The 144,179-nt window shown below is 44.8% G+C and overlaps 3 protein-coding genes and 1 long non-coding RNA gene across 4 annotated transcripts in view; 2 read left to right on the forward strand and 2 right to left on the reverse strand.

Moving 5' to 3' along the window:
• Nucleotides 1-16,615, forward strand: part of DIDO1 (death inducer-obliterator 1) — a 57,604-nt gene extending 40,989 nt beyond the window's left edge. The window contains exons 9-14 of the mRNA XM_040331428.1: nt 348-486; nt 3,274-3,811; nt 7,850-8,003; nt 8,768-8,857; nt 9,279-9,474; nt 12,223-16,615. Coding sequence (XP_040187362.1) covers nt 348-486; nt 3,274-3,811; nt 7,850-8,003; nt 8,768-8,857; nt 9,279-9,474; nt 12,223-15,530 — 4,425 coding nt within the window. The 3' untranslated portion in view covers nt 15,531-16,615. The remainder of the gene's footprint in view (nt 1-347; nt 487-3,273; nt 3,812-7,849; nt 8,004-8,767; nt 8,858-9,278; nt 9,475-12,222) is intronic.
• Nucleotides 16,616-27,337: 10,722 nt separating this feature from the next.
• On the forward strand, nt 27,338-38,318 carry LOC120919323. The gene is made up of 3 exons (XR_005744553.1): nt 27,338-27,517; nt 31,419-31,560; nt 38,024-38,318. It is a non-coding gene; the product is annotated as an uncharacterized LOC120919323 (long non-coding RNA).
• A 1,728-nt stretch (nt 38,319-40,046) lies between these two features.
• Nucleotides 40,047-101,438, reverse strand: COL9A3 (collagen type IX alpha 3 chain). Its single transcript, XM_040331450.1, has 32 exons — nt 101,199-101,438; nt 91,913-91,981; nt 80,296-80,331; nt 79,492-79,563; nt 76,023-76,076; nt 75,254-75,289; nt 75,129-75,152; nt 71,191-71,244; nt 70,631-70,684; nt 70,380-70,421; nt 70,214-70,270; nt 68,463-68,516; nt 66,509-66,562; nt 64,913-64,966; nt 63,804-63,857; nt 62,237-62,290; nt 61,955-62,008; nt 59,761-59,814; nt 58,503-58,556; nt 56,998-57,042; nt 56,859-56,912; nt 55,139-55,192; nt 54,537-54,590; nt 54,312-54,383; nt 53,243-53,278; nt 50,655-50,699; nt 48,880-48,912; nt 48,118-48,264; nt 46,825-46,879; nt 45,670-45,852; nt 45,343-45,420; nt 40,047-41,003 (listed from the first exon to the last, which is right to left on the reverse strand). Exons 1-32 carry the CDS (start codon nt 101,259-101,261, stop codon nt 40,822-40,824), a joined length of 2,031 nt encoding a protein of 676 aa, XP_040187384.1. The 5' UTR covers nt 101,262-101,438; the 3' UTR covers nt 40,047-40,821.
• A 19,083-nt stretch (nt 101,439-120,521) lies between these two features.
• On the reverse strand, nt 120,522-143,593 carry LOC120919270 (opioid growth factor receptor-like protein 1). Its single transcript, XM_040331343.1, has 7 exons — nt 143,337-143,593; nt 130,340-130,432; nt 127,002-127,071; nt 126,203-126,281; nt 124,681-124,747; nt 122,593-122,741; nt 120,522-122,497 (listed from the first exon to the last, which is right to left on the reverse strand). Exons 1-7 carry the CDS (start codon nt 143,442-143,444, stop codon nt 121,291-121,293), a joined length of 1,773 nt encoding a protein of 590 aa, XP_040187277.1. The 5' UTR covers nt 143,445-143,593; the 3' UTR covers nt 120,522-121,290.
• Between the last annotated feature and the right edge of the window lie 586 nt (nt 143,594-144,179).

Consider the following 144,179-nt stretch of genomic DNA (forward strand, 5'->3'; position numbering starts at 1 on the left):
TGGTTTTGAAATTTATTATACACTCTCTTGGCCAACCAGAGATGAGGGGCCTGTTTTCCCTTCAAAGATTTAATCTGCTAATGTTTGCCATTATGTTAATGTGACCCCACATTCAATGTGCTTTATGCTACCTGGCTGTCGTGAATCACTTTTCCAGCACTCACCCACTGCTTTGCACACTTAAACTACTGTGGGAACACTTTCCTGCACACTGCTTCCCTCCATGCTGAAATGTCACTTGGGTTTTAGCACTGTAGAAAAACAAAGCTTATTTCCTACTGAAAAGGCATTGATTGAAACTTCTTGTCCCCTGTTTTTTCTTTTCCTTATTCAAAATTTTGGTTTAGGAGCAGCAAGAAACGGCTCGTGTTCCTCCTCCGGAAAAAAGCACCTCGGCCCTCCCAGACATTTTCAGCAGTATGTTGGAAGACACAACAGGCCAGCATCGCGCCCATCTGTTTGATCTCAAGTGCAAAATCTGTACAGGTATATTTATACTGGAACTCCAGGCTAAATACACAGTTGGAATGCCTAAATGTTTAGAGTCCATTTACACATCCATTAATTTTCAATAGGCTGCCTTAATGCAGTGCACGGTAAGGTACCTCAAGTAGATGGTCCCTTGTTTTACCTACCAAAGGATTTGTAGTTTGGTTTCGCCGGCTGTGAGATTTACACACATCTGCAACACTGCACAAGACAGGAAGTAATGTGAAGTGGGTCACAAGAGGAAGTGATATGAAATCTCACCAATGGAGACAGACTGCTACAGAATACGTTGGAGTTGATTTACTAAAACTGGAGAGTGCAAAATCTGGTGCAGCTGAGCATGGTAGCCAATCAGGTTCTAACTTCAGCTTGTTCACTTAAGCTTTGCAAAAAACAACAACCTGGAAGCCGATTGGTGCAGCTCTGCATAGAAACCAATCGGCTTCCAGGATTTTTTTTTTTGCAAAGCTTAAGTGAACAAGCTGAAGTTAGAAGCTGATTGGCTACTATGCTCAGCTGCACCAGCTTTGGCACTCTCCAGTTTTAGTAAATTGGCCCCATGGTATGGTAAGAGTCGGTTCACACTGCGGCGGTACGACTTCGGGGGCGACTCTGCAAGTCGTCCTGAGGACGACTTCGGAGGCGATTTGCAAAACGACTTCGGAGGCGATTTGCAAAACGACTTCGGAGGCGATTTGCAAAACGACTTCGGAGGCGATTTGCAAAACGACTTCGGAGGCGATTTGCAAAACGACTTCGGAGGCGATTTGCAAAACGACTTCGGAGGCGATTTGCAAAACGACTTCGGAGGCGATTTGCAAAACGACTTCGGAGGCGATTTGCAAAACGACTTCGGAGGCGATTTGCAAAACGACTTCGGAGGCGATTTGCAAAACGACTTCGGAGGCGATTTGCAAAACGACTTCGGAGGCGATTTGCAAAACGACTTCGGAGGCGATTTGCAAAACGACTTCGGAGGCGATTTGCAAAACGACTTCGGAGGCGATTTGCAAAACGACTTCGGAGGCGATTTGCAAAACGACTTCGGAGGCGATTTGCAAAACGACTTCGGAGGCGATTTGCAAAACGACTTCGGAGGCGATTTGCAAAACGACTTCGGAGGCGATTTGCAAAACGACTTCGGAGGCGATTTGCAAAACGACTTCGGAGGCGATTTGCAAAACGACTTCGGAGGCGATTTGCAAAACGACTTCGGAGGCGATTTGCAAAACGACTTCGGAGGCGATTTGCAAAACGACTTCGGAGGCGATTTGCAAAACGACTTCGGAGGCGATTTGCAAAACGACTTCGGAGGCGATTTGCAAAACGACTTCGGAGGCGATTTGCAAAACGACTTCTGTATAGAAGTCAATGCAGGTCGCCCTGAGCCGCCCCCAAAGTCGTACAGGAACCTTATTTTAAGTCTGAGCGACTTGCGTCGCTCCTATTAGAATGGTTCCCATTGCATTGAATGGGACGCGACGCGTCAGGCGGCTGAGCCGCCTGTCGTGTCGCCCCAGTGTGAACCGGGTCTGAGGGTAAGACAGGTTATTACTTACTGCTTTTGTGGCTTCATATTAGTGTTTACAATGCAATAACTCAGTTAGATTGCCCATGGACAGAAATAAAAACATGAAGTGGTTCTAAAGCCGTAAGGTTTTTAACCTTATTGCATTCTATGTATTGGGGTGTAAAACATTTTGTGCTGCAGCTCGCCCCCCTTTGTTCTTACCTGAGCCCGATCCAGTGATGTGCACAAGCTTCTCATTGGACAGATTGATGGCAGCAGGAGCCATTGGCGTGGAGGGTGGGGCTGAGTCCCGCTGTCTGTGTCAATGTATGCAGCTTTCATCTGATGAAGAGGAGTGGCCTGGAGCATTGGAGAGGCATTCCAGAAGAGGAGGATCAGGGTTGCTCTGTGCAAAACCATTGCACAGAGCATTAAAGTATAGACATGTTTTGTTTTTTTAAATAAAAAAAAAAAAAAAAAGGTTTGCAATCACTTCAACTTCAAAAATGGAAAAAAAGACTTTTGCAGGAGTTTGGATTGAAGCATGTATAGCTGCTGAATGTGATTGTTTGCTTTAGGTTACCACACAGAACTGATCCTAGTGTTGCAGTTAATAAAGATGCACATTTAGACTGTAAGGTGAGCACTACCTAAACAATCCATTCATTTTTTACCCAATGGGAGGTTATTGTACTATTTAGTTTTGTAGACCAGGGATAAGCAATTAGCGGACCTCCAGCTGTTGCAGACATTCAAGTCCCATGAGGCATAGCAAGACTCTGACAGCCACAAGCATGACACCCAGAGGCAGAGGCATGATGGGAGTTGTAGTTTTGCATCAGCTGGAGGTCTGCTAATTGCATATCCCTGTTGTAGACCTAATGGAGATTGTACGGTCAGATTGTGGGGTCAACTTAAAGCAGCGTTTTTTTTTTTTTGTTTTTGTTTTTTAAACATATAAGGACACTTAAAGGGGTTTTAAAGGAAATTCTTTAATGCAAGGCTTTCTTCCTGGTGTGGAGAAAGCCTCTTGAGGGGGCGTCTAACCGCTACCATGTTGGCCATCTCTATACAGCTAGAACATGGCATGTTAAGTCAGTAATGAGGAAATACTACTTGTAGCAGAAGGGAGACCATAGCTAGTACTGCTGACTCTTCCTGACATTTTTGGGCTTGGCATCTGGCTTTCAGTTGCTCTTTAAGTGGACATGCCTTGCCCTACCAAGGCAGAATGCTGGTTTTGTTTTAAGCTGAATCTTTGTGTTTCTCAACAGGTCAGATATCTGCTGACGATGAACCTCCACCTAAACGTCAGAAGACGACAACCACCACTACTACCACCACCACCACTACTACGACTACTCCAGCTGTGAAGAAGCTAGAACCTAAAATAAAACCAGAAGATGATGAGCCTCCTCCACCTCCAGAAGATGACTCTGATACACCCATGGAGACCAATGAGATCAAAGACAGCATCCCCACTGTGGTCCCTGAACCAGTTTCATTGCCCAGTTCTTCTCCTCCACCCCCTCAGTCCCCTGTAGCTAGTCAGGCTCCCATACTTCCTGTTATCAACCCTGTTACCACAGTCACAGGTTCTGGCAGGGACCCCAGAAGAGCGATTAATCGGCCACCTGTACCAGCAGCTGTTGCGACACCGCCAGAGAGCAGCCCCAGAATCACCCGGGATAATGAAGACGCTTCAGCAACATCGCAGCCGCCACCTCCTGTTGTCTCTGCTCCAAAATCAATCTTGATGAAGCCAACCACCTCCGATCTTCGATATCTAACCGCGTCTTCACCAAACGTAAAGTGCGTAGTCTCAGCATTGATGTGGAACAAGTACAAAGCCCACTGTTTATTGAAAAATATTGCAGATGCCATTAGCATTTTCAGACGCAACTGAACAAAATACAAATACACAGCAGTGAAGTCTTTAGACCAGATACATACATACAGTAATAGGCTTATTCAAATAAGGCAATTCAAAGGGGTGTCAAAGTACAGAGTGCAGTAGGCCGTAACAAGTGCCTTGACATATTTCATATTGCTGTGGGTTACTGCACTGTGTTCCTCCTCCTTTTTTTTTTTTTTATTTTTTTTTTTATTTAAAATAAACTCAAGTATATACTTGAAGCAAAACTGCAGCATGCTCAGCAACCTGCTGGGTACAAGACACTGTGAGGTGTCAGGCTCTGCCATTCACACTACAATTGTCCTTTAACAGCACTGCCTGAGACCCAAGGTGTGTACAGAGAGTAGAGCGTGCACATGTGGGTGAGCACCTATGATTATCAGAGAGCCTCTGTTTGCATAGGAAAGGTTTAGAGCTGTGACCTCATGGTGTCTTCTCTCTGGCAGTTGACTTTACATTCTGTTTTTACCCCACTATGGGTACATTTAAAGGAGAACTCTCTGCATTTAAAGTGGAAGTAAACCCTCCTATTGTTTTCAGCCAAGGAAGCTGCCATCTTGGCCTCTGTTTAATCTGCAACTGCCACGATGCTGCACATGTGATCAGTTTTGAAACCAGCCATTGGATGGTTTGACAGTTTGGTTGAGAGCACAAGCAAATGTGACATCTAGTATTTCCGGCATTCCGGGAATGTTGACTGTTTTTTTTAAACTGTCAAATAGATGGGTTTACTTCCGCTTTAAGCTGACTACTTGAGCCATTTCTGTATAAGAGAAATAGTTTGGTGTCTTTGTGTCCGTAGCAGTCAATAAAACAAGCAAAAGATTGCATTACGACCTGGCGGGCAGACACACCACCCGTCTTGCTGAGCGAGTGATCACTGTAACGTGGCTATAGATACCTGTAATTCAGGGACATTTTGGAGGGATGACAAATTAGTGGAGACTGTGACTGAAGACCCTTGTCGGAGCCATGTGAGGACAGGTTATTTGGAGGTCTTTGGATAATCCTACTCACCACACATGTACACCGACTAACGCAGCATCCAAAGGGAGGGGGTATTTTTTTTTCATTGTACTTGTGTTATACAAGTAACATTTACCTGAAAGTACTTTTGCTGTGGTTCACATTGTGGCTTGCTGTTATATTTTTTATAACTGCATTTCATATACAGATATTGGGTTCATGTTCCAATGTCTTTTGGTGTATGAAACTCTCGGCAAATCTTTTGGCCATAGCAAGAGTATTGCTTTCCATCAATAAATCTGAATAGACTGGTGGCATGGAAAGACAGCAATGCACAGGCATAGCACAAAGTGGAGCCGCTGTATGTAATTTAAATATGGCTGCTCATATGAGCATGTAAATTACAAACTATTTAGCAATATTAAATCTGTTTAATATTGCTAAATATAGTTTGTAATGTTCATGTGAGCAGCCCCATTCACCATATTCTGTACAAATAGACAATTGGCTTCACATATGTCCTAGTGCTGGTGTCTAATGGCATTTGTAAATTGCTAAATGACACTAATGCCTGTTTGGAATGTTCATCTAACACTTTAAGATCACACATTTTACTGCCATATACATGCAAGTAGAAACATTATATATAATCATGTTATCCTACAGGAAAGACACTACCACTATAGATACTCTACATCTGCAGAGGAAGAAGGATGGACATTTATTGCCCGCCTTGTTGCTTCACGTTTGAGATTGTAACAAACGTTCATCGGTTGTTGTTGTACATCCACTGGGCGTTGCCCGACGTGTGTGGACACCAAGAGCCCCTTCTGGATACACAGGCTGATCTGGCTGCTTGACATCTGATCCAGTCATAATAATATACAGAGGCAGCACTCCTCCATGTGCCAGAACTGTGTGTACATACTAGTAGAGATAGGCAGAAAAAGACCATCAGCTGTTTTTGTTAATGTGGAAAAAAGAAGGTACCGTATTTATTGGGGTATAGCGCGCACCCCTAAAGTTGCCCTGAAATTCCTGTGAAAAAAAGATTTTTGTACTTAGTTTGGTGTCTTGCGCGGCATCAATCATCGGCCTCGTCGGGTCCGTCTGCGGCTTCGGGTGTCCTCTTCGTCGGGTCCGGCGTCCTCGCTCCTTTCCTGCGCCGAGTTTGACTACTGTGCCGGCATATACCGAGCGCAGTATAGTCGGCAATGCTCGCGCTGACATACAGGACGTGAGCGCGAGTGTAGCCGAGACTGCCCGACTATACACGAGTGTACTGCGCTCGGTATATGTCGGCGCAGTATTCAAACTCGGCGTATATCGCGCACCCACGATTTTGCCCTGATTTCAGGGCAAAATAGTGCGCGGTATACGCCGATAAATACGGTAACTGAAAACGCTTTATCAAAATGGGCAAGGAGGAGTAATCCCATTTATGGAGTCGCATTGGTTGCCCGGGATCAGTTGCCTCACTGACAAAGCCTGCTAGTAATAACTGAAGACAACATTTGTTATATGGGTGTAAGGCACATTTTAAACACCCTCTTTAAAACTTCTGCAATCAAGGCCATGTACTTGACATGCATCTACACTCATGCATTGTTACTACATGTAGTATAGGGGTGTATAGATTCAAAATGCACAAAATTGTGCTCTAGTCTTAAAACCCAGCCTTCATTTTCAATTTGGCACTTATATTTATATTGAAAATCTGGTCAAACATATTCAGCATATTTCTGCAACACACACAATGCCTCATGATTTTTATATATATATATTTTTTTTCAATACTGGCAAGTACAGAAAAATACCAGAAAGCCAGTGTGCTCCTGACTCCCTCTTACCACTGATCACACCTTGGGGTTGATTTACTAAGACTGGAGAGTACAAAACCTGATACAGCTGTATATGGCAGCCAATCAGCTTCTAAGCCTGTTTGACACGGGCTTCAGCTTGTATAAGAGCTGTGTGAACAGCAAGTTATGACAAAGCATTTGCAAGGTTTGCTGAAGCTTTTAAAGTACCATGCAGCTTCAGTTTGTAAATATTGAACACACATTCTAAGGCTTGATTCACACCGATGCATTTTTAGTGCATTTTACAGATTTGCACTACAGTCCATTTTTAACATGGTTTCCTATGAAACACGTTTTGTAGTGCAAAATGCATAGTTGTGAAGCAGGCCTTATAGGGGTGCTGATTGCTGCTCTAAATGACCTGCTAGCAGGCTTCAGCACTTCTTGAAGCTTGATGAAAGCCTACTAGCAGCTTGCTTAAAGTGGCAATCAATGCTCCTAATTAGGATCTGTGTTTAAGATTTTCAAACGGGTTAAATGGTACTTTCAAAGCTTGCTTAAAGCTCTGAAAATGCGTTGTCAAAGCTTGCTGTTCACACTGCTCTTATACAAGCTTGAACCCTGTGTAAAATGGGCATAACTTCAGCTTGTTCAATTAAGCTTTGAGAAAACTGAAAGCTGATTGGTTTCTGTGCAGAGCGTCCCCAGATTTTGCACTCTTCAGGTGTAGTAAATAAACCCCCCTTTGCCTCTGCTGCTCTAAGGTCCCAAGCAGTGTTGTCAGCCCTACTCAGTTTTCTTCTAATGGACCAGAGATCATTTTACTCTGTTATCGGGAGTATGAGGAGTTCTGTAGTCCAGCTGACAACACTGCGTGGAATTTCCCTGCAGCGGAGGCAGTGTTGTCAGCCCTCTACATTAATATAGGAGCTCACTGGATTTCTTGCAGATGTCTAGAGAAACCTATGTATGGAAGAGACATACTAAATGTGGTGTTAACTTTATTTTACCCAGACATACTTGATGGGAAGCTTCTTTGCATACAACTCCACGTTATTCAGTTTATTTCAGTATGTCAGTTATATCTCTGTATCCCTTGAATCTCGAATAGATTGATTGCTTGCAACTGCTCAATCCCTTTACACTTTAATATTCTACTTTTTACAGCATGTCTGATATGAGGTCGCCTCAAGATGGAAACACCTCACTCTTCCTCTCTCGTCTCAACCCAATCTGGAAGGGATTTATAAACATGCAATCCGTCGCCAAGTTTGTCACTAAAGCGTTCCCAGTGTCTGGTTCTATCGAGTACTTGAATGAGGTTTGTTCTGGTGCTCTTTGTTTGTTTTTATTTTTCTGTCATGAATATACAACATCCTTCTTTTTTTTTTTTTTCTTTTTTTTTTGTTGAATGGTTGCAAAAGCAAAAACCAGTTACAAGCACAAAGCAGGCTCATTTGTACCTAATTCAGCAAAGAACTTGGCTAAACTTCAACAAATTTGCTCAAAGCAAATACACAATGTTGAGTTTCCCTTTTTTTTTTTGTTGACTTTTTATGGTAAATGTTTCTGAATTCATAGTTATTTTACAACTAATTTATTGAACATTGATGAATTGCTTATCTCTGAATTTGAACCTGAGGTTTGAGACTGCACATACAGCTTGAAGCCGCTAGTACCTGACTGGTTACTGTTTGCAACACTTTAGTCTGCATGTAGCATCGTGATGATGGACTGAGCTACCTACCTACCTTTCTCCAGTCCTTGGATATGGAAGCGGTGCCCGAACAGTCACATGACCACAGAATAAAGTTTTATTACACTTACAGCATTTTTTACTATTTGGTATCCTACATAATTTCAACAGGAATGATTTACATATACATTAAGGCCGGGTTCACATATTAAACACGTATACAATTCTCATATGTGAACCCAGCCTAAGAGAATATTTTCTGTGTGGAAGGGCCAGTGGGTCATCTCTTCTTAAACAGTGACATTGGGCTAGTTCATTTAGCTGTTTGCAGTGTTTGTTTTCTTCTACAATACAATAGTGTATAATACTGAAATGTCATTTTTTTTCAGGACTTGCCAGACACCATCCACATTGGAGGAAGAATCTCCCCAAAGACTGTTTGGGATTATGTGGGAAAACTCAAATCATCTTTGTCGAAGGTAGGTGGAGCTTGGAACGCAGTAACCCCATTTAAGGCTATTTAATATTTTTTTATGTACTTTAGTCCTGCTAGATCACTGCAGGCTGGCCCCTTTTGCAAGTATAGCTAAAAAAAAATAGGTATCTATACTGTTTAAAATTCGGTAATACACAGTTTTGCTGTGCACATGCTCAGTTGCTCTCCACTTGGTATTGTGCCTAAAATATGATCCACTAGAGGCCAATCTGGGGGCTCCCGGCTTTAGCAAAATGGCAGCCTCCACCAAGAAGCAACAGGAGCAATGCTGGAAGCCATTTTACAGCACATGCTAATTTTGGTAGCATAAATATTAATGTGGAATGTATGTTCATTGCTAAACGGTATTTTTATTTTATCATATTCTGTTTTAGATGTGACTGTTGTGATTTTTCCATCTACAGGAGCTGTCATTAATTCGCTTCCACCCAGCCACAGAAGAGGAGGAAGTGGCCTACATCTCCCTCTACTCGTATTTCAGTAGTCGTGGACGTTTTGGGGTAGTGGCCAATAACAACAGGCACATAAAGGACCTCTATCTCATCCCTCTAAGTGCCAAGGACCCTATTCCATCGAAATTGTTGCCCTTTGAGGGACCAGGTAAGGAGCTTGTTCTTTAGAATGAAAATAAAATGAGCTTTCCCCAAACTGTAAATAGTTGATGGCAAAAGGGTAAGTATTTCCTGTATCTTGGCAGAATCCTGCATGCATAATTTAACATTTGATCTTTTTTATTTTTTTTCTAAATTTTCTGTGATTTAAAAAAAATAAACAATTTCTACAAAAAAAAGTTTGTCTGTTTTGAGTATTGGTATTTCGCTGACATACTTTGACATTGCTTGCCTGTGATATGTGGAAGATCCAGTGGGAACACATGGGATGCCTGAAGAAGACTTTGAGGATCCGCCCTCCGAAAGATGAATTGTCAGAACGTCATTTGCGTCTTCTGCTAAGCAATCTTCATCTAGACTTAGGCTTACAGTTCTGCATCCACATACAACCTTTCCAGACTTGTTGGAACCTAAGGCACTGAAATGAAAGCTGTCAAGTAGCAATCAAAAGTACCACAACAAAAAAAATACATTGTTGGTTGCACAATATGGTAGTGGAGCTTATTTGGCCTCTCAAGTGTCTGAAAGAAAAACTGATTGCCTTCCCATAGCATTGTTTGGTTTGCCAAACTAAGTTGATCTTACAGATGTGGCTTTGTTGGCACAACCTCATTATCTCAGCACACATTGTTATACACTCACTGCACTTCATTTACCTCAATTAAGAATGGGAGACAACCTGGAAGTAAGAATCGGGCTCACACCAGCACAACAAGGAACAGATGTAAACCAAATCACACAAAGTAAAATAAACATTTAGAATTTGTATAATCACAGTAGAGACTCAAGATCCTAGGCTTTTCTAATAACATTTCAAGTTTAGTTACATATTGAAAACTTCCCAGTGCATTTCAAACACCGCTAGCATACATGTCTGATCCACCTTTTATATTATCTTCACATATCCAGCTGAGAGTGGGAGATCATTCACAAAGCGTAAACCAGTTTTTTTTTTACAATGCATGGTGCTACCCATCTAGTTTTGCCCCAGGAGCAGCAAGTGGAGATGTGTAGGTAAACTACAGCTATCGGGTGGGCACTTCAACAATGCAACACTTGGTTTAATAAGCTGGGCATCTGCATACGACCTGCCAACAGGGGTGAAAAAAAAAAATCAACATGCTGGCTTTCTGAAAATGTCTGCTTTCGATCCACCGGCTTCAACACCGAACAGACAGACCCAAAGGAAACTGAAGTTGCAACTTCCTGGAGTGGTCATTTAAAGTTCTGAGGCTGAACGTTTAACTCAACAGCTAGGAAACTGACATTTTCAGAAAGAGGTTCGGCAATGGCAGACAATTTTTCTGGCTTCTTTTTGAGGACTTGCAGAAAGCCACATAACCTGGTTATCGCTCTTGCATAAAAGAGAAGGAAAAAGCACACAATACTTAACAGGCTGAGCAGTCATCCCATACCCTCCCTATAGATATATTGCCCTCACTGAATGTTCAGTCAGTTTATTGACCAGTTTAATCAACCACGTTTCCTCTGATTTTTATGAGGGCAAGATATTTTGTTCTACTGTCCTTTACAGTAGTATGAGGAACACCAATTTCTACTGTTCTCTATACAGTAGTATGAGGAACACCAAACAAAATACTCACATTAGATAGCCGCCTCACTGGACATGCCTTCCACATGACCTTGGTAACACCAGCATGTGATGTATAATTTCTAGATTACACATAAATTCTACTTTTATACACATCTCTGCACAAGGGAAGATGGGCCACATAAAGAGTGCTGGAAGCCTGGTTTCCACAAGTAAAAACGCATCAGAACTGTAGTGAGGTTTTCAACAGCACTATTTTTTTTTTTTTTTTGTCAGCATTGGGTTCCAATGTTCCATGAACTTTACTTTCCCTATGTTCATTGTTTAAGCCCTAACATACCCTTGCAAGTACTTATACATTAATGTTGGCAGTGTTGTGCTTGTCCTTGTCGACATTCACACAGGAGCTGACTTAAAGTCGCCTTTAACAATCAGATTTTGCTTCACGTCACTGTTTGTGCAACAACCCTAAGATGGGTGTACAAGCCCACAGAAACAAAAGGCAACTGGTATTTGGTTGTTACTGCCAGCTCTGTTTCGTTTGCAGTTTTAAAGGAAACCACTTTTGATGGAAAAAAAGGCATACTTTTCCTTGATAATGCTAGTTACCTGGCTGTATCTAGCTTTTGTGGGTGTCGCTAGCATTAAACCCGCATACAGCTAACAAAATCAATGGCCATGTCAAGAAGAGATGAAGACATTGGGGGTTGATTTTACTAAAGGCAAATGGGCTGTTTGCTTTGCAAGGGAATTTTCCCCATTGCTTAGTAAAAGTGCTGAAATACCCAATCGCATGTAAGGATAATTTTTGTTTAGACATGATTGGATGATGGAATCCAACAGAACATCACCTCATTCACTAAGCTCTAGGGAAATTTCCATTGAAAAAGCTTATTTGCCTTTTAATCATTGTTCTTGCATTACCATGACAGCCAGGTAGCTAACATTTACAAGGTAAGTAGTGTCAGCTGCTACAGTTTTTAGGACGTTTGCTTCAGAAAGCAGCCCCTGCTTTTGTTTAGTGCAATGCACACTTAATTACTAGTGCTAATGTAGCTGACTTGGTCTGTAGGGTAGGATGTTGTATCAATTTTCCAGCATTGGGTAATATACAAGTTGATTTAACTACAGAATTGTACACACACACTGTGGCACTCACAAAATTTTGTCTTTTTGTTGTTTTAGGACTTGAGTCCACACGTCCAAACTTGATTCTGGGGCTAGTGATCTGTCAGAGAAATAAACGCCCTGGTCCTATTGAGCCAGAGAAGATTGAAGAGAAACGTCCAAAAGCTCAAAGCCAAGAGGAGGCGGACATCCTGACATATACCAAACTAACCACCTCCATTTCTCAGCCAGAAAAGAAGAAATATCAACCACTATCTACTGACATGAGAAGTACCACACCCCCTGGATCACCACCACCAATCTCTGAGCCAACTCCAAAGGTTGTTCCTCCCATTTTTACACTGCCATTTAACAGAATGGAGAGTGTTGTCCCCACAAGCAACATAACAAAGGGTTCTTCTCCACCTGCTGAACAGCCTATGTCATCCGGAAAAACAGCCACTCCATTGGAGCACATTTTGAAGACCCTCTTTGGAAAAACAACTGAAACTAAAAATGAAAATGTGAATACGCCTGCCCCTGTTACTGCTGTTACTTCTACCATTACTACTTCAGTAGAAACTATAACTGAGAGAGGATTTGTAGATCCCATTGTGCAGCAGTTTGGACAGATGTCTAAGGATAAAGCTTTTGAGGAGGAAGATGATAGACCCTATGACCCAGAAGAAGAGTATACTCCAGAAAAAGCTTTTGACCCTACAGTGGTTTTTGACAATAATGATACACCCTACGAACCTGAACAGCCTTGTGAAAATTTATATGACGACGAGGCATATGACCCAGAGGATGAAACTATACTGGAGGAAGCCAAAGTTCCAGTTGAAGATTTTCCCAACAGGATGGCTGCCCAAAATAAAACCAAAACTTTGGAGGAATCTGCAGAATTTCTAGCAGAGTCTTCTGATTCACCATCCCTTCTAGAACAGCAAAAAATGCTGGAGGAGTTAAACAAACAAATAGAAGAGCAAAAGCGACAACTTGAAGAACAGGAGGAAGCTCTTAGACAACAAAGGGCAGCAGTAGGCGTCTCCATGGCCCATTTCTCTGTATCTGATGCTTTAATGTCGCCTCCACCAAAATCTTCCATTTCAAGCGCCGATCTGTTTTCAAATGAACCAAGTATAGCAAGTGCTGGAACCGATACTGATATTCATGTTATCTCAAGACGAGATCCTAGGCAAGCAAGAGACCCTCGACAAGCAGTAGCAAAAATAATACTGCCAGATACAGAAAATGTTCCTATTGCACACTCACAAACTGAGACACCACTTGTTCCTGTTGAAGCCCAAAGAGCCTCTCCTATTACAACATCCTCTATTAGTATCCAGAATGAGACCATACCTCCTGTTAGTAACCTGACAACAAAGGAAAGTATCTTTGAAAAGGCTGAACCTGTAGGCACCACTAAACCCGCACGTAAAGTTCTACTGCCAACACCACTGCTTAGGCCATTGCCACATATGGAGTTCAAAACCGGTCACTACCAGCAAGAGTCAGCTTGGGAACCTAAAACCAATGCTCAAGCTCACTTTTCTAATCAGGCAAAGTCTTCATTAGAAAATCAGACAGATGATTTTGAATCTAAAAATGAAATGTTTCCGCATAATGAGCAGATTCACAGTCCATCGGATACTTTTGTAGACCGTGTTAATCCACAGGACAATAATAGACCTGAGCCAACATTTCCAATGAGCCCCACAGTAGGCCCACCTCAATCGCAGCGTGAAGTTCTATCTGTTTATAGTGAACAAAGACCACCTCTTATACCTAATCCTCCAGGTTTACGGGCTTCCCCTGTCTATCCTGAAGAAAACATTTCATCTAATGTAGATAATTATAGGGACATGTCACCTGAACAAAACATTGAGCCCACAGGACCTGGACAGTTTGGACCCCCAGTTCATCACCCATTTGGAGACAGAGGCCATCTCCCTCATTTTGCTATAGCAGGACAGTCCCCTACTAGATTTGATAGACAAAATAGTCCTCAAATGGAATTCCAAGAACCTCATTTTGGTAGGCCAAATGATGGTCCCCCAAGATTTCAAAATCTGCCTAGGTATGATGATCCATCGCAGTTTGATAGTCCTCGTCATTTCGATGGTCCCCTACAGCATGACAATCTGTCTAGATTTGAAGGATCAAGAGGACCCATGCAAGCTCCATTTCTGGGTAGTCGAGGACATTTTGAAGTTCAGAACAGACCACAACCCTTGCTGTTTAAACCTTCCAAAGATGCTCCAATTCATTCTTCCTTTGGTGGACCTAGAGGCCCGGCCTCTAGCCTCTTTGGTCCTAGAGGCCAATATGCAGATGATTTTGAAGATTCACGAGGCCCAGCCTCCATTCCTTTCACTGGACCAAGGGTTCCAGCATTTGACGACTCAAATAGAAACTTGTCACTCAGTCAAAATCAAAGAGGCCCTAATGCTCTCTCATTTAGTGTAACTTCCAGGCCTTCTGAACAACCTCAGCCCATGAAACCTCAGCTACGGCCTTTGCTTGAACTCCCAACTGTTCCTCCTCCACATAGAAGTGAAGCTTGGGACAAACCTAGACCTTCAGAGTTAATTCAGAATTATGGGGACCGTAGGCAAGAGCCAGAGCCACTCTGGGATTCTAACAATTTCAGGCAAAATAAGGACCACAGAGGCTTCGAAGGTAGACCTCGCAACTTAGAAGGACGTAACGATCCAGAATCATCTGACCTTGTACCAAATCAAGGATCTGACGATAGACGAAGAGAAAGAGAGCATGATGTACAGTGGGACAGAGATAGGGGAAGAAATTGGAACAGAGACCGAAATAGAGACATTGATAGACCAAGAGGAAATGGACGAGATGGAGACAAAGAACCTGAAAAGAAGGAATGGGACAGAAACCGAGATAGAGACAGAGACCGAAACCGGGAACGAGATAATTTTAGAGTCCGGGACCGAGAAAGAGAGCGGGAAAGAGAGCGAGACCGTGATAGGGAAAGGGATCGAGATAAAGAAGGGGACCGAGATAACAAAGAACGAGAGAGAGATCGAGAAAGGGAGAGAGACCGAGATCGTGAACGGGAAAGAGAAAGGGACAGAGAACGGTTTAGAGACCGTGATCGAGATGTCTATAGACGTAGAGACCGATCCAGAAGCCGGGAGAGGGATAGAGATCGGGCCAGAGAAAGATCTCGTAGCAGAGATCGTGATAGAGACAGGGACAGAGAGCGTGATAAAGGTAGAGACAGGGACAGAGATAGGGATCGAGGAAAAGATCGCTCTGTGCGTAGCGGAAGCAGAGATAACAAAGACTCTAAATCTGATCGATCAAGAGATGTTCTGAAGAGCACATCACAAGAGCCCACACCCTCCAGTCACATGTAATGGACTTTGCAAAAAGAAAATGGAGTACATGGACTTGTAATAATATAAAATAGTGTACATATCTGTAAATTATTAAATTTTTATTTTATATGTCTAATCCTTTAAAGGACAAGTTGTTTCCGCTGTGTTTAAAACTCGCTGGTTTATGAAGACTGGTTAAAAAAAAAGTCTGTTGCGCAACACAAACAGTAGTACATTTTTACGTACTCCATCACTAAAGAGGACAGAAGTTCGTTTTGTTTTTTTTTTAAACCGCACTATGTTGTCATTTTTATAAGTAGGCAGTAGCTTGATTAAGTGCTGCCTTGCACTGAAAATCTCACTGTACATGTACCTTGTTATTAGTTGATGAAGTATTTTGTTTATGGCATCTTCCAAGAAAGCATCAGTGCATTTTTTCTCTTCTCTTATACAAAGGAGTGCTCTGTATATGGTGATTTGTGGGGGCAAAAAAAATGTGCTTGTTTAAATACTGACATATAATCAAAGCAGTCTACCCTGTAGGAGTCAACACCACTTCTAACTTAGACTAACAATAACATGGACATCATGATCTCCAAATTGATCCATTTGGGATTCTAAGCTCGCAGCCTATGGAAAACTTTAATGGTTTTGGGGGGGGGGGGGGGATGTGTGACTTGTTTATCTGGAGTTAGGGAAAAGGGATCCTCCACTACTACAAAGAGGTCTTCAGAGATGAGGGAACCTGTTGCGTCACGGAACTCTCCTTTAACGTGAACCAGGTAGATTTATAAACTTCATCTTGCTTCCCTACCTTACACCAGTGGGAGTTGCTGCTAAGATTTCGGTTGAGTTACATTTCGTTTAAGAAACCTTTAAAAAAAAAAACGCACAAGCCCCCTGCAACTATACAGCACAATAACAGCACATTTTCTTCAGGGTGAAACAATTGTGATGTACAGTCCTATCGGTTATCTGAGAAGCATTTATGAGTCAACAATGTGTTCATAAAATTCGGTTAATGTAAAATAGCTTTTTATATGAAAAAGAAACCCTTTATTGTACACTAACTGTAAAATATATATATTTTTTTCTAAGTAGAATAAAAACCTACTATGTGGTCAGTTTGTTTCCCTGCTTTTTGTAAATCATTACATCATTTAAATTATTTGATAGCGGTACTATAAAAAAACGTGTTTTCTGATACTTTATGAGGGAAGAGATGGACAGATGTAAAGTTTATTTAAAAGTCAGTGGGCTAGATTCACATAGATTAGCGGATCTTTAGATCCGCGTAATCTATGTGATTTACGATCCGCCGGTGCACTTTTGCGAGGCGAGTGCTGTATTCACAAAGCACTTACCTCGAAAATTGCACCGTCGGATCATAACTCCCCCAGCGGAATGCAAATTCCGCGGCTAGGGGGAGTGTACCATTTAAATCAGGCGCGTTCCCGCGCCGATTTAACAGCGCATGCGCCGCCGGCGAAATTTCTCAGTGCGCATGCTCCAAATGACGTCGCTGTTTTCGGCGGCTACGTAAATTCCGGCCATCCGTATTCCCGATCGACTTATGCAAACGACATAAAAATGTGAATCTCGGCGCGGGAACGACGGCCATACTTAACATTAGCTACCCCTCATATAGCAGGGGTAACTATCCGCCAGAAAAAGCCGAACGCAAACGACGTTAAAAAATAGCGACGGGCGGGCGTTCGGTCTTGAATCGGCGGTTCTCCTCATTTGCATATCCGACGCGTAAAAAACCACGACGACACCTAGCGGCCGGCGGTACATTGCAGCCTAAGATCCGACTGGTGTAAGTCACTTACACCAGTCGGTTCTAAGGGAGATCTATGCGGAACTGATTCTTATGAATCAGTCGCATAGATCCGACCGTCGGATCTCGGATCACTTTCACATATTTGGAAGCTTGCTGTTTAATGGTTTTAGGATTGTATTATATGACAACAGGGCTGGACTGGGAAAAAAATTTGGCCCTGGACTTCATCCAGACTGGCCCACTTTGACAGGTCTCTCCCATGGCGGCCGGACAACTCCCGCACCCCCTGGCCACCCAAGCCCCCTCTCCCCCTTAACTAACCACTATCCGTTCTACTTTATTAGAGTAGAACGACTGGTACTGGTTCTCTTATAGGCAGTACCAGTGGGGAAGCTAGACATTATTTCACCCGGGGCAAAGAATCAGTTTGGTGCCCCCCCCTTATGGGACAAGATTAGGCAGAAGTGAGAAACTCCCAGGCCATAGCTGTTGAGTCAGCTGTCTGTCCCCTCCCCCATGCTCCTCTGTCGTCCCCCCTGCTCCTCTGGTGCGACCCCTGCTTCTTTGTTTCCCCCCCAGGTGAGCGCTGTGGGCAGGGAGAGGAGGTGAGCGCTGCGGGAATGGAGAGAAAGAAGAGCGGAGGGGGGGCAGAGGTCCGCTGTGACTGAAGCTGGCCCACTGAGCCATCGGCCCACCAAGAAGCTCCCTGTAGTCCCAATGGGCAGTCCATCCCTGTATGACAACATGTAGAGTGGTTATCTGCTGCCAAAACAATCGCTTGGAGGATACAACATACAATGTCTGGTTTATAAGTAATTTTCACTCGGTAAACTAAACCCGTGTTTACTTCAAAGAGTCCAATGCGCAGAAAGGGGTTTCCTCCTTCCTTCCCATAAAACCAAAAATGAACATTTATTCTATAAGAAAATGTACTCTACCCAAAGATGTCCACTGTAGTGGAAAGCAGTAAGGGAGTCTATATAACTGTCCCTCTGCATTTCTAATAATTGCCTTACATTACAGTTACATTAAATAGAGATGTATATGGGTTCATTATGTACTGAAGGCACATAGACTGTTCAATTAACTGAATTAACTTCACTTTCAACGTTATTTGCCCTGAGCTTAGTGAAAGAGGTGAAGCTTTGCTAATTTCCATCATCCAATCCTGTTCAAGTAAGAATAGATTCAATTTCCTGATCACATGCTTGGTGATCCTTCACCAGCATTCCAGATGGTCTTTACTAGCAACCTCCGACATAAGCACATAGGTAACGCATGTTTCAAAATCACATGGAAGAAAAGTGTGCCCTCTCGCGTCGCTTTCTCCACAGCTTCTCGGCTCTTCATTGGACATATTGATAGCAGAGCAGCCATTGGCTCCCACTGCTGTCAATCAAATTCAATGACACAACCGCCGGGGGCCGCGGCCAAGTCCTACTCGGTGGCTATGGACACTATGGACGCAGAGTGTATGACACGGGAAAACGCCCGCAAGGTAACCCCGTTGGGAGAGAGCTTCCCAGAGGGGGTTATCTAATGTGTGGAAGAGCTGCTGTGGGACCCCAGAAGAGGAAGATTGGGGGCCACTCTGTGCAAAACGAACTGCACAGTGGAGGCAAGTATGTTTGTTATTAAAGCTTCGATTAAAAAAAAAAAAAATCTCTTTAAGGCTGGTAGATATGGGATGAATACTGGCTGGTTTAACAGAGACTCGGCCAGTGTGTACAGCAGTCTGTTCAACTTTTGTTTAACGGGCATGCTGGAAAACCAGCTGTCGACCAGCAAAGGAAACCTCTCAAAAAACAAAAATAGAGGCCATTATTCACCTTCTGAAAATTCAAGTTCCTGGTCTTTTCTGATGAATCTCTTGCTTCATTTCAAAATCGCTGACCTGGAACCAATGTGAAAATATCTCATAACATTAGAAGTACAAATTTAAAATCCAGCACTAAGGTGAATCCCCAATATCCTCTCAATATAAATACTATCGACAAAATATATATATATATATATATATATATATATATATATATATATATATATAGTGTACTGTAATACCGGTGTTCACCAACACAGTGTGATAATGTGGTGGGCAATCTGGTGCTAACAGACACTATCTGTGAGGGTTTCTAACTGACACTGACTTTGCTAGTGACACGAATACAGTGATAATACTGTACTAATGACACTAGCTGGGAAGAAGTTAACAGTGTGCATATCAATGTGTAATATGTGCTGTTCTGTGTGGGATTGGACACAGCTGATTTCAGCCAAAATCATTGTCCAGTAGCACAGGTCAGCAGGGGGGCGTGCGCCACAACCGGAAGAATGCCATAACGTACACCTGCTGCCCACCATTGGATATTCTCTCCAAGCAGTACACCACATAAGGCCCCTTTCAGACGTCCGCTCCGTCTGTCCGTTCATTACAAGTCCGTTAACGGACTTGTAATGAATCCCTATGGGGACGCGTCCGTTAGCGGATGGAGCATCCGCGTCAGTCGGGTTCTGCTTTTCCGAACGGAAGAAACCCTATTTTTCTTCCGTTCGGCGGAACGGACCGGATGCAGACGGACAGACGGACCGTCTGCATCCGATCCCACATAGGGGAGAGCGGAGCAGAGACAGGGCGGTCCCTGCACTGTGTGCGGGGACCGCCAACAGCTCAGCGGGGATCCCCGCTGAGCTTTGGCGGACACACGGAGCGGCCCGAGAAACGGTACGCTCTGTGTGAAAGAGCCCTAAAAATTGTACTCTGACCAGATAAGACCCTTAAAAAGAGCTGCATAGAATTGTGAACATTTGTGTTTATGACCACGAATATAAGGACTATATAAAAAAATTGTGTTTCATTTTGAGTGGGGTCACTGTTTTGACAATAGCGAGCTGGTATTTTTTTTTTTTTTTATATCCTATCTCAAAGCAGGCCCATTGGTGCCAGAAATTGATGAGCAAATTGGCAAGGACATCAAAGATGTAGACATCACAGCCTAATCCTTGAAGGGTAACTCCACTTTTGTGGGGTGGGGGTGGCAAAGTAAAAACAATATAGCGTATACAATTGCGACACAAGTCCTATTGTAATTGAATGTTATTAAAAATTTCCTTTTCAATCTGCAGCCGCTGTAATTTTCTGAAAATGCAATATGGCTACCTGGAGGAGGTGTTCTGTAGCCAGAATGTGTACAAGAGCGCCCCCAGAGACATAATTTACTGTTTGTGTGATTGGCTCACTAAGTGCTTTCACAGTGGGGCGGCAGGTCCGTCAGCAGTAAAGCGCCGATAGTTTGAGCGGCGCTTTTCCGTGGGTGCTTTTAACCCCCGCTAGTGGCCGAAGAAGAGGTTTTTAACCTGTGTTGCGGCGCTTCCAAAGCGCTGCCTATTCATTCCAATGGGCAGGGATGGTGTGGGAGTGCGGTATACAGCACTCCCACACCGCCACAAAGATGCTGCTTGCAGGATTTTTTATTTTTTCCGTCCCACAATTGCACCACCCCAGTGTGAAAGAACTCAGGCTTTCACACTGCAGAGGCATGAGGCAGTTTTTTTTAGGCGCTATTATTAGCGCTAAAATGCCTGGAAACTGCCTCAGTGTGAAAGGGGTCTAAAGCCTCATACGCACAATCGGATTTTCCAGATGGGAATTTTGTGATGGCAAGCTTTTGTCGTAAAATCCCACCGTTTGTACGCTCCATCAGACAAGTGTTGTCGGATTTTCCGCCAACAAATGTTGGATGGCATGCTTTCAAATTTTCCCACAACAAATGTGTTTTGTCAGATTATCCGTCGGTAGTACAAACACGCATGCTCAGAAGCAATGCTAATCATAACACATTAGCAGAAGTTGCCCAAAGGGTGGCACTAAGGAGCTGAAAAACCGCGTAGTTTCCTGTTTGTTGGCTGACAATTCTTTGTATGCAATACAAGTTCATGGCCAACGCCCTTCAGACAAATGTCCTTCTCTTTGTCCATGGAAAATCTGATTGTGTGTTCCAGGCTTTAGATACAAGTCAGATTTCAGGCATCCCCAGCTTTCCTCATTAGAGCTTTGCAGGTGCTGCAGCTGGTGGATAATTATGAAACCACTCCCATTAGATTCACTTTCCCACAGTAGCACAAGTGCACAGTGATTTCTTCAGAATGACAAAAGGTAGGAATCTGCAACAGAGTTAGTGAAAATCCTTGTAATGGACATAGATCACCCAGAAGGAAATGTATTTTTCTTAACAAATGTGGAGTTACTCTTTAAAAGCCAAGTTCTCCTTTGAGTGAAAAAAATAAATAAATGCACATATTTTTTGCAGAAACAAAAATTATACATTTATTAATATTTTTTTCCCCCTAGGAGCCTGCGAATCCACAGACCAGGGGTGCAATGTCAGGCTCCTGCTGCAGTCACGTCCTCTAGTTTTGTGCCTGTAACTCTGTATGTGCTTTCTGTTAAAGTGGTTGTATACCCTGTACAACCACTTTTCCCTACAGGTAAGCCTATAATAAGGTTTACCTGTACCGTGTTTCCCCGAAAATAAGCCCGGGTCTTATATTAATTATGCCAACAAAAGACACAGTAGGGCTTATTTTCGGGGTAGGTCTTACCATGTAATGTGCTGTCTTCTCTCCCTCCCTGCCTGTCAGGAATCCCCAGTGTAAACTGAGTTAAAATGCTTGTACAATCCTATAATCCACTCTATTACAGTAGTATATAATGTACAATGTGTGCGTTTCTGTAATATAATTGTGCCAAATACATTTGTTATAGTGCCGCTCTGCACTTCTGTTACCCGCCAGAGCTCTCTTCCCCGCAATTATATTACAGAAACACACACATTGCACATTATAAACTACTGTAATATAGCAGATTATAGGATTTTACAAGCATTTTTAACTAGGGCTTATTTTTAGGGTAGGGCTTATATTGCAGCCCTCCTGGAAAATAACGCTAGGTCTTATTTTCAGGGTAGGTCTTATTTTTGGGGAAACAGGGTAGGTACTGAAAATATCTCCTAAACCTCTACAGTTTAGGAGATATACGCCGGCGCTGACATAATCGGTACATGCTCAATGAAGAAAGGGCGCGGTCCGTGACGTTTGTATAGTGCTTGTGCCGTGAGTGTCGGCTCCCACGCGTATGTGTTGGGAGTGACGTCGCTCGACTCCGGCCAATAGAGCCAGAGTCCACGGCCCCGGAAGGAAGAGGGGTTGAAGATGGACGTGAATAAACAGCGGAGACATCGTGGGCTTCTTCTGCAGGTAAGTGGCACATAATGGGCTAGTATGCGATGCATGCTAGCCCATTATTTACTTTGCAGGGAACAAAGAGGAAGTAAAACACACCAGGGTTTACTTCCTCTTTAAAAAGCTGGATGAAGTGTAAATGAACTGCGAGAGTGCTCATCGGCGCCCCTGCAGTTTATTTAGAACTACAAGTTTTCTGCTGCTGTGGCAGACAGGACATGTCGTTTCCCTCATTCACAGACTCCTGTAAATGAATGACGCAGCCTTGTGGGTGGAGCACCGTACAGCCATTCCAAATTTGAGATGCGACAGCGGCTATCCACCCTATAAAATGTGCAGAAGACCTCCACCTCAAATTGGAAATGCACTCACCTTTCCAGGGCCCGTTCGCACCAGAACGTGGTGCGTGAAGCGCGCAAGGAACGCATGCTCAAAATACACATGTGTGTGATCTGCTGCAGGTATCAATGTATTCCTAAATACACCCCAAATGCAGATCACTTGCCTCTATCAGATGGAATTGTACCACAGTACCAATTTTTTTTTTTTTTTTTTTATAAAAACATTTTTTTTATATTTTTATTATTAAAGGGCCCAGAGGTCCCCGGCTGGCAACCGCCCTTTTTTATTTAATAAAATAAAAAATATATTTTTAAAATATTTTATTTATTTATTTATTTTTTTATTAAAGGGCCCAGAGGGCCCCAGATGGCTACCTTTTTTATATATAACTTTGTTTAATATATATTTTTATTTCTTTTTTTTTTTTTTGTAAGGGGCCCAGAGGTCCCCAGGGCAACTCCCTTAATTCGTGGCGCCCCCCACTTCTCAATAAGCGGCATAGCGGCAGCCCCCCCACTTCTTAATCTGAGGCTAGCTGTGTAAGGGGCCCCATAATTCCTGATGGCGGCCCTGATTATGGCACCAATATAAAAAAAAAAGTAATGGTTAAAGCAATATACTATAAAAGTTGGCAAATCTACCTTAATGTTAACAGAAGAGGTAAATGGTGGCGCTAGCACCTACTGATGCTCTAAAAAAAAACACCCAGTGATAGAAAAAGGTGCAAATATCATAATCAAATATGTCCACAAACGGAACAGCATAACCGCAAATCCATGCAAGATCAAAAATGGAAGATATCCACTCCACATCTCGTGTCACCACTCCCCATAGGCGGTACACTCACCAGCAATAATTGCCTCACATTCTCATGTTTGGCAATAAGGCATTGTGCCCCCACACTAATGCGAATTGGTTGCGGCTTAAACCGCATCCAAATTGCATAACGTTATAAAATACATTGGGCTAGATTCACGTAGCTGCGCCCCTTCTTACGGCGGCGCAGCGTATCGTATTTACGCTGCACTGCCGTAAGTTTGAGAGGCAAGTGCTGTATTCACAAACCACTTGCCTCGTAACTTACGGCGGCGTAGCGTAAATGGGGCCGGCGTAAGCGCGCGTAATTCAAAAGATGATGAGGGCGGCGCGTTTTTTTATTTAAATTATGGTGAACCCGCGTTTTTTTACGAACGGCGCATGCTCGAAATTCCGACGCAAATCGTCATTGCTTTTGACGTGAACGTAAATTACGTCCAGCCCTATTCGCAAACGACTTACGCAAACGACGTAAAAAATTCAAATTTCGAAGCGGGAACGACGTCCATACTGAACATTGGCTGCGCCACCTAATAGCAAGAGCAACGTTACGCCGAAAAAGCCTTACGCAAACGACGTAAAAAACTACCGCCGGGCGCACGTACGTTTGTGACTCAGCGTAACTAGGTAATTTGCATACTCTACGCCGAAAATGAAGGAAGCGCCACCTAGCGGCCAGCGTGAGAATGCACCCTAAGATACGACGGCGTAATAGAATTACGCCAGTCGGATCTTAGGCTAATGTCGGCGTATCTAGCTTTCTGAATACAGAAAGTAGATACGCCGGCGCAGCTTTGAATTTACGCGGCGTATCTCTTTGCTGAATCTAGCCCATTGATTTTAATGAGGCTGGTTAACATATGTGCGATGCATTAGCACTGCGCATTGCCCAAAAAACGTGTGCATTTTCTAGGCATTGAGGTGCGAATTCAGGCCCATTATCTTCTATGATTCGCAGATGTGTTCAGTTCTCATCAGGATTTCTCTCCTTCTCCTCAATACACTTCTACCCCTCCCCCTCCCCTCTCACAGGTCTCCAAATTCGCAGCTAAAACAGAGATGATTCGCTGAACAGCTCTTTTATCTCTTTGCAGACATAAGAGAGCTGTAATTCGCACCACACAAGTGTGAATCCAGCCTTAGGGTTGTGGGCAATCCCAACGTCTCCTCCACTGTCATAGAGCAAGGAAAAACTTCTGTGTATCTATAGGATTAAAAAGAACACTCCAAGGGGCAGATCCACAAAGAAAGTACGCCGGCGTATCTATTGATACGCCGGCGTAATTTCAAAATTCCCGCGTCGTATCTTTGTTTTGAATCCTCAAAACAAGATACGACGGCATCTGGGTTAGTTCTGACAGGCGTACGTCTTCGTACGCCTTCGGATCTTAGATGCAATTTTTTGACGTCCGCTAGGTGGCGTTCCCGTCGTAATCCGCGTCGAGTATGCAAATTAGCTATTTCCGACGATCCACGAACGTACGAGCGGCCGTCGCATTTTTTTACGTCGTTTCCGTTTGGCTTTTTCCGGCGTATAGTTAAAGCTGCTATCTGGTGGCGTACTCAATGTTAAGTATGGCCGTCGTTCCCGCGTATAATTTTAAAAATTTAACGTTGTTTGCGTAAGTCGTCTGTGAATGGGGCTGGACGCCATTTACGTTCACGTCGAAAACAATGACGTCCTTGCGACGTCATTTGGAGCAATGCACCCTGGGAGTTTTGACGGACGGGGCATGCGCAGTTTGTTTGCCGCGGGGACGCGCTTCATTTAAATGAAACACGCCCCCTACCTGCCCAATTTGAATTTCCGCGCCCCTTACGCCGCGAGAGATACACTACGCCGCCGTAACTTACGGCGCAAATTCTTTCAGCATTCAAAGAAAGGAAAAGTGAGTTACAGCGGCGTAGCGTATCTCACATACGCTGCGCCCACGCAGATGTATGTGGATCTGCCCCCAATAGTGCAAAAAACATCTGATTCAACTTATTAAAACACCATCTACAGGTAATTGCACTCACATTTGGTAAAACTATAAATCATATTGGGTATAGAGAATCAAGCATATTATGGCCGTGGTGGGCCCATGCCAACAGCTCCGTTTCTCACTCCACCAATGTCGATCTCCTAAACAGACATCACTTCCAATGCTACGTGTGACGTCAGTTCCCATACAGCCATGTGCTGACGTGTTTCGTCCTTCCGACTTCATCCTGGGATTGGCTGTACGATGCAACCATTCTAATATATGCCCTCATATGTAAATGACTGCGCATTGCGCTGGTGTTCCTGCAGTGTCCCTGTGGCCATAAGCAATATACTTATAGAGTATGTACAGTACACACTCAAAACAGTCAGATTGAGCTTTAATATAATACCCGCCCCAAGTAAGTATATACTCAACCCCCCATATTCATATATCCATGTTCATTTACACAAATCAGCCTTAACTTTATGACCACCTACCATAACCACCTAAGGTTGAGTAGGTGCCCCTTTTGCTGCAAAAACAGCCCTGACCCGTCAAGACATGGGCTCCACTAGACCTCCAAAGGTATGCTGTGGTATCTGGCACCAAGCCATCAATAGCAGATCACTGCTTTCGCCAGATAGCATTCCCATACTACATCCATTGCTGGTGCCATCACTTCCCCGGGTAAGTAATGCACACGCACCCAGCCATTCAGATGATGACATGATTCATCAGACCAGGCCACCTTCTTCCTCTGTAGTCCAGTTCTGATGTACCCATTGTAAGTGCTTTTGGCCATAAGCATGGGTCAACATGGGCACCCTGACCAGTCTGTGGCCTACGCAGCCCCTCTGTGTGTTCTAACACCTTTCTATCAGAACCAACATTAACTTTCTCAACAATTTGATTTATAGTAGCTCTTCTATTGGATCGGACTACACAGGCCAGCGTTCGCTCCCCACATGCATCAATGAACCTTGGCCGCCGATGGCACTTGGTTTGCCAGTTTTCTTCCCTTGGGCCACTTTTGGTAGGTCCTGACTAAGTCAGACTGAGAACATCACCCAAGAGCTGCAGTTTTGGAGTTGCTCTTGCCCAGTTGTCTAGCCATTACAATTTGGCTCTTGTCAAAGATACTTAAATGCTTATGCTTGCCCATTTTATATTTTTCACTCACAACAACTTCAGGGACAACATGTTCACTTAATGCCTAATATATCCCAACCACTTTCAGTAGCCATTGTAATAAGATAATCCATGTTACGGATTTTACCTGCCAGTGGTCATTATGATATGGCTGACCGGTGTATACGAATATATTTAAAAATATATCAAATACACAGGTGTGCACAGCCTATTGCATTAGGGTGTGCACCCCAAAGCTCAAACACACTCTACCAATCACTCACGATCTTAATTTGGAAAGGGAAGGGGCCAGTAAATTACATACTTACCGGCCTCTTCCCCTCCACTCATTCTGGTGAAAAGTGAAGGTTCAGTTGACACCGGTTTCCGTTTTCTCTGCGTCAGCCCTCTTGACAGCGTTGGTTCCTCCCACACACACGGGTAATCCACCTCTGCAGTGACTTGGTATGCCATTACCAATCACGTTTTGTTTCTCCCCTAAAACAAGACCTTTGATTCATTGCCTTTTTTTTCTCTACTTTCCATGAACGGCCTTTACGTTGTCTTTTACTGTTTTCAGGCCTCCTGCAGCTGTAAACCCTCCTGCCCCATGATGGTGGCACCCAAGTACCAAGAGATGTCACTTCATAGGAACTCCTGTCATTGTTACCAGCAGGAAATGGAATTCATGAAGAAGAGCAGAAGCTCAACTAACCTACTGATACCTGAGCAGGTCTGGAGTAAAGTTAAAGGTGAGATTTGCTGTTACTTTTGTGCCCAGTGTCCATTACTGTGATGACTGATATGCCAGTTTGGAGATCACACAACCCCCTGGTGCCTGGGCAGTTCTTGGCTTGTCTGAGATAGAACAGCTTGGTTTGGATAGAGTAGAGAAGGGTTATGTTTTGCTGTCTGTGTCCTCTTAAAGCGGAGGTTCACCCAAATAACATCTATATCAGACCAACTTCTTTATACAGTCCGCATTTTTTTTTTTTTTTTACGCTGTACATACCGTATAATCTATATTTGCAATCTGGCTTTCGGGTATTTCTCCCCACGGGAGTAGGCGTTTCTATGCTGAGGAGGAATGTCCTCTGGGAGGTCGCCCAGATGATTGACGTCCTTTCAGAAAAAGTTCCCCCCGGTGGATAAGGCCCCGCCCCCCGTATTGCGTAAGCGCGTCACGGGTCACGGCGTTTCCGAAAGAAGCCAAACATGCAGAGCTGCGAGTTGGCTCTATACGGGGCCTGCGCAGCGACTAGGAGCCGTTTAGAGCTGACTGCGCAGGTGCCGTATAGAGCTTCTTCATGTTCGGCTTCTTTCGGAAACGCCGTGACTCGTGACGTGCCTACGCAATACGGGGGGCGGGGCCTTATGCACCGGGGAGAACTTTTTCTGAAAGGATGTCAATCATTTGGGCGACCTCCCAGAGGACATAGTGATCTATCTCCATGGTGCCCAGCATTTTCCATTGATGGACATTGGCCTACATTGCAGACCTGTTAAAAGTCTGGTTTAGCTTATTTCCCCTTAGACCTTCTCAACAAATGTTCCTCCAGGGGTGGGCCAGGGTTCCTTGAACAATGAGCAGTGTCAGATTGATCTCCTGCCTGAGTTTGCATGGTTCTTCTAATAATGTAACTCAGTAGAGTCAGCAGCAAGGGACCAGTGGAGTCTATCCTCTCATTGACCAATAATATGCTATACCAACCTTCAATGTAAGGGGGCATTTCTCTACCAACCATCAATTTAAATTGAATTGTTTGTTTGATTTTATGATTATTACCAAAAATTATGTTGTATTATAGAGCAGGAGGTGATACAACGTGACCTGCACTGGGTGCCCAATGCCCCATACCTTATACTTGTATTTATTATTATGTATACAACAGGGGTCAAGTCCTGGGTAAAAAAGTGTGGGAACTCCCACCCAAGATCCACTCCCCCACCAAAAAAAAAAAATGATACGCTCATATGCATAATTACTAAACCGCATGTTTTTTTGGTTTGTTTTTTCGAAAAAAGAAGCAAGTTCTTTCTAAATCCCGCGATAACTCGTGGCAGACCTTTGCAATGTCTACTGGGAACAATGAAAAAAGCTCCCAGGAGACATTGCGGCATCGAGGAAGTGACGGAATACCCGCACACTACCCGATGAATCCATATACAGGAAGCGGCCAGTAACATAAAGGATTACTAAGGTTCGCCTGCCCCTGACAGTGACTCGAGCTGGGCATCGCCGCTAGGGTGACCACATGTCCCGGATTGCCCGGGACAGTCCCGCATTTGGCAGGTCAGTCCCGGGCACATTCATTCCAGGACAATACAGTGTCCCGGAATGAAACTGACACAGCCACCCCTCAAGCTAAACTAATGCCCCCAAAAAAGGGCTGCCACATCACTGCAGTACTTGTCCTGGCCAGGAACGCCTGGAGGAGCACAGTCCCCCTTCTTTTGATTGGAGAAATCATAAATCCTGCCTCTTGTGTCCAATCACTGTGCTGAGATTTGTTACAGCACAAGCTGATTTTTGGGAAGGGGGGGTGTCCCTGAATGGTAGTTTGGAAATGTGGTCACCCTAATCGCCGCTTAGTGAAGGATTGACTCGGCGGCTTGGCTGCTCTAGTCCTGCAAAGGGAACTGCGTTCCTGCTGTGAAAAAAAAAAAAAGTTGTACTGTAGACATAACCATTATGGGTTTCCATTAACATTGGATAGACGCAAAGCATTACGGGGGGGGGGGGGGGCAGTGTTAAACTGAGGACAGTCCCATCATGCATATGCTTGCTTTGCAAAGCTGCTTGAAGGACTGAAAACCCTCTAAAGACCCTGATTTACCCACTGAACAGTTCAAAAGCTGTAGGAGGTAATGAATAGAGCATGGATCTTCAAACTACGGCCCTCCAGTTGTTCATGAAGTACAATTCCCATCATGCCTAGTCATGTCTGTAAATGTCAGACTTTTACAATGCCTCATGGGACGTGTAGTTCTGCAACAGCTGGAGGGCCGTAGCTTGAAGATCCCTGAAATAGAGCATGGAGGGAAGGGAGTGGGGTCAACCATTTGAGAACCCCAACAGGCCTCCATAGTAGCCTATGATTATAGTTACATCTACGATCCTGTGCTGTCAAGAATGTTAACAAGTGCTAATTAATGTATCCAAATTGGAAAACATTTCTGCCTGGACTTAGACCCCATTCTGCAGATTTTTGTCTTCAGATTTACCAAAACCATATAATATGAGGTCAAACTTTAAGGCCCTGTACACACGATCAGTCTAAACCGATGAGAACGGACTGAAGTTCAGTTTCATTGGTTAACCGATGAAGCTGACTGATGGTCTGATGTGCCTACACACCATCAGTTTAAAAACCAATCGAGTCCAACGCGTGACGTAAAACACAACGACGTGCTGAAAAAAACGAAGTTCAATGCTTCCAAGCATGCGTCGACTTGATTCTGAGCATGCCCGGGTTTGGAACCGATGCTTTTGCGTACTAACCATCGGTTTTGACCTATCGGTTACCAGTCCATCAGTTCAATTTTAAAGCAAGTTCTAAATTTCTGGACCGAAGGATAACGGACTGATGGGGCCCACACACGGTCGATTTGGACCGATGAAACTGAACTTCAGTCCGTTTTCATCAGTTTGGACTGATCGTGTGTACAGGGTCTATGAGTTTCAATTTGTAGGCAATCAGGTAGGCCCTTGCACTACATGGTTTTGGTAAATCTGAAGACAAAAATCTGAAGAAAATCTAATAGGGTGTATACACACGATCGGACATTCCAACAACAAAACCGTGATTTTTTTTTACCGACGGAATGTTGGCTCAATTTCCGACAAGAACTTTTGTTGTTGGAAAAATTGAGAACCAGCTCTCAAACATTTGTTGTCGAGCTTACACACGGTTGGAATATCCAACCAAAAGCTCACATTGAACATTTGTTGTCGGAAATTCAGACCGTGTGTACGTGGTTTCCGACCACAAATGTTCAATGTGAGCTTTTGGTCGGATATCAACCGTGTGTAGGCTCCTTAGTGTAGTAATCTAGTATAGTATATAGTATAGTATAGTGTAGTATCTATATTACAACATATACTACTACACTTAGGACATTTGCTGTCGGAATTTCTGACAACAAATGTTTGAGAGCTGGTTCTCAATTTTTCCGGACATCAACAATTCTTGTAGGAAATTCCAATCGTCTGTAGCCAATTCCGATGCACACAAATCCTATGAATGCTCGGATTCATTGAACTTCATTTTTCTCGGCTCGTCGTAGTCAGGGGCGGACTGACAACTCATGGGTCCCCCGTGCAATAGAAGATTATGGGGCCACCGGGCTTACAGATGGCCACCATGCCAGGAGGCAGTGCAGAGGCAGGGCAGCGAAAATCTCAGGATTTTCACATCAAAAGCATGTCAGTTTCGCACATATCAGGGACAGATGTAAAAATAACACAGATTTTTACATACTGTCCCTGGTTTTACTGAGCCTGGCAACCCTGATAGGGCCCCCTAGTGGCATGGGGCCCTCGGGCAGTTCCCGGGGTGCCTCAATGGACAGTCCGCCCCTGGTCGTAGTGTAATTGTTGGGAAGGTTTAGTGTATTTGAGCAACTCATAAAAGCTGTTGTCTTTCTTTCCAGGCATAGGATATGGATGTACTGGGATGAGATGAAGCTGTGCCTTCCCATTGGTAACACAAGGATGGATAAAGCCACAACATCAACGTGGGCAGAGAGCTTTCTGAAATACACCCAAGAGCAGCATCAGGATTCCCTGCAAAAGGTACAGAACTTTACACTTATCTTACACTATATGACCAAAAAGTATGTGGACACCTAACCATCACACCTATATGAACGTGTTGGAAATTCCTTTCCAAACCCACAGCCATTATAATGGCGATGGCCCCTTTAATAGCTTTTGCTCTTCTAGGGGGGGATTTACAGAGGATTTTGGAGTGTGCTTGCAGGAACTCATTTAGCCAAAAGAACACTTGTGAGGTCAGGTACTGATGTTAGACCAAATAAGTCATCATCACACCATGTCCTTATGGAGCTGGAGAGACACAGTCATACTCCAACCGAAAAGGGGCTCCCCCTAAACTGTTACTGAACAAGGTTGGCAGTACACAAAAAGTCTAAAAAGAATATCTTGTAGCATTAAGGCCGGGTTCATATTGGTACGACACGACAGTTGTACCACTTCTGATCTGACTTTGCCCTGCGACTTGCGTCCGACTTCAATAAACAGGGATCAGACTTTGATCTCCGACAATACCAGGCACTGTGCCTGGTATGAATCTTTAGGAGGAACTCTACACAAAATGTAAAAAAAATCGGCATGGGTTCCCCCTTTAAAGAGCATACCAGGCCCTTCGGTCTGGTATGGATTATAAGGGGAACCCCCACGTCAAAAAAACTGCGTGCCCCCCCCCCCCCAAATCCGTACCAGACCAGAGGGCCTGGTATGCGCTTGGAGGGGGAACTCATGCCGTTTTCTTTTTTCTTTTTTTTATTTGGTGTGGAGTTCCCCTTCAAGATCATCAGAGCACAGGTCGCATGCCAAAGTCGGAGCGGTTAAGACGGCGATTCCGACTTTGATCCGACTTCAGTGATATTCAGTTGGCTGAAGTAGGATCAAAGTCAGACCAAAGTAGCTCAGGGAGCATTTTCAAAGTCGGACCGACATGTGTCGAACCACTTAAGACGACTCCCATTGGAGAACATTGATTTTCACACGTCATGCGACATGAGCTTCCAATGAATGTTGGAGCGTTTCTCGTACCAGTGTGAACCTGGCCTAATAGTACCCTTCACTGGAAACCTGTGGTGTCAATGATATGGAGGGGGTGTCCGCAAAGTTTTAATCATATAGTGTATGCAGGACACTGTAGTGTAGGCAGTACAGCCAGCCCTCCTGTATGGGGCCCAGGCCCTATCAGTTCAAAAGGGGGGCCCGGGCACCTGCTGAGCAGGAGCGATTGTTGTACTGCCTTACTGCCAACTCTTGTGGCTCCCCCTACAGCTCTGCCTGATTCTCCCTTTTCTTCCTTTGGCTGCACTGCAGGGGGATGAGTATCTGTATCCCCACCACCCCTGCTGTCCGGGCCCCCATCCTTTGTGGCCCCCTCCCCTGCAGCGTTACCAGCTTCCCTCCTCTCCTCTGCCGCCAGCAGCTGATTAGGGCACACAGGGGGATGTTTCAGGATAGAGAGGGGGTGTGCGCAGCAAATATGTCCTATTTACCAGCCTCTACCTTTCCTGAATTGACACAGTGAGCGATTGGCACGGATCACGCATTGTGTCCATTCATCGCTGAAGCATAGTAAATTGTGTTTACTATGCATCCGTTTGTGAATGAACAGGGAGCCTCAGAGCGCTTCCCATTTGTTCACTGTCCAGTGCAGCTGAGGCTGCAGAGAAAAGGTCTGGAGAATCTCTGTCCTCAGTCCCTTTATTTGATTCAAATGGGAGCCATCAGGGTTCGGTTTAGACCCCTGATATTTCACCAAAGGTCCTTCCATCAAGGCTGTAAAAAAAAGGAGGAGGGCGGGGCCCTGTCAGGTAGGCTGTAGGGAGCCCAGTGATTTCTAACAGCAGCCCTGAGTGTATGTATGACTGTGTGACACTGAACTGTAATTTACTCTTACTGCCAACTCTACACTTCTGTACACAGATGAAATACATACATAAACATACCTGGTTTATATGCCAAGGGATTTGTATTTCTCTCCATCCTGTCCTGAGATTTACACAGCTCTGGCACACAGCACAACCCTGTCCAGCAGTAGAGGAGACTTGATTTTTATCTACTGCAGTTCAGTAACATCTACAGGTCCTATCCTTCCCCCAGTCTGTGACCGCGCAGTGAAAGGAGAAGCAGTAGATTGATGAGCTTGTAACAGAATGGCCCATGATACCCAGAGACTTTTGAAGGATGCGGGGTACTCCTGTGCCAGCTTCACCAATGACTCTTGGGTCTAGGGTCATCCTATGTCCAATAGGGGCATAGGATGACTGAGAAATTATATCTCGGATTACATGAGACGGGACAGTAATGATAATTCACACTGTATTGCAGGATATCTTGAAATATTACAGGTGGTTAATTCTGACCCCAACAGGTCAATAGGAGAATGACTCATTCATGTGGGGACACATACTGTTGAGGTGTTAATTGAGTCTGGCTCCTAAGATATTTCATTGTGTGAAAGTCTATTGATGATAGATGTGTTGGGGGTTGGCAGTCTGAAAAGTCAGATGGCTGACTTTTCAGCTGTAGTGGATTAGCATGTCAATTACGTCTACAAAGGAATGTGTATTATGTATCAGGTGAGAATAGCTTATCGCGGAGTCAGAACGTCTGGGTAAGTGACTAGTAATTGGTTCATGTAGATTATCTGAATGTCATTATCTAAAGGAATGTGCATTGAGCACCCATTGTGTCATGTTGTGGGTGGAGTTAAGCCATTGTATCTTGGGGCTTCTGACTGTATATAACAAGCCTGAGTTTACCATTAAAAGTATCCTATCTGTTTGGAACCAGAGAACAGAGCTGTGTGTGTCTCGTTATTCTGGGGGAAAATCCAATGGGTCCTGTCTGCTGGATTGTGGAGTGTCGGAAGCTGTCTTGGGTTGGTGGAATGGAATATTGTAACGGCGTTAACCCCTGACCGCTACAGAGCTCATCCCACCATCACCCTGTTCTCTTCTCCTATTAGCATGTTCCTTGTTTGCAGAAGAGCAATGTAGCATAACTTGTACTGCTTCTCCTTCTCCCAGTATAAACTCTATATGGGAAGGCAGAAGGATGAGACCAGCTCACGTTTTACATACTTACCCTTTTTGCTATTATAAAATACATTTAATAATATTTCTTTTGTCTTTTCTGCTTGAAGTTCAGCTTAAAATGGGACTTATACTTCAGATGTTAAAGGAAAGACACACATAACCTTTTTCCATGCTATGGTAGACTCCCTCATAGTTAAAGCAGATCTAAACCCAGGGAGGGTGTTCTGCCGAGCTGGTTCCTCCTATCGATATGGTTCCCTCTTGACTGCGCAAGCGCAATGCGAGCCGACCGAAATCTCTGAGCGGGAACAGCTGTTCGTCCGCTGTAGATGTGCTCGCTCTCGATGCCTGATTATACACGCCGCTGATGCTTGGTAATACACAGTGCTCTATACAGCAAGGGGCGGATGTGATATTGAGCAGTGCTTTATTGATTGGTTATACACGCCGCTCTATACAGCAAGGGGCGGATGTGATATTGGGCAGTGCTTTTTTGGGGGATGGGTTTCTCAATAAAATGCACGTCTCACATCCACCCCTTGCTGTATAGAGCGGCGTGTATTACCAAGCGTGAATAATCAGGCATCGGGAGCGAGCTTGTCTACAGCTGACACTCAGCTGTTGAGGCTCAGAGATTTCCGTAGCCTCCTACTGCGCATGCGCCGCGCCAGGCCGCGCTTGCGCAGTCGAGGCAGTAACCTATCCGATGGAGGAACCAACTCGACAAGACACCGGGACAAGAGTTGGGCAAGATGGGCGGCTGCCCTGGGCACTGTGGTATCATGTGAGGTGGGAGGGCTTCCTGAGGAGATAGGAGGGGAGTGGATTTGTATTGGAAGGGGGAATTTGAAGGGTGGCATGGGGTAGCAATTGTTCTAGGAGGGGAAATGTGTGTGTGTGTGCGCTAGGAGTGGTGATTTAATGGGATCTGTGTTGGGAGGGGGGGTAGAGGTAGAGGAAGGGGATTTGTGCTAGGAGGGGGGAGTTGTTTTTTGGGGGGGTGGGGGGTGGGGGTGGGATGTTGCAATTGTGCTAGGAAAGATTTTTTGGGGAGGGATGATTTGTGTTAGTAGGGATGATTGGGGGGGTTATTTTGTGCTAGATGGGGAAAATTGGGGGAGGGGGAATTTGTTCTAGGAGGGAAGATTGGGGGGAATTTGGAGTGGGAGGAGAGGATGTGTACTTGGAGGGGAAATTTTAGGGGTAGAAGATTTGTGCTACCGTGTTTCCCCGAAAATAAGCCCGGGTCTTATATTAATTTTGGCAACAAAAGACACAGTAGGGCTTATTTTCAGGGTAGGTCTTACCATGTAATGTGCTGTCTTCTCTCCCCCTCCCTACCTGTCAGGAATCCTCAGTGCGAGTTAAAATGCTTGTAAAATCCTATAATCCACTATATTACAGTAATATAAAATGTACAATGTGTGTGTTTCTGTAATATAATTGTGCCAAATACCTTTGTTACAGCGCGGCTCTGCGCTTCTGTGACCCGCCGGAGCTCTCTTCCCTGCAATTATACGTATTACAGAAACACACACATTGTACATTATATAATACTGTAATAGAGTGGATTATAGGATTTTACAAGCATTTTAAACTAGGGCTTATTTTTGGGGTAAGACTTATATTGTAGCCCTCCTGGAAAATAGCGCTAGGTCTTATTCTCAGGGTAGGTCTTATTTTTGGAGACTTAGTGGGGGTGGGGGGATTTATTCTTAGGGAGTAATCACGCAGATTAGCACTCCGTTTTTTGAGGGGGATTTTTGCTGACACATAAATGGTCATACATCATGGGGGGGTTTGGCATGTTCACCCTGGGCACTAGATGACCTGGCACTGTCTAAACCTATTTACTACGCACATGAGCTTTAATGTAATTTTCAATATTTTTAAAGCTAAACTACAGGCTGGTATGAAACACACAAAATAATTCCAGCTAATGTAATCATTACTACACCATTAAATGTCATTTTTAAATGCAAGCAGAGTTAGTACCTGAATCAAACCTGCCATCATCCTCTTGCAGTCCCTGTACAGCAGTGCTGGAGTGTGAGAGAAAGAAGCAGCACAAGGAGACAGTCAGTACACGTGCTGACAATAAGCATTCTGATAGGTGGAAAGCAGTGGCGGCTGGTGCTTAAAATTTTTGGGGGGGGGCGCAAAAAAAAAAAAAAAGAAACAAATTGCAGCCTCACTGTGCCCATCAAATGCAGCCACTGTGCCATCAATTGTCACCACTGTGCCATGCCATCAAACGCAGCCACTGTGCAATGCCATCAAACACAGCCACTGTGCCATCAATTGTCACCACTATGCCATGCCATCAAACGCAGCCACTGTGCCCCTCAATTGTCGCCACTGTGCCAATTGTTGCCACTGTGCCCTTTAATTGTCGCCACTGTGCATGTCACTGTGCCCTTTAATTGTTGCCATTGTGCCCATTGTCACCATTGTGCCCTTTGTCACCATTGTGCCCTTTGATGTCACTGTACCCTTTGATGCCACTGTGCCCTTTGATGCCACTGTGCCCTTTGATGCCACTGTGCCCTTTGTCACCACTGTGCCCATTGATGCCTCTGTGCCCTTTGTCGCCTCTGTGCCCTGTAAAATGCACTTACCTTACTCCTTCCACGTCCCTCGATGTCTTCTCCCGCCTTGGTGACGCTTCAGCCAATCAGGTTACTGATAACCAGAATCGGGGAACCTGATTTGCTGAGACGGCCGTCAGTCTTATCCAAGGAACGCACCTCCCATGCGTTCCGAGGATAAGACATCCGGGAGGACGAGGGCTGTATTCGGAAAGCCTGGCTCTGATAGGCACTTCCGCACAGCCAACCAGCTGCCGTTATTCAGGTGGCCGGCGCTCAAGTTCCGGCCATCTGAATAGACCAGCGGCAGCTGGCAACAATAACATACATTCATGCAATGCATGAATGTATGTTATTAGACTCAGTGGCGGGTGAGAGCCAGAGGGGGCGGCGCTCCAGCGCCCTCTTTGGACGAACCGCCACTGGTGGAAAGAGCAAAGTGACAGGTAGGTGGGCGCATTACTGTGCTGCTTCTCCTTTCACTGTGCAGTCGCAGACAAGGCAATCTTGTGATAATGTGCTGCAGTGAAAATGTCTGGCGTGAAAAAAAAGCCTTTTTTGAGGTTTAATCGTAGAAACATCAGATGCAGACAAATCTTTCTTTACACTACCGTGGTCTGCCCAGAGCAGTTTGCATCTTGTATCTGATGCTGAGGTCTGTACTCCAACGCCATCCCAGGCCCATGCACTGAGCTAGAGATATCATTTCTCTTTATGTCCGGGCCCTGGCAGGAGAACGCAAGAGCTTGAGAAGTATTATCATTTTTATTGTTGTCCTGTTATTAAGTCATATAAAAATGTATGTAGCAAAATAAATATATTATTTTTTTATTATTATTTATTGTACTCTTTTGTGTTACCTTGCAGGCATTTGAAAGCACTTACCATGGAACCACAATGATGAATTTTAAAGGCAACCAATAAGAAACTTTTAGAGCAAATCTCAGACACCACCTGACTGCCAGATGTCACGTGACCCAAACGTGAAAATACTCTTCATCATTACAGTGCCCCGCGCAGGAGCAGAGCCAACACAACCACGTGTATTAACAGTTAGAATTCTATCACCTAAACATAAAGGTTTCAAGTATAGCTAAAGTCCAATTTTTTTTTTCGTTTTGGCTAGAATTTTGGAAAAGGTTAAAACACATTTTATAAATACAGGCCCAGATTCTCAAAGAAGCGCCTATCTTTAGGTGGGCGTAGCGTATCTCAGATACACTACGCCGCCGTAACTTAGAGCGGCAGGTCCCGTATTCAGAAAGGACTTGCGCTCTAAGTTACGGCGGCGTAGTGTAAATGGGCCGGCGTAAGCCCGCCTAATTCAAACTAGGCTGGTAGGGGGCGTGTTGTATGTAAGTGATGCTCAGTATCACGTTGAATTTTCAAAGTAAATTACGCCCGCTCAATGCTTAGTCGACGTGAACGTAACCTACGCCCAGCCCCATTCATGGACGACTTACGCAAACGACGTAAATATGACGCTGTTCGTACGTTTCCGACGTCCATACCTAACATGACTTACCCCTGCTTTATGAGGGGTAACTTTACGCCGGTCCGACGCCTTACGTAAACGACGTATCTTGATACGCCGGGCGCACGTACGTTTGTGAATCGGCGTATCTAGCTCATTTGCATATTCAACGTGGAAATATACGGAAGCGCCCCTAGCGGCCAGCGTAAATATGCACCCCAAGATACGACGGCGTAGGAGACTTACGCCGCTCGTATCTAGGCAAAATTCATCCGTAACTGATTCTAAGAATCAGGTGCATAGATACGACGGCGCACATTCGGACTTACGACGGCGTACGTGGAGTTACGCCGTCGTAAGTCCTTTGTGAATCTGGGCCACAGTTGTGCTCATAAGTTTACACACCCTGGCAGAATTTATAATTTCTTCACCATTTTTCAGAGAATATGAATGATAACACAAAAACATTTCTTTCACTCATGGTTAGTGTTTGGCTGAAGCCATTTATTATCAATCAACTGCGTTTACTCTTTCTAAATCATATCGACAACAGAAACTACCCAAATCAAAAGTTTACATACCCTGGTGATTTTGGCCTAATAACATGCACACAAGTTGACACAAAGGGGTTTGAATGGCTTTTAAAGGTAACCATCCTCATCTGTGATCTGTTTGCTTGTAATTAGTGTGTGTGTATAAAAGATCAATGAGTTTCTGGACACCTGACAGACCCTTGCATCTTTCATCCAGTGCTGCACTGACGTTTCTGGATTCTGAGTCATGGGGAAAGCAAAGAAATTGTCAAAGGATCTGTGGGAAAAAGGTAGTTGAACTGTATAAAACAGGAAAGGGATATAAAAAGATATCCAAGGAATCTAGAATGGCAATCAGCAGTATTTAAACTCTAATTAAGAAGTGGAAAATGAGAGGTTCTGTTGAAACCAAACCACGGTCAGGTAGACCAACTAAAATTTCAGCCACAACTGCCAGAAGACCCACAGATAAGGATATCTAAATTTATGACTTCAAGGGTCAGTCATTTACAAAGCATTGAAGCCACAGGGTTTCCAAAGAAGGTTATCACTGGCAACCAGCCGCCCTTCCACCTGTATTTTTTTCATGACAGGTTCCCTTTACCAGTGTGGTGGTGTTTCTTTCTGCACTGACTGGTGCTGGATTGGATCCACCATCCAGGAACTGAAATTTCAGAGACTACATCTAATCTACATCTTCTTAATGAAAGAACAGCAGTGTTTTTCAAAGACTTATTTTATTATATTATTTATTATATTACATATTTATCTTTTTTAGCTACGGCGCCCTTTTGTTGTTTAGGGCATTTTTCCGCCGCACTTCACAAGCCTGTACCCCTGTAGTAAAGTTTTCAGTTGTCAATAAATTGCAAAGATGTCTTGATGGATTTCCGTGTGGTGAAAGTGGCTTTATTTCATTCTTACAACAGACGGTGCAACAGCTTTCATTGTACACAAAAGTCACCAAAATAAATACTAAATTTCAATCACCGATATTCACATTGTTTGCAGCCGTTTATTTGTCCGCGGTACGCGAAAACAGGACGTGTTTAAAAATCATGGTTTTAAAAAAAAACAATTCTTTATTTTTTTACAAGACATTTTTTTTACAGTACGCATCTAGGTTTCGGGAACAGTTATTACAACACGGCAGTCACACCAGAGTGTCTGATTTCACCGAATGTTGACGGAGGTGAAAAAAAATAACAGTGGAATATCCAGATTGTCTTCTGTGGAAAGTTTTCTATGTACACTTACCTCTAGCAAGGCAAGGCTGTGAGAGGATTGGATGCGCTTGGCCTGGCTAGTCTGGATGGTAGGCTTATTGTCACGGGCCTGTGAACTTGGGATGAGCAAGCCAAGCACAGAAGGAAAAAAAAGAACGCTAAAGATGAGGGGGTTTCCAAGAGGTAACAAATAAATGTAGGTTTCAGGGGAAAGGGGGTTATAGTTAATGTATAAACAAAATAAAATCATCACCTAAGGTACTTTAATCAAATGTTCTCCTGTTTTATGGAGTTGATGTATTGATGTTGGTCCTCCACCATTCGTTTTGGGGATATGATACAAACCCAGCCTCTCTGAATGCTTGGGAAGGTCTTGCTTTACGAAAGAGGGCTGTATTAAAGACAGTTCCTTTTCTTAGTTCACTGTCATGTTTATGACTTTCTGGAACCTGATTTTTCTGCAGCCATGGCACCTTGACAAGCGGAGGTGTCGCATATTCCAGGGGTACCGTGGGCTCCTACAGCACCAGGTCTTCCAGGCTCTCCAGGGTAACCAGCCTCACCGTGGGAACCATCCCGACCATCTACACTTACACCAAGAGCTCCTTGGGCACCTGGAAATTAAAGAAGAATGTTATCCATTACCATTATATCTCCTACACTCATGATACTGTAGAAGGATTCTGTTTACAGTCAAACAATCTTCCTACGACCTCAGTAGTTAGTGCTTACAATACTCTTGTGCTCCTGAAAAAGAAGGCTAATTTTTGAGGCTCATGAGCTAACAATCACTACATGCATAACCAGTGACAAGGTTTGACATGCCAATGATGCTTTATTTTTTGTGGGTTCTTCTGAAATAGAACAAAGGCTGTTTCCTTTCATAGTTCCAAGACCTAAATCGGAAAGCTTCCATAACTAGTTTGTGAGATTTTCATTTGTGGCCTCAATGTGCTTTCTGAAATACAATGTGACTGAGTAGTCATGAAAGCTTGGTGGGTATAATCTATGATCATTGTGATGGAGACTTGGTTTTGATTTACTTTGTCTTTTCTAGTTAGCGAATGCCATATATTTCTTGAAAGCAGGTGATAGTTTTGAGGGTAACTGTTCTAATTTAACTGCTAATATACTCCATAAACCCAACCTAAACCTAAGAAACATGGGAGCTGCTTGTTGGAGATGTTAATTCTTGTTTTATGAAGTTGACACTTTGATGCAATAGCTTTCCCTGGTGTGCCAGAGACCTGAATTTAAATCTATTATTCGTCTGTTTATTCTGACTGTTGAATGTCTTTGTAAGTCTGAAATAGGAGAATGACCAGCTTGATGTTTGAGCATAGGTGTAGCTCAGTGGGTAAAGGCCTCTGACTGGTCTGCTGAAGGCCTGAGTTCAAATCCCTCAGAGGGTGAGCCTTGTGGTGGGACATGCTCTAGGCTCTGAAATGGGCTGGTGTTTAGGTAGTACCTGGGTGAAATGGAGAAGGTCAATAAAAAAGTGTTACGTTTTTCTGGGCTGCCCCAGTAAGACAGCCCATTTTTAAATTTAGTTGTTGCATTGATATTACAGATCTTGGACCAAAGGAGGGGGGGGGGGTCCTCAACCTAATGTGATACCCATACATGTTACAGGCCTGTGGGGGCCTGGGATTTGAGTAGACTTGTGGGTTGTCCATGGCCTCCAGGCTTTCACTCAGAGATATCAGCACTTTTGGGTATTTGCCCTCAGGTGTCTACAGTGCTTTGGCCCTGGGGATCTGCTATGCCTTCATTGCTTGGCCCTTGGGGGTCTACAGGCATGTTCATGGATTCAAACTTGGGTTTAAGGCACCCTTGTCAATACCCTTATCCTCTGAGCTACTTGCCTCTGCTCAATAATTTGTGTGTTTGTTCTCCTATTTCAGGAGTATAACATCTTCTAAGAATCAAATAGATAAGTCCAGATTTGAACCGGTGACTCCAAAACATTTTTTTTGGTGTGTTTCTGCTTACATCTGAAATAGAACACTGAACACTTTAGAGCTTGAGCATGGCTGGTGGCTCAGAAGGTTAGATCCCTGGCTGGTCTGTTGGAGACCCGGGTTCGAAGCCCTCTGAGGGAAGGTGTTGTGTGTGTCCCAGGTACTGTGCAATGCCTAGGCCCCCTGATGGTGGGATGGGGCAGTGGGAAATGTTTCTGACCCACTATCCTGTCCCATCATTAAGGGGTCCAGGTACTGCACAGTACCTGGGGGGTGAGGAAAATAAAAACCTAAGTCCCTGCGTTTTGAATGAGCTACCCCAGTAAGACAGCCCATTCTTATTATATATGTTGCAGTGATGTCACAGACCGTGGACCGAAGAGGCGGGGTGTCCACAACCTAATGTGATGCCCACACATGTTACAGGGCTGTGGGGCCCTGGGACTGGAGCAGACTGGTGGGTTGTCCATGGCCTCCAGACTTTCACTCAGAGTCTTCAGCACTTTTCCCTCTACAGTGCTTTGGTGGATTGGCCCTGGGGATCTGCTATGCCTTCATTGCTTGGCCCTTGGGGGTCTACAGGCATGTTCATGGATTTGAACTTGGTTTTACGGCGCCCTGGTCAATACCCTTATCCTCTGAGCTACTCGCCTCTGCTCAATATTTCATGTGTTTGTTCTCCTATTTCAGAACAACTTCTAAGAATCAAACAGATAAGTCCAGATTCGAACCGGTGACTCCAAAATCATTACTGGCCCATGGGCTGGCTGCTAAACCTCTACACTAGAGAAGCTGTGGCTTGTAGAAGTCAGTCCTTTAAACATTACATGGGAAATTAAGAGTTAGTAAATTAGTTGCAACTAGATGAGCCAGGAATCAAATCTGCAACATCAGAATTACTGCTGGGTCATTAGCTGGCTGGCTGCTAAACCTCTAAGCCACACCACAGCTCTGGTTCACAGATCTTCCCAGGACTTAGAGTTGTTAAATCAAGATTTGGAAAAATAATCACTAACTTGTATCAATATTAATAATGCCTGTGTCCTTGTACGTCACATAGAGCATTGGCCAACTAATGAAGAATTAGCAACAGCTGATCCAATAACCGTGTTCCCAGCAACAATAATGGTCTTATAAAGGTTGGAGAAAAGATTTGATCTTGGGTCTACATTGCTTTCATGAATAGGCTCTTAGGGATAAAGCACTTTATAGATTTGAACTTGTGTCTATGGTGCCCTGGTCAAGACTCTTATCCTCTGAGCCATTTGCCTCTGCTTGGTGGCTTGTGTGTTTGTTCTCCTACTTCAGGAGTAAACATTAGCAAGTCAAAAAGCTAAACCAGGATTCAAACCAACAACTACAAAATCTCAGCTGGTCTGTGGACTGGCTTCTTAACCCCTGAGCCAAAGCCCAGCTCTGACCTAGCATTAGTAGCCAGCACTTTCAGCTTCGAACTTAGTACATAAAACGTAAATCAAGGATTAGTAATAAACTGATCACTGACTCCTAATAGTCATTATTGATGTAGCTCATGGTGTTAGCAGACAGCAAAGGATGTTGCAGTAGTGTAGCCTTAAGATGATGTTTTGGATCCTTGGTGTAGGCCATCATAACTGATACAGAGATTCAAGGGAATAAATCAGACCACTTGATTGCTGACCCACTGAATTTGCATGTCTGATCAGTGTGTTCCTATGGCTTTGGAGGACTAGAATCTTATTTGTAACTTATTATCCTTGTGGTCAATCGGGTTCAGGATGACTTGTGATATTATTTTGCAGCTTCTTGTATTCGGATGCGGGCAAATGGGCTTTTAAACTCCAGTTTGGACACACAGGTTAGGTAGAAATGATAATGAAAGCACGATATGTTTATTTTGAGCACCAACTCAGGGAGTTAGTAACCAGGGTAGTGGATGTGGCGTGAGAACATACTACCAATGCCTTAAATTAGAATTTATATAATACAGCTAAATCGAAGAGTCTCACTTTTTTCACATTTAAGAAAATCCCATGTGTAGAACATTTTATGTTACAAAAGAGTTCAGTGGTAATTGACCTTTGGAGATCTAATTTAAGTTCTCCACCAAAATAAGAAGCGCTATTACCACCTGAGCCAACACACCTACATGTTACTGTTCCATGTTAGTGGTCAGTATTGACGTCGAGTTGAGCATGTATGGAAAAACTGCACCCTGAAAACTCATCACATTAGTTCAACTTCTGTTATTTTTTTTATTAACTGGTATGGGGTGTGTTATGGACAACCCACCAATTTGTCCCAAGCCCCTTTTAATGTCTGTGCACTTCACATTAAGTTGTTGACCTTCCACCTTCATTCCATGGTCTTTGATATCCATGCAACCATAGGTGTGTGCACAGGGTGTGCCGGGTGTGCCTGGGCACACCCTAATCACCATATGTACATTAGCATTATCCAGGGGCGGCAGCAGGTGGGTGGTTGGGGGTGCCAGTGGCCAGTGTTAATGCCCCTATTATATTAAAGGCTAAGTTCAACCCTAGGAACATATTACACCCGTATTTAGGGTGTAATAAAAAAAATTGCCCCAATCAACTGTCTCCCACTACCAGAGCCTCCTCCCTGTGACTGCAGGTAGCATTCATGTGTGTTTAAACGTTGGGGTGCACACCCTAATGCAATAGGCTGCGCACACCTATGAATGCAACGCATAACAATCTCTTATGATGTGCAAAAATAGTTGCCATATAAAAATGAGTTGCTCCTTGAGAATATATTTTTTTACATTTTGCTGAATTTCTCATTCTCAGGGTGCTTGGAGGTTTATGGGCGAGGTTAAAAAGGGCTTTAGACGATTTATGGGAGTAGTGGGTCTGAATTTGCGTAGAGATTGGTGTGTATATATATATATATAAAGAAAGTCCCCTACGAAGCAGACTGCCGGAGATGTGCCAGTCATGATAAAGATGGAATAAAGACTGATGCATGTGTCCCAATAATGTGATCGTTATACCTTGTTCTCCTTGATCTCCAGGTGGACCATCGATGCCTCTTCCAACAGGTCCCTTGTCTCCTTTGTCACCCAGGTTACCTAAAATCATAGCAGACAGTTACAATTAACTGGGAACTCTGTGTAAAATTGCCTTACAGGTTTGCAGAGTATTTAGTTGCCAGTAGTTGTACTTTAATAGTATAACATGGGCATCTTTTATGGTACACGTACTCCCTCCAAACTATGTATGGTATAATAGCAGGTTAGGTACCGACAAATGGCGACAGTTGTGTTGTTCATGTGGCCAAAGTAAAACTAAACACAGGTGTATGAGCAGCATGCCCTCACCTCTGGGACCAGAATCACCCAGTTCTCCAGGTGGCCCTCTATATCCTGGAGGTCCACGATTACCAGTATGTCCAACTTGTCCAATGACACCTTGAGGTCCAGGTGGTCCAGGAGAACCTGGTCTACCAACTGCCCCTGGAGCCAAAGGCCTTCTAAGATTAGCAGCTAGCTGTGCAATTTGATCTAGGAAGACATAGAGAAGACAAAATGTAAACCGTTATTATCCAAAACAGAAGACGACATCAAAGAGCAATACAATCAGTCCACTACTAATGCAGAATATTATACAGTTTGCCCAGCAAATTGATATTTGATATGTAGCCTCTACGCATACAAATGTTTTTGAAGTCAGACAGCAGTGATGGGGAAAGATATGAATGATGAGGACTGATTTTACCGGAGGGACTTGAGGTGTGCAATATTAGAACCATCATGGAAATTAAGGCATTGCGCAACCTTATATGTGGGTTTACAGGCCTGTAGGTGAAGAGGGAACATGGGTTGCTAGTGACCAAATGGGTTTGCAGAAAAGAAAATCTGCTGAGAACTAGAGCCAGATACACGAGCCACATTGTTTGTGACTATCTGGCAAATTGTACTGCTTGACTATGCAGGAGCTACAGAGGGCCCAATTTCAGGGCCCCCTTTTCCTGATTATTTTTAACATTTCAAAAAACTTCAGAGCTTTGAGCCTGCCACCTATATGGCCAATAATATCAATATATTGAATGCAGAATGACTCACTGATGGGGACATTTCATATTTCCTTATTAATATTGTCTCACAATATCTAAGAAGGAATTCTAAACCTGGTTAAGGGGCCAAAGACATATTGGATGGTTAGTATAGCTGACTTCATATTAAAGGAAAGTCCTGTATATACTACAGCTAAAACTTGTAATATGCAGTCTCATCTTAGGGCTGCTTAAATGCACAAGCCTGGTTTTGATCATCTGTGCCAAGCCGCAATAGAAGCGGACGGGACTCCTTGGCGAAAAGTTAAGTATTCCTGTTATATTTTCCAGTAGTATTACATTTGTTATCTGTATCTGTCATTACTTGATTAAATGTTATACCTACAAGTGTCTGTGTGATCTCTCTTTGCGCATCTCGAATAAAAACCCAAAAACAAACTTTTGCTTGACCATGACTCACCACTTATCATTCCACCACACAACTCCCGGATGTGCTGCTCACTTGCCAGCTTTCCCTAGAAACCAAAGCATATCATTAGTAATGTGTCCTACGATTTGGGCAGCTTAAGCAGAACATGTGCTTTGCCTATACAGGTTCCCTTTAATAAAGACCCTACCAGCTGCTTATACTTACCTCCCCTTCTCTGTTCTGCAACTCTGGGATCTGCTGGTGGGCCCATAATTACATTGAACCTGTTGCTTTGCCCTGTGTGGTCAGGGTAACATGCCGGGCCGTCTTTAATGTTGATTGGGCCCTGGGCAAAAAAAATCTTAACCTGCAACAAGCCAATGCTTTCGACGTGAACGTAATTCTACGCAAAACCCTATTCGAAAAACGTTTTACGTAAACTACATAAAATTTGACGCTGGCCCGACGTCCATACATTGCGTACGCCTCATAGACCCAGGGGTAACGTTACGCCGAAAAAAGCCTCACGAAAACGACGTAAAAAAATGCGCCGGACGTACGTTTGTGGATTGACGTATCTAGCTAATTTGCATACTCGATGCGAAAATCGACGGAAGCGCCACCTAGCGGCCAGCGTAAATATGCACCTTAGATCTGACGGCGTACTGAGACGTACGCCAGTCGGATCTAGCCCAGCTTCAGGCGTATCTTGTTTTGTGGATACAAAACAAAGATACGCCGGAGCAACCTAGAAGTTACGCGGCGTGTCAATAGATACGCCAGCGTAACTGCTTCGTGGATCTGGCCCAGGGTCTGCAGGTGAGTCATCTGTACACAACAATAGAGCTGGGCAGCATTAGTAGCAGCACTTCACACTGAGATATCAGGATACGGCAAAGGACTAAAACTTCAAGGGACAAGGGAATTTAAACTGGGATACTTGGCAAGTATGAGGCAGCTGCGTTGGGCCCCTCAACAATGACAGGGCCCGGGGCACCTTCCCCTTTTGCCCTGCCTTAAAGACGACCCTGGTAACATGTTTTGTCTAACTAAGAAATTTTCAAAGTAATATTATAGTGTTTTATTCATTCCATTTTGGGAAAAGTCATTTTGGAAAACTAGGTAGTGTTCATATGCAGAACATGTGGTCCAAGACTTAATTAAAAGGTGCCAAAAAATGCCAATTTTTCACAACTAAATTGGCAATTGTATGATGAGCTTATAAAGTAAAAGTAATCCATGTACACAGGAAGCACCCAACATCCAAGACCCCGACTACATAGAGGGCCTTCACCCTTCTCCAAGTTTAGAACAAGCTAGAAGCACCAACGAAGAGATACTTACTGGGACTCCAGTTTTGCCGGTTAATCCTGGAACACCTTGTTCTCCTTGAAGCCCCATTGCTCCTGGTGGACCGGGAACGCCTAGTACTCCAGATGTACCATTGGGTCCAGAGATACCTTTAGGACCTGGTTCACCTCTCACTCCTGGCTGGTAGAGACACAAAAGAGTAATGAAGAACATACAACCGTACTTTCAGTCAACTGGTCCTGTAGTGGCTGAGCAGTAAAAGAATACATTTACTATTAAATGTTTGCACAGGTTTTTCGCTTTTATATGCTAGCATGAAGAGTACTACACCAATGACTTACAAACCTTCAGCAAGCTTCAAACTGCTTTTTGAAAAAGCCATTTTGACTACAGTCCTCGCGTGTTGAATGCATATTTATTGCTGGTGTTGGCTACAATTTTAAACATGCTTTTAATGCTACATACTTGAGTGAACTAGTTGTTAATATTATCTATATAGTTTTGTGCTCTCTTCGGCAAGGTCCATAAAAAAAATTGGGTACATGTAGAGAAGGAAGTATAAAATATTCTTCTATTTCTACCAGTCACTTTGTCACTCCGTATTCTTTCCCAGTATCGGACTGGCACTCACAGCCATTTCACAAATACCCAACACAACCCCTCAGAGAATGCCACACAGTACAGTTGTCACTTTGTGTAAAACAAGCTTCATATTAGTCCTTGGTTGACATTGCCCATCCCAAAGGTCTTGTAAACAAGGATCCTGTTTATAAAATTACTTATAGTCATTCTTACCTCTCCTTTCTGTCCAACTGGTCCAAATGGTCCCTAAAAGACAAAACACAGGGAAAAATTTACTCCCTTATCTGGGAAATAAAATATGTGTATCCACACCCTGCCATGCTAGGGAACAAGATTAGGCAAGGGGGCATGCTGGGGGCATTTCCCCCCTGGGCCTAGTATTGATAACATATGATGGGCTGGTGACCCTGAGTGGAGATACTTCCCCATTAGACATCGATCAGAATGGGAATGACAGCTGATAGGCACTACTGTATATAGCTACTGTCTACTTTCCTTTGGCCTGTGACATTAAAGCTGCGTACCACCCACAAAATCAACTTTACATAAATCCATAGCATTCTCTTTAAACAACAACATTTGGATTTTTTGTTTTACTCACTCAATAACCACTGTTGCTATGGGGTCCCTTCTATTCTGCCACTTCCGGTCCACGGCGATTGATGTCATTTCCCTCAGCGCCTGTGCCAACGCTGTACCCTGGCCTAGGACAACAAGGTCCAGGCCTTGGGCAGCACTTTGCAGGGGGGCAGCACGGAAAAAGTCCCTACCGGCTTGCGCAACTATGCAGGCGGTCAGCATTCTGCCACTGTGAGGGGGGGGGGGGGGTGGTGGCGTTGCTTCTACTTTTGCCTGTCCTATCATCCTGGACCACAAACCTTCCTCACTGTGCTATGTATTTTGTGTATATGTATTTTCTGTTGCACCATTGGCATGGTTATATCTTCTTAGTCCTCTCCATAAAATTATCAGAAATTTGTGCCTAAAGTAGAACTATAGGCAACACTTTTCATTTTGGATGAAGGGAAGGTTATAAACCCGGTTAGTTTATTTTTTACCATCCCTGTTCCATTGCAGAGATTTCCTTTCACTTCCTACCCCATAGCCAAACAGGAAGTGAGAGGAAATCTATGCAAATTAAGGGACTCCCCCCCCCCCCAGACCTTAAGAACTAGTGTCCCCACTCAAAATTTTCATGCAAGGGGTGTGTCCTTGACAGTAAGGGGTGGGTCATATTTAAATTAGGGGTGCACAAGTTTAATCAGGCCTAGGGCAGCACAAAACCTAAATACACTAGTGACCTGTGCTCCTGGGAGATGTGTGTCATCTTTCCTAGGAGTCAGTGGGCAGCGCAGAAGGCTAGAATCGCGTTGATTTACAACGGGGCGGGCACTTCCTCCTTCGCCGACCGTTGATAAGGCAAAACAACATAATAATCCTTTCCCTGCGTCCTGTGTAAACAGGAGGTGCATGCTGGGTATCCAGCATCACCATATCCAGGAAGAGATTGCTAGTGGGCTTCACGTGTCCACACTAGAGATGGAAGCGCTCTGCAGAGCAGAAATAAAAAGTACTATAAAAAAACGAGAATTGAGAGGAGATTTCATTAATAACATGGATCAATAGGGTTTAAAATTGTTTAAAAAGAAATGATTATTTTGTGAAAAAAAATTTGGTGGAAAAAATGGATTTCCTTTTTTAAAAATAGATAAAATTCTGGGTGGAACTCCACTCTGATATAAGGGGAACTTTGATGTGGACTCTGATGAGAGGAGGACTCTGATGGGGACTTCGATATAAGGGGGGCCTTTGATGGGCTTGAATTTCTTTGGAATTTCTTTGCTTTGTTTTACTGAGGTTCTTTCTCTGTTGTTCTAAATCATATCATACCGATTACAAAAAATTGTAAACTATACAATGCGGCCCTCATACTGAAAAGTATGTGTTAGCCGAATGACGATGTCTACATGAAGGTGTACATAACATACCATCTCTCCCTTCTCTCCTGGAAGTCCATCAGAGCCAGCAATACCCTGAAGAAAGAGAGAAGAATAAACACGGGACCACAGAGTGGAGAGCAAATAAAGAAAGTGACAGTTCCATGCAGAATATGTGAAATTGCATTAAAGTAGAGAAGCTGCACACAGCAACCAAGTTCTAGACATCATGTCTCTAGCACAGTTGAAAACCAAATGCTAACTTTTCATTGGTTGCTCCAGGCAACTTTTGTTTTTTGTTACAAATCTGAGCTACTTTAGTAACATGAAAGAAGCTGTAACCAACTAAATAACACAAACCATCTACTAGCAGGGCCATCTTTACCACAGGGCAAAAGGGGAAGCTGCCCCGGGCCCAGTTATTTGTTGGAGGGGTCCAAGGCAACTTCCCCTTGAGCTTGCACTGCCCACAAATAGTTGATAAGAGGATTCGAGAGGACCCTAGAAAATGTTTGCCCGGGGTCCAATCAATATTAAAGACGGGCCTGTCTACTAGATGGATAAATGTCAAAGCATTACTTTCAAGAACATCTACAATATTTATATAGTAGGGAATATAATTCCCTAAAAAACAAGGGCAGGTGGTAGGCACTGTGCTGTGTTCTTCCAATAGTAAAAGGATTAAAGACTAAAAAAGACTAAAGCCTCTAATGCATAACTTGTTAAACTGAAAATTCATAAATAAAGAGATAATATATATAAAAAATAAATAAAAAAGACTAAAGCGAAACTTTTTATTTTGATTTTGAATAGAGTAGGGAATAGTTAAAAATCAATGGAGGAGATTTACTGAACCTGTAGCGTGCAAAGTCTGGAGCAGTTCTGCATTGAAACCAATCAGCTTCCAGGTTTTATTGTCAAGCTTAATTGAACTGAAGCTGAAGTTAGAAGTTGATTGGTTACCATGCACAGTTGCATTAGATTCAGAATGCTCCAGTGTTACTAAATCTCCCCCAATGTATTTTTAGCTATCTTTTTGTTGGTGGAGGGGTTGTAATTTGTATCCCATTAGGGATATTTCCAATTACTCCCTGTCCTGGGAAAAACCCATGTTAGACAGCTGTCACTGGAACAGGTTCTAACAATGGAAGAATTCCCCTTAATTCTGGAATTCCCAACTCTTTGTATCCCAGTATTAAGGACCACCAAGACAAATAAAAGACATGAATTTCCCCAACAGGGAGATAGCAATAAAAACACAACAAGGGTTGTTCCTTGCTGCTCTTTCTAAAACCAAAGAAAAAAAAAAAGGTTTGGGGGCAGATCCACAAAGATCTGCCCTGGCGCAGCGTATCTGAGATACGCTACGCCGCCGTAACTTACTTTTTTTGTTTAGAATCCTGGAAGAATTTGCGCCGTAAGTTATGGCGGCGTAGTGTATCTCTCGCGGCGTAACGGCACCTAATTCAAATCGGCGAGTAGGGGGGCGGGTTTCATTTAAATGAAGCGCGTCCCCGTGCCAAACGAACTGCGCATGCGCCGTCCCTAAATTTCCCGCCGTGCATTGCGCTAAATGACGTCGCAAGGACGTAATTTTTTTGGACGTGGACGTAAATTACGTCCATCCCGATTCACGGACGAATTACGCAAACGAAATTTTTTTTTTCAAATTAAACGCGGGAACGACGGCCATACTTAACATGGCAGGTTTAACTATACGCCACAAAACAGCAGCTTTAACTATACGCCGGAAAAAGCCGACTAGAGACGACGTAAAAGAATTCGACGGCCGCTCGTACGTTCGTGGATCGTCGGAAATAGCTAATTTGCATACTCGACGCGGAAAACGACGGGAACTCCACCCAGCGGACGCCGAAGTATTGCATCTAAGATCCGAAGGCGTACGAAGCCGTACGCCTGTCGGATCTAACCCAGATGCCGTTGTAACCAAAGAAACGACGCGTGAAATTTAAAGGTTCGCCGGCGTATCAGTTGATACGCCGGCGTACTCTCTTTGTGGATCTGCCCCTTGGGCTTTACCTAGTTTACACTAATTGTGTATGCCTCCATAATTTCTACCTCTTACCATGGTACTGGTTAAAGGTTAGGGATTGGAAGAGTTCAACTTATTTTGATACACCACTTTAGGTAACACCAAACTCTACCACATTCTAGCTTTCTTGAAAACAGAAGTTGTCTGCCATTACAAAGCATCAAAACAATTGTATGATTAGGTTCCATTGAAAGCCGGTAGATAAGAGGCCTTAATAAAGCCATATAAAGTCTTGGGAGGTGTAACTCCTCCATGCCTTTACAGTTTGTTGCCTGTTACAATGGTAGGCCTAGCGAACTAAAGGTGTAGTTCATCTTGTTTCCACACATCAAGTGACATGTAACTTGCTAAAATATAATTTAGACCCCAGCTCTTGGGGGATGTCTATCTAGCCTATCCTTCTCCTTTGCAGCAAATGATTCACTTCATAATTTCATAGTTTCCAAACACATCGAAAGTTTTCCAACCACATTCAAAGTGTTCCAAACACAGCCAAAAAGTTAAAACAAATAGGGACAAGTTAACGTACATAAAGTAAAACTAGAGATCATCTTATTTAATGTCTTTCAAGGCCTCTAGTCCTTACCTCGCTACCCTTGGGGCCTGAAGCTCCTACAGGACCCTGTTGGAGAAGAAAACATTGGGTTAAGGTTATGATCTTGCATGCACGTAACATGTAAAACATTCCTGGCCAGCAGGTGTTCCCAAATGAAAGTCCTGAGAACTAGCACTAATTGCTGACTAATTGGGCAAGTTAATTTGGGATTTGGGGCCCCTCTGTTGTGTACAGGGGAACGCTCAGCACATCTGTCAGTGTGATAAACAAAGACCGTTGAGTCCTAATGGCGTTATTTCCAGATGGCTGGCTGACATCCGTTAACAGAGTTCCCGTGACATCTAGAGATTTAATATTCACTAAGAGACTTGCTAAGGGTCAAACTAGACATGAAGGAGCCTGCACACAATAGAGCAAGTTCTCCTGATCCAGACAATGTCCAAAGGCAAGGCCTGCTCAGGGGAAGAATCGACTGGTCATGATCCAGACAACATCCAAAGGCAAGGCCTGCTCAGGGGAAGAATCGACTGGTCACGATCCAGACATAATCCAAAGGCCAGGCCTGTCCAGGGGAGAAATCAATTGGTCATGATCTAGACAATGTCCAAAAGCCAGACCTGCCTAGGGAACAAATCGACTGATCATGATCCGGAAAATGTCAAAAGGCCAGGCCTGCCTATGGTCACGATCTGGACAATGTCAAAAGTCAGGCACGCTCGGGAAAATAATCATCTGGTCTTGATCCAAACAATGTCCAAAGGCCAGGCCTGTTTAGGGGAAGAATCGGCTGGCCATGATGGGCTTATTTGGCCACTCAATACCACTTTCTACAAACATAAAAATATTACCATTATACTGTAACTATTTACATAGTTTACAACATGCTCTTTTACCCCTCAACAACCTTCTCCATGTTGCCTGATTCTGTTACAACAAATAGTCTACTATTAGCTGGGATTGTGTTAGTGACAGGCTTCAATACTATTACATAATTTCTTCATCATTTATTGTATGCAGCCAATAAATATATTATATACTTTCTCCGTGCTGCCACAAAATCTATTATATTCGGTCCTACAGGCAATTACCCATGTCTTACCCGCTCACCAAATCCACCACGGATGCCGGTAGGTCCTGGTAAACCAGGGTCACCAATGTTGCCTTTTGGTCCCTACAAAAGAAATAAGAGTAAAACTCATGTTAGTTACATGATAGAACAAAAAGCACCAATAAAATATATTTCTTCAAAGACAGCTGCCATGCACACCTGGCAACTGAACATGTGCACAATATACTGTTTGTAACAAAGCAAATAAAAATTTACCTGGAAGCCTCTTACTCCAGAAACTCCAATGGGTCCTTGTAGTCCAAGGCCACCCTGTAGAAGCCATAAAGAAAAGTGAATATTTTCCTGAGCACTCTAGCTGGCCATAAACAGTTGGTTAAGTCTCATGGATCATTGTCTGCACTCATTTACTGGATCAAAAGGTCAGTATAGGTAAGTGGATATTCAACAAGATGGATAATCCTGCACTTGCAGAATGTATTTGTTCATGGTCATGGACTGAACAGTATGTGGCCCCATATGAGCAATTTCTGGCTATAGTTGCCTACAATAGGAAACTTACAATGACTCTTCTGGGGTTGGGTGGCTGAAGGCTTGGACTTTACCAGAACATAGGCAGGGTCACCACATGTCAAGGCAAGACCTAATAGGCTTGCATACAATTTATAACAGACAGTTGATTTGGAGTGGCATAATGAACGAGTCAAATTCGTTTCAGTTTGGGAATGGTGGTTTATATGAATGTAGCTAATAGAAGAAACTTAATTGGGAGAATGTTCTTGTGGACAGATCTTTCAGAGATATTAAAGCAGGAGGCTTAATGTGTTTCAGTAGGTGTCTCTGTTGGGAATTCTACTTACAGCTCCTCCTCTGGGGCCGGCTTCTCCTCTCTCTCCTGGGGGGCCGGCTTCACCCTGAAAGAAGTAAACCTCATGCTTTAGACACACAGTAAACACTTCTTGTATTTGATGCAGCTAGTAAATTCTAACCTGAAGTGAGATTTAGACACCCTAAAATCCCCCAACTTATTTCAAACTAAACTGAAGCTGTTAGGTGTTGCTTTCCTTTACCATCTGTTGTAGTTTATACGAAGCTTGATCGGTCCAGCTGTATAGCTACTATGAGAGCCTGTATAGCTACTATTTCTTTGTTTCCCACTTCTGGACACCATACATGTGTCTAAATTAAAAAAAATGAACTATAATGCTGCCTGGTCTGATGGACCATTTTCATCAGACCAAACCAATCGTGTGCTCGCTCGCCCCCACTCCTCTCCTGACCGGCCGGGCGGCGTGCTTTGGAAACGGGTCTGGTATGGATTGTGGGGAACCCCACGGCGTTTTTTCGCCGTAGGGGGGGGTCTCCTTACAACCCATACCAGACCTAAGGGCCCGGTATGCTCCTGAGGGGGGAACCCATGCCGGATTTTTATTTAAAATCCGGCGGGGAGTTCCCCCTCAGGATTCATACCAAACGCCGCCCACGTGTAGAATTGGCGGGAATCCAAGTCGGATCCCCGTCGCTTCTATGACGCGCTTGCTGGAATGTGCTTTTACTATTCCAGCGAGTGCGAGATGTCGGCACCCTGTCGCCGAGAATCAGCGCGATGCTGTCGTGCTAAAAACACATTCTCTGTGACAGGTACTGTATGTTGTGGTCGTTCAGGTGCTTATCTAATAGTTTCTTGAAACCATCGATGCTCCCCGCTGAGACCACCGCCTGTGGAAGGGAATTCCACATCCTTGCCGCTCTTACAGTAAAGAACCCTCTACGTAGTTTAAGATTAAACCTCTTTTCTTCTAATTTTAATGAGTGGCCACATGTCTTGTTAAACTCCCTTCCGCAAACAAGTTTTATCCCTATTGTGGGGTCACCAGTACGGTATTTGTTAATTTAAATCATATCCCCTCTCAAGTGTCTCTTCTCCAGAGAGAATAAGTTCAGTGCTCGCAAACTTTCCTCATAACTAATATCCTCCAGACCCTTCATTAGCTTTGTTGCCCTACTCAGGACTCTTCATTTCCAGTACATCCTTCCTGAGGACTGGTGTCCAGAACTGGACAGCATACTCCAGGTGCGGCCGGACCTAAACGGCTCCCAATGAGATAACATACTAGCTGACTTATTTTGTCTCTCTGGGACTCTGTTGGGAGGATCAGTCCATCCTCCTTTCTACTGTAGTCCTTATTTTAAGCAGGTCAACCATGAAGTCAGACCACCTAAAATATTCGAACTCTCCAATGGGGAAATATGACCTTGCTTGGACTGAGTGAAATCACAATGGACCTGTTGAAGCTTGTAGTCATGCACACATTGAAAACCTTCTTTCCGCGGAATGGGCCTCCCTACACATGTAAAGTGACTACCAGACAAGACATACTGATTTTTTTGCATGGATGTGAGAGATAACATCATTACCAGTACAGTTTTCTACTGTTAAACTCCCTGGGAAGAATGACGATTAATCTTTGCATAACCTAAAGAAAACGTTGTGATTTCCGTATATACAGCTTAAAGGAGATTCCATCTTTAACCAAACCCCTCCTGCTCCACCCCTTTTGGGTGTTGTGGGATACATACGGGAATACCTGGCTCTCCAGAAGGTCCACTTTCTCCCTGCTCTCCGCCGCTGCCCTGGAAAAAAAACATTGTTCATTATTTAATAAATCTGAACTATAAATTGGCGAGTGTGATCTTCAGTTATCTGCAGATCACTTACCAGTTGGCCTTTTTCTCCCTTTGTTCCAGCTTTACCACCAAGCCCCTGATGAAAGAAAGATGTTCTTAATATTGGAAACTGTATCATTCAAGCAATCCATTTTTATTGTCTTTACAGTATACAGTAAATGTATAGGATGCATTCTTAGTGATGTCACTGGTCTCTAGTGAATGGATAGGATGCATTCCCAGTTATGTCACTGGTCTCTAGTGAATGGATAGGATGCATTCTTAGTGATGTCACTGATCTCTAGTGAATGGATAGGATGCATTCTTAGTGATGTCACTGGTCTCTAGTGAATGGATAGGATGCATTCCCAGTTATGTCACTGGTCTCTAGTGAATGGATAGGATGCATTCCCAGTTATGTCACTGGTCTCTAGTGAATGGATAGGATGCATTCTTAGTGATGTCACTGATCTCTAGTGAATGGATAGGATGCATTCTTAGTGATGTCACTGGTCTCTAGTGAATGGATAGGATGCATTCTTAGTGATGTCACTGATCTCTAGTGAATGGATAGGATGCATTCTTAGTGATATTACTGGTCTCTAGTGAATGGATAGGATGCATTCTCAGTGATGTCACCGATCTCTAGTAAATGGATAGGCTGCATTTTCTTTAATGACTTTGATCTCTAGTGAATGGATAGGCTGCATTCCTAGTGAGGTCACCGGTCTCTAGTGAATGGATAGGCTGCATTATCAGTGATGTCACTGATCTCTAGTGAATGGATAGGCTGCATTCTCAGTGGTGTCATCAGTCTCTTGTGAATGCATAGCCTGCATTCCTAGTGAGGTCACCGGTCTCTAGTGAATGGATAGGCTGCATTCTCAGTGGTGTGATTAGTCTCTAGTGAATGGATAGGCTGCATTCTCAGTGATGTCATCAGTCTCTAGTGAATGAATAGGCTGCATTCTCAGTGATGTCATCAGTCTCTAGTGAATGAATAGGCTGCATTCTCAGTGATGTCACCGGTCTCTAGTGAATGGATAGGCTGCATTCTCAGTGATGTCATCAGTCTCTAGTGAATGAATAGGCTGCATTCTCAGTGATGTCACCGGTCTCTAGTGAATGGATAGGCTGCATTCTCAGTGATGTCACTGGTCTCTAGTGAATGAATAGGCTGCATTCTCAGTGATGTCACCGCTCTCTAGTGATTGGATAGGCTGCATTCTCAGTGATGTCATCAGTCTCTAGTGAATGGATAGGATGCATTCTCAGTGATGTCATCGGTCTCTAGTGGTTGGATAGGCTGCATTCTCAGTGATGTCATCGGTCTCTAGTGAATGGATAGGCTGAACTCTCAATGATGTCACCGGTCTCCAATAAGTGGATTGGCTGCATTTCCTTTGATGTCATCAATCTCTATTGCATGGATAGACTGCATTTTCTTTGATGACTTCGACCTCTAGTGAATTGATAGTCTACATTTCTTAGGTAAATACTTTTTCTTTGCAAGAAACAATGTACTGATTTTGTTGTACAGAAAGTTGTGATACTTACAGGTAGCCCATTGGGTCCCTTCTCTCCAGGAACTCCTATCCGTCCCCGGTCACCCTGAAACACACAGCAAGACAGAAATGATCTAATGATCATACACCGGGTTAGTAAGCCCAGCTCCTTATAGTGCTTTTATGCCTCCCACCTGGGCTGGCTCAGGGAAACAATTGAACTAGGTGGATTATCTTTGGGAGTCAGAACCGTTTTCCCCTGACACAGCTCCACCTCCCTCAACCTTGCCTGCTTTCGAATATGTATGTTAGTGCAACGATCGTTCATAAGAGTAATTATTTGGCTTCCCATTGTCCAGTAGACACTTTTTGGTAGGTATATGTTATAGGGAACATCTAAAAATGGTATTTGTGCCTAATTAGCACCCTGAAAAACTGGAATCTCTCCTATGTATCACTTCCTGGTATGTGAGTGTGCCTAGGCACCCCTATGTCCACAGAATCATATCTTTATATCTGCAGTGTGGGATCTAAGTCTTAGGAGATTTGGAGTGAGATTTGATGATATCACTACTGTGTGGCTCTGAAATGAGGAAGAAAATCCCTGCCACTACCAAGATGGCCGCCTCCACACTGGGACACAATGCACAACAAGGCTTGGTAAGTCAGCAATGGGGAAAAGATCGATTGCATGGAGACAGCGGGAAGCACTTGTGACTAGTCCTTCGTCCCCTGACTTTTTTATGGGACCAGTTTCCAGAGTTCAGTTCTTCTTTAAGTGTTAGCTGGAGTTGGTAATAAAACAATGTCACGGGAAAATTCCTAATGTGTTAATGTTACCAACAAACAATCTCATATGTGTAATATTTTGTTGCCCAGAGCTCTATTTTAAATCTGCCCAGGTGCCTGGGATAGGAGGGGGGCAACACAAGGGTCAGAATTATAAATCTTTAAGCAAGTTCTTTCTAAATCCCGCGATAACTCGCGGCAGATCTCCTGGGAACAATGACAAAAGCTCCCAGGAGACATTGCGGCATCGAGGAAGTGACGGAATACCCGCACACTACCCGATGAATCCATATACAGGAAGCAGTCAGTAACATAAAGGATTACTAAGGTTCGCCTGCCCCTGACAGTCACTCGAGCTGGGCATCGCCACTTAGTGAAGGATTGGCTCGGGCGGCTCGGCTGCTCTCGTCCTGCAAAGGGAACTGCGTTCCTGCTGTGAAAAAAGTGCAGGGACTCCGTTCCCACGCGTTCCCGCAGGACTTGAGCCCTGACCACGTCACTTTCTTCGAATCAGTACAAACCTTCTCGCCGTCCAGACCATTGGTCCCATCCCGTCCATCCTTTCCGGGCATTCCCTGCCAGGAGACAAGATTGAAAAGAAAATGACTACTGAGCAAAATAATGGTACACATGGCTTATATCAGAAACCATTCATTATATCCTAACTAGGTAACATAATCAGTGTGTTATATTCAACTTTACATCCAGTTCTTCTATGTATAGATTTGCATTTATACCTTTACACGAGAATATTGGTTCATTACATAAGCAGGCTCTGCTTCCTGCTTAGTAGTACTGCACAGTGCTTGTGCGTCTCTGTTAGTTGTGTCTGATTAAAAGCGTAGCACTCTTTATGTGGCTGAGACTTTAGGGTAATCATTTCCCTTGCCTAATATACAGATGGCCATTGGAAGGGGAATCTACAAATCCGTAACTGTAATATAATAATAAGGCTAAGGTTAAGCAAGCATGTAAAAAAATAAAAATAAAAATTGTTTAACTTCCGGACTGCCCGCCGTTGATATACGTTGGTCCTTTGACGTTAAATACTGTTGTTATGGCAGCAGATAGCTTTTCTTCAACAGTCTGCTTTAAAGATAAAAGTGGTCTCTGCGGCGGATTTGCAGCAAGATCACTTTTAACGGTGGCGGGAGAGGTACCCAACCCCCTCCCACCATGTGCCGGTCGTCTCTGCCGCTTACCGGAGCCGTCGGTAGCAGCGGAGACAATCCGATCCTTGCCCCTGCTTGGCACTAAGTCATGTGAGGGAATGTTGGCCCCCACTTGACTCTATTCAATTTGATGACGGCAGCAACGTCAAACGTCGCTTCTGCCCAACGGCCCTAAAGAGACAATTTTTTTAAATTAAAAAAAGAAGACTTTTTTTAATTTATTTTTTATTGCTTTTAAGAGTAAATGTGAGATCTGAGGTATTTTTGACCCCTTGATCTCACATTAAAGAGGTCCTGTCATGCTTTTTTTTCTCGATTACAATGAATGGTGATCCAATTTTTTTTTTTAACCACTTGTCCACCGGAGGCTGTCATATGACGTCCTCGAATTTGTGCGGCGATATCTGAATGATGGGTGCAGCTACAGGCATCATTCAGATATCGCCGTCTTCAGCCGCCGATTCTATGCACGATAAGAATGATCAAAGCGGCGGTTCCGCCACTTGATCATTGTTATAGGCAGCGGGAGGGGACGTCCCCCCCTCCCGCCGCCATCCGGTGCTTCTCCAGGCTCTCCCGTGCCATCGGAGGGGCCCGGAGAGCGAATCGGTCGGCACTGCCTGGAAAGCATAGAGATGACTGTCGGAAGGCCCTGGCGCGACGTTATGACGTCACGCCCGGTACCCGGAAGTAAACAAAGCTGCAATCGCGGCTGTCGGCATGTGATCAGTGATTTTTCTTTCACCGATTTCATGCTTGTAAGCCTGGAGTAGAGATGTGGGGTCTTATTAGGATGTTTACATTCCTTGTAATAGGAATAAAATTGATAAAAAAAAAAAATGTAAAAAAAAGTGTAAAAAAAAAAAAAAAAGTAAAATAAAAAGAAAATATTTTTTTTTTTTCAAAATGCCCCTGTCCCCGTTATGTCGCGCGCAGAAGTGAACATGCATGCAAGTCCCGCCCACACATGTAAACGCCGTTCAAACCCCACATGTGAGGTATCGTCGCGTGCGTTAGAGCGTGTGCAACAATTCTAGCACTAGACCTCCTCTGAAACTCGAAAATAGTAACCTGTAAAAAATGTTAAAGCGTCACCTATGGAGATTTTTAAGTACCGAAGTTTGGCGCCATTCCATGAGTGTGTGCAATTTTAAAGCGTGACATGTTAGGTATCTATTTAATGGGCGTAACATCATCTTTCACATTATACAAAAAAATTGGGCTAACTTTACTGTTTTGTTATTTTTTAAATAATTGCGCAAATACCGTGCAAGAAAAAAAGTTGAAATGACCGCCATTTTATTCCCTAGGGTATCTGTTAAAAAAAATATATAATGTTTGGGGGTTTTGATTAATTTTCTAGAAACAAAATTGTGATTTTTACATGAAGGAGAAAAGTGTAAAAATAAAAATAATAAACCAAAAAAATGTTAAATCCCTCCAAGCTCGCGTGCAGAAGCAAACGCATACACAAGTAGTAATATATTTCTTAGTATATTATAACCATCTCTGAAGCTTTTATTGTAATGTTAAGATCTCTTACCGGTTCTCCTAACGGGCCCGGACCTCCTGGCATTCCTTTTGGACCTGATTTGCCCTAAAGCAGAAGTAACAAATAATTATCCAGCTCCGACAAATTTACATTCATATATTATTGACATTTTTGGTCTTTATCAATAAAATAAAACAGAAATTAAGGTCTTGGAATGTTCCACCAACAAACTTCTGACATCTATGGATTTACCTTTATCCCATTAACCAGGATGAAGCTATCTGTCTATTATTGGTAAAAGAAGATTAAAAAATAGTTATATTAGTCACTTACCGTGTCTCCCTTTGGTCCTAGGTATCCCTGGGGACCCCTCACACCTTGATCCCCCTAGAAACAACAGACACATAAAATGAAGGCTCGTGCCATCGCTCGCTGCCCTAGAGGAGAAATAATCAACATATTCTTGGATTCTATAGTTCAAGTCCAACTCCAACCAAAACTTTTTTGGGTTAGATCCTCTGTTATGTTTTCATTGATCTCTGTTGTACCTGATAAGGCAGGGATGGGTATTTATTTTCTTAGTGGGCCACATGAGAAACTTGGACTGTTGTAAAGGGCCTCCACCTTTATACACGCCTTTGGCATTTGACGTCACTTCCATAGTATGGCGGAAGTTAAGGCCAACTAGTGGGGGCAAAGGCTCCACCTGTTACCTGTGGCGGCACCTGGCAACACTTCCCAACATGCCCTCACCTGCGTCATATGCTTGTTGCCCATCTCTCATGGTCTGTCTGAGGGGTGGCTAGGGTTGCCACCTCATCCCTTTAAACCCGAACACATATGAATTACACAGGTTCTAAGCCAGATAAGGCACCAAGTGAGTTTAATTATCACCTTAATCAGCCACAGAACCTGTGTAATCAATGTGTGTTTGGGTTTAAAGGGATGAGGTGGCAACCCTAGGGATGCCACTGTGCCCTTTAATTGTCGCCACTGTGCCCTTTAATTGTTGCCACTGTGCCCATTGATGCCACTGTGCCCATTGTTGCCGCTGTGCCCTGTAAAATGCCCCTCCCCCCGCCCGGCACTTACCTTTCTGGGGGTCAGCCATCCTCCTTTCACGTCCCTCGATGTCTTCTCCCGCCCTTGATGACGCTTCAGCCAATCAGGTTACCGGTAACCAGAACCGGTGAACCTGATTGGCTGAGACGCCTGATAGTCTTATCCAAGGAACGCACCGCTGGTACGTTTTGAGGATAAGCATTCGGAAGCCGACTACAGCCTGAGGGCTGTACTCGGAAAGCCTATCAGAGCCACAAGCTCTGATAGGCACTTCCACACAGCCAACCAGCTGCCGTTATTCAGGTGGCCGGCGCTCACCATCCGGCCATCTGAATAGTGGGCGGCAGCGGCGAGAATACATAGATTCATGCAATGCATAAATCTATGTGTTTCTGTGGCTGTGCGAGAGCCAGAGGGGGTGGCGCTCCGGCACCCTCTATGGACGAACCGCCACTGGCCTGAACAGAGTCCTGACCTCAACCCAATGGAACACCTTTGGGATGAATTAAAGTGAGCCAGGTAATATAGTGAAGCTCTGGTTTTGCACAATGGTTTGCACTGGTTTGATCATTTTGAATCCCTAGATACACTTTCACACGTCCTCCTACATCCGAACCTGATTGACAAGACCATTGAACGTCACCCTGATCCAGTGACCTCCAGATCTTCTTGGGTTTGTGTTTGTTGGGTGTTGAGCAGTGTGTGTATGTGTGCAATAACCAACCTTTTGCCATGATTGTCTCCTATCATTAACAACACTGTGATGGTTCAGAGATACACATGTCATCAATGAATACTCAGTTATAAGAGAGGAAACATGCCTCAAGCTCATACGTACAGCTTTCCCAGGAGGTCCTGGAGGACCGGAAGGTCCCCTGAATCCGGTGTCTCCCTACAAAGAACAGATGGCCAATTAATACATGATAGCCAAAGGTAACAAAATGGCGAGATGTCGTTTTAAAGCATAACTCCACTTTGGCTGAAATTTCTGATCAGCTGAGCACGCCACACTGGTTTGGACATTAACGGGTGCTACAGCAAAATGGGGAGTGGCTGGGTAATGAGCCGCACCCCCTGGTCAACCTGAGATTAGACAATCAAAGGCCCAGATACGCCGTCGTAAGTCCGAATGGCCGCCGTCGTATCTATGTGCCTGATTCATAGAATCAGTTACGCATAGATTTGGCCAAGATACGAGCGGCGTAAGTCTCCTACGCCGTCGTATCTTAGGGTGTATATTTACGCTGGCCGCTAGGTGGCGCTTCCGTTGATTTCCGCGTCGAATATGTAAATGAGCAAGATACGCCGATTCACGAACGTACGTACGCCCGTCGCAATTAGTTACGCCGTTTACGTAAGACATACGCCGGCGTAAAGATAAAGCAGGTCTCTAGGTGGCGCAGCCCACGCAAAGTATGGACGTCGGAAACAAGCGTATCTTTTTACGTCGTTTGCGTAAGTCGTACGCGAATAGGGCTGTGCGTAAGTTACGTTCACGTCGTAGGCAGTGTTCGACGTATCTTAGGTATTCTATCCGACGCATGCGCACTGGGATACGTCCACGGATGGCGCATGCGCCGTTCGTTAAAAACGTCAGTTACGTGGGGTCATGCTTTATTTACATAAAACACGCAATTGAAAACTTCACAATTTGAATTAGGCGCGCTTACGCCGGAACATTTACGCTACGCCGCCGTAACTTAGGACACAAGTGCTTTGTGAATACAGCACTTGCCTCTCTAAGTTGCGGCGGCGTAGCGTAAATACGATACGCTATGCCCGCCCACACTTACGCCGCCCTACGTGAATCCGGGCCAACGTGTTCTGCGTTTTCTGCATTGGACTACACACATAGGATTCTTACAAAGTGGAGTTTTACTTTAAAAGTGTAATAGAGTTTGAACATCGACATGCAGCACGGGGAAGGTACTGTAAATGAGCACTCACCCTGTCTCCTGCTCCTCCTTGGAGTCCGACTGAGCCCCTTGGACCTCTTGGGCCCTGAAATAAGAAACAACAGATTTGTAAATGATATCATCTATATTTTGAATCGGGGGTCTCCAAACTATGACCTGTGGGCCAAAATCAGCCCACCTCAAGTTTTTATCAGGACTTCTGATGAAAATGGGACTCCAATGGGGACTCTGATGTAAGGAGGACTCTAATCTAAGGGAGCTTTGACATAAGGGAGACTTTAATGGGGACTCAGATGTAAGGGGGCTGTGATAGGGACTATGATGTAAGTGGAGACTCTGATCTGATTGGGACCCTAATGTATGAGGGATCTTTGATAGGGATCCTGATATACAGGAGGATTCTGATGGGGACCCTAATGTAAAGGGTGAGTTTGACTGGGGCGCTGATGTAGGGGGCTCCGATCTGGACCCTGATGTGAGGGGGAATCTGATAGGGACCCTGATATAAGAGGGGAATCTGATGGAGACCCTGACGTATGGAGGACTCTGATGGGGATCCTGATGGGGACTTTGATGGAGCCCCAATGTAAGGGGGACTTTGATTGGGTCTCAAATGTAAGAGTGACTCTGATTTAGACCTTGATGGGAACTCTCATGTATAGGGGGACTCTGATCTAGGGGAGCTTTGATGTAAGGGGGACTTTAATGGGGATGCAAAGGGGGTTGTGATGGGGATTCTGATGAAAATGGGGACCCTGATATACAAGAGAATTCTGATGGGGACCCTAATGTAAGGGGTGAGTTTGACTGGGGCTCTGATGTAATGGAGGTCTGATCTGGACCCTGATGTGAGAAAGGAATCTGCTAGGGACCCTGATGTAAGGAGGGACTCTAATGGGTACCCTGATCTATGGGGGTTCTGATGGGGAACCTGAAGTATGGTGGGACTTTGATGGGGACCCTGATATATGAGGAGACTCGGATGGAGCCCCAATGAAAGGGGACTTTGAATGGGGCTCTATTGTAAGGGGGACTCCGATGTAGACCCTATTGTGAGGGGGGGCTCTGGTGGGAACTCTTATGTATAAAGGGACTCTGATTTAAGGGGGGGCTCCAATCTAAGGGAGCTTTGATGTAAGGGGGACTTTAATGGGGACTCAGATGTAAGGGGGTTCTCATAAAGCGCTGCGCAAACTGTTGGCGCTATATAAATCCTGTGTAATAATAATAATAATAATGAAAATGGGGACTCTGATGGGGGCCCTGATATACCAGGGGATTCTGATAGGGACCCCAAAGTAAGGGGGGAATTTTACTGAGGTAAGGGAAGCTACGATCTAGACCCTGATGTAAATGGGAACTTTGATCGAGACCTTGATGTAAGTGGGGACTCTAATATGGAGGAACTCTGGTGGGGACCCCTTACATCAGGGTCTGCATCATGCTTTAAGGCCCCAATCATAGCCCCCCATCAGAATCCCCCCTACGTCAGGCAATAATGAATTTTTCTAATGTCATCTTTTGTTGAGAACACAAAGAGGCGGAGCCTGCCAGCCAATGCGTTGTGTACACAAAGTGCCGCCCAACCGGAATACCAAAGAGCGTTCTGAAAGGGGGATTGGTTTACCTGTAAGCCCACACTGCCTGGGATTCCTGCTGGTCCCGGTGGTCCTGGATCTCCCTGCAGAGAAGAAAGACACAATCAGACCATCTGGACAACATGTACACATCAGCTTAACTCTATAATGGAATGCAATTGAAACTTTGCAAAAATAAACAAACTTCCAGGCTGAATCATTAGTAGTAATTAGATATCGTTGCCTACAGTGAGCCACAAACAAATAACGATGACAGATGTGAAGGTTGGGCTCAACCAAAAGTACATATCCTGCTCAATACACATGTTCAGCTATGGTGAGCCCAGGGGTGCCGGGGTGGACACGTCATTTGGACAAACTGTGTAACTGCACATGGGCCCTTTGGGACTAAGGGGTATATTTACACTAGATGAGTGCTGGGACCCCTTCAACTGTCCAATAGACCTAGACATGGTCCGCTTCTATCTAGACATCAACTTATATACAGTGACAAAGGGCCATATTCTGAGTAAGGATACGATGGAGTATCTCAGGATACTCCATCGTATCTCTCTTTTTCGGCCCGTGTATCTATGCAAGTGATTCTTAGAATAATTTTCGCATAGATACACTTAAGATCCGCCATGTGTAAGTCACTTACACTGTCGGATCTTAAATGTAATTACGCCGGCCGCCGCTAGATGGCGTTTACGTTCAGGTCTCATTTGTTTATGCAAATGAGCCTGATACTCCGATTCCCGAACGAATTTGCGTCGCGTAACCGTCGCTAACTTCGTTTGCGTAAGCGTAAACTTACCCCTGCTATATGAGGGGTACGTTTACGCAAGTCCCACGTAGGACATGTTAAGAATAGCGTCGGGTCCGCGTCGTGTTTTTCCGTCGGCTACGTTGTTTCCCTAAGTCGTTCTTGAATACGACTTTACGTCAATGACGCACACGTCGGCGTCATTGACGTTTTACGCCGAGAACTGGAGCATGCGCACTGGGCTATTTTAAGACCGGCGCATGCGCAGTTCGTTAGAATCGGGGGCGCGCTTAATTTAAATAGAAGCCGCCCCCTTGGAGATACGCGTGGCTACGCCGGGCCAATTACACTACGTCGCCCCAAACTACGGAGCAAGTGTTTGGGGAATACAGCACTTGCTCCTGTAGGTTGGGGTGGTGGAGTGTAAATGGCTTACGCGCCGCCCGCGGGAAATCTAGGAGAATATGGCCCAAAGTGTTTACTTGGCCAGTAATTTATTGGATAGGTCCGATGGGTCTTGCACATGAGCCTTTTGGTGACTATGGCCAGCAGTGGGTAGGCCTCCATATCTTAAAGTGGATGTAAACCCGAAATATTTTTTTCTTTTGCTGTCACAATGTAGAGCAGGGGGTCTCCAAACTATGGCCCTCCTATTGTTCAGGAACTACAATTCCCATCATGCCTAGTCATGTCAGAGTTTTACAATGCATAATGGGACATGTAGTTCCGCAACAGCTGGAGGGTCGTAGTTTGGAGATCCCTGATGTAGAGTATAAGATTTTCTATCATCTGTGCCCAGTCTTGCCACAAAGAGTTATTTCAGCTCTGAGCAATCCTCTTTTACTGTTCAGTGAAAATTAACAGACTTCCAGATAAAAACCTGTCTACTTCTCTACATTGTGACATCAAAAAGAAAAATTTTTTTTTGGGGTTTACATCTACTTTAAGGTTCCTTCAGAGGTTGCTCGGGGTTCCTTGAGCAAGGAGCAATTTCCGCCTCTCAGATAAGTTTCGACTGACACCATTGATCTTTTTAGCGATCTGTAAGGGGCAATTCTTCCCAATGACCACAAGTGTGAGGAGCGTTCTTCCCACTGACCATCACACTAATCTATCATGAGATGTAGATATCAGAATTTTTAGTAGGGGTTTCCTGAGACTGGAATTTTATTTCAAGGGTTTCTCTGGTTTGGAAAGGTTGGGAAAGGCTGCTATTGACAATTAAACCCCAATATTACCTTCTGTCCGTCCTTTCCAGACTCCCCTCTCTCTCCTTTGTGCCCCGTGTGACCCTATAATAAAAAGAAGAAAAGACAAGGATTAAATACAAATAAATAAATAAATAAGGTCATTCATAAAAAATTTAATCTTGGACTGGAATACGTGGACCACGTACAGGCAGATCTAGCACTGAGATCGCTAGTTGGAGGTTCCTCAGACCATGCTAAAATTACTGCACTATCGCAATCTTCCCATTGTGGCCTGTGATTGGTGGAGAGCACTGTTCTATTTTCTCCATTTTCAGACATAGAGGTGGGCAGTAAGCACTTCTTATGCCCCATACACACGAGCGAAAAGTCCGACAAGAAAAGTCCGATGTGAGCTTTTGGTCGGAAATTCCGACCGTGTGTAGGCTCCGTCGGACTTTTGCTGTTGGAATTCCCGCCAACAAAAGATTGAGAGCTGGTTCTCTATTTTTCCGACGTACAAAGTTCCTATCAGAAATTCCGATCGTCTGCAAAAAAACATGCATGCTCAGAATCAAGCAGAAGAGCCGAACTGGCTACTGAACTTTTCTTGGCTCATCGTACGTGTTGTACGTCACTGCGTTCTTGACGCTCGCAATTTCCAACAAGATTTATGTGACCATGTGAGCCAGTTTTTCGTCGGAAAAAAAATCCATGGATTTCTTGTCGGAATTTCCGCTTGTGTGTACGGGGCATATAAGGGAATGTAAAGTCTTTACAATGTTTTATAGAAACATTAGGGTTGTGGAAATTAACGACTAATTGCTCGATTAATCGTTAATTTCTTTGATCGATCAAAATTATTTTTATCGGGACGATCCGCGGAGTGAGCTCTGCGGTCTCGCCCATAGGAAAGGCTGCTGCTTCGGCCTAGTTCCGGAGCGGCGGCCATCTAGGTCCACCCGACGGCGGCCTAGTAGAGGCGCGCTGACGTCATCACCACCCGCCTGCTTGTGTCGTCTACTCTGCGGGCGGGTCTGCCTGCTGTCTATTCCGGTAAGAGCAGACAAACGGAGATGTGGATATTACGATATGGGGGGCAGATGTGGATATTACCGTATGGGCGGCAGATGTGGATATTACCGTATGGGCGGCAGATGTGGATATTACCGTATGGGGGGGAGATGTGGATATTACAGTATGGGGGCAGATGTAGATATTACGGTATGGGGGGCAGATGTGGATATTACGGTATGGGGGGCAGATGTGGATATTACAGTATGGGGCAGATGTGGATATTACGGTATGGGGGCAGATGTGGATATTACAGTATGGGGGCAGATGTAAATATTATGGTATGGGGGCAGATGTGGATATTACAGTATGGGGGCAGATGTGGATATTACGGTGTGGGGGGCAGATGTGGACATTACAGTATGGGGGCATATGTGGACATTACAGTATGGGGGGCAGATGTGGACATTACAGTATGGGGGCAGATGTGGATATTACGGTATGGGGGGCAGATGTGGATATTACGGTATGGGGGCAGATGTGGACATTACAGTATGGGGGCAGATGTGGACATTACAGTATGGGGGGAGATGTGGACATTGCAGTATGGGGGGGAGTTGTGGGGAGATGTGGATATTACAGTATGGGGGCAGATAGGAAAGTGAAAGAGCAGCAGGAGACTGATGAGGTCTCAATGGTCTGAAATGGGCAGAAGTCTTGGCCATCGCCAGAACGATACACCAAACTAGCCTCAGATCCATGACTGACAGGTGCCCTAATAGTCTTACCTTAAACCCTGGCATGCCAGGAGGACCGGGTGGGCCAGGTGGGCAAACAGCTGGACACTGTATTGAAGAAAAAGGACTGTCATTAATACTTATTCAGTTATGGATACTTGTTCATGTGTCCTTCAAATGGCCAAGGCTAATGGGGCCAGAACATCTGAAAACCTACCTGCAAATCTCCATTGCTGTCGGGAACAACTCCGGGAAGACCCTATAATAAAATATCAGGGAATGCATGAGAGGAGAGAAAGCTGCAGGGTCCTATCACTAATTGTTCTGCTGTCTTATACCATGGTAATACGTACTGGGTACAAGGTCTTATGTAGGAAGACAGAACAATAAACCAAATGAAGCAATTTTTTTGGGTTGCTTTGGACGCAACACCATGCTAACCAATCAGACATAATTAGAGCAGCTTACCGGAGGGCCTGGTGGTCCTGGTGGGCCTGGAAGGCCAGGTTGACCTGCAGGTCCCTGTATAATAACATTCAAATAAGAACTTAATAATGACTACTGACAAACAAAAGTTTCAAGACTCTTCTAAAGAGCATGTAACAACGCATTTATTATACGTGCTGTCATATTAAAGAGTAACTAAAAGAATGCGAGTCTGAAGCTGGTCAGTCGCCAAGATTAAAAATGTGTTCAGTAGGATAAAATTGAAGATTTTATAATAGCACTGATACATTTGGGGGCCAAAGTCCCTTCATCTGGGCTTGAAGATGGAAAAGCAAAGTATACAGCTAGATGGAAATACGAAGTATGGGGTCTTTTGACCAAAGGAATGCGCAGAGCCTTAATTGTTGGTGTGAGTAGGACTGTGCTTGGGCGACTGGCAGCCTCTGTACTATTTGGGAGAACCTGTTCAACTTCAGCAACCCCTTGCTGCAGTAATTTGCATTAATATTAAGCCATGAAATTATATTGTTAAGCCCTGGTTAAGGATACCCTTACAAAGTAGCAAACAAAAAATAACATACCGCTGGTCCCTGGGGTCCTTTACCGCCTGGTAAGCCGCTCGGTCCAGCCAGACCCTGGAAGGAGGACACAGATCAGACACAATCTGTAAGATGTTGCTGATAAATGAAATGTGACCTGGCTCAACATTACCAAGATCTGATACAGAATAACATCTACAACTGGCTGTTAGGTTAAACCTGACAAGTTCTTGGGGCTGCGCTCTAAAAATACTACTTATTTGTTTGATTTGCAGACCTATTGGCTTTTATATGCTGAGGGTTTTTGAGCAGGAGTAAGATACCAGCAGGATGTGGAGGATAGGTGATGTCAGGGAGGGAGGATACAGGCAGGATATAGAAGATGGGTGGTATCAGGGAGGGGGATACAGGCAGGATATAGAAGATGGGTGGTATCAGGGAGGGGGATACAGGCAGGATATAGAAGATGGGTGGTATTAGGGAGGGGGATACATGCAGAATATGGAGGATGGGTGATATCAGGGAGGAGGATACAGGCAGGAAATAGAAGATGGGTGATATCAGGGAGGGGGATACAGGCAGGACATAGATGATGGGTGGTATCAGGGAGGGGAATACAGGCAGGACATAGATGATGGGTGGTATCAGGGAGGGGAATACAGGCAGGACATAGATGATGGGTGGTATCAGGGAGGGCTATACAGGCAGGACATAGATGATGGGTAGTATCAGCGAGGGGGATACTGGCAGGACATGGAGAATAGGTGGAATCTGGATAGGTAATATACAGGCAGGATAAAGGGGATTTATGGTATCAGGGAGGGGAGACTACATGCAGGATATAGAGTATGGTGGCATCAGGGAGGGAAGGAAACAGCCAGGATATAGAGGATGGGTGGAATCAAATTAAGGAAGATATAGACAGGATATAGAAGATGGGTGGTATGAGGGAGGGGGGAGATACAACAGGATGTAGAAGATGGGTGGTATGAGGGAGGGGCAGAGACAACAGGATGTAGAAGATGGGTGGTATGAGGGAGGGGGCAGATACAACAGGATATAGGGGATGGGTGGTATGAGGGAGGGGGCAGATACAACAGGATATAGAGGATGGGTGGTATGAGGGAGGGGGCAGATACAACAGGATATAGAGGATGGGTGGTATGAGGGAGGGGAAAGATACAACAGGATATAGAGGATGGGTGGTATGAGGGAGGGGGAAGATACAACAGGATATAGAGGATGGGTGGTATGAGGGAGGGGGAAGATACAACAGGATATAAAGGATGGGTGGTATAAGGGAGGGGGAAGATACAAGGTATAGAAGATGGGTGGTATGAGGGAGGGGGAAGATACAACAGGATGTTGAGGATGGGTGGTATAAGGGAGGGGGAAGATACAAGGTATAGAAGATGGGTGGTATCATATGAGGGAGGGGGAAGATACAACAGGCTGTAGAGGATGGGTGGTATGAGGGAGGGGGAAGATACAACAGAATGTAGAGGATGGGAGGTATGAGGGAGAGGGAAGATACAAGAGGGTATAGAAGATGGGTGGTATGAGGGAGGTGGAAGATACAAGAGGGTATAGAGGATGGGTGGTATGAGGGAGGGGGAAGATACAAGAGGGTATAGAAGATGGGTGGTATGAGGGAGGTGGAAGATACAAGAGGGTATAGGAGATGGGTGGTATAAGGGAGGTGGAAGATACAAGAGGGTATAGAGGATGGGTGGTATGAGGGAGGTGGAAGATACAAGAGGGTATAGAGGATGGGTGGTATGAGGGAGGTGGAACATACAAGAGGGTATAGAGGATGGGTGGTATGAGGGAGGGGGAAGATACAAGAGGGTATAGAGGATGGGTGGTATGAGGGAGGGGGAAGATACAAGAGGGTATAGAGGATGGGTGGTATGAGGGAGGTGGAATATACAAGAGGGTATAGAGGATGGGTGGTATGAGGGAGGGGGAAGATACAAGAGGGTATAGAGGATGGGTGGTATGAGGGAGGGGGAATATACAGGCAGGATACAGAAGAAGGTGGCAGGTTATAACAGGGAGGAGGGAGTACAGACAGATCAAAAAGGAAGATTATGGAGGATGGGTGATATCAGGGAGGAGGATACAGGCAGGAAATAGAAGATGGGTGATATCAGGGAGGGGGATACAGGCAGGACATAGATGATGGGTGGTATCAGGGAGGGGAATACAGGCAGGACATAGATGATGGGTGGTATCAGGGAAGGGAATACAGGCAGGACATAGATGATGGGTGGTATCAGGGAGGGGGATACAGGCAGGACATAGATGATGGGTAGTATCAGCGAGGGGGGATACTGGCAGGACATGGAGAATAGGTGGAATCTGGATAGGTAATATACAGGCAGGATAAAGGGGATTTATGGTATCAGGGAGGGGAGACTACATGCAGGATATAGAGTATGGTGGCATCAGGGAGGGAAGGAAACAGCCAGGATATAGAGGATGGGTGGAATCAAATTAAGGAAGATATAGACAGGATATAGAAGATGGGTGGTATGAGGGAGGGGGGAGATACAACAGGATGTAGAAGATGGGTGGTATGAGGGAGGGGGCAGAGACAACAGGATGTAGAAGATGGGTGGTATGAGGGAGGGGGCAGATACAACAGGATATAGGGGATGGGTGGTATGAGGGAGGGGGCAGATACAACAGGATATAGAGGATGGGTGGTATGAGGGAGGGGGCAGATACAACAGGATATAGAGGATGGGTGGTATGAGGGAGGGGAAAGATACAACAGGATATAGAGGATGGGTGGTATGAGGGAGGGGGAAGATACAACAGGATATAGAGGATGGGTGGTATGAGGGAGGGGGAAGATACAACAGGATATAAAGGATGGGTGGTATAAGGGAGGGGGAAGATACAAGGTATAGAAGATGGGTGGTATGAGGGAGGGGGAAGATACAACAGGATGTTGAGGATGGGTGGTATAAGGGAGGGGGAAGATACAAGGTATAGAAGATGGGTGGTATCATATGAGGGAGGGGGAAGATACAACAGGCTGTAGAGGATGGGTGGTATGAGGGAGGGGGAAGATACAACAGAATGTAGAGGATGGGAGGTATGAGGGAGAGGAAAGATACAAGAGGGTATAGAAGATGGGTGGTATGAGGGAGGTGGAAGATACAAGAGGGTATAGAGGATGGGTGGTATGAGGGAGGGGGAAGATACAAGAGGGTATAGAAGATGGGTGGTATGAGGGAGGTGGAAGATACAAGAGGGTATAGGAGATGGGTGGTATAAGGGAGGTGGAAGATACAAGAGGGTATAGAGGATGGGTGGTATGAGGGAGGTGGAAGATACAAGAGGGTATAGAGGATGGGTGGTATGAGGGAGGTGGAAGATACAAGAGGGTATAGAGGATGGGTGGTATGAGGGAGGGGGAAGATACAAGAGGGTATAGAGGATGGGTGGTATGAGGGAGGGGGAAGATACAAGAGGGTATAGAGGATGGGTGGTATGAGGGAGGTGGAATATACAAGAGGGTATAGAGGATGGGTGGTATGAGGGAGGGGGAAGATACAAGAGGGTATAGAGGATGGGTGGTATGAGGGAGGTGGAATATACAAGAGGGTATAGAGGATGGGTGGTATGAGGGAGGGGGAAGATACAAGAGGGTATAGAGGATGGGTGGTATGAGGGAGGGGGAATATACAGGCAGGATACAGAAGAAGGTGGCAGGTTATAACAGGGAGGAGGGAGTACAGACAGATCAAAAAGGAAGATTAATATCAGGGAACACTTTTGGCTAGTGAGGAACGAAAATTGACTGGAGGTACGGCCAAGTTGTTGCAAGGGGTGGCTCAGTAGACAAAGCCTGGAAGATTGGAATGAACCAAAAGCAACTTCAGGTGGATCATGGACTAATGCAGGGGGGCTTTGAGTCCAATTAGAAACATTTAGTATTACTGTTCAAAGAAAGTTTAGCAGTCACTTACAGGAGGTCCTGGTGGTCCTCTTCCCTATAAAGAAAGGAGTAAAAACATTTAAAGAAACATTTTTTGAACAATCTGAAAGCCACATGACTATAATAATTATGTGTGAGTTTTGGATCTGTACTCACTGAAGGTCCATCAGGCCCAGGTGGTCCAATATCTCCCTGTAACAAAACATATCACATTATTTTCGAATCTATACTTTACAATGTTATATTAATGCCCCAAATACAGTAATGTAGAAGAACAGTCATGTTCTCTATCCTCTATTCTAACTCTCAGCAGAATCCTGTAAGTGTCACAAACCTGCCATGTTTCCGAAGGTGAAAAAGTCACATGCAAATACGATTGGTGGCAAACATCAGCAAAATTAGATACAGAGAAACATCAGGTAAGGCTACAAATTCCCATCTAACAGAAAGTCCTGGTTACCTATTTATGCCCCGTACACACGATCGGATTTTCTGACAGCAAAAGTCAGATGTGAGCTTTTGAACGGAAATTCCGACCGTGTGTAGGCTCCATCGGACTTTTGCTGTCGGAATTTCCACCAACAAAAGATTGAGAGCAGGTTCTCAATTTTTCAGCCGGAAAAAAATCTGATCGGAAATTTTGATTGTCTGTGGCAATTCCGACGTGCAAAATTCCGACGCATGCTCAGAAACAATTCGACGCATGCTCAGAAGCATTGAACTTAATTTTCTCAGCTCGTCGTAGTGTTGTACGTCACCGCGTTCTTGACGGTCAAAAGTTTAGAAAAATCCGATCGTGTGTACGGGGCATTCGTTTTACACTTCTCAAACAGCCTGTAAACCCGTCACCATTACACTCATCCCTTGACTGTATGCCATAACATCTACGGTTCCGCTCATTTTAGACATGGTAGGAACAATGTACCCTTCCTCCTGGAGGTCCATCAGGTCCAGCTTTCCCATCAGATCCAGTCAGGCCCTAGAAAGAAAAAACATCAATATTAATAGTCATACTACTTCAGATTAGCTCTAAAACACATTAGTCATTTTTAATCACCAAATTTGCCTTTTGTCTACTGAAATCAAAATCTGTTTTAGCTGAATTAAAGGAAAAACTCTACCAAAAATAATAGAGGACATCACCAATCAATATGTATAAATGAATTGCATAGGGCAATTCACTTATACTTACCATGGAGGAATCCTTGAAATAGTTTTATGGTCTCAGGGAACCCTCGCTAAAATTGTTAGTGTGATATATTAACATGATCAGCAGGTTGTAGGGAATGTTAAAAAAAGGATAAAGAAAGGGATTTACTTCATAATCATGAAATTAAACCAATAATAATAATTATGTCCAGAAAAAAATAAAAATAAAACCTAGGCAGTGAAAACTGTACTAATCTCTTACATTGATGGGCAGTGTAGACGTAACCCCTTACATTGGTGGGAAGTATAGACATAACCCCTTACATTGGTGGGAAGTATACACATGACCCCTTACATTGATGGGAAGTATAGACATGACCCCTTACATTGATAGGCAGTATAAACATGACCCCTTACATTGGTGAGAAGTATAGACATGACCCCTTACATTAATGGACAGTATAAACATAACCCCTTACATTGGTGGGAAGTATAGACATGACCCCTTACATTGATGGGAAGTATAGACATGACCCCTTACATTGGTGGGAAGTATAGACATAACCCCTTACATTGGTGGGAAGTATACACATGACCCCTTACATTGATGGGAAGTATAGACATGACCCCTTATATTGGTGGGAAGTATAGACATGACCCCTTACATTGATAGGCAGTATAAACATGACCCCTTACATTGATGGGAAGTATAGACATGACCCCTTACATTGGTGGGAAGTATAGAACATGACCCCTTACATTGATGGGAAGTATAGACATGACCCCTTATATTTGTGGGAAGTATAGACATGACCCCTTACATTGATGGGAAGTATAGACATGACCCCTTACATTGGTGGGAAGTATAGACATGACCCCTTACATTGATGGGAAGTATAGACATGACCCCTTACATTGATGGGAAGTATAGACATGACCCCTTACATTGATGGGAAGTATAGACATGACCCCTTATATTGGTGGGAAGTATAGACATGACCCCTTACATTGGTGGGAAGTATAGAAATGACCCCTTACATCGGTGGGCAGTATAAACATGACCCATTACATTGGTGGGAAGTATAGACATGACCCCTTACATTGATGGGAAGTATAGACATGACCCCTTACATTGATGGGAAGTATAGACATGACCCCTTACATTGGTGAGAAGTATAGACATGACCCCTTACATTGATGGGAAGTATAGACATGACCCCTTACATTGGTGAGAAGTATAGACATGACCCCTTAAATTGATGGGAAGTATAGACATGACCCCTTACATTGGTGAGAAGTATAGACATGACCCCTTACATTGGTGAGAAGTATAGACATGACCCCTTACATTGGTGAGAAGTATAGAAATGACCCCTTACATTGATGGACAGTATAAACAAGGCAACAGCTTCTTCAGTTTATGGTAAAAACAATCAAAAAAGGACCCAGAAACACTAGATAGATGTGGCCGGTGCTACCACCAGGCAAACTAAGAAGCCACCTAGGGTGAAGCCTCAAGGAGCTTACAATCTAAGGTCCCTAACTCACATTCATATACTAGGGCCAATTTTAGACGGAAGCCAATTAACCTATCAGCATGTCTTTGGAGTAAATGAGCACAGGTATATTTCTATTGCATTGCAGGTCAGTGGCCAAACCTGAACCTAGAAGCTCTTCTCCAACTTGTGTCTTTTTCCCCATATTGGCACTATATCCACTAGAGCAGGGGTCCTCAAACTACGGCCCACGGGCCACATGTGGCCCGCGAAGGACTTTAAACCGGCCCGCCCGTCCCTGACAGGCAATGCCGGCCGGTTACACAGCAATCATCCCGCTGTGTCACGGAGATCTTTGTGACACAGCGTTAACAGTTCGGGCGCGCTGATAAATGTCCCGCCCTCCTCCTCCTAGAAGACTAGCTCGTGTGATAGAGCCAGTGTGCTGTCTGTCACACAAGCTGGTCTAGGAGGAGGAGGGCGGGACATTTATCAGCACGCCAGAACTGTTACCAACAGTGGGGGAACATCGTGACAGCCGGACCGTGATACAGCACAAAACAGTAAGGAGGCTGTGAGGGGCTTACAATGGGGGGGGGGGGGGGCGGGCTTGCGATTGTGAGGGGAGCTAAAGATTTTTTTAATGATGATGATGATGATGTTGGGGTGGGGGGCTGGCTTGCGATGGTGAGGGGAGCTAAAGATTTTTTTAATGATGATGATGATGATGATGTTGGGGTGGGGGGCTGGCTTGCGATGGTGAGGGGAGCTAAAGATTTTTTTAATGATGATGATGATGGTGGGGGGGGGGGGGCTGGCTTGCGATGGTGAGGGGAGCTGATGATTTTTTAATGATGATGGTGGGGGCTGGCTTGCGATGGTGAGGGGAGCTGATGATTTTTTAATGATGATGATGATGATGTAATGATGATTGGGGAGCTTGCAATGATCTTGATCGGCTTGCAATTAATGATTGTGAGGGGGGGGTTGCAATGAGGGGGCTTACAATGATGATGGCGAGGGGGGCTTGCAATGAGGGGATGATGATGGTGAGGTGGGGGGGCTTGCAATGATCATGATAACATATGTGCAGTGTGCATAGGAAATGATTCATAGTTTTTTTTTATAGTCCGGCCCTCTAACGGTCTGAGGGACAGTGAACCGGCCCCCTGTCTAAAAAGTTTGAGGACCCCTGCACTAGAGTATTTGAATTTTGCAGAGTAGAGTAGGGACTGGCCAGAGAGGGATTGCTTTGATGCAGTTGGCTGGCTTATACATGTATTGTAATATGTATGAACTAAAAACTCTTGTTTTTTCCTTGCAAAGTTTGCTAGAAAGGGGTATATGGCAGTGTGCAGAGGGTTCACCCAGAATTTCGAGTGTTAACTTGTGGTCACACACCCCTTTAGCACCTGATGGATTATATACATGTACAAGTTATTGGGATTTGAGCACAGGTATATCTTATTTCAGAGGTCACATAGGACCCATATAACATGATCGGACTAGGTACCTCCAACATATCACACTGCACGTGTGCACCTCTTCCATATACATGGGGTGCTCAACCGATTGACCCTCCAGCTGTTGTGGAAGTCTCATGAGGCATTGCAAGGCTGACAGTTACAAGCACGACTCCCAAAGGCAGAGGCATAATGAGACTTGTAGTTCTGCAACAGCTGGAGGGCCACACCCACAGGTTGAGCACCCATACATTACAGGTACATTCATAGTCAATTTTCTACTTACGTCAATTCCCGGAAGGCCAGGCAGGCCAGCTTTTCCAGCTTCTCCTGGTTTTCCAGGGGCTCCTTTGGGGCCCTATAAGAGTAGAATCCAATACAAATCAGTCCTTTAATCACTCATACACTAATAAATGTGTACATATAAAGTAAAGCTGAACTTCAGGCAGATATAACAGACACACATGTATGCAGCTTTATATTCATCAATACACCAATAAATGTATTTATTTAAATGCAAGAGGTGTAAGTACCTGAATATGACCTGATATGAGCTCTTGCAGTTTGGGATTGAAGCTGAGAGAGGTGAGATGTGGAATTTATTTTGTCTGTAGATTGCATTGTCTTACCCATAGTAATTTGAATCAGACGGCAGAAATGGGTAACCCTGAGATTGTCAGGAAATGAATTAATGAGTCTCTATCACAAAGCTCAGAGGGAGAAGCAGCAAAAGGAGCCAGACGGTTAAGCTGCAAAACTCATGTGCTAAAGGTACATGCTGATAGGAGGAAGGAGCGGAGTCTCAGAAAAATTAAGCTGATCAATCTGCTTCTTTTGATTTCACCATTTGGTTACCAGGTGGGGGAATGGCAAGACCTTTAGGTGTTACTTAACTGCATTAGATAAAAATCAGGTCTCCTGCCCAGCCAGACAAGGCTGCGTTATGTGGCAGAGATGTGCAAATCTCAGAACTTGATGGAAAAAAAAAAAACATTTGCAGATAAAACAGCTTCTTATTTATGTATATAGCCTGAAATTCAGCTTTAACTGAAATACAGTTCTGCTTCTGAGATTTCATTTTTGTACTTACTGCAGGTCCAGGTATACCAGCGGGTCCGAGTTCACCCTGAAAGAGAGAAAATGGACAATACAAGTTTAACTTTCCATTACGGTGCGGTTCAGGCAATAAAAGGAACAACTCATTGCTTTACACAAGAAAACCCCAATACAAATTACAAGAAAGTCATTTGAAGGAAGAGAATGATCTTTTCTATCTACTGGGGTTGTCCCGATACCACTTTTTTAGGACCGAGTACAAGTACCGATACTTTTTTTCATGTACTCGCCGATACCGACTACCAATACTTTTTAAAAAAATGTGTCCACGTGTCCACAAATGCAGCCTTGTGTCCCCAAATGCAGCCTTGTGTCCCCAAATGCAGCCATGTATCCCCAAATGCAGCCTTGTGTCCCCAATTGCAGCCATGTATCCCCAAATGCAGCCTTTTGTCCCCAAATGCAGCCTTGTGTCCCCAATTGTATCCCCAAATGAAGCCTTGTGTCCCCAAATGCAGCCTTGTGTCCCCAATTGCAGCCATGTATCCCCAAATGTAGCCATGTGTCCCCAAATGCAGACATGTTTCCCCAAATGCAGCCTTGTGTGCCTCAAATGCAGCCATGTGTAGCCTTGTGTCCCCAAATGCAGCCTTGTGTCCCCAATTGTGTCCCCAAATGCAGCCTTGTGTCCCCAAATGCAGCCTTGTGTCCCCAATTGCAGCCATGTATCCCCAAATACAGCCTTGTGTCCCCAAATGCAGCCATGTTTCTTCAAATGCAGCCATGTATCCCCAAATGCAGCCTTGTGTCCCCAATTGTGTCCCCAAATGCAGCCTTGTGTCCCCAAATGCAGCCTTGTGTCCCCAATTGCAGCCATGTATCCCCAAATGCAGCCTTGTGTCCCCAAATGCAGCCTTGTGTCCCCAATTGCAGCCATGTTTCTTCAAATGCAGCCTTGTGTCCCCAAATGCAGCCACGTGTAGGTCCCCAGTGGCCTACCTGTGTAGGCAAAGAGAAAGCCCCCCGCCACCGCCGCCGTCTGGTTGATCAGCATGTGGGGAACATAACAGCTTTCATTTCAACAGCTGTGTGTTCCCCGCCGCGCGTCATCATATATAGCCCCTCCCCCTTGCCTGGGCACTTTGATAGACAGATCACCCGTCCAATCCTGGGACGGATGATCTGTCTATCAAAGTGCCCGGACAAGGGGGAGGGGCTATATATGACGACGCGCGGCGGGGAACACACAGCTATTTAAATGACCTGATCAACTAGATGGCGGCAGCCTACTCTCCGCCCACTCTCCACCCCTCTCAGCCCGCTCTCCGCCTCCTCTCAGCCCGCTCTCCGCCTCCTCTCAGCCCGCTCTCCGTCCCCTCTCCGCCCGCTCGTCACTCACAAAAAAGTATTGGGTGAAGCATCGGGAGTATTTGTGCGAGTACAAGTACTCGTGCAAATGCTCAGTATCGGTCCCGAAACCGTTACTAGTATCGGTATCGGGACAACCCTACTATCTACTAATGTGTTATCTGTCTGCATTTGGTAGAGTTCTGCCCTTAAATTCATTATAAAAATTTCAACCTGACGTTGTAGCGTGATCAAGGTACAAAGCAATAGGATCTGCCATAGGTGTGCGCAGCCTATTGCATTAGGGTGTGCACTCCAAAGCTCAAACATACATGTGTGTGTGTCTATATATATATATATACAGTGAGGAAAATAAGTATTTGAACACCCTGCTATTTTGCAAGTTCTCCCACTTGGAAATCATGGAGGGGTCTGAAATTGTCATCGTAGGTGCATGTCCACTGTGAGAGACATAATCAAAAAAAAAAATTCCAGAAATCACAATTTATGATTTTTTAACTATTTATTTGTATGATACAGCTGCAAATAAGTATTTGAACACCTGTCTATCAGCTAGAATTCTGACCCTCAAAGACCTGTTAGTCTGCCTTTAAAATGTCCACCTCCACTCCATTTATTATCCTAAATTAGATGCACCTGTTTGAGGTCATTAGCTGCATAAAGACACCTGTCCACCCCATACAATCAGTAAGAATCCAACTACTAACATGGCCAAGACCAAAGAACTGTCCAAAGACACTAGAGACAAAATTGTACACCTCCACAAGGCTGGAAAGGGCTACGGGGAAATTGCCAAGCAGCTTGGTGAAAAAAGGTCCACTGTTGGAGCAATCATTAGAAAATGGAAGAAGCTAAACATGACTGTCAATCTCCCTCGGACTGGGGCTCCATGCAAAATCTCACCTCGTGGGGTCTCAATGATCCTAAGAAAGGTGAGAAATCAGCCCAGGACTACACGGGAGGAGCTGGTCAATGACCTGAAAAGAGCTGGGACCACCGTTTCCAAGGTTACTGTTGGTAATACACTAAGACGTCATGGTTTGAAATCATGCATGTCACGGAAGGTTCCCCTGCTTAAACCAGCACATGTCAAGGCCCGTCTTAAGTTTGCCAATGACCATTTGGATGATCCAGAGGAGTCATGGGAGAAAGTCATGTGGTCAGATGAGACCAAAATAGAACTTTTTGGTCATAATTCCACTAACCGTGTTTGGAGGAAGAAGAATGATGAGTACCATCCCAAGAACACCATCCCTACTGTGAAGCATGGGGGTGGTAGCATCATGCTTTGGGGGTGTTTTTCTGCACATGGGACAGGGCGACTGCACTGTATTAAGGAGAGGATGACCGGGGCCATGTATTGCGAGATTTTGGGCAACAACCTCCTTACCTCAGTTAGAGCTTTGAAGATGGGTCGAGGCTGGGTCTTCCAACATGACAATGACCCGAAGCACACAGCCAGGATAACCAAGGAGTGGCTCTGTAAGAAGCATATCAAGGTTCTGGCGTGGCCTAGCCAGTCTCCAGACCTAAACCCAATAGAGAATCTTTGGAGGGAGCTCAAACTCCGTGTTTCTCAGCGACAGCCCAGAAACCTGACTGATCTAGAGAAGATCTGTGTGGAGGAGTGGGCCAAAATCCCTCCTCCAGTGTGTGCAAACCTGGTGAAAAACTACAAGAAACGTTTGACCTCTGTAATTGCAAACAAAGGCTACTGTACCAAATATTAACATTGATTTTCTCAGGTGTTCAAATACTTATTTGCAGCTGTATCATACAAATAAATAGTTAAAAAAATCATACATTGTGATTTCTGGATTTTTTTTTTTTGATTATGTCTCTCACAGTGGACATGCACCTACGATAAAAATTTCAGACCCCTCCATGATTTCCAAGTGGGAGAACTTGCAAAATAGCAGGGTGTTCAAATACTTATTTTCCTCACTGTATATATATATATATATGGCCCTGGCACATTGACCTCCCGGCCAGTACAGTGAAAGAGGAGTGCGTAAGCACTTCTCTTATAGCAGAGTCGGTAAGAGATCTTTCCCCTCTCCCTGCTGCTACACAGAGTGATAATGCACACTAGGGGCCAGATTCATTACAGAGATACGCCGTCGTATCTCTGAGTTGCGGCGTCGTATCTATGCGCCTGATTCTTAGAATCAGTTACGTATAGATTTGACTAAGATCCGACCGGCGTAAGTCTCTTACGCCGTCGTATCTTAGTTGCAATTTTACACTGGCCGCTAGGTGGTGCTTCCGTAGATTTACGCGAGGAATATGCTAATTAGGTAGATACGCCGATTCTCAAACGTACGTACGCCCGGCGCATTTTTTTACGTCGTTTACGTTAGGCTTTTTCCGGCGTAAGGTTACTCCTGCTATATGAGGCGTACGCAATGTTAAGTATGGACGTCGTTCCCGTGTCAAATTTTTTTACGTCGTTTGCGTAAGTCGTTCGTGAACGGTGTAAATACGCGGGGTCACACTAAATTTGAATAAAACACGCCCACATCATTCAAATTTGAATTAGGCGGGCTCTTTTTTCCTGCCGGGATTCCCGGCGGTTTTTAAGCTGGCAGTTTACCTACGGGGAAAACCTGCGATGGAGCATACACACGGCCGGGTTTTCCGGCCAAAGCTCTCATGGCAGTTTTCCTGTCGGGAAACCCGGCTGTGTGTAGGGGGAAAAAGCTACCGAGCAGGTTCTCGGTTTTCCCGGCTGACTGTTTACTGCAGGGAAAACCGATTGTGTGTACAAGGCATAAAAGATCATCTCAGTGGTGGCCCATGACACATTTCCACCCGGAGACTCCGTCCCCATGAGTAAGCTCCAGTGGTCGGAGTGAAACACGTTGGGGGCATGGCTTGGCAGGGGTCCAGGCTGAGACTGCCATTCACTATCACACAACAGGCTTTGTGTGGCTCCCAGGACACCTATCACTCTCTGCCTGTAAAGGATAATCACTGTAGTAGTGACACAAGAAAGATGGTCAGGAACAGAGGGCGCCAACCAGTGTCGCGACAAGATCATCCAATGCCCAGGGCAAGGATGCCAAATTGTGCCCCCCACCCCCCTTCATTATTTGCAAGCTTATGAAGAGGAGGGGGATGGGAAGGCACAGCCCGCACCTCCTCCCGGAACTTTTCTCCTCTCCTTGCCGCTTCCAGCGCTGGGCTGACAGATGTAGTGATGCCGCTGTCACTACTGACTTATAGTAGAAGGAACTTGTGGTATCCCCATCCCCACAATACACACTGCGCCCAGGGCAGCCGTCCCTTCTGCCCACTTCTTGTCCCGGCCCTGGCACCAACTAACTTTAATAGGTCCAGTCAGGGCCGGCCTTAGGTGTTCAGGCACCCTGTGCAAGCTAATCCTGTGGCACCCCACCCATCTTCACCCCTCACCCCCTGGTCACCTAAACATACACAAAGAGGCTGTTTGGGGCCCCTCTATCCTCTGCCAGGAGCCTGGGGAACGACAATGAGGAGGAAGAGGTGACCCGGCACTGCTACCACTCACATTCTGCGAGCTGTGATGGTCGCACGGCGCCCCTGTTGCCCATGGCGCCCTGTGCGGCCGCACAGTTCGCACACCCCAAAGGCCGGCCCTGGGTCCAGTTGACTTTTATTTGCCATAGTGAGAGTCACAAGAGTAACCAACACATTTCAGGTGCCCAGCAATCCTAAAATACTAAGTAGCATACTGGATCTGGATGAAATGCTTAAAAAAAACAATAACGTGTGTAGGAAGGCTCATTCAGGGTGTTGGCCAGACATCTATTAAGTTCCACTTTAGCATTTTGTTATGGTCGATTAGCTGCTTAGTCTTTTTCTCTTCCTTAGTATTTTCTTCTGTAACTGAGTCCTGATGAAGGGGGATTGGTGAGCCCCTGAAACACGGTGGCTTTCCCTGTGACTTTCAATTTGGGAAATGAAAATGAAGCAACGTAGGCCAGCAATACATGGAGCAAATTTCTTTCCTGCAGCCACAGGTTGAGAACTCTTAAGGCGTCAGCATACCAAGACATTTTGGACAATTTCATGCTCCCAAGTTTGTGGGAGGAGTTTGGGGATGGCCTATTCCTGTTTCAACTAGCTAGATTCAGGTAGAGTTAGGTCGGTGTATCAGTAGATACGCCGACCTAACTCAGAATCTGCGCCGACCTAAGTTTAAGTGTATTCTCAAACAGAGATACACTTAAACCTATCTAAGATACGACGGCTTGCGCCGTCCTATCTTAGGGTGCAATATTTAGGCTGGCCGCAAGGTGGCGCTTCCATTGCGGTCGGCGTAGAATATGTAAATCACTAGATACGCCTATTCACGAATGTACGCCCGGCCGTCGCAGTACAGATACACCGTTTACGTAACGCTTTATCAGGGCTTAAGTTATTACAACAAATAGTTGGAATAGTAATGTTAAAGTATGGCCGCCGTTCCCGCTTCGAAATTCGAAAATTTTACATGGTTTGCGTAAGTCGTCCGTGAATCGGGATTTACGTTGTTTACGTCCACGTCAAAATCAATAGGCCCGTGCGGCGTACTTGGCCGCAATGCACACTAGGAAATGTAGGCGCCCGGCGTATGCGCAGTTAAATAAAAACCGTCAAAAACATAAGGTTAAGCCCCTTTAACATAAAACACGCCCCCTTACACACATTTCAATTAGGCGCCCTTACGCCCACCCGCTTTAGGCTACGCCGCCGTAACTTAGCAGGCAAGTACATTGTGAATCATGTACTTGCCTCACTAACTTACGGCGGCGTAGCTTAAATGCCTTAAGCTACGCCGCCGCAAAGTTGCGGCAACGTACCTGAATCTAGGCAATTGTCTTAACATTTATACTATAATAGAATGTATGGATATTTTATCATATATAGTTTCAGACAATATTCTTGTCAGTGCATCTGCATGTTTGAGACTTTCCCTCCTTATGGAGGGTGTCAGTGATGGTTTTCTGCGCAACTGTCAGGTCAGCAGTCTTTCCCATGATTGTGATTCCTACTGAACCAGACTGAGAGACCATTTAAAGGCTCTGGAACCCTTTGCAGGTGTTATGGCTTAATTAGCTGATTAGAGTGGGACACTTTGGCCCAGATTCTTGTCCACTGGGCGTATCTCTGCGGCGGCGTAACGTATCCGATTTCCGTTACGCCGCCGCAAGTTTTTCAGGCAAGTGCTTTATTCACAAAGCACTTGCCTGTAAAGTTGCGGCGGCGTAGCGTAAATCACCCGGCGGAATTCAAATTTGGCGGGTAGGGGGCGTGTATCATTTAAATGAAGCGCGTCCCCGCGCCGAACGAACGGCGCATGCGCCGTCCGTAAAAATATCCCAGTGTGCATTGCTCCAAATGACGTCGCAAGGTTTCGGTTTCGTCGTGAGCGTTTGGTTTCGACGTGAGCGTAAATGACGTCCAGCCGTATTCACGGACGGTTACGCAAACGGCGTAACTTTTTAAAATTTTGACGCGGGAACGACGGCCAAACTTAACATTGGCTGCACCTCATATAGCAGGGGCAATTTTACGCCGGGAAAAGCCTAACGTAAACGTTGTAACTTTACTGCGTCGGCCGCGCGTACGTTCGGGAATTCGCGTATCTAGCTAATTTGCATACTCGACGCGGAAATCGACGGAAGCGCCACCTAGCGGGCAAAAAAAAATTGCAGTTTAGATCCGACGGCGTAAGAGACTTACGCCTGTCGGATCTAATGGATATCTATGCGTAACTGATTCTAAGAATCAGTCGCATAGATACGACGGGCCAGATTAGGACTTACGACGGCGTGCATGGCGCTGCGCCGTCGTAAGTCCTTTGAGAATCTGGGCCTTTGAGCCTAGAATGTTGCACCTTTTCACAATATTCAAATTTTTTGAGATTGTGGATTTGGGGTTTTCATGAGCAGATCATGCATGTTTAGAAGGTCTTGTTCTAGCATCCACTTAAAGGTCACACCACAGCATTTCAATGGGTTTGTGGTCAGGACCCTGACTTGTTTAATGTAAAATACAGAACTTTCTTTTGTATAAGCCACTTTGTTGTTGCATTTTTTTTAATGTTTTAGACCATCGGTATGTTGCATGACCCGACTTTTGTGTTTTAGACAGACACTCTTATATTAAACTGTGGAATTTCCTGATACAGTCTGGAATTTCCTGGTCTCTCAATCACTATAAGACATTGAAACCCTGAGGCAGCAGTAGACACCGAAAGATTCCACTCTTCATGGCTCAACATTGGTATAAAGTTTTGGCATTGTTTTGTTTTCTCCAACACATACCGGTACTTAAAAAATTCATCCATTGGTCTTATATGTCTATAAAATATTGTTCTAGTAATGCTGTGAAACATCCAGGTGGATTTAAAGTGAACCTGTGCTTTGTTGCAAACTCTCCCAACTTTTCTTAACTCTCTCCCTGCTCCATTCAGTCACTGAGAGCAAGGAAAAACAGCCTTGTCCAAGCTTCAAGTACCTTCTGCTGTTCTACCATAACTTTGAGGCCTTGTACACACGACCGGACCGGTCCGATGAAAACGGTCCGCCGGACCGTTTTCATCGGACATGTCCGCTGGGATCATTTGGTCTGATGGCTGTACACACCATCAGACCAAATTCCCCGCGGACAGGATACGCGGTGACGTGGAGGCAACGTTGCGGCGACGACGATGACGCGGCGACGTTCTGCTCTCAGGTCAGGTACCGGTTCCCTATGGCCTCCTCTGTCAACACAATGTTCGTACAAGACATGGAAACCACACTCCAAAATCCCCCACTGTAAGCTTATTTCAACTCCAAGATACCGAATAACGCACCCTCTAGAGCAGGGGTCTCCAAACTTTCTAAACAACGGACCAGTTTACTGTCCTTCAGACTTTAGGGGGAGCAGACTGTGGCCATTGGGAGTAGAAAATGTCTCGACATCAGTAGGAGTGCACAATGTCCATGGTGTCAGTAGGAGGAATCGTAAACCCCTCATTGGTGTAATTGGGCCCCATTGCTGGAGTCATTGGGAGGAACTGTGGCCCAATATTGGTAGGAGGAATCATGCCCCATCATTGGTGTCATTGGAAGGTCAAACTTTAGGGGCCATCTGTGCAAGTTCCAGAAACCTTCGAATGGTTCACAGACTTTCACTTACAACATGCCAGAATGCCCTGTGACATACTGTATGCTCATCATCCAGATACCCTACTGATAATAACTAGCAACATTTTTACCAGCATTAAAGCGTATCTACACCCCCCAAAACAAAATAAATATATTGCAGCTACTCAGTCTTTAAAGTACAACTAAAGGGAAAACTTTTTTTTCTAAGTTTTGAATAGAGGGGAGAGGGATTAGAACCTGTCAGGTCTTTATTGCGGTCTGTACCTCTCTATTTGTCCTATTATCATAAATTCAAAATTTTGGGTTTGTCCCCAGAAATGTAATAGAGGTGAAATCTTCCAATGGGGCCACTAGTTCTGGTGACCCGAGGGACCCCAAGGAATTCCCTTAATTTACAGGGATTTCCTCTCACTTCCTGTTTGGCTATGGGACAAGAAGTGAAGGCAAATCTCTGCAATCGGACACAGGTAATGTAAAAAAATCTGACGGGGGTTATAACTCTCCCTTACTCCATGCTAAAATGAAAAAAGGGCCTTATTTCCTGTATTTTCTCCTGGTTACACTTACTGTAACACACTTCTGGTCCAGAGCTCCTGCTCTGCCTATTTGGTGTAGGTTGGTGACACATGAAGTATCGAAGCCAAAGGGAAGCACACAGCTCGGTAATTCAAATGAATTACAGTGAAAGATTTCCAGAACAGGTTTCCTGCCTGCAGAGGTTCTTTTTAGATATATCAGCTTGTAGATACAGTGATAGATGGTAACCTTTTGCTGGCAACTGTCTCATTATAAACACAGTGTAATCAGTGTTGCAAGTGAAGCAACTGTCACCAAAGGGTTTTGACACCCACAGACATGTCCATTGGCTGCCCAGATGCTAAGAAACATGTGTATTGGTCAGTCAGATTCTCAGAGACATGCCTACTGGAAGATCAGGCACACAAGGATGTGTCTTTTGGCTGACCAGATACTCAGGACATGTTTATTGGCTGGCCAGATACCCAGAGACATGCTCATTGGCCAAACAGATACCCAAGACATGTCTACTAGCCGGCTAGATGCCCAGAGACATGTATTTTGGCCAGTCAGATACCCAGAGACATGTCTATTGGCCAGCTAGATACCCAGAGACATGGTTATTGGCTGACAAGACACTCAGAGACATGTCTATGGGCCAGCCAGATAACAAGAGACATGTCTATTGGCCTAACAGATACCCAGAGACATGTCTATTGACCTACCAGATACCCAGAGACATGTCTATTGACCTACCAGATACCCAGAGACATGTCTATTGGCTGGACAGATAAACAGAGACATGCTTATTGGATGTCTAGATATTTAGAGATGTGCCTTTGTTCAGCCAGATACACAGAGACATGTCTGTTGTTCGGCAAGACATTTAGAGACATGTTTATGGGCCAGCCAGATACTCAGAGACATGTTTATTGACTTAACAGATACCCAGAGACATGTCTACTGGCCTACCAGATACCCAGAGATATGTCTATTGACCTACGAGATACCCAGACATATGTCCATTGACCTACCAGATACCCAGAGATATGTCTTTTGACCTACCAGATACCCAAAGACTTGTCTATGGGCCATCCAGATACCAAGAGACATGTCTATTGGCCTACCGGATACCCAGAGACATGTCTATTGGCTGGACAGATAAACAGAGACATGTCTATTGGTTGTGCAGATACTCAGAGACATGCCTTTGGTCAGCCAGATACCCAGAGACATGTCTATTGGCCGACCAGATACCCAGAGACGTGTTTATTGGCAGGCCAGATACCCAGAGGCATGTCTATTGGCCGGCCAGATACCCAGAGACACGTCTGCTGGCCTACCAAATACCCAGAGACAAGTCTTTTGGTCAACCTGATGCTGAAGTACCTGTCTATTGGCTGGCTAGATGCCCTGAGGCGTGTCTATTGGCCAGCTAGAAGCCCATTCAGGTGCCTTTTACCCATGTCTATTGGCTATTCAGATCTATTAGGAGGCCGGCCAGATACCCAGAAGCATGTCTATTGGCCGGCCAGATACCCAGAGGCATGTCTATTGGCCGGCCAGATACCCAGAGACACGTCTGCTGGCCTACCAAATACCCAGAGACAAGTCTTTTGGTCAACCTGATGCCCAAGTACCTGTCTATTGGCTTGCTAGATGCCCTGAGGTGTGTCTATTGGCCAGCTAGATGCCCATTCAGGTGCCTGTTACCCATGTCTACTGGCTATTCAGATCTATTAGGAGGCCAGACACCCAGCCACATGTCCATTCAGGGGCAGGTACCCAGAGACATGTTCATTGGCTGCCGTATAATACACATCTACACTGAATGATGGGAAGGGGAGGAGGCTTGGCAGCCAATGAACGCTTTTTCGGTTACTGAAATGGTGTAACCCCCCTAATTTGCAAGCGGGTAAGAATGTTTAATTGCAGCAAGGATATAGTACGTCTCTCCTGCAAAAAACAAAGCCTTGAAAAAAATTTTTTGGGGGGGGGGCCGATTTCGGGGTGTGAAGTTTCGCTTATTTGAAAGCAGTTGATTTTTATTAAGAACTGTTCACATTACAGTCAAACCACACAAAATGCAGCCTTTGGGGTTTGACCGCATGCATTAAACAGCGCTACATTCAGAAGTCAGCATTGCACAACAAGGCTCTACTAACATTTCATGTACACAAAGATAAATTGTATTTCACACTCACTGATCCTTTAATACAGAAATAAGCCGTGTTATTTAAAGATGGGTAAAACAGTGAATAAGGACGAGTCCTGTCCAGAGAAGTCTGAGCTCCTCAGTTGGATGGAGACTCTGAGCCTTTGATAAGGGCAGGCAATGCACACATATGTGGCGGCAGCACACAAGGACCTCTGTGCGCAGTCTGGTCCCTCCTGGCTGGAGTCTGGCAGGGGAGGGGGGGAGCTGCTGAGAGCAATACACAGAGCATCCTTTGTACCCCACTAAATAAACTCACTGCTTCTCCTGAACACAGGAATTCCTTTAACCCGTGACGTGCCAACCCAACCAATCACAGGGTGAAGAGACACACACCGGAGGGGGCAAAGAAACGGTTAATCTCCACAGCCACTATGCACACAACTCTTATCCCAGCCACTGTGTCCACCCCTCAGCCAATCAGAGCTACTCACATCTATTCCATCCTTGCCCGGTATTCCAGGAGGTCCAGGTGGGCCAGGTGGTCCCGAAGGTCCCGCTCTCTGCAGAAAGACAGACAAGGAGACATTGTCACTAGCAGATAATCACAATAGCAAGATCACATCTGGTCAGAAAGCTCATATTATGGCAAATATTGCTAAGGAGACATCAGTTCCAGCATTAAAAAAAAAAATTCCAGTTATGTCCTGGAAAAATAACTTCCAGGACCCTCCAATGGTGAGAAACCCAGTTTGCGACACCTGATACCTCATATACTCCAATAAACCATTTTGTTTAGATTATAATAAGAACACTTATGAGACCTACAGCCCCAATGTTCAAAAAATATTAACAAAAATTGAGGACGATGGAAATAGGGACAACAATTTACAAGAACCAATGATCAGAACCAAGAAGTATCCAGATGATCCAAGATGGCTAGTTATATTGACCGAGGCTGGGCCAAAAAATACAGAGGGGCAGATTCACAAAGATCTGCCCCGGCGCAGCGTATCTGAGATACGCTACGCCGCCGTAACTTACTTTTTTTGGTTTGAATCCTGAAAGAATTTGCGCCGTAAGTTACGGCGGCGTAGTGTATCTCTCGCGGCGTAACGGCGCCTAATTAAAATCGGCGAGTAGGGGGGCGCGTTTCATTTAAATGAAGCGCGTCCCCGCGCCGCACGAACGGCGCATGCACCGTCCCTAAATTTCCCGCCGTGCATTGCGCTAAATGACGTCGCAAGGACGTCATTGTTTTGACGTGGACGTAAATTAGGTCCAGCCCGATTCACGGACAACTTACGCAAATGAAAAAAAATATTTAAAATGATACGCGGGAACGACGGCCATACTTAACATTGAGTACGCCACCAAACAGCAGCTTTAACTATACGCCAAAAAAAGCCGACTAGAGACGACGTAAAAGAATGCGACGGCCGCTCGTACGTTCGTGGATCGTCGGAAATAGCTAATTTGCATACTCGACGCGGAAAACGACGGGAACGCCACCCAGCGGACGCCGAAGAATTGCATCTTAGATCCCGAAGGCGTAAGAAGACGTACGCCTGTCGGATCTAACCCAGATGCCGTCGTTTCTTGTTTTGAGGATTCAAAACAAAGATACGACGCGGGAAATTTGAAAGTACGCCGGCGTATCAGTAGATACGCCGGCGTACTCGCTTTGTGGATCTGCCCCTGAGTACCTGGCACAAGGGAGGGTCCAATCAGAATTAGGCTTACCTCGAGGGGACTGCTGTTAAGAAATTATAGATTACATCTAATTGGACCCTCCAAATTATTATTGCCCTTCGCACTATCTAAGCCTCTTAGAGGGTCAATATCTTATATGGACTAGACTGACCTCTATTGTTGGTGTAATGCCTAGTAATGGGGATAATGCAATGCTTATGTATTTCTTATTGACCAATTAGAAATCACCTAAAAATTAAAAGAGTTAAAGAACTTTTATGCATTTTGAAACGTGGAATCCATGGTAAAAATAAAATTTTTAGTCCTGCGATAAAATTTTAAATGGGAAGGGGTAACGTCAGTTATTGTCAGATGTAAATTAAATCTCCATTGTGGAGATGGACCGTCACTTTGCTTGTCCATTGTGGTGACGGCGTGATGGTGATGTCCTTCTTGGACACTAAGGTGACGATTATTTGGGACATTCCTCACCTTTGTGATGAGTTTGAAGCCACAGATGATAATTTGAGTCGGGCTGATGTATCAGAATCCTCTCTGCAGGGGGCAGCACACAAGTCTTATAGGCAAGGGATCAGTGCCCCAATCACATAGGTAGGGGGCATATAGGCAGGGGGGCAGCTTACAAGTCATAGAGGCAGGGGAAGCACGCAAGTCACATTGGCAGGGGGCAGCACAAAGTTTTATAGGCAGGGGGTAGCAAGTTGTATATGTAGGGGTCAACATACAAGTTTTATAGGTAGGGGACATTACACAAGTTGAATAGACAGAGAGCAGTACACCAATTGTATAGGTAGGGGAAACACACATATTTTATAGGCAGGTGGCTGCACCAGTCCTATATGCTAGGGGTAGTACACCAGTCATATAGAAAGGGGACAACATACAAGTATTAAATGCAAGGGGCAGTAAACTTGTCATATAGGTAATACACCAGTCATATAGGTAGAGAGCATTACACATCATATATGCAAGGGAAGTACACCAGTCATATAGGTAGGGGGCGACACACAGGTTGTATAGGGAAGGGGTAGTACACAAGTTTTAAAGGCAGGGGGCAACACACAAGCCTTATAGGCAGGGGGCAACACACAAGCCTTATAGGCAGGGGGCAACACACAAGCCTTATAGGCAGGGGGCAGCACACAAGCCTTATAGGCAGGGGGCAGCACACAAGGCACCAAATCATCTGGCACATAGGGCCATTTTTGCCTATCCTAGGATAGTGTCTTCCTCATTCCTTCCACCTATATTACACATCTCTGTTTATACTGCCTATGACTGAACCACATTATGTTGTCACAATAAATATATAATATCATCGTTTAGGCAGGAGGCAGCACACAAGTCAGATAGGTAGGGGGCAGCACACTAGTTGGATAGGCAGGGGGTAAAGTACAAGTTGTATAGATCGGGGGGCAGTACACCAATTGTATATACAGGGGGCAACACACAAATTGTATAAGCAGGGGAAACACACAAATTGTCTAGGCAGGGGGCACAACAGAAGTCATATTGGCAGGGGGCACCATAGAAGTCGTATTGGCAGGGGGCACCACAAAAGTTCTATATACAAGTGGCAGTACACCAGTCGTATAGAAAGGGAGCAGCACACAAGTTTTAAAGGCAAGAGGAAGTACACCAGTCAAAAAGACAGAAGGCAACACACAAATTGTATAGGTAGGGGGTAGTACACCAGTCTTATAGGTAGGGGGCAGCACACAAGTCGTATTGGTGGGGGCCAGCACACAAGTCGTATTGGTGGGGGCCAGCACACAAGTCGTATTGGTGGGGGGCAGCACACAAGTCATATATGCAAGAGGTACTACACCAGTCATATAGGTAGGGGGCGACACACAAGATGTATAGGGAAGGGGTAGTACACAAGTCTTAAAGGCAGGTGGCAGCACACAAGCCTTATAGGCAGGGGCAGTACACAAATCATTTAGGCAGGGGGCAGAGATCAAGTCTTACAGGCAGGGCATAGTACACAAGTTTTTTAGGCAGGGGGCAGTACACAATTCTTATAGGCAGGGGGCAGAACACAAGATGTATAGGAAAGGGGTAGTACACAAGTCTTAAAGGCAGGGGGCAGCACACAAGCCTTATAGGCAGGGGCAATACACAAATCATTTAGGCAGGGGGCAGTACACAAGTCTTTTAGGCAGGGGGCAGTACACAAGTCTTTTAGGCAGGGGGCAGTACACAAATCATTTAGGCAGGGGGCAGTACACAAGTCTTTTAGGCAGGGGGCAGTACACAAGTCTTTTAGGCAGGGGGCAGTACACAAATCATTTAGGCAGGGGGCAGTACACAAGTCTTATAGGCAGGGGGCAGAACACAAGATGTATAGGCCAGGGGACAGCACAAAAGTCATAAAGGGAGACGTTCAAAGGGCAGCACAAAAGCTGCCAAATCATCTGGCACATAAGGTAATTATTTGCCTAGGAAAGCACCACCCTGATTCCTTCCACCTATATTACACATCTCTGTGTATACTGCCCATGACTGAACCACATTATGTAGTCACATTCCATCGTATATATATATATATATATATATATCACTTCACAAAATACTCTGAAGAATGCATTGAGACATGGAATGTGGAGAATGGTCCATCTAGTCCACAATAAAGCTGAAAAAAATTCAGGGGGTGAAGGGAGCACTGGTTGGACATGGAGGTAGATTATAAGTTGTTATTGCTGAAGGAGTAGTAGATACATAGAACCATCTCCCAGCAGAGGCAGCTTTTGTGATATGAAAGAAAAACTCATCACAGAGATTTATATTATAAGACCACTATGACTTGTGTATGTAAGATGGAAAGCTCCTTTAAGCCAAAATTGCCTTATTATCAAAGGCATTTCAGCTGAAACTATGGCAAGATTGAGTTTCTGCTAATAATATATTGGATGCAATGGCCTTAAATAAAGGAAAATGTACATTAGTCAATTATTGGTAAAGAAAGATCATTTTAGGCCCCGTACACACGACCGGTTTTCTCGGCAGAATCCAGCAAGAAACTCGATGGGAGACGTATTCTGCCGAGAAAACCGGTCGTGTGTACACTTTTCGCCGAGAAACCCGTCGGGAAACTCGTCGAGCCAAATAGAGAGCATGTTCTCTATTTCCTCGTTGGGCAATGGGGAAAATTTGGCTCGACGAGTTTTCTGACAGCCGAACAAGGAACTCGACGGGGAAAACGATGTGTTTTGCCCGTCGAGTTTCTCGGTCGTGTGTACGGGGCCTAAGACTTCCAATGATTAGCAGCGGGTCAATAAGAGTGAAGATACAGTTATATGAGGACCACATTGGCTAAGTATATGGGTAGGGTTGTCACCTCATCCCTTTAAACCTGAACACATACTAATTACACAGGTTCTGTGGCTGATTAAGGTGGTAATTAAACCCACTTGGTGCCTTACCTGCATTAAATTAGCCTCAGAACCTGTGTAATTCATATGTGTTCGGGTTTAAAGGGATGAGGTGGCAACCCTAAATATGGCCCTATCTTCTGCCATTCAATCAGGGTATGTAGCAGGTTGGTTCCTTTAGTGCCCCAGTCTGGGCAGGTTGACCTGTTTGACCAAAGTCCACTGCTTGCCCTGGTATTTGTTTGCCCTAATGGACACAACCTAGATGGCTTATTCTCACAATTGATGCTTGCCATCCAAGCAGGGCCGGCCCTACCATGGGACCCGATGGTACCATGGTACCAGGCAGCACTTTCAGGGGGGCAGCAAATTTCCTGCCCGCACGCCATCCCATTCCGCCAGTTCCACTATCCACTCCACTGTGGGGCTAATTGCCGCCTGACCGCTCCTCCCGTTCCGCTCTCCGCTCCACTGTGGGGCTAATTGCCGCCCGACCGCTCCTCCCGTTCCGCTCTCCGCTCCACTGTGGGGTTAATTTCATGAATAGAGCCATAACAGGTCCTTTTTATACTCCTGCATACATGTATAGAGCCATGATAGGTCCACTTTAGTTATCATGATATAAAATAATGGATGTGGGGGCATTTTGGTGGGCGTATTTTTTTTGGGGGGGGGCAGCATTTCATTCTTGGTACCAGGCAGCACAATGTTTTGGGCCGGCACTGCTTGATCCAAGCCATTGATAACTGTTGGTTGCAAAGATTTCCCATCCTGCTGTCACATATCTATCCACAATCTGATCAATTGGCCTTCATCTTCTTCAGTAGATGTAAAAACAGCCCTTGCCTTCCACTTCTGGAAGCCAAGGGCTCAACCTGGGGCTGAAATTTAAATGGCCAACCATTGGGTTAGGTAAACTTTGTAGGTACCTACAAGCCCTTACCAAAGATGGGCAATGCCAGACCTAATGGGCCAGCATCTTATTGACTTGTCTTGTCCACATCACCCATGAAGGAGGACTGCGTGAAAAAATAATAGAACCCCTCCTTTCCCTGACGTAGAGTAATGTAGTACTAGGATGAGGCATAAACGAAATCAGGCAATAAAGAGCCATCACAGAACATAAGACACAAGCCTTACAGTGTTCCAGCAGACAGGAAAGAACAAAACGCATGTGTAGCATGTTTATACAGCACGACTAAACATCAGAGACCTCAGAGGGGAAGTGGGCACCATACGTGGAACCCAAGACAAGAGGGTCTTTGTTTTCGGGGGGTGGAATGCTCCCCTCCCCTCCATAGCAGAATATAATAAGGCAAAGGAACTCGTAACAGACAGTATAATAAACCTATACCAAATTACATAAATCAAAATTCAATAACACTGATTGATCCTGAGGATTGATCTAAATCCAATACATGGATCAGCTACATTTGTACCCTTAGGAGAACACTTTTGAGGAATCCATATTGACCAATCAACAACTGCATTTCTTCTTTAGATCTAGATGGTTGACCAAGCTCCTTAAATAAATTATAACCTAATAATTGGCTATTTCTGCATTTTTTTTTAAGACATATAGTTTAAAAAAAATGTATTGTTTAAAAAAATATATAGTTAAAAAAAAAGGAAAAGGAGATCCAGCCATGTAGGGGTAGACTATATCTAAAGACTTATTGACATAAAGCATAAAAAAATAAAAAAGGAATTAACCCAATAGAGAAAAAAATAATAGGTGCACATTTTTTTTTTTTTAATTACAAAAAAAGTAGTAATTCTTGGTGGATCCTTCAAGAAGCAATGCACAAAGGCAACTGGCGTCTCCGTCCTGGTGAATGGTGGACGCTGTCTGATGAAGGTTCCCTCTACTGTCGTAATAAAGCAAGTTTTTCCTCTAAATAGTGTGATCTATAATATGGCATATGGTGGGCAACGTTCGACAAGGTGCTTTGCATTCAGGGGTCCTACTGCTTCCATCTGAAGTCACTGGATAGTTTATAGTCTGGGATGCCAGTAGGTGGCTGGGGGGGGGGGGGGGGTGCTGAACAAGAAACAGAGCACTGCAAATAAATCTATAAAGAAGTGTGCTGTTGCTGAGAGTAGGATACCATCTGGAGTTACCTGTACTAATAGGGGTTACTTACACTATTATAAGGAAGCAAATTCTATCAATATACAGCCCAGACAAGATGCATTGCATTCAGACTCCATAGTCTGGGATGCCATGGTAGTAAGTGGGAGGGGGGTGCTGACAAATCTGGAGTTACCTGTTCTAATAGGGGTTAATTAGACCATTATAAGGAAGCAAATTCTTCTTCTAAATTGTGTTAATGGTGACTACGTTGAAGTTTATGGCATACACTGGACAATACAGCCCAAGCAAGGTGCATTGCATTCGAGGACCCCCAGATCCCATGGTAGTAAGTGGCAGGGGGTGTTGAACAATGAACAGAGCACCAGGGGCGGACTGACAACTCATAGGGCCCTTGGGCAATAGGAGATTATGGGGCCCCCGGTCAATAGGAGATTATGGGGCTCCTGGTCAATAGGAGATTATGGGGCCCCCGGGCAATGGGAGATTATGGGGCCCCCGGTCAATAGGAGATTATGGGGTCCCCAGTCAATAGGAGATTATGGGGCCTCCAGGCAATAGGAGATTATGGGGTCCCCAGGCAATAGGAGATTATAGGGCCCCCGGTCAATAGGAGATTATAGGGCCCCCAGGCAAAAGGAGATTATGGGGCCCCCGGTCAATAGGAGATTATGGGGCCCCCAGTCAATAGGAGATTATGGGGCCTCCAGGCAATAGGAGATTATGGGGCCCCCAGGCAATAGGGGATTATAGGGCCCCCGGTCAATAGGAGATTATGGGGCCCCCAGGCAATAGATTATGGAGCCACACAGTACTGTATACATACACAGTATACACACAGACACACAATATACACACACAGTATACATACACACAGTATACACACACACATTATACATACACACAGTATACACACACTGAGAAGGTACTGGAGAGGCGGGGCAGCTATAATCTTGGGATTTTTAGACCAAAAGGATGTCGGTAAGGGACATTTTAGGGACAGATGTAAAAAAACACAGATTTGTACATACTGTCCCTGGGTTTACTGAGGCTGGCAAGCCTGATGGGGCCCCCTAGTGGCATGGGGCCCTCGGGCAGTGCCCGAATGATCAGTCTGCCCCTGCAGAGCACTGAAAGCCAATCTAGCAACAATGTGGCTGTTGCTGAGAGTAGGATACCACTTGGAATTACCTGTACTAATGGAGGTTACTTGCACAGTTATAAAGGTAGCAAATTCTTCTTTCTACATTGTGTTGTAGCTTCCAGTGAACATCAATGACAAATACAGACAAGGTGCATTGCATTCAGGGGCTTCCCTCTGAAGTTGTTAACTAGTTTATAACCTTGGGTGCCATGGCAGTAAGTGGCAGAGGGGGGGGGGGGTTCTGGACAGCTGAAAAGAAAGCTGCAAGCCAGTCTATCAAGGAGTAGGCTGTTGCTGAGAGTAGGATACCATCTGGGGACCCAAAATATTTACTGAAGATGGGGGAATATAATTACAGCCTGTTTTTGTTTTTTTTCCTGTTATTTACACAATTTTTTTTAAGTACAATTTTTTTTTATTTCCTGTTATTTACACAATTTTTTTTTAAGTACAATTTTTTTTCCTGATTTTTACACAATTTTTTTTTTTTTTAAGTACAATTTTTATTTCCTGTTATTTACACAATTATTTTTTTTTAAGTACAATTTTTTTTTCCTGTTACTTACACAATTTTTTTTTTTTTTAAGTACAATTTTTTTTTCCTGTTATTTACACAATTTTTTTTTAAGTACAATTTTTGTGTTGAGAGAAATAAACTATGGTAGCAAAGTGGCCAGAAAAAAAAAGTTATGATGCCAGCCAATCAGATCAGTTGATATAACGTCAGACCAAGAAGAAACAACTATGAGGCCCCGTACACACGACCGAGTTTCTCGTCAGAATTCAGCCAGAAACTCGATCGGAGCTGGATTCTGCCGAGAAACTCGGTCGTGTGAATACTTTTCACCGCGGAAGCCGACGAGGAACTCGTCGGGCCAAATAGAGAACATGTTCTCTATTTCCTCGTTGTTCAATGAGGAAAGTTGGCTCGCCGAGATCCTCGGCGGCTTCAACACAGAACTCGACGAGCAAAACGATGTGTTTGGCACGTCGAGTTCCTCGGACGTGTGTACGGGGCCTGATTCTTAAAGATGATATACAGAACCCTTTACGCCGATCTTTACTCATAAATCAAATAATCGGCGTCTACGTTTCCGGGAACATACCACTTTTTATGAAAGGAAAGCACGGTATCTCGTGTACGTCCAATTCTACCGCTGCGGGCAATCAGTGGCTACGGTGCAATGGGCAGGAAACAAGCACGACAAATTTCGCAGTGCGATAAAAATTACTGGCGAATATCCTGAGCGCTGATTTCAATACGTAAGGGTTAATTAGCTGGAGATGACAAATTTTGGTAAATTTTAGTGTAGCCAAACGTAAGGTTTCCCTTTCCTGTAGGATAAAGGGAATGAGAGTTTTGGTGGAATTGGCCAGGTTGGAGGATAGGTGGAGATACAGGAGATGCCACATTGAAGCCAATACAGAGGAGGTAAGTAGAAAGCAGTGTGACTTACCGGCGCTTGGGGTGCCACCAAGTGGACCAATAAAAGGAACCCAAGAGCTGGGAACCAAACCATCTTTTTCCCCTGGATCCTTCAACCCCTGTGCCGGCTGCCTACGGTCCCTGTGTCCCCCTCGCTCCTCCTGGATTGCAGCCCCTGAGTGAGGGGTGTCTGACTCCTGAATAAGTTCTCTCTGCTGGTCCTGGGATGTGGAGAGGTAGGGGGCTTCAGAGAAGTGGAGGAGGAGGAGAGAGAGACTGAGCGAAGGGAGGGAAGACAAGCTAAAAACCCACCTATGAGTGGGGGCATGGCTGATTGGCAGCTGGAGTCCCTGGAATGCAAGGAAAAAACAAGGACACGGGAGAGGTGGCAACCTGGAAAACCCAGCTCAGCCTGAACCCATCTTCCTACCAGAGAGTACAGATCTCCTGAAGGGCCCCCTGGCAGACAAAGGGTTACTTTTATAAGAAGGAGAGAAACTCAACCAACAGAAACCCTCACAATCTAAGATTGGCCGTTCATCTCTGATTAGACAAAACGTATCCATTTATAAGATTCAGCCATTCATCTCTGCAACTAAAATAGTAATGATAGGTGAATCCCACAAGGGGATAAGTCACTTAAAAAATATGACAATAAATGAAACAAAATAAATTTATTATTATTATGATTATTAATAATATTAATCATACTGATATTTATCATTGTCGTTATACATTCTTCTTATTATTAATAATAATAATATGATTATTTTGTTACATTTTTTGTAATAATAATTATAATAAATAATAATAATATTTATTATTATCGTTCTACATTCTTCTTATTAATAATAATAATAATAATAATAATAATAATAATACGTTTATTTTGTTACATTTATTGTAATAATAATTAGTTTACATAATAATAATATTTATTATTATCTTTATACATGCATATTATTATCATTATACATTCTTCTTCTTATTAATAATAATAATAATAATAATAATAATAATAATAATAATACGTTTATTTTGTTATTATTTAATATAATTATTATTACAAAAAAATTTAATATTTATTATTATGATTATACATGCCTATTATTATTGTTATACATTCTTCTTCTTATTAATAATAATAATAATAATAATAATAATAATAATAATAATACGCTTATTTTGTTACATTTATTGTAATAATAATTAGTTTACATAATAATAATAATATTTATTATTATCTTTATACATGCATATTATTATCATTATACATTCTTCTTCTTATTAATAATAAAAATAATAATACTAATAATACTTTTATTTTGTAAAAAAAAATTGTAATAATAATTATATTAAATAATAATAATATTTATTATTATCGTTATACATTCTTCTTATTATTAATAATAATAATAATAATAATACGTTTATTTTGTTACATTTATTGTAATAATAATTAGTTTACATAATAATAATATTTATTATTATCATTATACATGCCTATTATTATCGTTATACATTCTTCTTCTTAATAATAATAATAATAATAATAATAATAATAATACGTTTATTTTGTTACATTTATTGTAATAATAATTAGTTTACATAATAATAATAATAATAATAATATTTATTATTATCTTTATACATGCATATTATTATCATTATACATGCTTCTTCTTATCAATAATAAAAATAATAATAATAATACGTTTATTTTGTTACATTTTTTGTAATAATAATTATATTAAATAATAATAATATTTATTATTATCATTATACATGCCTATTATTATCGTTATGCATTCTTCTTCTTCTTAATAATAATAATAATAATAATAATAATACGTTTATTTTGTTACATTTATTGTAATAATAATTATTTTACATAATAATAATAATAATATTTATTATTATCATTACACGTGCATATTATTATCATTATACATTCTTCTTATTATTATTATTAATAATAATAATACGTTTATTTTGTTACATTTATTGTAATAATAATTACATTACATAATAATATTTATTATTATCGTTATACATGCCTATTAATATCGTTATACATTCTTCTTATTATTATTATTAATAATATTAATAATAATTGTTGTATGTGTATAGTGGAAAATCATTATAATAGTTATTACAATAATAATAATACGTTTATTTTGTTACATTTATTGTAATAATAATTATATTACATAATAATAATATTTATTATTATTATCAATGTATATTATTATTATTTTCGTTATACATTATAATCATTATACATACTTATTATTATCATTAATAATAATAATAATAATAATAATAATAATAATAATATGTTTAGTTTGTTACATTTATTGTAATAATAATTACATAATAATAATATTATTATTAATAATAATACATTTATTGTGTTACATTTATTGTAATAATAATTATATTACATAATAATAATAATATTTATTATTATCGTTATACATGCCTATTAATAATAATATGTTTATTTTTCTTACATTTATTGTACTAATAATTATATTACATAATAATAATAATTATTGTTATTATTATACATTATTATTATTATATGGGATTTAGTGCCAACAGTGTATACACTGCTTCTCTTCTGTCACTGCACCAACATCTGCGCCATTGTTATTGCCACTACAGCAGCATGCAACAACGCCAGTCCTCCGAGGACGCCATGAGCTGCACAGGGCGCGACGGCCAGCTGGGTGACTCCAGCGGCTGTTTTGTTCTGTAGGAGGCTCCAGGTGTATTAAAAAATTCAGCGGCAAACTGCAAAATAAAATTGAAGCGAGGATGGGTTAGGACAAGGGAGGGCAAACATCGGCTCATCGCCTATGGTGGAACTACATGTCCCATAAAGCATTGCAAGATTCTGACACTTACAAACATGACTCCTGAGAGACATGATGGGACTTATAGTTCCACAACAGCTGGAGGGCTAGAGTTTGCCCTCCCACAGCACTGCTCTCTGCACAGTGCAGTGATGATGTCAATGCTACTTTTACAAGGTAATATCTGGGTTTGTAAAGGTGTTGGTGCACACAAAGTAGTAAGTTCACCTTTACCATAGAAGCACACTATGTTGTCCCATTTGGGTATCGCAGCATAACGCGCTACACCTACCTTCCAGCCAGGGCTCCCTTTCACTTTAAAGAATGCTGTCCGAAGCCACATTTAAAAGAAGCCTTCTTAACCACTTAACCCCCGGACCATATTGCTGGTCAAAGACCAGAGCACTTTTTGCGATTCGGCACTGCGTCGCTTTAACTGACAATTGCGCGGTCGTGCGACGTGGCTCCCAAACAAAATTGGCGTCCTTTTTTCCCCACAAATAGAGCTAGAGGTATTTGATCACCTCTGCGTTTTTTAGTTTTTGCGCTATAAACAAAAATAAAACGACAATTTTGAAAAAAAATAATATTTTTTACTTTTTGCTGTAATAAATATCCCCCAAAAATATATAAAAAAAAATTTTTTTTCCTTAGTTTAGGCCGATACGTATTCTTCTACCTATTTGACTATTTGCATTGACTTCTGTTTTATGAAGTCGAGAAGACGCAATGAAACAGCACATCAAAATCGCACTAATTGGGTGGCTTTGAAATTGCGCAATTTCAAAGCTGCGCTGGTGTGAACCAGGGCTTAATGCGGTTGGAGCTCCCGGTCCATCCAGCCAACTAGGAGGTCTACACTGGCAGCCAACAAATTCGTGCTCTTGCCCGTTTTTTCTTTAGGGTCCATGTGCTGGAAAAAAAAAATGGCGCAGGTGCGTTAAAAATAAATGGACTGCCGTAACGCAACGAAATGCAACAATGTAAGGGAGCCTTCAATGTCCTACTAATGAAGTCGTTGGCCCAGATTCAAGAAGCAATTGCGCCTGTGTAACCATAGGTTACGCAGCGCAATTGCTTACTTGCCCCGGCGTTACGAATGCTCCTGATTCAGGAACCTCGTAACGCCGACTGCAGCCTAAAGAGCCTTATGCCACGCAGATTTTAGGCTGCATTCTTGCGTTGACCGCTAGGGGGCGCTCCCATTGTGATCAGCGTATAGTATGCAAATTGCATACTAACACCGATTCACAATTGTTGCGCGGGCCCTGCGTACGCAATTTACGTCGTTTCCGTACGGCGTGCTTAGCGTAAGGCTGCTCCTGCTAATAGCAGGCGCAGCCAATGCTAAGGATACCCGTCGTTCCCGCGTCGCGAAATTTGAAATCGACGTCGTTTGCGTAAGTGATTCGTGAATGGCGCTGGACGCCATTCACGTTCACTTTGAAGCAAATGACGTCCTTGCGACGTCATTTGCCGCAATGCACGTAGGGAAAGTTTCCCGACGGAGCATGCGCTCTACGCTCGGCGCGCCTAATTTAAATGATTCCCGCCCCCGGCGGGATCATTTACATTGCGCACGCTTCCGCCGGGCAATTTTGCCGGCGCGCCCTCGCAATTTACGGAGCTACTGCTCCGTGAATCGAGGGCAGCGCAAAATATTTGCGGGGGCGCAGGGCAAAATCGTTGCCCTGCGCCTCCGCAAATAGAGCGCAAATGTACCTGAATCTGGGCCATTGCCATCAAGCAGCCCAACTATTTTTTAAAAGGTTTGGCCGGAGTTGGACTTTTTCTCAGCAGAAAGAGAACGAAGCGCAATTCTCGCCTTCCATCCGACTGTTTGCTATGGGCGCCACCTCCCCGAGAAGGGTGTTTGAGGTCCTTTATTGAACATTCCTGGTCTTTGGGTTTAAGATGTTTGCCAAGCAGGACCTGAGGAATGTGACAGCTCTCCGTTACTGGACCAAGTGACCAACAGCCACGGGGGTCACGTATGCCTCCCCTCCCCCATGACATTTTTAGGGTCCTTGAAAGTAAATTTTGACTCTCACAATTTACAATTGGTTCCAATCCGATTGTAGAACTTTTATTACTTATACTTACAACTCCCCATTCAATTCCCCTCCAATGAGGCAGTCCAGCACAGTAGTAGTTAAAGAGACCCTGGGCCAGATCCACGAAGCGCGGCGCTTCTTTACGGCCGGCGTAGTGTATCTCACATACACTACGTCGCCGTAACTTACAGCGTATTTCCCGTATTCTCAAAGAATTTGCGCCGTAAGTTACGGCGGCGTAGTGTAACTGTGTCGGCGTAAGGGCGCGCAATTCAAATGGATGAGATGGGGGCGTGTTTTATGGTAATACGTCTTGACCCGACGTAAATGATGTTTTTTCTGAACGGCGCATGCGCCGTCCGTGGGGGTATCCCAGTGCGCATGCTCGAAATTAGCCCGCAACAAGCCAATGCTTACGATGCGAACGTCATTCTACGCAAAGCCCTATTCGCGAACGACTTACGCAAACGACGTAAAATTTTCAAAATTCGACGCGGGAACGACGCCCATACTTTAAATAGGATACACCTCATATAGCAGGGGTAACTATACGCCGAAAAAAGATACAAGTCCATCCAGTTCAACCATAAAAAAAGAAAAAAAAAATATATCGTACCATCCCATATACCCAATCTACACCCACAGTTGATCCAGAGGAAGGCAATGCTTACGATGTGAACGTCATTCTACGCAAAGCCCTATTCGCAAACGACTTACGCAAACTACGTAAATTTTTCAAAATTTGACGCGGGAACGACGTCCATACTTAACATAGGGGTAACTATACGCCTAAAAAAGCCTTACGGAAACTACGTAAAAAAAATGCGCCGGCCGGACGTACATTCGTGGATCGCCGTATCTAGCTAATTTACATACTCGACGCGGAAATCGACGGAAACGCCACCTAGCGGCCAGCGTAAATATGCACCTTAGATCCGACGGCGTACTAAGACGTATGCCAGTCGGATCTAGCCCAGCTTCAGGCGTATCTTGTTTTGTGGATACAAAACAAAGATACGCCGGAGCAAACTAGAAGTTACGCGGCGTATCAATAGATACGCCAGCGTAAACGCTTCGTGGATCTGGCCCCATGTCACTATACTATTAATTTCAACAAAAACCTTCCCATAAGCATAGGTGTGCGCAGCTTATTGCAGTAGGGTGTGCACCCCAAAACGCAAACACACATGCATATATATATATATATATATATATATATATATATATATACATACATACACACACACTCTAAATAAATGTAATCATTTTAAAATGTAGTAGGGTAGTGGACAGTGTCAGTAGTTTTTTATTAAATATTTGTATTATTTTTTACAATTTTATGTATATTTTTTATTATTATTATTATTATTTTTTTAGAAGCTTTGGTGAAATATCAGCAGGGGGGATCTGCGCTGAACGGGGTCATTTGGGTGCGCTAGCCTATGCCCATAAGATTATACGAGCATTGAACCCATTTTATGCCTGTGATTTACCTGTAATGCCGCGTACACACCATCGTTTTTCCTGACGTTCAAAAAGCCGTAGTTTTTCACAACGTGATTCCTCTCCAGCCTGACTTGCATACACACGTTCATGCTAAAAAACATCCGACCAAAGCGCGGTGACGTACAACACGCACAGCGGGACTATAAAGGGGAAGTTGCTTTCAAATGGCGCCACCCTTGGGGCTGCTTTTGCTGATCCTCGTGTTAGTAAATGTTTGGTGAGAGACGATTCTCGTTTTTCAGTCTTCGTGCTTTTCAGTCCGTTACAGCGCGACAAATGTGCTGTCTCCATTACAAACGATAATTTTACCAGAACGAGCGCTCCCGTCTCCTACTTGATTCTGAGTATGCGTGTTTTTTTTCCCCTCGGAAAAGCGCACACACAACCGTTTTTCGCAACGAGAAAAAGACTGACGGGAAACACAACGAGAAAAAAGAGAGCTGGTTAAATTTTTTTCATCGAGAAAACTGCTAGGGAGCATACACACGACCGGTTTTCTCGACCAATATAAAAAATGGCAGTTTTCTCGTCGTGAAAACCGGTCGTGTGTACGCGGCATAAGGCTCGGTTCACAATAGTGCAGGCCGTTGCTCTGGCAAGGCAGACTATTCATTTGAATGGGCTGCTGTGCCCGTGTTTCCTGCAGGCACCTTTTTAACCCCTTCCTTACCGGCACATTGTCAAATGACGCCGGCAGGAACCCTCCCTCGATCCAAGTGGACATCATATGACGTCCTTTGTTCCCGGCGATCGGTCGTGACCCGCGATTGCCGGTGATCACGGCAGGAGTGTGTCAGAGGTGAGGAGACCAATGCTGTGTCCCCAGTACAGAGGAACACAAATCAGTCCTCCCCTTGTGACTCCCCTCCCCCCTACAGTTAGAACACACTTTAGGGAACATTTTAACCCCTTCAGCGGCCCCTGGTGGTTAACCCCTTCCCTGCCAGTCACATTTACACAGTAATCAATGCATATTTATAGCACAAATCGCTGTATAAATGTGAATGGTCCCAAAAACGTCTCAAAAGTGTCCGATGTGTTCGCCGCCATTACTAGTAAAAAAATTAATAAAATAAAAATGCAATAAATCTATCACCTATTTTGTAGACGCTATAACTTTTGCGCAAAGCAATCAATATACGATTATTGCGATATGTAGAAGAATACGTATCGGCCTAAACTGAGGGAAAAAAAATGTTTTTGAATTTTTTTTTGATACTTATTAAATAAAAAAGTAAAAAATATTGTGTTTTTTTTTATAAAATTGTCGCTCTTCTTTTGTTTATAGCGCAAAAAATAAAAACCGCAGAGATGATCAAATACCACCAAACGAAAGCTCTATTTGTGGGGGGAAAAAAAACATAAAGATTTAGTTTGGGAACAGTGTTGCTTGACCACGCAATTGTCATTCAAAGTGCAACAGCGCTGAAAACTAAAAATTGGTCTGGGCAGGAAGGGGGTGAAAATGCCCCTGTATGGAAGGGGTTAGAAAAGGCGGCCGCAGGGAAACCGCATAGTCTTTTTCACTATGCAAATTTTTTTTCCGTTTCCTGCATCTGCAAACGTGCTGCCACTCGGGATATATATATATATATATATATATATATATATATATATATATATATATATATATATATATATATATATGTACAGAATATATAAAGAATATATTGAAAAAATAAAGAATAAATTCACCTGTTCACTGACTTATTCTATTTTTTCAATATATTCTTTATATATTACAATATATTTCATACATATATATATATATATACACACACACACATACTCTTCTTATTTTTATCATTCTTATATCGTATATTACATATATCTCTCCTTTCATCTCCCTCCTTCCCCATACCTTGTCGCAATGTATAAAACAGGTCTTATTGGCTATTATTGGGTTTGAATAATCTTTTGATGAATAGAATTATAATTTATAGACAATGGGCTAGATTCAGCAAGAATTTACGACGACGTATCTATTGATACGCCGCGTAAATTCAAAGCTGCGCCAGCGTATCTTCTTTCTGTATTCAGAAAGCAAGATACACCGAAATTAGGCTAAGATCCGACTGGTGTAAGTCTCTTACGCCGTCGTATCTTAGTTGCATTTTTATGCTGGCCGCTAGGTGGTGCTTTCGTCGATTTCAGTGTAGAATATGCTAATGAGCTGGAAACGCCGATTCAGAAACGTACGTGCGCCCGGCAAATTTTTTTACGTCGTTTGCGTAAGGCTTTTTCCGGCGTAACGTTACCCCTGCTATATGAGGCATAGCCAATGTTAAGTATGGACGTCGTTCCCGCGTAGAATTTTGAAAATTTTACGTTGTTTGCGTTAGTCGTTCAGGAATAGGGCTTTGCGTAAATTACGTTCACGTCGAAAGCATTGACTATTTGCGACGTGATTAGGAGCATGCGCACTGGGATACGTTCACGGCCGGCGCATGCGCCGTTCGTGAGAAACGTAATTTACGTGGGGTCATGTTTTATTTACATAAAACACGCCCACCTCTTGACAATTTAAATTTGGCGCGCTTACACCGGCAGATTTACGCTACGCCGCCACAACTTACGGAGCAAGTGCTTTGTGAATACTGCACTTGCCTCTCTAAATTGTGGCGGCGTAGCATAAATAACATACGCTACGCCCGCACAAACTTTCATCCCCCTACATGAATCTAGCCCAATATATAAAGTAATCATTATGTAAAAAATATTATCAATTAATGTGTTTGTGCATTATTATTGCCGTGTACATACAAATAAAAATGATTCTATACTCAAAGGCCCTGATGAAATGGTTTATGCCGCAAAACGCGTAGGCCGATCTCTGACTCCTCAACCAGGATTCACAACACCCTGGATAATTTATAGGCCCCTTTCACACGGGGATGGATCCTCTTGAACGGTCCGACCGTGTGAAAGGGTGCCCATCGTTACGATGGTTTTTGAATATTTTACCTCCTTCTTGTGTATATGTTAAACAAAATTGTGTATTTTCTTCTTTTTTTTTGATTTGTGTAGTTCTTATAATCCTACATGGTACATGCAAAGTCCCATCCAACCCTGCTTACATTTTTATATATATTTTCTGGGATGGTATCCATGTAGGGTTGAACCATCCCACATCTACCCCCCCCCCCTCCCCCACTCTTTGACTATAATTATTTATATACGGTTACTTTATTGGAATATTTTTTTTAGGAATTTAAGACGTAGCTGGGTGTAGTATGATGTCCGCATAGTGTCTATTCCAGTGCAGATCTGGAACCACCACTAGGGGGCGAGAGGGTCCGCTGTAAGAGTAGAATATGGCCCGGATTCACAAAGCACTTACACCGACGTATCTCGAGATACGCCGCGTAAGTCTAACTATGCGCCATCGTATCTGTGCGCCGTGCCCACAGATAGGCTTCCTACGACCAACATAACTTGCCTACGCCGGCGTATCGTGGGCGCATATTTACGCTGGGTGCATTTGCCGCTCCCATTGATTTTCTATGCACATATGCAAATGAGGGAGATACCCTGATTCACGAACGTAGTTGCGCCCGGCGCATAATATACGCACTTTGCATAAGTCGTACGTCCGGCGTAAAGTTATTCCCCATATAGGAAGCGCAACTCATGGAAAGGTATGGACCAGGGAACACAAGCCGTCGTATTTTACGTCGTTTACGTAGTACGTGAATATGACTAGGCGTAGGTTACGTTCACGTAGTAGGCAGTGATTCGACGTATCTTAGGCAGTTGTTTTGACGTGATTCTGAGCGTGTGCACTGGGATGCGGCCACGGGACGGCGCATGCGCCGTTCGTTTTAAGTACTTCTATGGCGCTTGGCCCATCATTTGCATGGGGTCACACCTCATTAGCATGGCTCACGCCCACTTCCACCTACGCTGCCTTAAGCCGAGGAAACCCAGCGTAGATTTGAGAGCGAGTGGGAGCAAGTGCATTGTGAATACTGTGCTTGCCTCTCTGCGCAGCGCCGGCGTAGCGTATATTCGATACGCTACGCCGGCATAAATATGCGCCAAATGGTCGGTCCTCACGCATGTTCACGTCTGATGAGTTTTCCTGACACCAAGAAGAAAAAAGGTGACAGAGGAGGGATCTCCAGCTGATTGACAGCCTCAGCTCTGTTCCTGTGTGAAGGGGGTTGTGTCCCTTCCATCCAATCAGCTCTCAGAGCTCTCCTCACTGAGCTCTGCAGTGTGTAACTTCAGCTCTCCGCCCCCCTTCTTTTTTCTGAACTCTCAGAAAAACTTTAGACTTCAGCACTTTGAATGGCTGAAGTGAAGACTGCAGATAAACAGGTACACGTGGGAGGATGTTTCATCTTGGTGTATTACCCGAGGCCAGTCACTTCCCTGGGTATATGGAAGGGTTTACAACCGCCGCTGTAAAATGACAAATACCACTTCAGTCACATGATCATTGAAAGTAAAACAGCGTCTTCCTTGTATAAAGAGGATCTTTAGATTTAGGATCGCTTCGATTATCAATGGAAAACTGCTAGGCTGGCTTTGTGTTACTGTTGACTGGAGAGATTCCCCCTCACTTCCTGTCTCATGGACTGTCGGGGGGGGAAGGAGACTGCTGGACTTCCCGTGTCCCTTCTGACATCTTAGTGTCACACAAAAGAAAGACAACTGGAAGTTTAGCACCGGGACAGGAAATGAGGGGGAAGTAAAAGAAATGACACTTGGTGCTCTGGATTGGAGTACACACTATAGAGGGATATGCTTTGTTCATGTTTCATATCAGAAGTTTACAACCACTTTAGGCCGGCCAGACATGGAATATAATAGGGAAGGGTTAAGCTCTGAGGTTGTACAGAAAAGTTGATTTACCGATTGACTTCTGTACAACCACCCTGCTGGACTTCCCTCACTAGATCAGTGCTGCAGGTTATGGCCTGCAACGCTGACAATAGGGAAGTTTTCCCCATCCACACCCTCCATGTGTGGACCGGGGCATTGAGTCTTTTTTTTTTTTGTTCAATCCTCTGTGGGATGATTTACTTGCCTTAAGCGATTTGTGCCGCGCTATAGCCAACAGTGTGGCCTAAATTGTCAGGATCCCTTGATTGCGATGCCTGTGGGGCACGCCCAGCTCGCCCTGTGATCAGCGAGGCCATGAGATCCCGGCGACTTATAGCCAATGACAGCTGATCACGTGATGCAAACAGCTTTTTTCCCCCCTCAAGTTGTGAGGAGAAATTAGTCCCGCACACTCCAGACCCACTGCTGCTGAGCAGTGCCCACCAGCGTCCATCAGTGTCTCATAATCAGTGCCCAGCGACAAATATCAGTGTCACCTACCAGTGCAGCCTCATCAGTGTCACCTACCAGTGCTGCCTCATCAGTGTCACCTACCAGTGCAGCCTCATCAGTGTCACCTACCAGTGCAGCCTATCAGTGTCACCTACCAGTGCTGCCTCATCAGTGCCAACCAGTGCAGCCTATCAGTGCTGCCTCATTAGTGCCCACCAGTGCAGCCTATCAGTGCCGCCTCATTAGTGCCCACCAGTGCAGCATATCAGTGTCACCCAACAGTGCAGTCTCAACAGTGCCATCTATCAGTGTCACCTACTAGTGCAGCCTATCAGTGCCCACTAGGGGTGCAATGGATCACAGTTGATCCGTGATCCGAACGGGTCACCCCCTTCGGATCTGAACACACTGTGATCTGCGGATTGACGCGGCTCCGGAGCTAGGCCGAAGCCGCGGCCTTTCCTAACGTTATGGCTGCGGCTCCGGAGCTAGGCCAAAGCCGCGGCCTTTCCTAACGTTATGGCTGCGGCTTCGGCCTACCTCCGGAGCCGCGGCCATAACGCTAGGAAAGGCTGCGGCTTCAGCCTAGCTCACCGCGGCTTCGGCCTAGCTCCGGCCATCTTGGTACACCCGGCGGCGGCCCTCCTCTGTTTACACCCACAGAGGAGGAGCCCGCACTCGTGGGACACACACTGGGAGTGTCTGTACTGCCCGAGGGGGGTCTCTTGCCCCGAGAGGAGGGGGGGTCTCTTGCCCTGAGAGGAGGGGGGTCTCTTGTACTGAGAGGAGGGGGGGGTGTCTGCACCGAGGGGGTACTATAGTTGGCGGGGGGGGGTGAACAGTGGGGGGGAGATGTGTATATTACAGTGGGGGGGGGGGGGGAGATGTGTATATTACAGTGGGGGAGAATTTTTTTCTTTTTGCCGATCCGAAAAATTATCCGATCCGTGACTCCTGATCCGAGGAACGATCCGAACCGTGAGTTTTTTGATCCGTTGCACCCCTAGTGCCCACCAGTGCAGCCTATCAGTGTCACCTATCGGTGCAGCCTCATCAATGCCCAGCGCAGCCTCATTAGTGTCGTCTCATCAGACCCCATGAGTGCCGTCGAAACATTATCTGTTTGCAAAATTTTATTACAAACTATAAAAAAACAAACATCTAAATTTTCTGTAGTTTTTTTTGTTTAGCAGAAAAAAAACCCAGTGGCGACTAAAAACCACCAAAACAAAGCTTTATTTGTGTGGGAAAATAAAATCATATGCGTGTAGCATGACCGCGCAATTGTCATTCAAAATGCAACAGCGCTGAAAACTCTCCTGGGCAGGAAGGGGGTGAAATTGCCCGGTAGTGAAGTGGTTAATCTCAATGCACTGTTCTTATAACTGTCCCAAAAAGAATTCTGTTGTTGCATTATAGACATGTCAAGAATGTATTCATTCAATTGCTCCAGAGCTTAGTAAGTGAGGGGGAAGCTCTGTTACTTCCATCATCCAATCACGTGCAAGCAAAAATGCTTTTTTTATTTTCCTTGCATCTGATTGGATCTTACCTTAGCTTTACCTCATTTATTAAGCTTTGGAGAAACTGCACTTGCGAACTATACAGTCTATTTGTGTTTAGTCAATCAACCTCATAGTGTTATTAAAGTGGATGTAAACCCGAACATTTGGATTTATTTTTTGATGTCACAATGTAGAGAATAAGATTTCCTATCATCTGTGCCCAGTCTTGCCACAAAGAGCTAATCCAGCTCTGAGCAATCCTCTTTTATTGTTCAGTGAAATAAAACAGACTTAGAGAAAAAACCTTAGTCCGTTCCGCCCCCCTTGCTGTGAGTGACGGGTTATTTACATATCTCATGCACTAGCCTGGAGACAGGCATTATTTTTTAATTCCCACCCCCACTCCTTTTCTGAAGTCATGTGGCTACTTTTCTGGATTTTGACTGGATGTTAGTGATCATAGCAGAATTCAGTGTAAGGAATACACAGGAGAAAATGCATGTTGACAAGGGGAGTGTAGAGGAGGGCGGGGAGTCTACTGACATCACGACTCCACCCACAGAGCTCCAGACAACTGATCCACCCACAGAATCTGCAGTTTTTCAGGTCTCAGACAGAGGGGAGACATTTGTCAGGTAAGGATACATGCAGCAGGCATCTATATCCGTATAAATCAGCACTATGGCAGGAGATTAGAAAGGATGAGAGTGGCTTTACATCCACTTTAACAACTTGCCGACCAGCCGCCGTCGTTTTACAGCGGCAGGTCGGCTTCCCTGCGCGAGAGCACGTAGCTATACGTCGGCTCTCGCGCAGGCCACTACGGGCGCGCGGGATCGCCGCCGGCCACCCGCGATCGCTCGTTACAGAGCGGGGCCCGGGTGCTGTGTGTGTTAACACACAGCTCCCGGTCCTGTCAGGGGGAGAAATGCTGATCGTCTGTTCATACAATGTATGAACAGCGATCAGTCATTTCCCCTAGTGAGGCCACCCCCCCTACAGTTAGAACACACCCAGGGAACATACTTAACCCCTTCACTGTCGGTGGCTATTTTATAGTAATCCAATGCATTTTTATAGCACTGATCGCTATAAAAATGCCATTGGTCCCAAAAATGTGTCAAAGGTGTCCGCCATAATGTCGCAGTACCAAAAAAAAAAAAAAAAAAAAAATCGCTGATCGCCGCCATTACTAGTAAAAAAATATTAATAAAAATGCCATAAAAATACCCCCTATTTTGTAAACGCTATAACTTTTGCGCAAACCAATCAATAAACGCTTATTGCGGGGGTTTTTTACGAAAAATATGTAGAATATGTAGAATACGTATCGGCCTAAACTGAGGACATTTTTTTTTTTTATATATACCGTATTTATCAGCGTATACCGTGCACGGGTGCGCGATATACGCCGATACCCGCGCCGAGTTTGAATACTGCGCCGGCATATACCGAGCGCAGTACACTTGTGTATTGTCGGGCAGTCTCGGCTCCTCTCGCGCTGACGTCCTGCACGTACAGGACGTCAGCGCGAGAGTAGCCGAGCCTGCCCGAGTGTACTGCGCTCGGTATATGCCGGCGCAGTATTCAAAGTCGGCACGGGAAACGAGCGGGGAGGACGCCGCAGAAGGACGCCGGAACCGACGAAGAGGACACCCGAAGCCGCAGACGGACGCCGGACCCGACGAGGCCGCCGTGCAAGACACCAAAACTGTAAGTACAAAAATCTTTTTTTCCACAGGAATTGGGGGCAACTTTAGGGGTGCGCGCTATACCCCAATAAATACGGTATATATTTATTATAGCAAAAAGTAAAAAAATATTATTTTTTTTCAAAATTGTCGCTCTATTTTTGTTTATAGCGCAAAAACTAAAAACCACAGAGGTGATCAAATACCACCAAAATAAAGCCAATTTTGTTTGGGAGCCACGTCGCACGACCGCGCAATTGTCAGTTAAAGCGACGCAGTGCAGAATCGCAAAAAGTGCCCTGGTCTTTGACCAGCAATATGGTCCGGGGGTTAAGTAGCCGGGCACACTGGTGTGACTTGTAATGCGATTTGATCGTTTCAAGTCGCATAACAAGTCACATCCTAGTGTCCGCAATGGAAGAGGCCTAATCGGTACGGTCCATCGTTGGTGTTTTTTGCACTACTTTTTGCAAATTCAGGCGGGACATAGGCGCAGGAAGTCGCACCGACATGCAGATTAGAAATTGTGCGTTTTCAAGTGAAGTTGCGCGATTTCAAAGTGTGACCGAACTGTAAAGGTCCACTTTAGCCCCTCCTTGTTCCTCCCAAACCAGAAAATAAAAAAGGTCCTTCTTTATTCCAACCTTCATTACGCATTACCTAAAAACTGACAGCATGCACAATGGTTGTCCAACGCAAATGAATAAAATAAAGACTACAGGGCGGTCATTTACGTTTTTTTTTTTCTTTTTTAGTTTACAAACAAATAAACAAAAAACATACTTTGAACAAGTCATATTTAAACTTATTTTACAAATATCTGCAATTATCAGAGGCGTTTTTTTTCTTTTCTTATTTAAATATATAAAAAAAAAAAAAGTCAAATGTTTCCCCACCGCTCCCTCCCCCCTGAAAAATGACCAACCGTCCAATATACAGCATACGAGTAATAAACCCTCATGTTTTCCGGGCACTGCGAAATAGAACATGTTCGGGTTAACTGGCGGAGTCCAACTAAAGTGTAAACAAGAACGTTAAAAATCAATATTAAAAAAAAAAGAAATCTAAAGGCTACGGCCACCTAGTACAAAACGCTTGTGTTCGGACGGAGAGAGCTAGAAATACAGCTTAACCATCCACCACTCTGGTGGGATTCTTAGGATTTTTTTTTTTTTTATTATTCAAGGGAGGGGATATAGCAAGGCTCCACCCCCAAGGAGTTCTCAACTGTGGAAGAGCATGCTGTCTTGAAACTGCGCAATGAAAACATTTCCCTGATTTTGGGAAGGATCTATGAAATTCTACACTACAGGTGAGACTTGAAAAAGTTGAATATCGTGCAAAAGTTCATTTATTTCACTAATGCAACTTAAAAAGGTGAAACTAATATATGAGATAGACTCACTACATGCAAAGAAAGATAGGCCAACCCATGATTTGTCATAATTGTGATGCTTATGGCTTACAGCTCATGAAAACCCCAAATCCGCAATCCAGAAAATTTGAATATTGTGAAAAGGTGCAATAATCTAGGCTCATAGGGCCAGATTCACAAAAAACTCTGGCGGCGTAACGTATCGTCTTTCCGTTACACCGCCGCAAGTTTTCAGCGTAAGCGCCTGATTCTCAAAGCACTTACCTGTAAACTTACGGCGGTGTAACGTAAAGGCGTCCGGCGCAAGCCCGCCTAATTCAAATGAGGCGTGTACCATTTAAATTAGGCGCGCTCCAGCGCCGGACGTACTGCGCATGCTCCGTTTTGAAATTCCCGCCGTGCTTTGCACGAAGTGACGTAATTTTTTAGAACGGAGACGTGCGTAACGTACATTCTTATTCCCGGACGTCTTACGCCAAAAGAAAAAAAAAATTAGAAATTCGACACGGGAACGGCGGCCATACTTTAACATGGCTCGTCTAAAGTTAAGCCATGTTAAAGCATGCTTAACTTTGCGACGGGAAAAAATTACTAGCGACGACGTAACGAATGCGAAAACCTTTGTGGATCGCCTTAAAACCTCATTTGCATACCCGACGCTGGAATACGACGCAAACTCCCCCCAGCGGCGGCCAAAGTATTGCATCCTAAGATCCGACGGTGTAAGTCAATTACACCTGTCGGATCTTAGGGCTATCTATGCGTAACTGATTCTATGAATCAGTCGCATAGATACTCTCAGAGATACGACGGCGTATCAGGAGATACGCCGTCGTATCTCGTCTGTGAATCTGGCCCAAAGTGTCCCACTCTAATCAGCCAATTAAGCCATAACACCTGCAAAGGGTTTCTAAGCCTTTAAATCATGGGTCTTCAAACTATGGCCCTCCAGTTGTTCGGGAACTACAATTCCCATCATGCCTAGTCCTGTCTGTGAATGTCAGAGTTTTACAATGCCTCATGGGATGTGTAGTTCCGCAACAGCTGGAGGGCCGTAGTTTGAGAATCCCTGCTTTAAATGGTCTCTCAGTCTGGTTCAGTAGGAATCACAATCATGGGAAAGACTGCTGACCTGAAAGTTGTGCAGAAAACCCATCAACACTCTCCTTAAAGCGGAGGTTCACCCTAATAACAATTATATCAGACCAACTTCCTTATACTTGTAAAAGTACAGTCCACAATTATTATTTTTTTTAGGCAGTACGTACCTTGTAATCTATGTTTGCAACACGGCTTCCGGGTAGTCCTCCCCGCGGGAGTAGGCGTTTCTCTGCCGAGGAGGAATGTCATCTGGGAGGTCGCCCATATGATTGACGTCCGTTCCCCCCCGGCGGATAAGGCCCCGACCCCTCGTATTGCGTAGGCGCGCACGAGTCACGGCGTTTTCGAAAGAAGCCGAACATGCAGAGCTGTGAGTCGGCTCTATACGGCGCAGGCGCTCTGCACGTTCGGCTTCTTTCGGAAACGCGGTGACTCGTGCGTGCCTACGCAATACGGGGGGCGGGGCCTTATCCACCGGGGGGAATGGACGTCAATCATCTGGGCGATCTCCCAGATGACATTCCTCCTCGGCAGAGAAACGCCTACTCCCGCGGGGAGAACTACCCGGAAGCCGGGTTGCAAACATAGATTACAAGGTACGTACTGCCTAAAAAAAAATAAAAAATGCGGACTGTACTTGTTACAAGTATAAGGAAGTTGGTCTGATATAATTGTTATTAGGGTGAACCTCCACTTTAAGGAGGGAAAGCCTAAAAAAAGTAATTGCAAAAGAAGTTGGATGTTCCCAAAGTGCTGTATCAAAGGCAGAAGAGCTGAAGGCTGCTATGAAGCATCCTGGTTTTCCATAACACCTCAGCAGTGCCACAGGCTGACATCTTCCATGCCACGCCGCATGGAGGCAGTAATTGCTGCAAAAGGGACCCAAGCCAAGTACCGAGTACATATGCATGCTTCTACTTTTCAGAGGTCCGATATTGTTCTGTGTACAATCCTTGTTTTATTGATTGCATGTAATATTCAAATTTTCTGAGATTGTGGATTTGGGGTTTTCATGAGCTGCAAGCCATAATCATCACAATTATGACAAATCACAGCTTGAACTATCTTGCTTTGCATGTAATGAGTCTCTTTCATATATTGGTTTAACCTTTTAAGTTGCATTAGTGAAATAAATGAACTTTTGCACGATATTCTAATATTTTGAGTATCACCTGTATATTACCAAAAGTATTGGGACACCTGCCTTTACACGCATATGACCTTTAATGTCATCCCAGTCTTAGTCCGTAGGGTTCAATATTGAGTTGGCCCCGCCCTTTGCAGCTATAACAGCTTCAACTCTTCTGGGAAGACTGTCCACAAGGTTTAGGAGTGATTGAACAGTACTGACTGGCCTATTTAAGGCTTTGGATATCTTTTTATATCCTTTTCCATATTTACAAAATTCCCTTACCTAGTTATGCAGGTCTTTTGACAGTTCTTTTCTGCTCCCCGTGGTTCAGTATCTAGCTTGCTTAGTGCATCCATGTGAGAGCTAACAAATTCATTGACTATTTATACACAGGCACTCATTACAATTTAAAAAGCCACTGGCGTGGAAACTTGACCTTTAATTGCCATTTTAACCTGTGTGTGACTGTACCAAGGCCAAACATTCCAGGGGATGGAACCTTTTGCTCAGGGCCATTTGGGTGATTTCTGTTATTATGGTTTTAAAAGGGAACCAAAACAACAATGTGATAATAAATAGCTTAATCTCATCACTAGGATTTCTCCCAGGGTGTGCAAACTTTTGAGCACAACTGTACATCAGCAATACCATGGACCGTGGGTCCCACCGCTCTCCCCTTTCTATTTTTTTAATGCATGTTGCGGAATGCAGCAAGATCAGTGAGACTCCATGCTATCGGGGGAAGACCTGGGAACTCCAATGAAGAGATCCTGCTCCTGAAGTCCCAAGAGATATGTGGTTAACCCACCTGCATCAACCCACATTAGTTCAAGTACATCCGAGAAACCCGTCTACTTTACATCAAAGCTTGTTGTATTGAGGCATCAATTTCACAAACAAGTTGTAAAGTTTTCTCAGAAAAAAGAAAGAAGAAGAGAAAAAAAAAAGATAAAAAGGAACTATCACAAACCATATTCTTAGCCAAGGACGATGTAACACGTCACTAAACTATCCAATTTTAAATAATAGAGAAACAATTTTGCTAAAGGAGAAACATTTATGGCAAGGGGGAAGAAAAGAAAGAAGATGAGAGGTTCTGAAAAAGGTCCACTAGCACCAGTGTAGAGGAAAAAAGTCACTTCATGCCAGTGACAGCTGAGCTTTAAAGAAGCCATTCCCTCTTCTCTCGGGTTACATTCAAAATGCATCTGGGGTTTTCTGGCTTGAGGTGGAGTTAAGGCCGCAGGAACAGATGTCAGGCTTGATGCGTGGACGGTCTGTGTTGTCCAAATTACACACCAACAGAAGATCGTGAAAGATCCAAGACCTGAAGCATTGGCATCTTCCACAGCTTGGTATCATATATGAAAGATCTTTACAGGTTGTCTTTTTTCCCGGTGCCGCTATTAAAGAAGCCCATTTTGACTTAGAACTTTAGTGGAGATGAGGGTTTACATTCTCCCTGCTCTGCCATAGAATGACCTTCGATAAGGTTCTGTGAGTCAACATATCAGAAGCTTTGACTAACCTGCTTCCTCGCAACATCTGCTGGATGTTTGCCTCCTTTACACTATTCTTGGGATTTGGCTGCCCCTGCGGCTTCCAATCCACCAGATTCAGACTAGTTAGGATCTTCACTAGCGCTGCTCGTTGATGGGTCATCTTTTTCAGTGTCCTCCGAACTAGAATGCTCATTCTTTTTTGGCGTTTCCTCTTTGGCTTCCTCGTCCTCTGTTTGGCTACATTCCCCTCCTTCTTGGTTAATATCAGAACCCTTATTGGGCTGTTGGGGATCTTCACCAGCAGTGCTGCCTGGTAATTCGTCTGCCATCCTTTCATTTTTCTCTGAACCTGGCTGCTCACCCAATTTAAGTTTTTTCACTTCGTCGTTGACTCCATCCACTCGATCGTCTTCTCCGTCTTCCTTGGGCAGCCCAGAGCCGTCATCAGACTTTGGTGGACCTCCTTCAGATGTCCCTTCTCCGTTTTGTCTCTTCCGTTTTCTTGGGGTTCCTACTGGTGTATTATCTGTATGTGTGTTTTCTTGCTGGAGATTCTCATTTTGATTCCTAGAGACTGCTTCTTCCATAACTTGCCCCTCTTCCTTGCCTTCTTCTTGGTGTTCTACAGTTGAAGGCACTTTATGGTCATGCTTTGGTGAGACTTCATAAGAAACCTGATTTTGTTCCTCTTCATTGGACTTTTTGTCCACATCTTCTGTAAGATGCTGCACTCCATTCATACTAGGACTTGAAGAACTGGAGAACAGACCTTTGTTGTTATACACTGCCTCCGGACACGTACTGGAACCCTCGTCTGGATTTTTCCTATGCGACTCTTGCAGAGGTATGCACTCTTCACTGGGTTTTTTATCAGGCTTAATAGAGTCTTGATGGCATTCAACATTTTCAACATTTTCACAATAATTTAATATTTCTTCATCAGAGATGGCGTCATAGCTGTCCAACTGTCCATTTATCTGGCTTTCTTCAACCCTTTCATTGTTCTTTTCTTTCTGCTTGTTATTAGTTTCTTGCTCATTTTCCGCTGGTGGTTGGTAGGTTCTGAGCTTCTCCACAGGACCCCAGATGAACTTATTTTCTTGGTTGTAATTCTTCCAGGCAAAGTGTACTAATTTGCGGCGCTGATTCTTGTTCTTGACAGTGAACATAAAGTAGTCCAGAGCACTTCTTTTTACATTCTGTAGTCTGCCATTGCACAAGGTTTCCTCCAGGAAAAACTTCACCAGAGGAGCCTGGTAGTGTTCAAACCCCAGCTCCCCCAAACACTTCAGTATGCGTGTGATGCGCAGGTTGTTGTGACTGTGACTGCGAACAAGAATCAAGAGGACGAGGGTTAGGAATGCGAGAAAATGTTACCTGTACATACATCACAAAGATGGCTCCATTGCCTCGCCACTTACTCGTTCAGATTCCTAAATCTGCTTTCATAATTATCTGCCAAGGTCACTTCTCCGGTCTTCTCGTCTTTCAGTTGGATGCCATAAAAATCCAACATGAGTTTGTAGGCTTCGAGGAACCTCCCTGGGAAGCGCTTATCTCCCTTCATCTCCTGGAAAAGCAGAAGATGCAGTAAGCTGTATATGTGACAGTTCAAGAGAGAATTAAAAGTAGCACCAGAAGAAACTGGATTGACTCGACTGAGATTAAAGGGGTTGTAAAGGTACAATTTGTTTTTCCTAAATAGCTTCCTTTCCCTTAGTGCAGTCCTCCTTCACTTACCTCATCCTTCCATTTTGCTTTTAAATGTCCTTATTTCTTCTGAGAAATCCTCACTTCCTGTTCTTCTGTCTGTAACTCCACACAGTAATGCAAGGCTTTCTCCCTGGTGTGGAGTGTCAAGCTCGCCCCTTCCTTTGGACTACAGGAGAGCAATGGCAGACTACAGAATGTAAAAAGAAGTGCTCCTCACTTCCTGTTCTTCTTCTGTCTGTAACTCCACACAGTAATGCAAGGCTTTCTCCCTGGTGTGGAGTGTCGTGCTCGCCCCCTCCCTTGGACTACTGGAGAGTCAGGACGCACACTAACACACAGCTCATTTCTCTTTCTGCAATGTAGAGAGCATCCTGATTCTCCTGTAGTCCAAAGGAGGGGGCGAGCACGACACTCCACACCAGGGAGAAAGCCTTGCATTACTGTGTGGAGTTACAGACAGAAGAACAGGAAGTGAGGATTTCTCAGAAGAAATAAGGACATTTAAAAGCAAAATGGAAGGATGAGGTAAGTGAAGGAGGACTGCACTAAGGTAAAGGAAGCTATTCAGGAAAAAAAAAATTGTACCTTTACAACCCCTTTAATTCACTGACAGCTTCTTAAAGACTCTGGAATCTTAATATCCAAATCTTAAAGCAGCTTTGCCAACCTCCTTTTCGGCTTTGTCCCATACAGACTCACTGGTCTCCAAGCCAGCTCCAATTCTCATCTGGTTTGAATGACGTCCAGAGTTATACAATCCACTTTGTGGGCCCCCGGCCGTCATGTACATGGATCCCTATCAATATTTGGACAATAATGTCAGACGGGAGACGCCCTTTTGTTTTCTGACCCACAATATTACAAAAGGGAAGGGACAGGAGTGGGTGCGTCGACGGTCACAATTTGGTTCATCAGCAGGACATGTTAAAAAACAATGTTTTTCTGTTTTGTTTTAATGTGTACATTTTCTTGTACCCCTTACTCATTCACATTGGATTCAGATTCCGATAAGCCCCCACCCACAGACCTCCACTAACATTGTCCAGGGTTGTGGGTAGGAGGCCCTTGTTCTAATCAACATGACACCTGACAAGGTGCTCCCCCTCATGTTGAGGACATATGGCTAGGTATGGTTCAGAGGGGGAAGAACGCACGCTTCACTTCCCCCCTTCTTCTGGTCTTGCCTGTCTCCCCTCAACCCCTTCCCTGGCATGCTTGGATAAGCTCAGAGGACATTGTGTGTTTTTTTTTACTTTTGCAAGGGGCTAGTTTAGAATTTGGGGGGACCTCACAGTTTTATTTTTGCTTGGGGCCCCCCTTAAAATTCATATTAGACCTCAAGGGCCCTGTATAATTTTTTTTTTCTTTTAACAAAGTCCCCATCCCTTTGTTCACATTCACCTGTCAGCCACGAATCCACGGTTGACAGATGACCGAGCAAGGCGGGGATAAGTCATTGGTTGCTAGGACGCTGGCGGCAGCTGGCTCCCTGACAACCAATAACCCTGAGCAGGAGCAGTCACATTTACTTCACTTTCCTTCTTCCCCCTGCTGCCCTGTCTGCACTAAAATAAGGAGTAAAAAATGCATTAAATACTGAAATATAAAAAGGAAAAAAAAACACATACGGTATATTTTGTTTTTTACTGAATCGACCAATTCTGAGATAAATACCACAGGAGATATTTAAACAAACATTTGTGCAGTATTTATCTTTTAGTCTGTAACTAGACACTGCAGATAATTCCTCAATGGTTGCAATCATGCTGAATTTAACATTTAAGAAAGTTCTCTACCTCAATTTCAGCATCTGACAGTGGTTTGGCACAAGAGTTCATACCATGTTCCCGCAGAGGAAATAGCCTGCAAATAAAACATATACATAGTAATGGGAAAACATACAAGAAGGCAAATCATTCAATGTGGACACTTGGTCCAGACAGAACTGACTTATAAAAGGGATGTCCCTTACTTGGAAGAAATTTCCTCATCCCCTTGTGGTTGGGACAGGAATTGCAGGCAATTCTCTCCCAGAGGGAAGTGTTTGAATGGCGGGACGGGAGCTTCGTTGATCAGCTGCTGCTCATGCGTGGCTTCAAGACCACGCAGTGGCCCACCCCTGGCCATCTAGGGGGCGCACGCACGCCGCGTCACTTGGAAGCCGATGCGTGTGCCCGACGTGTGCCCGACGGCTGCCCGTCACCGCCCCCCCCCCCAGTTAGAATTACTCCCTTATAGGACTGATCGCTGTGTCAATTGTCCCAAAATAGTGTCAAAAGTGTCGGATCTGTCCACCACAATATCAATGACAAAAATCGCAGATCGCCGCCATTACTAGTAAAAAAATAATAATAAAAATGCCATAAATCTATCCCCTATTTTGTAGGTGCTAAAACTTTTGCGCAAACCAATCAATATATGCTTATTGCGATTTTTTTTTACCAAAAACATGTAGAAGAATACATATCGCCCTAAACTGAGGAAGAAATTCTTTTTTTGTTTTTTTAAATTTAGATATTTATTATAGCAAAAAAATATTGTATTTTTTTCAAAGTTGTCGCTCTTTTATATATATAGCACAAAAAAAAAAAAAGCAGAGGTGATCAAATACCACTAAAAGAAAGCTCTATTTGTGGGAAAAAAAATTATCACAATTTCATACGAGTATAGTGTTGCATGACTGCGCAATTGTCATTCAAAATGTTACAGCAGTGAAAGCTGAAAATTGGCCTGGGCAGAAAGGAAAATGTCCTGTATTAAAGGGTTAAAAAATAAATAAAAAATCCTGACTCGATTTGTGAGCGTTGTCTCGCAAGATCCAAGCCGCTGAGGTGTGCGGTACCGCACGGAGAAAGGTGGGGGGTGCCGGAGGTGCGGGGGTTCCCGAGTGTCTCTGGCACCCCCGCACCTCTGGCCACAAGCGGTACTGCATACACTGGCGCCCCCCGCACCTCTGGCCACAAGCGGTACTGCATACACCGGCGCCCCGCACCTCTGGCCACATACAGTGCTGTATACACCAGCAGCTACTGTGGAACGAATTATCGGAGTTTCCACTGATTCCTATGGGGAAACTCGCTTTGATATACGAGTGCTTTGGATTACAAGCATGCTTCTGGAACAGATTATGCTTGTAATCCAAGGTACTACTGTACACATATGTTTCCCACAATGAAAATCTGGGCTAGGTGGACCTTTGTTTTGTTACACCCACCAAGGCTCTCTGAACTTCCCAGTGCCGTTCCCCCCTATGCATATTTCCACATGCTGAATGCAAAACGAGAACCTGACTGGTTCTGTACATGTCTGTGTACATACCATTGGATATAGGAATGATTCCTCTCTAGAATCTCGTACTTTTCCTTCCATTTCTCCAGCAGTTCCATTATGAACAGCCCTGCAAAGGACATAGAAAACAGGTGAACTCTGCCTCGGCCAAATCAACCCCATCCCAAACACATGTCTGGCTTCATACAGATCCCAGAAACACAAGAATGATGAGAGGTCTCCTTAGTAGACAAATTCTCTAATCGCTCCCACAAAGCCACAGCAAAGGTGACGCTCCAATACAGCAAGCTGAGGTCATGTGACCTATGCCAAGGCATGTGGTCACATGACGGTCACGGCAGATGGATAGGATGTAGAAGAGCAGCATGGCAAGGATGAGGAGGGAAGAAACAAGCAGTCGTAGCGCGTGCAGATGCTTGTTTCTTGCGTGGTGCGCTCACAGCACAGGCGGCTCATTTTTGGCCTGGCACCCGATCCCTGGGAGACAGCCGGTAATGTAAGCTTGAGAGCAGAAGATGGTTCTACATTGTCTACCACAGGGGTAGGAAACCTGGGGCCCTCCAGCTGTTGTGGAACTACATTTCTTATGAGGCATTGTAAGGCTGGCAGTTACAATTACTCCCAGAGGCCTGATGGGACTTGTAGTTCTGCAACAGCTGGCGGGCCCCAAGTTGCCTACAAGGATGGGAAGTATTGCCAAAAATAACAATCTGATGTGCTCTAATCATTCCCTGCTCCATCCAGACCCAAAGACAGACAGATGTGTAATTCTCAAGTAACAAACTCGATTTTCACACAGGAGACCAACCTACAGCCAGCGTGTACTTACCGTCAGGCTCAAAACGCCTGTTGCCCTGATAAAACTGCAGGTTGGGTTTGTATGTTTGTGGAGGCGGACTCTGGAAGAGAAAAGATTCAAAATGTTAAAAGAAAAAAAAAAAAAAAAAGAAAAAGGAGATGACTCTGCCAAAAACAAATAGCTAGATTCAAGTATAACGCCGCATCTTTGCGGCGGCGTATCGTATTTACGCTACGCCGCCTTAAGTTAGATAGGCAAGTACTGTATTCACAAAGTACTTGCCTCCTAATTTACGGCGGCGTAGCGTAAATGTGGCCGGCGTAAGCGTGCCTAATTCAAATGAGGATGTGGGGGGCGCGTTTTATGTATATTAACTGTGACCCGACGTGATTGATGTTTTTTTACGAACGGCGCATGCGCCGTCCGTGTACATATCCCAGTGTGCATTGTGGCAAAGTACGCCGCAAGGACGTATTGGTTTCAACGTGGACGTAAATTACGTCCAGCCCTATTCACAGACGACTTACGCAAACAACGTAAAATTTTCAAATTTCGACGCGAGAACGACGGCCATACTTAACATTACTAGTCCAGCTATTTGATGGAATAACTTTACGCCTGAAAATGCCTTACGTAAACGGCGTATCTTTACTGCGACGGGCGCACGTACGTTCGTGAATAGGCGTATCTATGCATTTTCAGATTCTACGCCGAACTCAACGGAAGCACCACCTAGCGGCCAGCCTAAATATTGCACCCTAAGATAGGACGGCGCAAGCCGTCGTATCTTAGATAGGTTTAAGTCTATCTCTGTTTGAGAATACACTTAAACTTAGGTCGGCGTATCTACTGATACGCCAGCCTAACTCTTTGTGAATCTAGCTAAAAGTCTAAGATTAAAGCTCAGTTCACACTGGTGCGGTGCGGGAACCACGTGCAACTTGAACAGGAATCGCACCGCATGTGACCAGTGTCACATCTGCACCCACTTCCGGCTAAACACAGTCTGCGGGTAGACTGCGGGCAGGACGTCAGATCCCCCCCCGTTGTGTTCTGGGAAACACGCGGCTCCCAGAACACAGCGGGAACCAGTGAGCACGGCGTACACGGCTCGCGCATGCGCCGTAGGGAACCGGGCAGTGAAGCCGCAATGCTTCACTTCCTGGTTCCCTCACCGAGGATGGCGGTGGGGGCAGCAGAATGACGAGCGTCCTCTGCTGCCGACGGCGCTGGACTCCAGGACAGGTAAGTGTCCCATTATTAAAAGTCAGCAGCTGCAGTATTTGTAGCTGCTGACTTTTAATTTTCTTTTTTTCTGGCGGAGATCCGCTTTAATGCATAAAATGCATTAACGTGTAAAACCTGGAGACTTTACAACCCCTTAAATGTATTATATGCATTAAAATGAAAAATGTTCTGTGCTGCACCTCCCCCAGACCCCCCTTTTTAAGCCCGATCCGATCCAGCGATGTGCATGAGCTCAGCGACTGTCGCTCTCCTCACTGGACAGATTGATAGCAGTAAGAGCCATTGGCTCCCACTGCTGTCAATCAAAATCTGTGACACGGGAGCTGGGGGCGAGGCCAAGACCCTCTGTCGGTGTCAATGGACGCAGCAGCGAGACTCGGGAGCGCGCCCACAATAAAATTAATTAAATCCACAGAACATTATATAATTTTCTGAAAGCAGAGGCCCTGTAGAATAAAAAAGGCGATAGTTGCAAATTTTCCTTTCACATGATATTTGTGCAACCGTTTATTAAACGCAAATTTTCAGGAAAAAAATATAACAAAATTTATTTTATTGCAAAACCACACCAATTAATAAAATATAAAAGATGGGGTTGCATTGAGTAAATAGATACCAAACATTCCATGTCTTAAAATTGCGTGCGCCTGCGATATCGCCCAAAAAACTTTGGGGGCCTAAAAAAATCCCCATAGACGACGCTTTAAAAGCCTTTACGGCGCATCGGTTTAAAGTTGTCCCTCCTCGTGGCAGTCTACCTGGCCCTCCTCGTGGCAGTCTACCTGGCCCCCCTCGTGGCAGTCTACCTGGCCCCCCTCGCGGCAGTCTACCTGTCCCCCCTCGTGGCAGTCTACCTGGCCCTCCTCGCGGCAGTCTACCTGTCCCCCCTCGTGGCAGTCTACCTGTCCCCCCTCGTGGCAGTCTACCTGACCCCCCTCGTGGCAGTCTACCTGACCCCCCTCGTGGCAGTCTACCTGTCCCCCCTCGTGGCAGTCTACCTGACCCCCCTCGTGGCAGTCTACCTGACCCCCCTCGTGGCAGTCTACCTGACCCCCCTCGTGGCAGTCTACCTGTCCCCCCTCGTGGCAGTCTACCTGTCCCCCCTCGTGGCAGTCTACCTGTCCCCCCTCGTGGCAGTCTACCTGTCCCCCCTCGTGGCAGTCTACCTGTCCCCCCTCGTGGCAGTCTACCTGTCCCCCCCTCGTGGCAGTCTACCTGTCCCCCCCTCGTGGCAGTCTACCTGTCCCCCCTCGTGGCAGTCTACCTGTCCCCCCTCGTGGCAGTCTACCTGTCCCCCCTCGTGGCAGTCTACCTGTCCCTCCTCGTGGCAGTCTACCTGTCCCTCCTCGTGGCAGTCTACCTGTCCCTCCTCGTGGCAGTCTACCTGGCCCTCCTTGTCCCTCATGACAATCTACCTGTCCCTCATGACAGTCTGTCATGGGGGACAAGTAGATTGTCATGAGGGACAAGTACCGTATTTATCGGCGTATACCGCTCACTTTTTTCCCCTAAAATAAGGGGAAAAATCGTGGGTGCGCCATATATGCCGATACCCGCTTGCCGCTCGTAGTCACGCTCTGTGACGTTTATGCGCGAGAAGCGTGGCCGAATATACCCGAGTGTACTGCGCTCGGTATATGTCGGCGGAGGCGTTCCAACTGAGCGCGGGGATTCGACACGGAGACAGCGCGGAAGAAGTCGGAAGGACACCACCGAGGCCGCAGACGAACGCCGGACCGGACGAGGCCGCTGGGCAAGACACCAAAACTGTAAGTAGTAAAATGTAATACATTTTTTTTTTTACAGGAATTTAGGGTCAACATTAGGGGTGCGCGCTATACGCCGGAGCGCGCAATACCCCGATAAATACGGTAGATTGTCATGAGGGACAAGTAGTATTCCCCCCCCAAAAAATGGGGGTTTGTTCAGATCAACCTGGGCTCACAGGAAGTGGATTGAATGATTCTGCATCCAGAGTAATCCCAGGAGAACAATGGCACATCACAGAGGAAATCAGAACCCGCTCAAATGACTTCACCCAGCTGGCTAGGGGCATTCACTGGTGACCAAACAATTGTCCCGTCTGCCATTAGAACAAAGATCAACAGCCAGAGACTCACCGTGTAGCCCTGATAACGCCGGTCACTTGTATAGCCATGTCTGTAGTTCTGCAGGTCCTTGGCAGCTCTCATCCGACTATTTCGATAATTAAACTAAAATGGAAATAAACAGCAATCATATTAGTAAAAAAAAAAATATGTTGCACTTATTTAAAGTTTAGCACAAACAAAAACATTATTTTGTAAGAAGCACCAGGTCTTCATAATGAATGTATAGAAAGATTTGGAGAAGCTCTGAATTTGAGGTCATCTGCTTTCCTGACAGACTCAGCCGCATTGGGAGGGCATTGTTCTCAATCAGTCAGGCGTGACGGGTAGGGATGCATTGTGATAACGAGGAGCAGGACAATCGCTGTGCAAGACGTCTGCAGAGCTTCTAATGGCCAAATAGGTAGAAATAAAATAATAGCAAACTATACACAGTACTAAGGTTCTCTATATATATATATATATATATATATATATATATATATATATATATATATATATATATATATATATATATATATAATTATTAATAAAACAATGGAGATATATATATATATATATATATATATATATATATATATATATATATATTATTAATAATAATATATTTATTATTAATAATAATAATAATAAATATATATATAAAAATAATAATATATTTTAATAATAATAATAAATAAATAAAAAAAAAAATATATATATATATATATATATATATATATATATATATATATATATATATATATATATATATATATATATATATATATATATATAATTAATATATATACATATATTTTATTAATAATAATAATATATTTTAAATATATATATATTATAATAATATATTTATTAATAATAATAATACATTTTATATATATATATATATATATATATAAATAATAATAATAATAATAATAATAATAATAATACATTTTATATATATATATATATATATATATAAATAATAATAATAATAATAATAATAATAATAATAATAAATATATATATATATATACACACACACACACACACACAGCATCACACAAAAGTCAGTACACCCCTCACATTTATGTAAATATTTTCTTCTACCTTTTCATGTGACAACACTGAAGAAATTACACTTTGTATCTACAATGTTGTGTAGTGAGTGTACAGCTTGTATAACAGCCATTAATGTCTAAACAGCTGGCAACAAAAGTGAGTACACCCCTAAGTGAAAATGTCCAAATTGGGCCCAATTAGCCATTTTCCCTCCCCAGTGTCATGTGACTCTTTAGTGTTACAAGGTCTCAGGTGTGAATGGGGAGCAGGTGTGTTAAATTTGGTGTTATCGCTCTCACTCTCTCATACTGGTCTCATGGTCTCACCTCATGGCAAAGAACTCTCTGAGGATCTGAAAAAAATAATTGTTGCTCTACATAAAGATGGCCTAGGCTATAAGAAGATTGCCAAGACCCTGAATCTGAGTTGCAGCACGGTGGCCAAGACCATACAGCGGTATAACAGGACAGGTTCCACTCAGAACAGGCCTCGCCATAGTCAACCAAAGAGGTTGAATGCACGTGCTCAGCGTCATATCCAGAGGTTGTCTTTGGGAAAACCGAAGTTAGGCTTACCGGTAACTCTGTTTTCAAGAGTCTTCCAGGACAGCCCTGTAGATGTAGCTCCTCCCTCCGGGACAGGAAACACAATCACCCCCAATCATAAAAGGCGGTCCTCCAGGTCCTCTCCTCAGTTCATCCAAGAATTCCTGACGGACTCTGAAAAACATAATCTTACCAACATATCGTTAGTACAAACTTCCATTTCCAGTTTAGAATAATATACACCGGGTGGGAAGCCAGGCTGTCCTGGAAGACTCTTGAAAACAGAGTTACCGGTAAGCCTAACTTCGGTTTTACCCTTTCGTCTTCCAGGACAGCCCTGTAGATGATAGACAAGAAACTTACTTATCAGGGTGGGGTTACTGCTTGGAGGACCCTCCTACCAAATGCCTGATCCTTCTCAGACATCAAGTCCAGGCGATAATGCTTGGCGAAGGTAGTATAACTTGACCACGTTGCCGCCTTGCAAATCTCTTCTGGTGAGGCTCCGCCCCTCTCGGCCCATGAACTCGAAACTGCTCTAGTCGAGTGTGCTTTAACAAATGGGGCTTGTAGGCCCTCTAACTCATAAGCCTTCTCTATTGCCATTCTGATCCATCTGGCAATAGAGGATTTTGATGCCTTATGACCCTTCTTACTACCTGAAAAATTAACAAAAAGGGAATCACTCTTCCTAAACTCTTTGGAAGCTTCTAAGTAAACTAAAAGGCACCTCCTCACATCTAGTAAGTTTTGGGGTGCTCCCTCTGAGTCTGAGGTGGAACAAAAAGAAGGAAGGACAATGTCCTGTGTCCTATGGAACTTGGACACAACTTTAGGAAGAAAACTGGGGTCTGTTTTCAAAATAATCCTATCATCAAAAATCAACAAAAAAGGCTCCAAGATTGAAAGAGCCTGTAGCTCACTCACCCGTCTGGCTGAGGTCACTGCCACCAAGAGGACCGTTTTAAGTGTGACCCATTTCAGGATGGATTTCTCCAGAGGTTCAAAAGGTTTGCCTGAGAGTGCTCTGAGCACCAATGAAAGATCCCAAGAAGGACAGGTCGAGACCCTCACTGGCCTAGATCTTGATAAGGCCTTGAAAAAACTCCTAACGTATGAATTCTGCTGAAGGGAACACTGCAAGAAGACACTCAGGGCTGCTACCTGTACCTTTAGAGTGCTAGGGGAGAGACCCAGATCTACCCCAGCCTGCAAAAAATCCAGAATAGCTGGAATACCTGGATGATCTAACTCTTGTTCTCTCATCCAGGAACAAAATCTCTTCCAAAATTTGGCATAGATTGCTCTTGTAACTGGCTTTCTGCACTGTAATAGGGTGTTTATTACTTTCTCTGAGAAACCCTCTGCTCTCAATAACTCTTCCTCAGATACCACGCAGTTAGACTCAATCTGTCTATCTGCGGGTGTAGGATTGGACCCTGCGAGATCAGATCCTTCCGGACTGGAAGGGGAAATGGAGGAAAAATGCATAGTTCCTTCAGGATTGCGAACCAAGGCCTCTTTGGCCACCAGGGCGCGATCAAAATCAAGTCTGTCGCCTCCAACCGAAATTTCTGGAGCACTGCTGCTATCATCCTTACTGGGGGGAAGGCGTAGCAAATGTTGAACCTCCAGGGATTGGAAAATGCGTCTATCCTTAAGGCCTGATCTCTGGGATCTATTGAGAAGAACTGGGTTACTTTCTTGTTCTTTTCTGAGGCAAAAAGATCTATTTCCGGAAGACCCCACCTTTGTGTTATCTGAGCAAATACTTCTTCGTTCAGGGACCATTTGTCCTGTTTCACTGGCTGGCGACTTAAATAATCTGCCAGAGAGTTTTGAGTGCCCTTTAGGTGAACTGCTGTCAGTGAAAACAAGTTGGTCTCCGCCCAGGAGAGGATTTTGTTGGATATCTCTTGCAAAGCCGGACTTCTTGTCCCTCCCTGCTTGTTCAGGTACGCAACAGCCGCTGCGTTGTCCGAACGAACTTGCAGGTGATGTCCTACCAACCTTCCCTGAAATGACTCTATGGTTCTTAGAATTGCCAACAGCTCTCTTTGGTTGGAGGAACGACTTGCCTCCACAGGAGACCATGCTCCCTGGGCTACTGCTTCCCCTAGATGGGCTCCCCAGCCCCAGGCACTTGCGTCCGTAGTCACTATTACTTCCACCGGGAAGGACCAGTCTAGACCCTTGCTCAGGTTGTGATGTTTTCGCCACCACCACAACTTCCTTTTTACTTTGGCTGAGATTGGAATCAGTGACTCTAAATCTTGACTTTGGCCGCTCCAGAGACGGAGCATAAGTTCCTGTAATGGGCGTTGATGATGTCTTGCCCAAGGAACTGCAGGGAAGCAGGATGTCATGAACCCCAGGACTCTCATTACCTCTCTGATTGAAATCCACTGATTGGACTGTAGTTGGGCAACGGCCTGACTTACTTTGATAACCTTTTCCTCGGGGAGATAAATTTTTCTCCTTACCGAAGATATCCTGTACCCCAGGTAAACCACTTCCTGGGATGGCACCAACTGGGATTTGTCCCGGTTGATTATCCACCCGAGTGAGGAGAGATATTCCTGTGCCACCAGTAAATCCTTCCCTAACTGTTGAGCCGATCTGGCTACAAACAGTAGATCGTCCAGATATGGGATTACCGTGATAGCTTGATCTCTGAGAGGGGCAAGAGCTTCTGCCAGAACCTTGGTAAAAATTCTCGGAGACGAGGATAGACCAAAGGGCAGAGCTTGGAACTGGAAGTGTTGAATCCCTAAAGTTGCCCTCACTGCTACCCTGAGAAATTTCTGGTAATCTGGATGTATAGGGATGTGCAGATAAGCATCCCTGAGATCCAGGGTCGCCATGTAACACCCCGGGAACAGACATCTTGCAACTGTAAAGATCGACTCCATCCTGAACCTTTTGTACTTTACAAATCTGTTCAGGGGCCGAAGGTTCAGGATCATCCTGAACTTCCCTGATGGTTTCTTTACTATGAAGACATGGGAATATACTCCCTGTCCCTGCTCCTCCAGGGGTACCGGAATTAGAACTCTCTGATCTACTAATTCTCCTAGCGACAGCATGAGAGCTTCTGCTTTTGCCTTTTCTCTGGGAGGATGAGTCACCCTGAAGTTCCATTGAGGCAGTGACGCAAACTCCAGTTTGTATCCGTTCTCTATTAAATTTAGAATGAACGGGCTTGAGGTTGCCTTGGTCCATTGTGGGAGGAACTGCCCCAACCTTCCTCCCACGGGGACACAGGAGTCATTGCGGTTTTGGGGGGGGTTGAGGAGGATTAAACAGGATTCCTCCTCTACCACGCCCCTTGTGGCCTGCCCAATGCTTCTTGGGTTGGCCTTCCTTTTTCTGGTTTTGCCAAAAGTTTGAACCCCTGAAGCCACGAAAAAAACTCTTTCCTTCGGCTTTTTTCTTTTTCTCGGGAAAGGCCTTCTTCCTGTCCTGAGTACGTTCTAAAGCCTCTTGGAGGCCGGGTCCAAAAAGGTGATCTCCTGAAAACGGAAGACCACACAATTTTAATTTTGAGGCGGCATCTCCCGTCCAAGTTTTTAGCCATACTGATCTTCTGGCTGCATTGACCAAGGCTGCTGACCTGGCAGCCAACTTTACTGACTCCTCTGAGGCGTCAGCTAGAAAACCCACTGCCTTGAACAAGAGTGGAAAAGATTTTAAAAGCTCTTGTCTAGAGGTACCGGCCAAGATGTGTGCCTGTAACTGGGTGAGCCAACACTCTAAGTTTCTTGCTACACAAGTAGCCGATAGAGCTGGTTTTAAACTGATCGCAGAGGCGTCCCAAGCTCTTTTCAAAAGTAGGTCCCCCCTTTTGTCCATTGGGTCCCTAAGGGAACCTAGGTCATCAAATGCCAAATCTGTCCTCCTGGAGACCTTGGCTAAAGGGGCATCCAGTCTAGGAACCTTGTTCCAAGGATGAGACACATCTGATTCGAATGGAAACCTACGTTTGAGGCTGCCTGAAAAAAAGGGTCTTCTTTCAGGTTGTTCCCACTCTCGCAGAATCATATCAATCAAAGACTTATGAACCGGAAAAACTTTGGTTCTGGTCGCATTCCCCTGATACATGAGGTCATGCCGTGAGAGCTGAACCTGTTCCTCCTGGATATCTAAAGTGTCATAGATGGCATTCAGGAGATCCCCCACATCATCCAATGACAATTTGTATCTGGCCGCCCTGGAGGAATCCTCCTCTCCCTCTGATTCAGATGCTGAACCTGCCTGAGAGGAAACAACTGATCTGGGAGTTCTGTCTCTAATTTCCTCCTCTTCCTCCTGAATTTGTAAGGAAGGAGTACTAGAGGCCCTAGTTAGGGACGGGGCTGGAACCTGCATCCTATCAATCAGTCCCTTAAACGACTGAAATGTGGATGCCATCTCATCTTTAAAAGATGATAACATTTGGTTACAAGTGGTTAACGAACTTTCTTTAACCAAGCTATTAACACAGTCAGGACATAAAGGCTTATCCCAATTAGAACTTAGCTTTGTCCCACACACTGCACATTTCTTCCTAGGAGGCTGGTTCTTATCATGGGCCTTGACCTGTTAAAATAAACAACACAGTTTGACCACATTACAACCAGCTAAACCTTCATTCACCACTGTGACAAGGTTCCTAGAAGGTGCAAAAGAAAAAACCTCCACCAAACAGGTTCACCACCTAGGGGGGGGGTATCTGGGGTAAAAATCCCCTACCTATCAGAGTAAGCCATGTGCCGTCACCAGGCCTTACCTGAGAGGTACCGGTGCCTGCTGGACCAGGATCGGAAATAGCCGCTGCTGCCTCCATGGTCCTGTGTAATCGTTTTCAGTCTCCCTGAACAAACACCAGCGCCGGGTCCTTCGAGTCTCCTCCGCGCCCTTTTTTGAAGTAGGAACGATACTTCCGGGCGCCCCCTGCTCACGGCGGAGGAGACTCCAGCTACGCTCTCTACCCCTAGGGCCAGAGGAGTGCTGAAGGCTGAGGTAGGTTCTCTCACATAAAAAACAAACAAACACGTTCCCTGATTGTATCTCCTCCCGTCCGGCAGGAAACACAAAAAAACTGAGGAGAGGACCTGGAGGACCGCCTTTTATGATTGGGGGTGATTGTGTTTCCTGTCCCGGAGGGAGGAGCTACATCTACAGGGCTGTCCTGGAAGACGAAAGGGTAAATAGATGTATGAGTGTTGCCAGCATCGCTGCAGAGGTTGAAGGGGTGGGGGGTCAGCCTGTCAGTGCTCAGACCATACGCCACACACTGCATCAAATTGGTCTGCATGGCTGTCGTCCCAGAAGGAAGACTCTTCTAAAGATGATGCACAAGAAAGCCTGCAAATGGTTTGCGGAAGACCAGCAGACTAAGGATATGGATTACTGGAACCATGTCCTGTGGTCTGATGAGACCAAGATAAACGTATTTGTTTCAGATGGTGACAAGTGTGTGTGGCGGCAACCAGGTGAGGAGGACAAAGACAAATGTGTCTACAGTCAAGGATGGTGGTTGGAGTGTCATGGTCTGGGGCTGCATGAGTGGCACTGAGGAGCTACAGATCATTGAGGAACCATGAATGCCAACATGTACTGTGACATACTGAAGCAGAACATGATCCCCTCCCTTCAGAGACTGGGCCGCAGGGCAGTATTCTAACATGATAACGACCCCAAACACACCTCTAAGACGACCACTGCCTTGCTAAAGAAGCTGAGGGTAAAGGTGATGGACTGGCCAAGCATGTCTCCAGACCTAAACCCTATTGATCATCTGTGGGACATCCTCAAACGGAAGGTGGAGGAGCGCAAGGTCTCTAACATCCACCAGCTCTGTGATGTCATCATGGAGGAGGGGAAGAGGACTCCAGTGACAACCTGTGAAGCTCTGGTGACCTCCATGCTTAAGAGGGTAAAGGCAGTGCTGGAAAATCATGGTGGCCACACAAAATATGGACACTTTGGGAACAATTTGGACATTTTCACTTAGGGGTGTACTCACTTTTGTTGCCAACAGTTTAGACATTAATGGCCTCCAACAGTTACTCCCCATCTCTCTCCAATCCTCCCAGTCCCTCCCCAACTGCTCCATCCCTCCAACAGTTACTCCATCTCTCCTCCTTTGCATCTTCTCATTTCCTCCATCCCTCCCCAATTACACCATCCCTCCTCTTCTTCTCTCCCCAATTACACCATCCCTCCTCTTCTTCATCTCTCCCCAATTACACCAGCCCTCCTCTTCTTCTCTCCCCAATTACACCATCCCTCCTCTTCTTCATCTCTCCCCAATTACACCATCCCTCCTCTTCTTCTCTCCCCAATTACACCATCCCTCCTATTCTTCATCTCTCCCCAATTACACCATCCCTCCTCTTCTTCATCTCTCCCCAATTACACCATCCCTCCTCTTCTTCATCTCTCCCCAATTACACCATCCCTCCTCTTCTTCTCTCCCCAATTACACCATCCCTCCTCTTCTTCTCTCCCCAATTACACCATCCCTCTTCTTCATCTCTCCCCAATTACACCATCCCTCCTCTTCATCTCTCCCCAATTACACCATCCCTCCTCTTCTTCTCTCCCCAATTACACCATCCCTCCTCTTCTTCTCTCCCCAATTACACCATCCCTCCTCTTCTTCTCTCCCCAATTACACCATCCCTCCTCTTCTTCTCTCCCCAATTACACCATCCCTCCTCTTCATCTCTCCCCAATTACACCATCCCTCCTCTTCATCTCTCCCCAATTACACCATCCCTCCTCTTCATCTCTCCCCAATTACACCATCCCTCCTCTTCTTCTCTCCCCAATTACACCATGCCTCTTCTTCATCTCTCCCCAATTACACCATCCCTCTTCTTCATCTCTCCCCAATTACAGCATCCCTCCTCTTCTTCTCTCCCCAATTACACCATCCCTCCTCTTCTTCTCTCCCCCCAATTACACCATCCCTCTTCTTCATCTCTCCCCAATTACACCATCCCTCCTCTTCTTCTCTCCCCAATTACACCATCCCTCTTCTTCTCTCCCCAATTACACCATCCCTCCTCTTCTTCTCTCCCCAATTACACCATCCCTCCTCTTCATCTCTCCCCAATTACACCATCCCTCTTCTTCATCTCTCCCCAATTACACCATCCCTCTTCTTCATCTCTCCCCAATTACACCATCCCTCCTCTTCATCTCTCCCCAATTACACCATCCCTCCTCTTCTTCTCTCCCAATTACACCATCCCTCCTCTTCTTCTCTCCCCAATTACACCACCCCTCTTCTTCATCTCTCCCCAATTACACCATCCCTCCTCTTCATCTCTCCCCAATTACACCATCCCTCCTCTTCTTCTCTCCCCAATTACACCATCCCTCCTCTTCTTCTCTCCCCAATTACACCATCCCTCCTCTTCATCTCTCCCCAATTACACCATCCCTCTTCTTCATCTCTCCCCAATTACACCATCCCTCCTCTTCTTCTATCCCCAATTACACCATCCCTCCTCTTCATCTCTCCCCAATTACACCAGCCCTCCTCTTCATCTCTCCCGAATTACACCATCCCTCCTCTTCTTCTCTCCCCAATTACACCATCCCTCCTCTTCATCTCTCCCCAATTACACCATCCCTCTTCTTCATCTCTCCCCAATTACACCATCCCTCTTCTTCATCTCTCCCCAATTACACCATCCCTCCTCTTCATCTCTCCCCAATTACACCATCCCTCCTCTTCTTCTCTCCCAATTACACCATCCCTCTTCTTCTCTCCCCAATTACACCATCCCTCCTCTTCTTCTCTCCCCAATTACACCATCCCTCCTCTTCATCTCTCCCCAATTACACCATCCCTCCTCTTCATCTCTCCCCAATTACACCATCCCTCCTCTTCATCTCTCCCCAATTACACCATCCCTCCTCTTCTTCTCTCCCCAATTACACCATCCCTCCTCTTCATCTCTCCCCAATTACACCACCCCTCTTCTTCATCTCTCCCCAATTACACCATCCCTCCTCTTCATCTCTCCCCAATTACACCATCCCTCCTCTTCTTCTCTCCCCAATTACACCATCCCTCCTCTTCATCTCTCCCCAATTACACCAGCCCTCCTCTTCATCTCTCCCGAATTACACCATCCCTCCTCTTCTTCTCTCCCCAATTACACCATCCCTCCTCTTCATCTCTCCCCAATTACACCATCCCTCCTCTTCTTCTCTCCCAATTACACCATCCCTCCTCTTCTTCATCCCTCCCCAATTACACCATCCCTCTTCTTCTCCTCTCCCCAATTACACCATCCCTCCTCTTCTTCTCTCCCAATTACACCATCCCTCCTCTTCTTCATCCCTCCCCAATTACACCATCCCTCCTCTTCTCCTCTCCCCAATTACACCATCCCTCCTCTTCATCTCTCCCCAATTACACCATCCCTCCTCTTCTTCTCTCCCAATTACACCATCCCTCCTCTTCTTCATCTCTCCCCAATTACACCATCCCTCCTCCTCCCTCCAATTCCTCCATTTTTCATCTCCTCACTCCAATTCCTCCATCCCTTCTCCTCTCCCAATTTCCTCCACCCTTCCCCAATATCTCCATCTCTCCCCAGCTCTTCCACCCTTATGCCAGTTCCTCCATCTTTTAACAATTCCTTAGTCTTCTCCTCTCCCTATGTCCTCCACCCTTGCCCAGTTCCTCTATCTCTTCCCACTTCCTTCATCTCTTCTCCCCCATTTCCTCCATCCCTTCTCCCCATTTCCACCATATCTCCCCAGTCTAACCATCACTCTTGCTCACCATCCTTCTCCAGTTCCTACATCTCTCCCCAACTTAACGAACCCCCCCCCAAACTCTCAATCCCTTCCCAACTCATCCATCCTTCCCCCAGTTTCTCAATTTCTATCCAATCCGTACATCCCTCCCCAACTGCTCCACCCTTCCACAATTCTTCCATCTCTCATCTTCCCAGATTGTCTGCATTATCTCTCCTGTGGCTTTCTCCTACATCTCCTCTATTCTTCTCCCCGATATCTGTATTCCCCGCTCTTCTCCTCTGCTCACTCCTGCATACCACCCTCCCCAAAGCCTGAACCCCTCCTCTCCATCTGTCTCCTCTTCTGTACCCCTCCTCCCCATCTCTCCTCAGAACCTGAACCTCTCCATCTCTCTCCTCTTCTGTACCTCTCTTCTCCATCTCTCTCCTCCTCTGTACATCTCCATCTCTCTCCTCTTCTGTACCTCTCCTCTCCATCTCTCTCCTCTTCTGTACCCCTCCTCTCCATCTCTCTCCTCTTCTGTACCCCTCCTCTCCATCTCTCTCCTCTTCTGTACCCCTCCTCTCCATCTCTCTCCTCTTCTGTACCCCTTCTCTCCATCTCTCTCCTCTTCTGTACCCCTCCTCTCCATCTCTCTCCTCTTCTGCACCCCTCCTCTCCATCTCTCTCCTCTTCTCTACCCCTCCATCTCTCTCCTCTTCTGTACCTCCTCTCCATCTCTCTCCTCTTCTGCACCCCTCCTCTCCGTCTCTCTCCTCTTCTGTACCCCTCCTCTCCATCTCTCTCCTCTTCTGTACCCCTCCTCTTCATCTCTCTCCTCTTCTGTACCCCTCCTCTCCATCTCTCTCCTCTTCTGTACCCCTCCTCTCCATCTCTCTCCTCTTCTGTACCCCTCCTCTCCATCTCTCTCCTCTTCTGTACCCCTCCTCTTCATCTCTCTCCTCTTCTGTACCCCTCCTCTCCATCTCTCTCCTCTTCTGTACCTCCCTTCTCCATCTCTATCCTCCTCTGTACCTCTCCTCTCCATCTCTCTCCTCCTCTGTACCTCTCCATCTCTCTCCTCTTCTGTACCTCTCCTCTCCATCTCTCTCCTCTTCTGTACCCCTCCTCTCCATCTCTCTCCTCTTCTGCACCCCTCCTCTCCATCTCTCTCCTCTTCTGCACCCCTCCTCTCCATCTCTCTCCTCTTCTGCACCCCTCCTCTCCATCTCTCCATCTCTCTCCTCTTCTGTACCCCTCCTCTCCATCTCTCTCCTCTTCTGTACCTCCTCTCCATCTCTCTCCTCTTCTGCACCCCTCCTCTCCGTCTCTCTCCTCTTCTGTACCCCTCCTCTCCATCTCTCTCCTCTTCTGTACCCCTCCTCTCCATCTCTCTCCTCTTCTGTACCCCTCCTCTCCATCTCTCTCCTCTTCTGCACCCCTCCTCTCCATCTCTCTCCTCTTCTGCACCCCTCCTCTCCATCTCTCTCCTCTTCTGCACCCCTCCTCTCCATCTCTCCATCTCTCTCCTCTTCTGTACCCCTCCTCTCCATCTCTCTCCTCTTCTGTACCTCCTCTCCATCTCTCTCCTCTTCTGCACCCCTCCTCTCCGTCTCTCTCCTCTTCTGTACCCCTCCTCTCCATCTCTCTCCTCTTCTGTACCCCTCCTCTCCATCTCTCTCCTCTTCTGTACCCCTCCTCTCCATCTCTCTCCTCTTCTGTACCCCTCCTCTCCATCTCTCTCCTCTTCTGCACCCCTCCTCTCCATCTCTCTCCTCTTCTGTACCCCTCCATCTCTCTCCTCTTCTGTACCTCCTCTCCATCTCTCTCCTCTTCTGCACCCCTCCTCTCCGTCTCTCTCCTCTTCTGTACCCCTCCTCTCCATCTCTCTCCTCTTCTGTACCCCTCCTCTCCGTCTCTCTCCTCTTCTGTACCCCTCCTCTTCATCTCTCTCCTCTTCTGTACCCCTCCTCTTCATCTCTCTCCTCTTCTGTACCTCTCCTCTCCATCTCTCTCCTCTTCTGCACCCCTCCTCTCCATCTCTCTCCTCTCCATCTCTCTCCTCTTCTGCACCCCTCCTCTCCATCTCTCTCCTCTTCTGTACCCCTCCTCTCCATCTCTCTCCTCTTCTGTACCTCCTCTCCATCTCTCTCCTCTTCTGCACCCCTCCTCTTCATCTCTCTCCTCTTCTGCCCCCCTCCTCTCCTGTACCCCTCCTCTCCGTCTCTCTCCTCTTCTGTACCCCTCCTCTTCATCTCTCTCCTCTTCTGTACCCCTCCTCTCCTGTACCCCTCCTCTCCGTCTCTCTCCTCTTCTGTACCCCTCCTCTTCATCTCTCTCCTCTTCTGCACCCCTCCTCTTCATCTCTCTCCTCTTCTGCCCCCCTCCTCTCCATCTCTCTCCTCTTCTGTACCTCCCCTTTTCTGCCCCCTCCTCTCTATCTCCCTCCTCTTCTGTACCCCTCTTCTCCATCTCTCTCCTCTCCTCTCCATCTCTCTCCTTTTCTGCACCTCTCCACCCTCTCCTCTACATCTCTCTCCTCTTCCCCTCACCCCTCCTCTCCATTTCTCCTTTGCATTCCATTTTTCACCTCTTCACAATTTCTGCCCCCTCCCCCCTTCCTGCACTCCTCTCCCAATATTTATATCCCCTTACACCCCCCCCATCCCCCTCACCTGTCGCCGGTTCCCTGGCTCTCTGGGGCCCCGAGTCTTCTTCTCCCCCTCCTCCTCCCAGGTGGAGTCATATTCGGGACTCCACACCTCCTCGGGGTCCCGGGACATGATGGAAGCGGGGCCGCGGAGCCAGGGCCCGGGCAGCACCAGGCAGGGGAGCACGGTGCCGGGTTGGTCGGTCTGGAGGCCGGAGATGGAGCCTCCGCTCTCTGACAGCTAGGGGAACGAAACTGAAACCCGGCGCCGGATAGTGACGGACGGCTCATGGCGCGCAGGAAATACGTCACCAAATGTGAAACCGGTCTATCTCCGCCATTGGAGGGGTTAGGCTGGGCTTCAACAACATGGCTGACAGCTTGTTTAGGGAAGGGTAGCGCTGTAAACAGCTGCTGTCTTTAAAGAGAACCCAACTTCAGCTTTTATGTAGCTGTGGATGAAAAGAGGAAAGGGCTATCATTGTATCCAAGTTTTTATTTATGCCAGTGACCCATTTGGAGAGATTTACCTCCACTTCCTGTTCAGGTGACACCTCTGTGGTTGTCACAGGCTCACCTTTCCTTACTCCTAAAACATGTGTTCCTATTGAACAGATTGCCATCGCTTCCTGCCCTGACAGATAATCATTTTTGTGATTCTCATTTTAGCCAGAATCATGCAGCTCTACTACCCCTGATCTAAACCATTCCATTGTAGCTCTGGCTGGATGTTTGGGGTCGTTGTCCTGCTGGAAGGTGTCAGTCTCAAGTCTTTTGCAGACACTAATAGCCCGTACACACTATCGGAATTTCCGTCAGGATAAACTCCGACTGATTTTTTGATGGAATTTCGTTCAAGCTGTCTTGC

The sequence above is a fragment of the Rana temporaria genome, chromosome 12 (genome assembly GCF_905171775.1).
Source record: "Rana temporaria chromosome 12, aRanTem1.1, whole genome shotgun sequence".
Taxonomy (NCBI): domain Eukaryota; kingdom Metazoa; phylum Chordata; class Amphibia; order Anura; family Ranidae; genus Rana; species Rana temporaria.

Coding starts and splice junctions, on each gene's coding strand:
- COL9A3 (XM_040331450.1), bottom strand. CDS start 101,261: ATGGTTTGGTTCCCAGCTCTTGGGTTCCTTTTATTGGTCCACTTGGTG. Junction 80,332..91,912: donor CGGGCAAGGATGGAATAGAT/GTGAGTAGCTCT, acceptor TCTCTCTTTCAG/GGTGAACTCGGACCCGCTGG. Junction 66,563..68,462: donor CTGGAAAGGACGGACAGAAG/GTAATATTGGGG, acceptor TCTTCTCTGCAG/GGAGATCCAGGACCACCGGG.
- LOC120919270 (XM_040331343.1), bottom strand. CDS start 143,444: ATGTCCCGGGACCCCGAGGAGGTGTGGAGTCCCGAATATGACTCCACC. Junction 126,282..127,001: donor CAGGCGTTTTGAGCCTGACG/GTAAGTACACGC, acceptor TGTCCTTTGCAG/GGCTGTTCATAATGGAACTG. Junction 122,498..122,592: donor AGATTTAGGAATCTGAACGA/GTAAGTGGCGAG, acceptor TCTTGTTCGCAG/TCACAGTCACAACAACCTGC.